The following is a 144179-nucleotide window of genomic DNA, read 5'->3' as shown; positions in this document are numbered from 1 at the left end:
GATTTCTTCTTTTTCCAAATACAATTATAGGTTAATAATTAAAGATATATTCTTTCTCAAGTCTACACATATTAGTCTGTTCTTCTGCCTGATAATAAAAGACAGTTAATGCAAGGACATTACAAGAGCATATAAGTGGATGAGCTAATTACCCTCTTGGACATAGGGGCAGCTTTTTACTGTTGCTTACATTTGCTTTCTAAAAAAGAACTTCAGCCCTCATAAAAATGTGCTTGACTCTTCTTTGCCAGTAGAAATATTTTCCTCACTTCATGTTTTCTCTTTACATTAGCATAGCAAACACTCGCCCACGCAAAGCGGTAGAAAATCATCATTTAAATTATTGTGTTAATGCAGTCCAAGCGATAATTTGTCAGTAATCTCAGATACCTTAAGACTAGACAGTTTTCATTGAGAATGTTGTTCCTTCAGAATTCCTGTGGAATCGAGCATGTATTTTACATATACTTGACTCTATCCATTCCTGTTAATGCAGGATTTATTGAGACATGTACATGCCTCCAACTGCCTCAATCATCTACAACTTAATTTCAGAATAATTTTGTTTATTGTTCCTTTTTTAAATATAATTACTGACAAATTTCTTCCCAGGACATTTAAGCTAGTTCTCCACAAATACACACACTGATCTGATGTGATTGACTTAATAGCTGCAGATCACCCTTTCCTGTCTACTCCTTACAGCTGGGGCTGCTGTGAAATTTTCTGGTGCTAAGGGTCTGGTTTACCTTCCTCCCAGAGGATAAGGTTTAGTTTCTAGAAAGTGAAAAACAGTGATTATCTGTCCCAATCCCTTACCCTTCTATACACCTTCAATTCTATTAATACATTTCTTGATGGTCAAGATTAAGTCATTTATAATATAAAGTGTGGCAAAAATATGTAATCAATGTTATAAAGAGGCTTTGGATACCTTAGTTAAACAATTTTGCTTGATATAATTATAGGGCTTGAATATATTTTGATTCAGATTGGGTTTTTTTTCTGATTTTTATTAGTGTTCAACAAAACCGAGTACCTTAGGGTATTAAGAAAACATGTTAACTTTCAAACTCTGGAAGATGGAATTAGATCAAATTTAGTAATAATTAATTATAGACTGGATCAGACTTTAACAGAATTGCTTCTTCAGCAAAATTCTTTCATGGAATTATGATAGCCATCTCTCACCTTTGATTTTACCCTTCTGGACATTTTATACCAAACCTACTGCCAACTATCAGCACAACTGACAGATAGGCTTGTCAGGAGACCGTATGCAAACATTTTGAAAGTCACGTGCATCATTTTTAAAGCAAAAATAAATGAAAATACAATACCTACATGATAAAAATATACTGCCTGTTTTGAATTTCATCGCTGATGAAGAATTTTATTTCCCATTAATTCTTTGTAGATTGGATTTTGTTTAAAGTGGATTCATCCAAGCCCTAGAAGGAAAATGTAGAGCAACAGTAATGGTTTAAGGCAACTACTTGCATTTGGGGCTTCATCAATGTATCATTATGATCCCTTATTCATAGTTGTGGATTGGGCAATAAGTTATTATACGTTCTGTCTTCTGTCCTAATGACCACAGTTTAATGTATTGGGCATTAAATACAGCATCGTCCATATTGTCCATGCTATTAAATCACAACAGACATCAGCAATTCAACAATATTGGTCAACAATTGCATGGCCCCAGAGGACTAGGCAATACACCCATAAAATCAGGATTCAAATCAGAATCAGGTTTCATATCATTGATACTAGTTGCTTTGTGGCAGCAGCACAGTGCAATACATAAATAATATAAATTACAATGAGAAATATGTATTAAAAAATAAATAAATAATGCAAAATGACAGCAAAAATAATGAGGTAGCATTCATGGATTCATCGTCTGTTCAGAAATCTGATGGCGGAGAGGAAGGAGCTTTTCCTAAAATATTGAGCGTGTGTCTTTGGACTCTTGTACCAATTCCCTGTTGGCAGAAATAAGAAGATAGCCTGACCAATGTGTTGGGGGTTCTTAATGATGAGTGCCACCTTTTTGAAGCATCGTTTCTGGAAGATGTCCCGAATGCTGGGGAGTCTAGTGCCGGTGATAGAACTGGCTGAGTATGCAATTCCTTGTGGATTTTTCCAAAACGGTGCAGTGGCACCTCCACACCTGATGGTGATGCAACCAGTTAGAACACTCTCCACGGTGCATCTGTAGAAATTTTCCAGAGTCTTCGGTGACATACCAAATCTTCTCAAACTCCAAATGAAATATATCCACTGCTCTGCCTTCTCTGGAATTGCATCAATATGTTGAGTACAGGGTCGACTTTCAGACATGTTGACACCCAGGATTTCAGCAATGACGATCTTTGTTGGACTTTAACCTTTTGCTATGGTAATCTGGTCACTAGGTAATTGGCTGAAGAGCTTGCATTTCTTCTTAGTTTTATTTCCCTTGCTTATGACAATCCTGATTTGATGGAGGTAGACGTGAGAAGCACAAAGGAACATCTGGAGAAACTTCCGAAATGCCTGTTTCGTTGTCGCTGCTACTGTGCGATTGAGAATCTCCGGAGGGGAAGGCCCCAAATCCTCAGTTTTGCCTATTGCCTGTTGCCGGGGCCAGGGTTGAAGCACTCGGCAGAGATGGTGCTCAGTGCTCGGTGTCGGAGGGCTGGTCGGAGGCTCGAAGTTTTCGGACGGACTCAAGAGTCTGCTGCGGTCGGGTGCTTCCAGGGTGCTGCATCGGCAAGGTTGCGGCACTCAAAGTTCATGGCAGGGAGAGGTTTTTTTTCTTCCTTCTACCATCTGCGTGAGATGATGGGACTTTTGAGAGACTATGAGACTTTTTTTTACCGTGCCCATGGTCAGTTCTTTGCACTGTTGTAACTATATGTTATAATTATCTGGTTTTTGTCAGTTTTTCGGTCTGTTTGTCTTGTGCTTCTGTGATATCATTCTGGAGGAACATTGTATCATTTCTTAATGCATGCATTACTAAATGACAATAAAAGAGGACTGCATGTCCTCATAATCTAATCTAATCTAATGCCATTCTGAAACACTTCACTGGTAAGAAAGGAGGAATTAATTTGATTTCCAGGTACTGTAATATCAGTGAAGAAACAGTGCCATTATTTACAGTATTCCATGTCTACAATTGGTTTTCACCATTTTAGGCTCACAAATAAGCTATGTTTGCAGCTGAGGTTCACAGGATCGTAAACATAAGAGACATACAAAGTGCTGGAGGAACTCAGCAGGTCAGGTAGCATCAATGGGGAGGAATAAAGTGTCAAAATTTCAGGCTGAGACCCTTCACTAGGGCTGGAAAGAAGGGAGGATAAAGCCAGAACAAGAAGATGGGAGGGAGGGGAGGGCGTGAAGCCAAGTGAGGGGAAAGGTGGGTAGGTTGGGGAGAGGGGATGAAGTGAGAAGTTGGGAGGTGATAGATGGAAAAGTTAAAGGGCTGAAGAAGATGGAATCTGATAGGAGAGGAAAGCAGACCCATGGGAGAAAGGAGAGGAGGACTGTGGGTTAGTCAGTTCTCAAGATGGTGATTGACAGATTCTCAATGTTTAATATCCCTCTTGTGAATCAGAATCGGAAACAGAATCAGGTTTGTAATCACCGCCATATGTTGTGATATTTGTTAACTTAGCGGCAGAGGTACAATGCAATACATGATAAAATAGAAAAAATAGTGGAAGTAAAGCCATTACAGTAAGTTTATGTATATTAAATAGTTAAATTAAAAATAGTGCAAAAACTGCAATAATAAAAAAGTGAGATAGTGTTCATGGGTTCAATATCCATTTAGAAATTGGATGGCAGAGAGGCAGAAGCCGAACCTGAGATGCTGAGCATGTGCCTTCAGCTAACAATGAGAGGGGGACATGGCCTGGGTGATGAGGGCCCTTAATAATGGATGCTGCCTTTCTGAGGCACGGGTCCTTGAAACTGTCTTGGATACTACAGATGCTAGTACCCATGATGGAACAGACTAATTTTACAACTTTTAGTAGCTTCTCATAATCTTGTGCAGTAGTTCTCCCCCGACCCCTACCCCATACCTTACCGTGCAGCCTGTCAGAATGCTCTCCATAGTACAACTGCAGAAGTGTTTGAGTATTTTAAATGACAAACCAAATCTCCTCAAACTCCTAATGAAATATAGCTGCTGTCTTGCCTTCTTTATTGCTGCACCAATATGTTGAAACCAGATTAGATCCTCAGAGATATTTTCATCCAGGAACTTGAAATTGTTCACTCACTCCACTTCTGATCCCTCTATGAGGATTGGTTCATATTCCCTCGTGTTGCCTTTCTGAATTCCACAGTCAGCTCGTCAGTCTTCTTGACGTTGAGTGCGAGGTTGTTGCTGTGACACCACTCAACTTGCTGGTATATCTTGCTCCTCTATTCCCTCTCACCTCCATCTGAGATTCTGCCTACAATGGTTGTATCATCAGCAAATTTATGTATGGCATTTGAGCTATGCTTAGCCACACAGTCATAAGTATAGAGAGAGCAGAGCAGTGGGGCTAAGCCCACATCTCTGAGGTGCACCAATGTTGATTGTCAGAGAGGAGGAGATGTTATTACCAATCCACACAGATTGTAGTCTTTTATTAGGAAGTTGAGGATCCAATTGCAGAGGGAGGTACAGAGGCTCAGATTCTGCAGCTATCGATCAGGACTGTAGGGCTGATGATGTTGTACGCCAAGCATAGTCAATAAACAGCATCCTGACATACAATAGGTATATATATTATCCAGGTGATCTAAGGCCATGTAAAGAGCCATTGAGATGGTGCCTGCCATAGACCTGTTGTGGTGTTGGGCAAATTGCAGTGGGTCTATGTCCTTGCTGAGGCAGGAGTTAATTCTAGCCATCACCAACCTGTCAATGTCATGGTCCGGTCCGTGAAATCCGCATTCTGGTTCACAGTCTGGTCCATGGACTCCGGACTCCGGGTCTTCCGGCTGCCCCTTGTTTCAGTTGGGCTTAATCTTAGGCACCTGATGCTCGTCTTGGGGCTGGGAATATAACTGGCCCTGGGAGAGAGTGTGGGGGCTAGTTTGTCTTCTCAGTACCCCATTGCAGTAATCTGCTGGTGGAAGGCTAGAGCAGCCATTTGTGATCTCTAGGCCTGGTTGGAGGACCACTGCTTCATGGAGCCTTGCTGTCTCTAGTCGGAGCAGTCATCGGGGTATGGATTCGGCCACTTCCAGGGCCAGCTGAGTGGCTGTCTGCCACTCCAAGCTAGATATGGATTTGGCTGTTTCTGTAGCCAGCCAAGGTTGCTGGCCACCCTGAGACTTGGAGTCCCCTGGATTGAGCTCTCTTCCTGTCCTTGTCGTTACCCTGTGGTTGATCGTTGGGTAAGTCAGGCTGTCCTTGCCGTTACCCTGTGGTTGATCTGTCCCTTCCCATCCTCACCTCTGTTGGGTAAGTAAGGCTGTATTTGCCATTACCCTGAGACTGGACTGTTCCCTTCCCCTCTCCATCTGAATTCCTGACAGTTTCCTCGGCAGTTTATCTCGGCAGTCATCCTAGTCCTGCATTCTAGTAAGCATCCTGGCCTGGCGTCCAAGGAAAGGGCCCAGCCCTGCATCCTAGAAAGGGTCCTGGCCCTGCGTTCCAAGAAGGAATATCTCGTCCTGCCCAGGAAAGCCTTGAAGAATCCAAACCTCATCCAGTCCTGTAGCCACATCATGTCTTCACCTAGTTCCAGTGTCCGAGCCTGAGTCAAAACCCAGGTTCTGGGTCCTTGCCCAGTCTCTGGCTCCGAGTCCATAGCCAAGCCTCAAAGAATCCTATAGCCAAGGCTCGCCTAGACTAGACCAGTTCCCAGTACTTCAGTGTCTGTGTCTTGCATTTGGGTTCGCCTTCAGTGTCCCTGTATGACACTCAAAGCATTTCATCACTGTAAATGTGAGTGCAACTGGAAGATAATTATTCAGGCAGCTCATGAGGTGCTATGGCACAGTACAATACAAACTGTTATTATCACAGGATTTATTTTATTACATTCTTCAGAGAGGTAAATGTGCCTTAGAAAAGTTAGATAATACTTCTGTATCGTGCACTGTCTTTTAAGTTAAAGGCTCATACAAGTGAAATAGATTTGAGATTGTTGAAGTCTGTTCCTAATATTCAGCTCCAATGCTTTAAGATGAACTGTACATTAAAGTGGAGAATATTACTAGTAGCAAATGCAATTCTATTTATTTAATGCCACACCAAATGATGAATTTATGCTCTATCTCTTCTGAGTAGCATTTATCATTGAGTGTCATTATAGCCATTTCCTTATATTTGTTACCCATACAGGACTATTTGGTTGGAATTGGCAGCCTCGGCTAAATATTATGGATGAAATATTGCTTGTTCTCTGAGTTAAAGTAAGGCTTCAAATTTCTCCACAAACTCATTTGTTTAATCTCGCATAAATTGCTGCCATCAGGCAGCGTTTCAGAGAAATCACTTGCATTAAGTGATATCCCTTGATTTATTTAGCAGTGGAAAACTGGAAATGGGATTTTTCATGTAAAATAAATATTCTTTAATAAACAACTAATCCATTAACCATGAATGAGCTTGTTTTCAAAAACATGTTATGGGGCACCATTTTGCTCATTTCATTAATATCCACTCGATTAAAATGATTAAACCAGTTGTTTTAATATTTACATTTAATTGGATTGATGGACCTTCCTTAGCATGACAAAACCACTCCAAAAACACTTCAGTGGCGCATCAAACCAAATTAATTGGCACCATATCACACAGGAGTAAGAACTATTTGGGCAGATGACCAAAAGGTAATGCAGAAAGATGGATAGGCTAAATAGGCAGGGAGGTTTGAGAAAGGAATTTAAGAATTTAAAGCCCAGGCAACAGAAGTTGTAGCACCCTGTGCTAGGCAGTTAACATCAGGGATGTGTAAGTGATCATAAATGGATATTTCACAGTATTACAAGGCTGAGGGGACTGCAGTAGCAAGGAGGTGTGAAGCCTTCAAAGGGATTTAATAACAAGGATGGAAGATTTAATTTCTAAGCACTATTGAAACCAGAAGAATGATAAAGTTGTGTGATAATGCCTTTTCAAAAAAATTAAAACATCATTATTCAAAGAACACACATCAAAGTTGCTGGTGAACGCAGCAGGCCAGGCAGCATCTCTAGGAAGAGGTACAGTCGATGTTTCGGGCCGAGACCCTTCGTGAGGACTAACTGAAAGAAGAGCTAGTAAGAGATTTGAAAGTGGGAGGGGGAGGGGGAGATCCAAAATGATAGGAGAAGACAGGAGGGGGAGGGATGGAGCCAAGAGCTGGACAGGTGATTGGCAAAAGGGACATGAGAGGGCCTCCTGTCCCATGATCCTCTCATATCCCTTTTGCCAATCACCTGTCCAGCTCTTGGCTCCATCCCTCCCCCTCCTGTCTTCTCCTATCAATTTGAATCTCCCCCTCCCCCTCCCCCTCCCACTTTCAAATCTCTTACTAGCTCTTCCTTCAGTTAGTCCTCACGAAGGGTCTCGGCCCGAAACATCGACTGTACCTCTTCCTAGAGATGCTGCCTGGCCTGCTGCGTTCACCAGCAACTTTGATGTGTGTTGCTTGAATTTCCAGCATCTGCAGAATTCCTCGTGTTTGTGTGATTCAAAGAACAACCACCAAGAGTAGGAGTTCCCAACCTGGGGTCCACTGATCTCTTGCCCATGGTATTGGTCCATAGCATAAAAAAGGTTGGGAACCCCTAATCCCTAGTAAATGTCTGATGAAAGGTGTGATAATATTCATGTTGGGAGAACTAGCTTTGTGGTCATCTTTTGCAACATAGTGCAGAATGTTGCAAAATCTCAAACTCTACTGAATGTTATTCACACCTAAATTTCCTTGACCCTTTTAATTGCAAACATTAAGTTTAAGAATATTAAAAAAGGTTTGCCTTGGTAAAGCTTCTTTCAGAAGAACCAAGATACCCTGTGCAAATGAGGTATGGTCATAAGAACATCCAATCTGTGCCAAGCAACTTCCCACCTTGATAACAACCAAGTATTTTTCTGTCTGTAATTTGGTGATAAATCCTGGGCAGAGATTAATTTACCCAACTCTTCTTTAAAGTCTCACAGCACTTTGTAGATCCCCATTTCAACCACTTGTACAGCAATACAGTATCCTCTTATTGGCATACCAATCTAATTTTTGTCCTCAAGCCTTGTAGTCAGTCTTGAGCCTGCAACAGTCAGAGGCAAGAATGTCACAACTTAACAACATTCCAATTACAGTCGAATTGCAGAATTTAGCACCAAACAAGCTCTTTTGCCTTCTGAGTGATTGGTGACCATCAACCACACATTTTTGTAATAATTCAACCCTAACCCATTTCAGTCTCCTCACACTTTGATCAACACTCCCCGCCCCCCCCCCCCCCCATATTCCACTACTCACCTATTCTCCATAAGCAGTTTATAGTTCCAATTAACTGACTAACTCCCCCGTCTGTTAGCTTGTGGGAAGAAACTAGGCCACCCATGTGGTCTCAGGGAAAACACGCCACAAAGGCAGCAGCAGAGGTCAGGACTGAACCTGGATTGCTAGAGCCATGAGACATCAGCTCTATCAGCTGCACCACTGTGTTGTCCAATTAAGTTGTTACATGAATCACACCGAGGCACAGTAAATGTTCATTTCCCCATTTTAAGTGTAATCTTTACACTTAAGAAGGAAATTCAACAATTTTGTCCCTCACACTCTGCGGCTTTGACCACATTTTAGTGGGACTTTCCTTGGTTTGTGGGAGTCGCACACAGCTAGGGTTGAGATTGCTGGTGTTTATTTTACCCTTGCAAAGAGAAAGGTGGAAAAGAATCATACTTGCCCATGTCTGGGTGTGGATGCATGCCCGCCCTTCGTGTCTTATCCTGAAGGACCTGTGAGAACTTGTATAGTATGAGTAGCGTGTTCGAACATGGGGACAAAATCTATGCATATGCAATTCCCAGTAGGCCATACCAGGTGGTGCTTACAGGCAGGAATCCTTTCCAAATGTTTTCTTATTTTCTGTCCTTCTCTGGTAGTCATAGTTTTTATCTGGCTAGAGCAGCTGATTTTCGCATTATGGTAACTCCTAAGATATTGATAGTCAGGGTAATCTCACTAAAACTCAGGCATAAGAAGATAATCTCCCTTTGTTGGGGATGGCTATTGCTTAGTAATAATAATAGTAATAATAAAAAAGCAAACAGCTGGAGGAACTCAGCTGGTCAAGCAACATCAATGGGAGGAGAGGAGAGGATGGAATTGTTGACATTTCGGGTCAAAACCTTGCATCAGGAAGCCTGAAACATTAAGAATTTTTTCCCCCTGCCCCAACAAATGCTGCTAAACCCATTAAGTTCCTGCAGCAGGATGGGTTTAGCTCTGGATTCCAGTATGTGCAATATCTTGCATCTGCTGTTGTCATAATAAGTCATATTTTGTTGCCCTAATATAACTTGCCCCATGATTTTGCTGTATGGACTGGTTAATTGAGAGTTACAAATAGGTAGAACATTATGCAATCATTAATGAACCCAAGTGCTTTTGACCTTTTAATGGAAGGGTTGTCATTGATGAAAGAGCACAAGGTGGCTATGTCTGGTACTCTAGTGATTCCTTGGATTGAGAATGCTAACTCTAACCACTGGTGTGTCTTCCCCTTGATGTCAATTGACTTCAGATTTACCAGTGTGCATTGATGTTTCATTTGGTCCAACTCTGCCTAAATCACAAGATATCATAGAAAACAAAACAGAACTGTGTCTACGCTGAACTAAATTTCTTCTGCCTACACTTGATCCGTCTCCCTCTCTTCCCTGCAGAATGATATATTTAGCAGCATCTCAAAACCCACTATCATACTAGCTTCCATCACTCCACAAACAGAAGGATCCAGGCACCTACCGCTCTCTGGGCCAAAACGCAAACATGCTGTACACATCTCCTTTAAACTTTTCCTCTCTCCTCTAGTACTTGATATTTCTACACTGGAAAAAGTACTTTGACTGTCTAATGCCACTCTGGCATCAGTCCGAAACTCTTGAATTCAACCCTTTGGACCAAGTTTGTTGGTAGGGTGAATTAGATTTGCCCTGGTTTTATTTTCTAAGCAGTGCGTACCTTGGTAATCTTCCACATTGTCAGTGTTGTAATGATACTGGAAGAGTTTGGCTGGACGTGCAGCTAGTCCTGGAGTGCAGACATTCAGTGCTACAACTGAGATGTTGTCTGGTCCTCGACATATGAAAATGGATAAGTTAATGTGCTACAAAGAAAATAAGGAGAAGGTGGATGGGATATCTGGGATTGCACCATCAAAGGCTGACGAAGGACAGAAGGCCTCTTGTGGTAAGAAGTTAAGTGATGACGGAGATATGCTGTAATTGAAAATACTGCCCTCTTTATTTATTTTCTCTGAATTCTCCCCATCAGCAGCTCAGATCACTTGGCAAATAATCCAATTTGAACAAAATGGATTCAGTGTTTTCAGCCATTTCTTGATATCATTTGGAGTGAACTGAGTCGACTAACATCTGGCTTCTTCGTGCAGGACAATCAAAGGAGGATGCCAAAATGGACTATCTGTTCAGCAGTGAATGCAGTTGCAAATGTGTCAGTCCTGTCTATTGCCATTGTGCTCGGCCTCACCATAAGACATAGGAGAAGTATTAGACCATTCCACCAATTGAGTCCACTCTGCCATTTCTTCATGATCAATTTATTAGACCTCTCAACTCATGCCAAGTCTCAGATAAGTCACCCCTTAAACAAAAATGTAATCTCTTTTACATCACTAGAGCAGAACAGGTTGAAACTGTTTTGAGAGTTTGGTTTACAGTGAGATAAACCTCATTTAGAGATCTGCAACAGACTTAAAGTCAAGTTTATTGTCATTTAGCTATATACATGTACACCACCAAACCAGACAATGTTTCTCCAGACCAGCAAGTAAAGCACAGTAGTATACCTAACTGGACCTTCCTGAAATCCACTATGATTTCTTTTGTCTTCGCCACGTTCAGACTTAGGCTGTTCTTTTCACACAAACACAATCCACCAGCCACTCCACTTTCGCTGTGTACTCTGTCTCATCATTATTGTTGACGAGCCAATCACTGTTAAGTACCGCAAACTTGATGACACAGATTGAGCTGAATCCTGTGACACAGTCATGTGACAGCGTCCTGACAAGCTGCATCTCCATCTGGTATTGGAGCAGTAGGGCACTGGAATTAAAGTCCCTACAAAGGACTGTGAGAACAGCCAAGAGGATCACAGGGGCCTCTCTGCCATCCACTGGGAACTTTTATCATGGTGTGCTGCGTATACAGGGCCCTTAGTATTACTGAGGATCCCACCCATCCATCCAGCATCCTCTAGGACTTACTACCATCAGGCAGAAAACTCTGATGCATAAAAATAAGAACAGTCAGGATGGGAAACAATTTCTTCCCTCGGATCATTAGGGGTCTGAACTCCCTGCCACATCGTATTCGGTGTCACCAGTTAATCTGTTTATGCAATTTAGTTTGTTATTTATGCATAATTCATCTGCATGTTTTATCCCTACCTTCATAATTTATTGCGTGCTATGTGTACTACTGTGCTTTACACCCTGGTTCGGAGGAACATTGTCACATTATATATTAATATGTGTTATACACTTGTACGTAGTTAAGTTACAATAAACTTGATTTGACTTTCTCAATGGTGCTGCTCTGAAATTCAGATAAAATGGTGGTGGTTGGGGGGGTACTTTAAGCACCAGAATTTTAAATTATGCCTTGACTACTCTGATCATCTTCTGAAATTGCATAATCAAGATCTATGGATTGAAGCAGTTGCTCTGGTAAAGCAACTTGCACTTAGGGTTAGGGAGCAACTTTTCTTCTACAACCCTCCATCACTTCTATTTGGATAGGGGTGCCTAATCTTACATTTGACTCACTAGTTGAGGATGGTGGAAGTATCGTAGCTTCCTCTTTCTATTATTTGTTTAATTGTCTGTCATGGATGATTAGGCCTGCAGAGCTTTGAACTAATCCTTCATGGTGAGATCACTTAGATCTTTCTATTGCAACTCTTCCTTTGCTGCTTGGACTTGTCTTACGTCTTCATTATGCTGGCACATTCAAATCAACACATTCCTAATAGAGAAATTTGTAAACATAGAACATGGTACATAGAACATTACAGCACAGTATAGGCACTTCAGCCCATGATGTTGTGCCAACCTCTGAACCTGCTCTAAGATCAATCTAACCCTTCCCTCCTATGTAGTCCTCCTTGCTTCTATCATTTATGTTCTTATCTAAAAGTCTCTTAAATGCCCCTAATGTATCTGCCTCAACTACCACCCCAGCAGGAAATTCCACGCACCCACAACTCTCTGTGTAAAGAACTTACCTCTGACATCCCTCCAATAATTTCCTCCAGTCACCTTAAAATTATGTGCTCTTTTAGAGTGCTGCATTCTTCAACAACGTGGAAAATTTGATTCTAAATTCCACAGAAAAATAAATGTCAGGATTGCCACTCAGAAAAACATTATTTAAAGGTTAATTTGGAACAGGAGGAGATATACAGTTCAGGCCTGCAGGAACAATGTTCAAAGAGGGAGTTTTCTTGAGCAATGCAAAGGGTTGAAAGTGTGGCAGGGATCCCATCCCTAGCAAATGAAGTGTAGAACACTACATCCTAAATCTCAGCGGAAGCAGCAATGTCTGGCCATAGTCAGTGCTCCTTCCACTGGATTGAATAGCAGCCTGAAACACTGAGATTTAGAAATATTTACCTTATTCCCAAGCTGCACACACCAGCACAGATGTTCCTTGTGAAGCTGTGGTTACTGGCGGAAGCTGGAAAGGACACACATGCAGCAGCCTACTAGGCCCTAACTAGACGCGTGGAGCCTTACACGCTTGTTCATTAGGCTCGGACAGACAGGCTCCCTTTCACCTCCCTGTGTTTATACAAAGAGTAAGTTATCCCACCTCTGAAAATGAAAGCAGGCTGCTCCCAACCACAACCTAATAAAAACCTGACATGAGGCACAGCTGCCAAGAAAAGCCAACCTGGAACTCATTTACGAAATGATCAGTAACAAGAAAGCAGTTACCTATAAAACTATAGATAACACCACAAGTAATGCTAACTGGAGCCTTTACGTGCCATCGGCTGATTTATTTACATTCTGGGAATGATACACTGCAAAATGTCTTCACCATGGCGACGCCGGCTGCCCAGCCAATGAGGGATTTTAAGAGGAACATACACTAAATGCAAAACTCTGCAGGGCCACAGTCCATGCACATGGAAAGTTTCATGTTGACACTAAAGATTGGCTGTAATCAACAGAAGGAGGAGAGTGAATAGTAATGAATGCTATTACCCAAAAGCAGCAAGTAATTTGTTTAATTGGAGTGAATTACGTGCCTTTTCACCTCATTAGGAGGTTCTTCCATGTGACTTCTGCTCATGCCACACGCTTTACAGATCTGGTGTTGACACACTCCTGACTGAAGTGCCTTGTCAACATAACAAGAGTGTCCAGGCTGGAGCCAGACCAGCCCAGAGAGCCATGTTGCCAGTCTGCGAATTCTAGTTTGGTTTGGCTCCGGCGTGGATAAAGATCAGGAGTGGCTTCCGATCCCGTCTGTCGGCAGAGCCACTAGTGGCAGCCAGGAACAGGACAGGGTAACACATTCCCACGGTGGTGCACTTCACCCTGTCTGTACCGGTCTGGACTCCAACCTCTACCACCTAGGCAAACAGAGTTGACTCCAGGCCTGCCCGACATTAAACTGGCCCTGCCCAGGGTAAAGAGGACGGAGAAGAGGATGAGCCAATTGTAGAGGCTGAATTACCCATTAGACCTTAAGTCATAAGGGCAGTATTAAGCCGTTTGGTTTTATCGAGTCTGCTCCGCCGTCAATACATGGCTGATTTATTATCTCTCTCAACCTCATTCTCTTGCCTTCTTCCCATAACGGTTGACATCCTTACTAATCAAGAACCTAGCAAACTTTGTTTCAAACATACCCAATGATTTTGCCTACACTGCCATCCGTGGCAATGAAATCCACAGAATCACCACTCTTTGGCTTCAGAAATTCCTCCTCATTTCTATTCTAAAGAGATGTCTTTCCATTCTAAGTCTAGGCCCGTTGGTCCTTGACTCTCCCACCATAGGAAACATCCTCTCTAAATCCACTCTATCTATGCCTTTCAATATTCAATAGGTTTCACTGAGCTTCCCCTCTTTCTTCTAAACTCCAGTGACCATAGGCCCAGAGCCAGGAACCCTTTCATTGCCAGGAGGAGTAAAGCTAAAGAAGTTTCATGACCATCCATTTATTATAGATTACTCTATTAATGAGAATAATGCACAACATGCTGCTTGACCCTGGCAAGATCACAAACAGAGCACTAGCCTCCATTGTACCCAAGGGCATCTTAAAGGAGTGATGCCTCAAAAAGGTGGTGTCCATCATTAAGGACCCCCTCACCCAGGTTATGCCTTGTATGTATGTATATATATATATACGCAGTTTTTTCTCTATTATTATGTGCTGCATTGTACTGCTGCAGCAAAGTCAACAAATTTCACGACGTATGCTAGCGATATTAAATCTGATTCTGACATCATTCTAGGGCAGTGGGAAACCAGAAGGTGTCTGCATGGTCTGCCTCTTACTGCAGGTCCCAGGTATTGTAATGCAACCCCATTTCACCTTGTCACTTCTTGGGATCTCAGATACAGGGATGGATTAAGCCCTTCCATTTGGTCCATTTCTCTTCTGTTCAACTGAGACACTGCTGCATTACCCAAATACCAACACTGGCTCCATTGCTCGTCCTGCCTGGCTCAAATCCTGGAGAGAGGTTGCAGCCCCAGTGCAGAGGACTGCAACAGGAATGTTCAAATCACAAGGCCTGTTTCTGTGCTGTTTCACCCTGTGACAATTGTCCCACAAACTACTTTGCTTTATTCCACCTCCACAGTCAACCATGCAGGGTTGATTTTTTTCCTCGCATGTGACTTAATTGCAGCAGCCTGTTAGCTTGTAATGTTTAAATTAAATGAAGAAATAAAACTCTCACTTGGGGCCGTCAAGGACATGTTAGGGATTGAAAATTTCGCACTTCAATCAAACATTAATCTAGATTGAAGCAGACAGCCAGCAGTGAAAAATAAAAGTTAATTTGCAAACGAGTCAAATTTATTTGGTTGTATAACATGCCTGTTTTTTACTTAGCTGGCAAGACCACCAGCTGCAAATTCACTTCCTTGGAAACTACTTAAAGGCACTCATAACAATTAATCAGAGAAAATAGTTGTTCAATGAATTGATCTGCCTTTCACATTCTTCTACCCATTCTATTAGGAGTTTTAATTTTTATTTAGAGCTTTATCTATGTTGTTGTAATAATTACTAATGATATTACATTATAATAGGAGAAATTCTATTATTGTATAGACATAATTAGTGTGTGATCCATTTTATTCTGTCCTGTTTAACTCAAAGCCCTTGAGATTGATTATTTATTGTTCTAAGCATGAAAATGAGGCACTGAGGCGTGGGGTATATTGAAAAAGATAGAACATTATCCACGTATTCATTGGATGTACCTAATGCATTACAGGCAAACCTGCTTCTTTTCCCCTTTGTTGACCTGAAGCTTTTCTGTCATGAATCAATTTGCATCTGGTCCTGTTCACCCTCACTCCTCTTTTGCATGCCTTTCTCTGCCTTGAAATTAAGCCTAAATTGCTTTAATTTTCTCATCCCATCTCACTCCTGTGCCCCACTACCTCTTTAAATTCCTTCACATCAAATTCTCCAGAATATCTGCCCTCCAATTCTCCTAAACAGACATTCCCTCCGGAGGCAGCATCATCACGATAAATTTTACAATTCTTTCTGCTATATTTTGTAACTTTAAAACATAAAACTAATTGCAAGAAAAAGAAGGGAGCTTGACAAATCACTGTAAACTTTGTTTTTACTTTTAGAGAGGCATACTCTTATGACCTGGTGGCATCATGACATATACCATTCCCATACTTTTAAATATAACTTGTAATGAATTATGTAAACAACAAAGAATGTTTAATCAAACAATACATTTACAATATTACTCAAGTATCACTGAAATATTAAGTTCAGAACACTCTCCTTATATTATCTAAACTCTATTTACCAATCCCCACCCACTGGAAGCCTTGAAAACTTTCACCTTTATCTAAACTACTGATTATAATTGTGAGGTATAATATAGGTACAGGTACTGTTTAAATACTGTACTGTAGGAGTGTTGACAAAAATCAACAATAGTGTAATTACTTCTAATGTACACTTTATTCACCTCACAAAACAAATGGTGATGTTGTACATATATAAAAGAAAAAAACCCACCCCCAAAACAAAATAGCGTACAACGTAACATACATGGCGAACTTAATTGAATTCTGACTAACGAAGATAAGGAGTCCCTATAGTACATTTTGTTGGTAGTGCAGATAACTATTCTCAGAAGAAATTTTACAGACTATTGTAACTTTAAAATTCTCTTTTTAAAACTTCCTTCTCAACTAACTTCCAATGTATCTGCCTTGATATCAACTTATCTGGCATGGTCTCAATTATTATTTTATCAAATTTATGTAAAGCTCATTTTCTCTACATTAAAGGTACTGCACAAATACCAGTTTTGTCATTGTTCAGCGATTAAGCAATGAGCAATGGTTTCACAACTGATTTGTGTCATATGTCAACAATCATTTCTGTTTTCTGGCTGTACCATGTTAAAAGTTGTATATTTTACCACAACAGAGTTCTTTAATGTCTCTTGTTCTACTTCTAAAATGATTGCTACTGGAGTTTAGATAGAGATTTCATGTACAGTACAGTATATGCACTACAGAGGCTGACACGAGTTATCCATTTTAACTAATCTGTGACAGTGGGCAGTAGCGCACTCCAAATGCTGGAGGAAATCAGCAGGTCAGGCAGCATCTATGGAGAGGAATAGATAGTCAACCTTTCAGGCTGAGAGACACTGCAGCACGATTCATCACAAGTACAGCCATCCCTAGCATTGAAACATCTGGAGCACTGCCTCATGCATGCTACTTCTATCATCAAGGATCCCCTCCGTCCAGTTAACTCCGTCTTCTCGCTGCTAAAATCAGGTAGGATGTACAGAAACTTGAAGTGCCACGCTTCCAGGTTCAGTAACAGCTGCTATCCTACAACCATCAGGCTCCTGAACTGCCCTATCCCTGTCTCTACAATATAACACTATAGACCACCTCTTGCACTATCATAGACTTGTTCTTTTTTGCACCATAATCTTGCAATTGCACAGCTTCTTATTCTCTCTCTGGTATAATATTATACATAATTTATATTCTATGTACTGTCAGCACCTAGGTGCCTATGATGATGGTGCAAGCAAGGTTTTCACTTTACAAGTACTCCCTTTACTTTTGCACACAACACTTGACTTGGCTTGATATAGGTGAAAGGGACATTTGACCTACCACCCTGCTACTGGACTAATCTTTAGAACAGAACTTGTCAGAAGGTCTGTCTGCCTCTGCCTCTGTAGAAAAAGCACACAGGAAAAATGCAGCCCTGACTCTCTTTCACTTCTTTTATCATTAAAATACTTTATTAGTTTAAATTACAGGCATTTTTAAAGAGGTGTTCCACAAATGAGATATTGACTTCCAGAAGCTAATATCACAAGAGGTCCATTTCCATGTTTGACCACATTTGTTTTCTGTCTCCATTTCTATTTCCCCCCTTCAACTTTGCTTGATATACAGTATTTAAATTATAAAATAATACGACAGTGGCTAAATTTCATAGGAGTTCGAGGAGAATTGGTACGTCATCAAAGATTCTCATAACTTTCTACAGATATACTGTGGAGAGCATTCTAACTGGTTGTGTCACTATCTGGTATAGAAAGGCCACTGCACAGGATCAGAAAAAGCTGCAGGAAGTTGTAAACTCTACCAGATCGATCATAGTGATTAGCATCCAGGACATCTTCAAAATTGATGCCTCAGAAAGGAGGCATGCATCACTAAGTACCTCTGTCACCCAGCACATTCTCTCTTCTCATTGCTACCATCAAGGAGAAACTCCAGCCATTGCTGCTCTGCTGTCATTCCTGCCAGTGTCTTTTCCAATCAATCCTGGCCATCTCCTCTCTCATGCCTCTGTAATTCCCTTTACTCCACTGAAATACTGACACATCTGTATTTAGCTTCCCCTTCTCAAATTTCAGGATGAATTCAATCATATTATGATCACTTGCCCCAAAGGGTTCTTTTACCCTAAGCTCTCTAATCAATTCTGGTTCATTGCACAACACCCAATCCAGAATAGATGATCTAGTGAGTTGCTCTAAAAAGTTATCTCATAGGCACGATAGAAATTCCCCTTCCTGGAGTCCAGCACCAACCTGATTTTCCCAATCTGCCTGCATATTGAAATCCCCCATAACTATTGTAACATTGCCCTTTTGGCATGCATTTTCTACACCCCTCCCCCCATTGTAATGCGTAGACCACATCCTTACTGCTGATTGTGTGGTCTGTATATAACTCCCATACTCCCATCAAGGTCTTTTTACCCTTGCAGTTCCTTAGCTCTAACCACAATGATTCAACACCTTCAGACCCCATGTCACCTCTTTCTAATGATTTGATTTCATTTTTATTCAACAAAGCAACACCAACCTCTCTGCTATCTTGCCTGTCCTTTTGGATACAATGTGTATTCTTGGACATTAAGCTCCCAGTTATAATCTTCTTTCAGACATAATATACTGTATTTTATAGTTTTTTTATTATTATGCATTGCAATGTACTACTGCCACAAAACATTTTATGACATAGGTCAGTGATATTAATCCTGATTCCGAATCTGATTCTGATTCTGAATAAAATAATAAAAAAGTCACTGTAACCTGGGGTTAGTGTAACATTATTGCAGCACAATAAAGCAGGTTTATTCCTTCACTGTCTGTAAGAAGTTTGTTTGTTCTCCCCATGACCACATGGGTTATCTCTGGGTGCTCTTGTTTCCTCCCACATTCCAAAGGTAGGAGGTTAATTGTTCACATAGCTATAATTGGGCAGTACTGACTCATTGGACCATAAAGGCTCGTTACTGTTCTGTATCTCAAAATATGAAGATAGGTAGATAGAAATAAACAGACAAACAAATAAATAATAAGGTTATTCCAAATCTGTATCTTATATTGTATAATGTTACATTGCTCATTATAGTGTAGACTATTACATTTTTTGCTTTGTAGTTTGGATGGAGATTTCAGTCTCATGTTTCTTAAGATTTTAACTATTAGACACCACAGCTGAACAGGTAGTCAAACCAATTTAAAATGGCAAGTAATGAGACAGACCACATTGATTTTTAGATAAATTGTGTATATCAATGCCTCCAAGAGTTCTATTTCAATGCAAGGGCTGAAAGTTACTGTGACAGTCATATCACCAACAATGTCAATTTAATCCATAAGTACTGATTGAGTCAGCTACTTTCTTATTAGTACTCTGTTCCAGCTTGTGGTAGCTTATTTTCATATCTGGTCACTAGTTAGACTGTTAATGAATGGAAGGTGCAGAAGATCGAGTGTGTTACACCTGACTCCCCATTCAGTAGAGTCATACAGTAATAGAAAATTCAGCACAGAAACAGGCCCTTGGGCCCATCTAGTCCGTGCTGAACAATTTAAACCACTTACTCCCATTGACCTGCACCAGGACCATAGCCCTCCAAACCCTTACCATCCATGTGACTATCCAAACTTATCTTAAACGCTAAATCTGTTCTGGGACTCCTACTCTTCCTGTTTTTTTATAAATGATCTGGATGAGGAAGTGGAGGGATGGGTTAGTAAATTTGCTGATGACACAAAGGTTGGGTGTGTTGTGGATAGGGTGGAGGCCTGCCAGAGGTTACAGCGGGACGTTGATAGGATGCAAACTGGGCTGAGAAGCGGCAGACAGAGTTTAACCCAGATAAGTGTGAGGTGGTTCATTTTGGTAGGTCAAATATGATGGCAGAATATAGCAGGGGTCCCCAACCTTCTTTGCACCATGGACCGGTTTAATATTGACAATATTCTTGCGGACTGGCTGACCGGGGTCGGTGGGGGGGGAAGTTAATCACGACCGGAATATAGGTGATAAGTCAACTATAAGTAACTTATGAGTGGCTAATACACGCAATTTCGTTTCTAAAAGGGTTTATCTAACGAATTTAATATGAAACACACAGCACATATTTTCCTCGCATGAATATAGTGATAGTCAATTATAAGTCACATAAGTCAATAGCATCATAACATTTTAAGTAATGTTTGAATATTAAACACACAGTGCATATCTTCCTCATATGAATATATAAAATCATTGCAACACACTAATATCGCTGAATCAGTGGGAGCCCTGGGCTTGTTTTCCTGCAACAAGACAGTCCCATCGAGGGGTGATGGGAGACAGCGATACTCGAAGGGGTTCCTTATGTCCAGTCTATTCTGCAATTTGGTTTTCGTTGCATTCATTGCAGAAAACCCCGCTTCGCAGTGATATGATGTTGGTAATGGAAGCAACATTTTCAGTGCTTTCGGGCTGTCTCAGGATAGTCAGCCTTGACTTTGATCCAGAATGCCGGCAGAGATGTTATGTCAAACGTACTTTTCAGCCCACCGTCATTTTCAAGCTCGAGGAGTTGATCTTTTTCCCATGCTGACATGGATGATTCACCGGGGACATTCACAAATGGGTCATGGACTTATTCCTTTGCATGTCTTGGGTCACTGATGACCTCACATGGGTAATGACCTCGCGTGTGTTCAAGCTCAACAGTGGGCGTGACAGGGAATGAGGAAAAGTGCAGCTGACTCATATCGTATCATACCGCCAAATCATATTGTTTCCTCACGGCCCGGTGGTTGGGGACCACTGGAATATAGCATTAATGGTAAGACTATTGGCAGTGTGGAGGATCAGAGGGATCTTGGGGTCCGAGTCCATAGGACACTCAAAGCTGCTGTACAGGTTGACTCTGTGGTCAAGAAGGGCATACGGTGCATTGGCCTTCATTAATCGTGGGATTGAGTTTAAGAGCTGAGAGGTAATGTTGCAGCTATATAGGACCCTGGTCTGACCCCACTATTTAAATTTATAATTTAAATTTTTAATATTTACTAATTTTTTACAATTTTTAATGTTTTTAATATTTAATATTTGTAATCCAGGGAGTGGAAAGCGCAGAATCAAATATCGCTGTGATGATTGTACGTTCTAGTACCAGTTGTTTGGCGACAATAAAGTATAAAGTATAAAGTACTTGGAGTACTGTGCTCAGTTCTGATCGCCTCATGACAGAAAGGATGTGGAAACCATAGAAAGAGTGCAGAGAAGATTTACAAGGATGTTGCTTGGGTTGGGGAGCATGTCTTATGAGAATAGGTTGAGTGAACTTGGCTTTTTCATGGATGAGAAGTGACCTGATAGAGGTGTACAAGATGATGAGAGGCATTGATAGTGTGGATATTCAGAGGCTTTTCCCCAGGGCTGAAATGGCTAGCACGAGAGGGCACAGTTTTAAGGTACTTGGAAGTAGGTACAGAGGAGATGTCAGGGGTAAGTTTTTTACGCAGTGAGTGGTGAATGGGCTGACAGCGGCAGTGGTGGAGGCAGAAACGATAGGGTCTTTTAAGAAACTCCTGGATAGGTACATGGAGCTTAGAAAAATAGAGGTCTATGGGTAACCCTAGGTAATTTCTAAGGTAAGAACATGTTTGGCACAGCATTGTGGGCAAAGGGCCTGTATTGTGCTGTAAGTTTTCAATGTTTCTATGTTCCAAGGAATAAAGTCCTAACTTATTCAATCATTCCTGATATAGTAACTCGGGTCCTCCAGACCCAGTAACATCTTTGTAAGTTTCCTCTGTACTCTTTCAACCTATTCTATCTCTAGACTTGCCACAGTGTACTATGGTTACTGTACGGATATGGATATTCTTCATATTTACCCATCAGTTTTGGCATAACCCAAATTGTTCAAATGTGGTCATCAATATCTGTCAATAAGGGAAGTGAAGCTAACCTTTTTTATTATTTAATTAATAATGCTGTTTTAATTGGATAAAATGAAGTCAAAGAACAGTTCTGCATTTTCCAAATTTTAATATCTTTTAATCTTTTAACAAAATTTAACTCTATTACAACTGTTTCTAATTGTCTCTGATCATTAGGAATTAATTTGGACTTTAGGAGAAAATGCAGAAAATGAAATATTGCTGGATGGGATTTCTCCAATGTGCAGGAACATGAGACTATGGCATGAAGCTTAACAAAATCCCATTGCCAAATGTATCTACTTGGATGGAGTTCTGCAGCAGTTGACATCTCACTGCCCTCAGTCAATTCGCTGTCAGGAAGAGGTCCGTTGCATAGTTCAGTCCCCCAGACCTTGAGACAGAGGAGCCTGCTGAAATTCAGTGAGAGCAGGTCATCCTTGCCATGGCAGCATAGTAGTTAACACGATGCTATTACAGCACAAGGTATTTTGGAGTTCAGATGGATGATCCAGTTTACTTCTACAGTCCAAATACTGTACCATAAGGCCATAAGACATAGGAGCAGAATTAGTCCATTCAGCCCATCGAGTCTGCTCCACCATTTCATCATGTACACCTGCTCTCTCACCATATCCCTTGTTGCCCTGACCAATCAGGAATCTATCAACTTCTGCTTTAAGTATATCCACAAACAGACTGTAGCAAAGCATTCCACAGATTCACCACTCTTTGGCGAAAAAAAATTCCTTCTTAATTCTGTTTTAAAATGTCACCCCTCAATTTTGAGGCTGTGTCCTGTAGGGGTTTGGATACCCCCATCATAGGAAACATCCTCTCCACATCCACTTTATCTAGTCTTTTCAACATTTAGTAGGTTTCAATGAGATCCCCACGCATTCTTCTAAATTCCGGTGAGTACAGGCCCAAAGATGCCAGGTGCTCCTCATATGAACCCCTTCATTCCTGGAATCATCTTCTGAAGCTCCTATGGACTCTCTCCAATGAAAATACATCCTTTCTGAGATAAGGGGCCCAAAACTACTGACAATACTTCTAGTGCAGCCTGACTAGTGTCTTATAAAGCTTCAGCATTACCTTTAGCAATACATACTAGGTAGGTTAATTGGTTGTCGTAAAATTGTCCCCTGATTAGGTTAGGGTTCATCGAGGTAGTGGAGTTGCTGGGGCTGCTTGGCTCAAAATGCCGGAAGGTCCGACTCAGTGTTGTACCACTAAGTAAATAAGTAAATAAATAAATAAATAAAAATGAGTAACAGAAGGATGATATGAAGATTATGTTTTCGATTCTTATCCAGTTCCTTTTTGAATACCACAAGTGAATGTGCCGAGGATTCCGTATGGCTTTTAATCACTTCAATTCATCCATTCAGTTTCAACAGTCTCCCAACAGGTACTCCAAGTTTTTACTGTTCTTTATATTGGCTCTTTATATTTTTCCTACCAAAGTTCAACACTTCAAATTAAATTTCAACTGTTAGAAGACTATAATTCCCTAGTACAATAAGATGGACCCTTGACCTCACAATCTAGCTTGTTATGATTTTTCACCTTAATGTTTACCTGTACTACATTTTCTCTGAAGCTGTTATACTTTATTCTGCATTGTTATTGTTTTATCTTGCTCTTCCTTAATGCACTGTGTCATGATTTGGTCTGCTTGAATAGTATGCAAGACAAGCTTTTCACTAAATCTTGGTATACATGACAATAATAAATCAATTCCAATTCCAATTCATTTGCCACTTATCTGTTCATTCCACTCAAACACTATATATATAGTGTTTGTTCATGGCCTTCTGCTGCTGTAGCCTATTCACTTCAGGATTCAACATGTTGTACATTCAGAGATGCTCTTTTGCACTACTGTTATAATGTATGTGTATTGGAGATAATGTCAACTTACTGTCCATTCTCCTCTGACCGCTTATTAACAAGGTTTTTTCACCAACTGAACTACCATTCACTGGATTTTTTTTTGGTTTTGCTCACAATTCTCTGTAAACTCAAGAAAATGTTGTGCATGAAAATCCCAGGAGATTAGCTGTTTCTGAGATATTCAATTCATTAGTTTTTCACCAACAATCACTCTACAGTCAAAGTCACTGAAATAACATTTCCTCCCCACTCTCATATTTGGTTCGAACAACAATGGAACCTCTTGACCATGTCTGCATGCTTTTATGCATTGAGTTGCTGCCACATGATTGGATGATTAGATATTTGCATGAGCAAGCAGGGGCACAGGTATAGCTACTAAAGTAGACACTGAGTGCATATACTACATCAGCTATGTTTCCTTCATTTATCCTCTCTGCTGAACATACAAGAAATTTATTCGTTAGTATGTATGACACTGAGAGGTAATCTTAAGAGGTGTAAAACATCACTTGGTCTCTTTTCCCAGATCTGGGAAACCAAGAGCTAGAAGGCTAGATTAAAGTGAATATGGAAAGCTTAATAGGAATTTGAGGGACATTCTCTTTTTACATAAAAGGTGGTATCTATGTGCGATCAGCTGTACAACAACAACTTTTAAAAGACAGCTGGACAGGTGTATAGTTTGTAAAGGTTCAGATGTTTATGAGCCAAACACTGGCAAATAGTACTAGTCTGACTGAAGCATCTGGGCTGGCATGGACCATTGACACAGAAGCGCCTAATTCTATGCTGGAAAGCTCAATGACTCTGTGATTACGAACAGCTATAGAGTGCAACATAATGCAAGAGGAAAGGTTACTTCTTGACATTGTAAAAAGGAATGAGTCGGAGTGCATCTTGAAATGTGTCCCTTCATGTCATTATTGACATTCAAATAATCCAAGTTCCTGAAAAAGAGCTGACAAATTAACTTACACATTTGTTCAAACTTTCTATTCACACTTGAATTCAGTAAAATATGTATTCAGATAGGGGTGGTTCACAGTATAAACTGGAGTGTCAAAAGCACATGCTGACAAGTGAAGATTAATGTAAATGTACTTTATTAAATAATTTTCGTTATTCAACAGGCACTTCAGCAAGGTCAGGGAGAAGGGATGCAAAATCTTAGGTGATACGGAGAACAATAGTTAGCAGAGGAAGGGGCAGCCAAAAAAATCTAGACTTTGTAATTCTTTTTTTTCTGTTAAAAGAACATTATTTGGGCGATATGCAAATTTTATGTAGACTTTTAGGCATCACGAAGATGCATAATTTCAAGTATAAATATATATAGAGACTGAGTGGTGCAATTACCATTAGGTTGGTGTGTATGTATAGTTCATTGCCATAATTAGTCATAGTTAGTAGCATGTACAGAGTAAATTACCCATACTTGACACATGGATATAATTAAAGCATATAATCAAGCACAAGGTTGAGGAAGAAATATACTTTAATGACATAATTTCTCCTAGTTTGAAACACGTATATGGTTAGATAATATAATCACCTACTATTTAAAGCTGAATACTTTTTAATCCATTTTACAGTATTTTTATTAAGAAATTATGCAATTATTAACAGTTTGAGCCATAAATGCAGTTCAGTGATATAAGTTTTACAATAATGACATATTGGCAAATGGTATAATTATCTGCAGTTAGAATCATGTATATGAAATGGTACGATTAGCTCTTGTTTATAATAGCTCATTTACTTCAAAGCTGTAATTTTCGATCATTTGAAGAATGCACGTAGTCAAAATTGTAATTTAGGGTCAAATTGTCTAACGAGCTAAAAGTAGAGAGTAATGGTGAACTCAAATAGGCTGGAGGTGGAGAGAAGTATGTAGAGATGTCCCCTAGAAAGCAGTATTCGGAGTATTGGGAAGGCATAAAGGGAAATGTTTTAAAATCTGATAAACCTGGGGAAAAAAACAGTAAGCCACGCTAAAGGGAGCTTTCTTCAGGAATCTTAAAGGATGAGTTGCTTATATTTTAGTTCCATGCCTTTGGTATATGTCTGGTGAGAGGATAGCATGGGAGCAACGTAAGAACGTAAGAAATAGGCACAGGATTAGGCCATCCAGCCTGTCGAGCATGTTCCACCATTCAATAAGATTATGGCTGATCTGGCTGTGGTCTCAGCTCAACCTACCTGCCTTTTCTCCACAACCGTTAATTCCCTCGCTATGCAAAATCTGTTGAACTCTGTCTTAAGTATATTTAATGAGGTAGCCTCCACTGCTTCCCCAGTCAGAGAGTTCCACAGAATCATCACCCTCTGGGAAAAAGAGTTCCTCCTCATCTCCGTCCTTAATCTATTCACCTGAATCTTCAGATGTACTGCTTTCATGTTTTCTGTGGACTTCTTATTGTTCCCAACACTGATTACTTTCTGGTGCTTTTTTCCCCCCTATTTAACTGGTTATGGGCCCAAAAAGTCAGTGAGGATGCTACTTCCTTTTTTCAAAAAGGTTTTAAAATAATTTTCCTCAGTCCTCTTTCTCCATGAGAAAGGCTTAGAGTAGGAATTGTTGTTGGAGTGTCTCAGAATGGGTGAATCACAACCAAAATCATGTTTAATATCACTGGCTTATGATGTGAAATTTGTTGTTTTGCAGCAGTAGTACCATATAACCTACAAAAAACACAAAAATGTGGTATAAAGTAAATAAGTAATGCAAAAAAAGAATGAAAATAGTGAAATAATGTTCATGGGTTGGTTCATTGTCCATTCAGAAATCTGATGGTTGCGGGGGGGGGGGGGGGGGGCGCGGTGAGAAGCTGTTCTAAAATATTGAATATACATCTTCGGGCTCCTGTACTTCCTCTCTTATGGTGTGTAAGTAATCTAACATCAGTTGAAATTATGGCCTAGAATCTCAGAAAGATGTCCTGGAGGAGAACATGGACCTTGGTCTGTCAAAATAGTATTGGTGGTAGCTCTCTGGCTGTTCAAGAAAGATTATGGCAAATATCAGGAGGACACAGACTGCTAAACTGAACTCATGCATTGCAGGTAACACTTCTTGTGTAAAAGTGATGTATTTTTTGAAGGATAATGTAATGGTAATATAACCTAGAAGTGAGATAGTCCCTGGCTCATCTAATAGAGTCAATGCTTCAGAACTCCAGCGAACTTGGTTCCATCCTGATCTCAAGTTCAGTTGGTGTGGAGTTTGCATGTTTTCACTGTGTGGATTTCCTCTAGGCACTCCAGTTTCCTCCAAAGTCTCAGAGACTTGGATGTTGGTAGGCTAATTATTCTCTTTTAATTCAAATCTAGTTGAGTTAAATCAAGTTTATTGTCATGTACTGTACATGCATGCTCCCATGTATTTCACATTTCTACCCTGGGAGAAAATTACTGACCATCTACCCTATCTATGCTTATGATAATCTTATAGATTTCTATCCAAGTCTCCCCTCAGCCTCTGATGATCCAGAGGAAATAACCAAAGTCTGTCCAACTTCTGTTCTGCTCACTAACATGTACAGTGACCGTGAGATTCTTGCCACTGTACATATGATGTCACCAACACACACAGTGAAATTAAGTCATTTCCTTTTAAGACCATAGGAAATCAGGGCAGAATTAGGCCATCTGGCCCATACTGCTCCACCATTCCATCTTCGCTGATTTACTATCCCCGTCAAACCCATTCTCCTGCCTTATCCCTGTAACTTTCAACACTCTTATTAATCAAGAACCTATCAACCACTGCTTTAAATATACCAAACAACTTGACCCACACAGCTGTCTGTGACAATGGATTACACAGATTCACCACCATCCAGCTAAAGAAATTCCTCTACATCTCTGTTCTAAAGGGTTATCCTCATTCTGAGGCTGTGTCCTCTGATCCTAGACTTCCTCACTATAGGAAGCGTCCTCTCCAAATCCACTCTATCAAAGTCTTTCAATATTTGATAGCTTCCAATTAGATCCTAGATCAATCTTCAAAACTCCAGCAGTATCAGAGCCGATAACGTTCCTCATATCTTAACCCTTTCATTTCCAAGATAATCCTCATGAACCTTCTCTGGGTTATCTCCAATACCAGCATATCCTTTCTCAGATAAGGAGACCAAAGCTGCTCACAATACTCCAAGAGTGGCCCGAACAATGCCTCATAAAGTTCCAGCATTACGTCATTGCTTTTATATTCTAATCCTATTCATATGAATGCGTATTTGCCTTCCTTACCACAAATTCAACCTGCATGTTAACATTAAGGGAATTCTGCACAAGAACTCCCAAATTTCTTTGCACTTCTGATTTCTGATTGTTTTCCCTGTTTAGGAAATAGTCTGTGCCTTTATTCATTCTATCAAAGTTCATGATCACACACTTCCCTACACTATATTAAATCTACCCCTTCTTTGCCTATTCCTGTAATCCGCTTGAGTCCTTCTGCTGACACCCTACTTTCTTAACGCTACATGACCGTCCACTTTGTTGTGTATTTAATATTTGAGCAATATTGTAAATATATTGTTTGATCAAGCATTCTTTATTGTTTATATAATTCATTATGGGTTATATATAGAAGTACATGAATGGCATATATCATTACGCCATCACGTCATGTGTGGGCACCTCGCAAAAAGTAAAATCAAAGAGTACACATTTGTCTCGGAATCCGCCAGTTTTTCTTTTGATTAGTTTTATGTTTTGGAATTACAAAACATAACACACCTATCTTCGATTCATCCTTAAACTTGGCCACAAAGCCATCAATTCCATCAGCCAAATCATTGACATATAACATGAAAAGAAGAGATCCCAACTCTGAACTCTTAAGAAAACCACTGGTTACCGGCAGCCAAACAGAAAAAGACCCCCTTTATTCCTTCCTTTATTTTGTGTTGGTACAATAATTTATATTCAAATACTGTTATATTACTTAAAATTTATTACAATATATAAAAAGGACTTTAATTTATATATCACCTGGTGGTAAGAGTGGGCTCCCTCACCTTTACCCCCCTGACTCTCAACACAGGAGCCCCTCGGGCCTAAGTCCCCTCCTTTAGTCCCTGTATACCCATGACTGTGTCACCACCCACAGCTCTAACCTGCTGATTAAATTTGCCGATGACACTACATTGATTGGCCTAATCTCAAACAATAATGAGATGACATACAGGGAAGAAGTCATCTTTCTGACACAGTGGTGTCAAGAAAACAACCTCTTCCTCAATGTCTCAAAAACAAAGGCGCTGGTTGTGGATTGCAGGAGGAATGGAGATGGACTAACCCCTATTGACATCAACGGATCTGGGGTTGAGAGGGTACACAGCTTTAAGTTCCTTGGCAGTCGCATCTCTGAGGACCTCACATGATCTGTACACAGCAGCTGTGTGGTGAAAAAGGCACAATAGCACCTCTTTCACCTCAGACAGTTGGGGAAGTTTGGCAAGGCCCCCAAAATCGTAAGAACTTTCTACAGGGGCACAAATGAGAGCATCCTGACTGACCGCATCACTGCCTGGTATGGGAACTGTACCTCCCTTAATCACAGGATTCTGCAGAGAGTGGTGCGGACAGCCCAGTGTATCTGTCGATGTGAACTTCACATGATTCAGGACATTTACAAAGACAGGTGTGTAAAAAGGGCCTGAACGATCATTGGGGACCCAAGTCATCCCAGCTACAATCTATTCCAGCTGCTGCCATCTAGGAAACGGTACCACAGCATAAAATCCAGGACCAACAGGCTCCGGGACAGCTTCTTCCACCAGGCCATCAGACTGATTAACTCAAGCTGATTTGAATGTATTTCTATGTTACATTGACTGTTCTCTTTATTATAAATTACTATGATTGCGCAATTGCACATTTAGACAGAAACGTAACAAAGATATTTACTCCTCATGTATTTGAAGGATTTAGGAAATAAAGTCAATTCAATTCGCCTTTCTTGACTGCAGAGAGCCTGAAGTTATTTACAGAGAAGCACTTTGAGGCAACGTAAAGGATATGGGGGCCTATTTGTGCACAGTTAACTCCCACTATCAGCTACTTGATGCTGACTATTTTGAGGCTATCGTTGGGGCGGCTGGAATGAACGTTACCTTTACAAAGGTTTTCTAAGTTGAAGAAAGTGAAGGATCTCAGCTCCACATTTCATCTGAAAGACTCCAGTCCTGTAGTGAAGCATTTCCCCAGTACTACTCTGAAAGGTCAGTACAGGTCCAGCATTAGCAATGAAGTTTGAACTCTCTGAATCAGAGGCAAGGACAACCAAGCCAAATCTGAAGCAAAATAAAACTGCTAGAGACCTCAGTAGGTCAAGCAACATCTATGGGGGGAAATGGACAGTCAACTTTTCAGGCCAAGACCTTTCACCTTTACTGGAAGAAAAGAGGGGACATACCAATATATAGAGGTGAAAGGAAGGGGTGGAACAAGAGCTGGAAAGTGATAGATGGATAGAGATGAGGGAAGCTAATGGGCAGATGGAGGAGGGGAGAGCAGAAACAAAGACACTGAGAGGCTGTAGCTGATATAATCTGATAAGGAAAGAAGGTGGTTCACAGAACCAAGAAATAAAAATGGGGTGAAAACTTAGGATCTATGGGGTGGAGGGAGAGGTTCCACTGAGAGGAATACCTGGGCATTGGACACATGGAATAGGTGAAAGAAGAAAATGAAACAGGGGCTGGATTTGGCTTTTGGTGTGTGTAAGAGGAATTAGGCAGATGAAAAGAAGGGAGAAAGGGTTCAGAGGGGGAGTGGGTTACCTGAAATTAGTGAGTTTGATGTCCTTGCTGCTTGGCTGTGTCTACATGCCAAATCTGAAAAATAAAACAAGATGTTCTGTTGGAGTGGCAGTGGGTGAAATTGGATAGACACATATTGAGCAAGACCTCTCCTGTAATTCCCAGCCTGTAAAGCAAAAGCCAAGCAATATTCTGAAAGCATTTATAAATATTCCTTCTGATAGGTTTCCCCTAATCAGAGAAAACAACCAAAGGCTGGAAAACAAGGTCTACCCTGGTTATAAAATATTGGCTGTCGTGTAGGTTACTTATATATTTAGTCCAGTGTTTATTACTACCACTCATTGCCTTCATGTGGTTTGGAAATGATCCTCTGCCAACTTATCACCGATTCAAACAGTCTGAAACGTTACGAATTCAGAAAGGCTATGTGAAGAAAGTTCAGCTCTTTGACTTTTACAGCAAGCAGTTGAAATCAGAATCGGCTTAATAATGGTTTGTATACTGCTTTATGTTTCAGTTATACATTGTTAAGAATTGGTTTAACCTGGGGTAAGGCACGTTTGCGATGATTTATGGGCCATGTTGAGAAAGTCTTCCTGCTTTCAGTAACCCCTGTGATCGCATTTCTATGTTTGCACGGTTGTGAAGATGTTATTCACTGTGCTTCGGACATTGTTGGACCTCACTGTACTGGCCTATCCTAGCTTATTCATCTTTCATAACAATATGGTTTCACTCTCCCTTGGTTGAAGTGGAAGACTTTCACTTAAATAAAATATCTAAATCTTTGGATTATTCCCCCCCTTGACTGCACTATTCCCATGAGCACTCAAATTCCGTGCAGCCATCCTGCAGCACAACCAAACTCAAAATGGTCCCAATCCCTCAGCGTCCTTTCACTCTACTCAATGCTCATTTTGTACTGTGGCCATACCACCCTTGCTGGATCCAGCTGCTTTTTCGATCCAAAGGCTATTCGGAAGTTAGGAATGAGGCATGCAGTAAAACTTGTCGATTTCCTCACTTGCTGACCCCAGTTAGCCTGGATTGGCACAACATCTCCTCCACAATCACCACCAGCACAGGTTCACCACAGGGCTGTGAGCTTAGCGCCCTGCTTTATTCACTATACACTGATGACTGTGAGCTGAAGTTCAGCTCCAAAACAAAATTTAAGTTTGCTGACGACACCGCTGTTGTGGAAGAAAGAGAAGGAGGAGGAGCACCAGAGGGAGATGATGGCCAGATGCTGGAAATCCAATATGATGGCAGGAATATTGATTTCTCAAATTTCCAATAATTGCCCCCCCCCCACTTCAGCATTCCCCCATTCCTGTTTTCGCCTTTCACCTTATCTCCTTACCTTTCCATCATCTCCCTCTGTTGCTCCTCCTCCTTTCCTTTTTTCCATAGTCTTCTACCCTCTCCTATCAGATTCCCCCTTCTCCAGTCCTTTATCCCTTTCACCAATTAACTTCCCAGCTCTCCTGGTTTCACTTATCACCTACTACCTTGTATTTCTTCCTCCCCTTCTTGCTCTGACTTCCCGTTTTTTTTCCAGTCCTGATGTAAGGTCTCAGCCCAAAACACCAGCTGTTTATTCTTTTCCATACACGCTGCCTCCTCTGCTTTCTTGGAAGTTTGTACGGAGTTGGCATGATGTCATCTAAAACTTTGACAAACTTCTATAGATGCAAGGTGGTCATTGACTGGCATTTTTGTCGTGTGCATGTTTTGTCTCTCTTATCAGCCCAGGCTTGAATGTTGTCTCTTTTTTTTGTATGCAGACATGGATTGCTTCATTTGATGAATAACACTCACACAAAATGTTAAAGGAACAGAGCAGGTCAGGCAGCATCTATGGAGAGGAATAATCAGTTGACAGTTCGAGACCAGACCCTTCATCAGGTTCTACAGATTTCCTGCATCTGTGGAATGTTTCATTTGTTGAAGTTGTGCAAATGGAGTTAAATATTATGGACACAATCGCAAACATCTCCACTTCTGAGCTTATGATAGAAAGTCATAACTGAGTCAAGGAAACTGCTCTGAGCAAGTTGTGCTGTAATGTTGTGGAGTTGACCTCCAAATATCACCAGGTTTTCTCCATACAAGTTGTGATTCTAGCTTTTGGAGTCTTTTCCTTTGATAATGATTGACTTCCGTTTTGTCAGATCACTTGACGCCGTACTTTGTCAAATGTGCCTTGATATTAGCAGTTACTCTCACCTCACCTGTAGAATTCAGACTTTGGTCCATGTTTGGACCTAAGTCGTTCTGGCAGAAAACAAATTATGCATCAGTGAGCACGTTATAGATGAATAAATTTCTCTTCTTGACATGGCTTATTTTTCCATTTATTGGGAGTAGACTGGTGGATAGTGTAACATGGAATATTTGTAGATAGGGAAAACTACACTGATAACTTGATGCATATGGAATTATTCAAGCGCATCAATGAGCTGGTATCTTACTACTTATATTACAAACCAAGTGATCCTGCAGATGTGGAAAATCCAGAGCAGCACACACAAAATGCTGGAGGAAGGCAACAGGTGAACCAGCATCTATAGAAAGGAATTGGATACCTCCCCCTTTCTCTCAGTCCCGATAAAGCGTCTCAGCTCAGTTGACTGTTTATTCCTTTCCATTGATGCTGCCTGACTTGCTGTTCCTCCAGCATTTTGAGGTGTGATTTATATAACTATTGTTTTTTTTTCACCTGCTCAAAGCCCTGCAGACTATATTATACAGGGATTAATAATACACTTGGAGGATGGTGTGTAGAGCTCTGTAATTCTCAGCACAGGGAAAGAACATACGGCCTATTCAGTTTAAGTAGGCTCCTGGTAGACCAATCCTGTCACTCCCAGGTCACTGCTCTTTCCCTAGTGCCCGGAAATAGTGAATTGAATGATGTGACAGATTAGCAGGAGTTACAAACTTTCATTCCCATGAATAGATGAGAATAAATGGAGACATATGCTCAATGGCTGCTTTATTAGGTACACCTATACACCTGCTTGCTAATAACTTGACTATGGATTGACTGCTGGTGCCTGTAGTGTATTTAATATTTCAGTAATATTTGAGTAATATTGTAAATATATAGCTTGATTGTTGACTCTTTTTTTGTTTACATCATTCACTATGGGTTATATGTAAGAAGTGCCTGAATGGCATATGTCATTATGCCACCACGTCATATGTGAGCACCTCACTAAAAAAGGAAAGAAAACTAAGTTTTGATTAATTTCTGGAGCTCCAAAACACAACAGTGACACTTGAGGTGGCTTGAGTATCTCAAGAACTGCAGGTCCCCTGGAATTTTCACACACTAGAATTTACAGAGAATTGTGCAAATAACAAAGAACATCCGGTGAGCGGCAGTTCTATGGGCAAAAATGAGAGAGGTCAGACGAGAATGGCCAGATTGGTTCAAGCTGCCAAGGAGGCAACAGTAGCTCAAAAAACCACGCATTATAACAGTGGTGTGCAGAAGAGCATCTCTGAATGCTCAACACATTGAACCTTGAAGTGAATGGGTCATAGCAGCAGAAGATCACAATGTAGATACACTCTTATATCTAATAAAGTGGCCACTGAGTGGAAATCCTGCCCATCCTTTTTGGATTCACGTTCATTATCTAAAACTCTTACTTTGCACATTCTTTTCTTAATGCAACTCTGTTTTGTCCTGGTCCCAGACCAAATTTTACCTAGCCCTGCTTAATGTTATGCTCAATGTAGCTGCAATTTCTCTCAAAAATATATCACTGTGAATTAAGAGGTAGCGCTAAATAGTTTATACTGTTGAGTCTGGATAAACACATACCTGATCCAAGGAGAACATTTCATACTAAATTGGTTACGCATTTATCAGGAGTCAACTGTATTTTATCAATCCTTCCACTGTAATCAAAACACACTGAAATGCACTCACAACACAGATTTTAACATGAGCTCCTTTCACATGGCAAAATGTTGGTAAGAAATGGGCCAGTCAATCAACGCCTCAAGATCACGAAGCATTCTTGGACAACAGTCTTTTGACTCCTTTTCAACGTTTGTTTCCTACCGATCCGGGATGCATTTCTCCTAGAAGGTTACGTTGCAAAATGAGAGCCACATCAAATTAAAAAACAAGGTACAGAACAAAGCCGTCCTTTTTATTTTTTTTTTCCATGGTGATTTATTCTACACTGAGATTTCCCTGCGGGTTACTGCAAAGAGAATAAAAAGGAACTAATTTGATATCCTATGATACAGGATCTCTATATTTTATCCGAGGAAATTTAAATGAAATTTGGATTAATGTAATTTTTTTCACTAATATTTATGAATGCCCATCAAATTTGGCACTGTTTTCTTTTGAATTTCTTTCCTTTAACTTTTTTGAGTTCTTGTGATGAAAGGTCATAATGGTAAAGACTTTGGACCAAAAGTTAATCCAATGGAAATAATTTTAGTTCATTCTTTATCACATAACATTAACTCTTCATGAACAGTGTGGAGTCCCTTAATTTATCCTCACCTCTTTAATCATACAATCGTGCTTTTCCCTGCTGTTTACTCAATAGAAAGTAAGTCAATCCTGCTTGTATTATTTTTTGAGATCCCTAAGAGAGAAAAGCTTTTCTTATAATTCAGGGGAATTTCATTTATGGTTCATTGATCTACACAGAGTTTTACTTGAACATACGAGTAACACTTGAAATTATTTGTCGATTCTTGTATAATTCAGATCAGTTTATTATCATAAGTATGGTTCCTTATGGTTGCCGTAGCCAGGGGGGTGGTAGTGGGGATAAGCTCTCACTACCAATTAAATGCTCCCAATGCCATAAGTCTCAAATAGCCTCTGGTAACCCAGCCCTGCTCCTGGTGTTCACGCGTGGCAGAATAGTTTCTGCTGACGGGAGAAGGGACAAAGGCAGCTTAATGATGCCTTAAATCCAATCACTTCAGGTAGATAGGGCTCATCTGGCATGGTTGGCAGCTCACCTAGGAGAAGGAAAACTCTGATCACAAACCTCTACTGCCTTACATCTTGACCCACTCGTGGGGAAGGCCACGGTACTAAACACCAGGGAAAAATCTGGAGCTGGAGTCCCCAGGCCAGGCCTATGTTGCATTCAACACTGATTGGCAACACCTGCGATGTTGCCGGGGCTAAATTGTATTAGACTCTGCCGTTCCTTTGGATTCATCAGCTATGTGGAGAGGGGGAGAGCTGCTACATGGGCAACAGCTTGCTTTCCATATTGTACTGCCCTGGCTTGCATATCACATATGCAAGGATGCAATATCCATGGCTGACACTGACCAACGGAGGACCTCATTGTCATATACACCAGAGTGCAATGAAATTCCTTTCTTGAATGAAACTCACAGGGTAAACCGTGCACATGATAATACTGAGTACAACAGTAAAAGCTAAAGATTAGCTTTATTTATTACCTGTACATCAAAACTTCAAAATATACAGTGAAATGCATAATTTGCACCAAATCAAATCACCAATGATTGTATTGGACAACTCCTTAGCGTCACCATTCTTCCATCACCAACATAGAATAGCCACACCTCACTAAACCTTACCATAAACTTTTGGAATGTAGGAGGAAATTGAAGAAACCAGAGGAAGCCCACATGGGACGAATGTACAGACTCCTTACAGGCAGAGATGGGAATTAAACCCCAAACAGTGATTACTGGCATTGTGAAGCAATATGTTAAGTGCTACACTACTGTAACATCCTCAATGAAAACAGAGATAGGGTGCAAAACAACAAAATGGTGTGAAGGACAGCAGGATTGTGAGAAGATAGACATTCCATCTGAAGTAGTGCAAAAGGAAACGTTTAAGTGCAGATGCTGGACATCCAAAATAAAAACCAAAAATGCTGGAAAAGCATCTCAGCAAATCAGACAAAATTTGTGAAAATTAACATTATGCATGTGGTGTCCTTCATCAGAACCACAAGATTGTACAGAATAATACACACAAAAGATTCTGAAGATGCTGAAAGTCCATGCAAAATTCTGGAGGAGGTGAACAGGTCAGGTGGCATTGATGGAAATGAACAACCAGTCAATATTTCATGCTAAGACCCTTCATCGGGACTGGAAAGGAAATGGGAAGAAGCCAGAATAAGAAGGTGGATGGGTGGGAAGGCATGATATTGTTTAATATAGTATAATACAGTTTTACACTATAATATAGTGTTTTTTCAGCATTCTTTATTCTTAAAGCAAAAATGCAAGCTTCTGAAGGAAATTAGTGTGTCAGGCATCCTCTGTGAAGGGAAATGGACAAACATTGTTTTAGGTTGAGAGTTTGCATTGGAGTCTCGAAACACGGAAGTTCTTCCAGCAGCTTGTTTTTATACTCCACATCCCTACAATGTCTTGGGTCTCCATATTTTCTTTTCTGTTTTTATACCATTCTGACAGATCTTTTCTGCACTCTTTGCTCTCCACTTTGGCCAATTTACCGTACATCCTCCCTGTGCTTGCATCTTTCATCTCAGCTACTCCAAGAACCAAGGGGGCAAAATCTTTAGAGGTACTTACTGAGAAAATTGGAACTCAGAATATCTTCAGTGTACAGCCATCTTTTGTGATGGTATTGAGTTCACTATCCACAAAGCCCTGAACTCAAAGGGAGGATTTAAGCCTTATCCGATATGGGTATTACAGGTGCCTTCACTATAGCGTCTTTATACTGTATCCACATACTTTTCAAAGACTAGATTACTTCCCTGTTTAGTCTCTACAGTGCGGGTTGGCTGTCAATATCCATTATTTGAGTGGTGGTGAATGGTGCTTACCAGTGTTGTCTGCTTTCATGCAAGACGATTGTTTTATGTTGATTGGACATGGGCACACAAGACCTCACTGTTTACTGTTTACGACAAGAAGGTAAGCATGGAATATTGGTTAGAAGGTTAACTTTGTCAAAAGCAACTCTAGCCCTTTGGAAAGATTATGTTGCTGCAATAGAAAGCTGAGGCTAGCAATAAGCCTCTTGGGCTCTGGAAAGTGAATATCCATCACACTTTGAAAACATAGAACATAGAACATAGAACATAGAATAGTACAGCACATTACAGGCCCTTCGGCCCACAATGTTGGCCGACATGCAAACCCTGCCTCCCATATAACCTCCCACTTTAAATTCCTCCATATACCTGTCTAGTAGTCTCTTAAACTTCACTAGTGTATCTGCCTCCACCACTGACTCAGGCAGTGCATTCCACGCACCAACCACTCTCTGAGTAAAAAGCTTCCTCTAATATCCCTCTTGAACTTCCCACCCCTTACCTTAAAGCCATGTCCTCTTGTATCTAGCAGTGGTGCCCTGGGGAAGAGGTGCTGGCTATCCACTCTATCTATTCCTCTTATTATCTTGTACACCTCTATCATGTCTCCTCTCATCCTCCTTCTATCCAAAGAGTAAAGCCCTAGCTCCCTTAATCTCTGGTCATAATGCATACTCTCTAAACCAGGCAGCATCCTGGTAAATCTCCTCGGTACCCTTTCCAATGCTTCCACATCCTTCCTATAGTGAGGCGACCAGAACTGGACACAGTACTCCAAGTGTGCCCTAACCAGAGTTTTATAGAGCTGCATCATTACATCACCACTCTTAAACTCTATCCCTCGACTTATGAAAACTAACACCCCATAAGCTTTCTTAACTACCCTATCCACCTGTGAGGCAACTTTCAGGGATCTGTGGACATGTACCCCCAGATCCCTCTGCTCCTCCACACTACCAAGTATCCTGCCATTTATTTTGTACTCTGCCTTGGAGTTTGTCCTTCCAAAGTGTACCACCTCACACTTCTCCAGGTTGAACTCCATCTGCCACTTCTCAGCCCACTTCTGCATCCTATCAATGTCTCTCTGAAATCTTCGACATCCTCTACAGTATCTACAACACCAACAACCTTTGTGTCATCTGCAAACTTGCCAATCCACCCTTCTACCCCCACATGCACTGCAAAACACTGCATAATTGTACAGTATGCATTGTTGGTTAGAAACCTTGAAACCTGCAATGTGTGCATCAAGACAAGTGCTTCTCAAACTTAGCAAAACCCTAGGTCCAGGTGGATAAGGAGCATTATTTTAAGTATTTTATTATTTGCCGGTAATAAATGTTAAAAAAGTTGAAGCATTGACATGAAAAGAACGAAATATTGAAAATATTGAAACAAATGTTATAAAAGAATGGTGCAGTAGCGTAATGCTGTTATAGTGCTGGTAACCGGGTTAATTTCCGTCGCTGTCTGAAAAGAGCTAATACATTGTAGCCAGGACCACATGGGTTTCCTCCGGGTGCTCCAGATTCCTCTCGCCTTCCAAAGACATACAAATTTGTTTAGTAAGTTGTGGTTTTGCTATGTTGGTGCAAGAAGCATGGTAGCCCTCACGGGCTGCCTATTACGCATCCTCAGACTCCTGATGCAAATGACAGATTTAACAGTATGTTTCAATGTGTATGTGTCAAATAAAGCTAATCTTTATCATTTTTATATTGCAAATGAAATTCATCATCAAGGAAAACATGGACGTGCAAAACACATGATTAAATTTCAAAACAATTTGTAAGATCTATTACTCATCCTGCAACGTCTTTGCTGTATGTGCTAATTGTCAGTTAGCTAATTGCTAATTGTTTGGGCCCCTTATCTAAGAAAGGATTGCACTTTGCACATTTAGACAGAGATATAACATAAAGATTTTTACTCCTCAAGTATATGAAGAATGTAAGTAATAATGTAAATTCAGTTCAACTTTGTTTTTGCTCTTGGTGTGCTTTTGACATTGCAGGTGAAAAGATCCTTCCATTATCAATGAAGTCTATAAGACATAGGAGCAGAATTAAGTCATTCAACCCACTGCGTTTGCTCCACCATTCCTTCATGACCGATTTTTTATCCCTCTTGACCCCAGTCTCCTGCCTCCTCCCCATAACCTTTGACATCCTGACTAATCAAGAACCTCTGCTTTAAATATGTCCAATAACGGCCTCCTCAGCCATTTGTGGTAGTGAAATCCACAGATTCACCACCTTCTGGCTGAAGAAATTCCTCCTCATCTCTGTTCTAAAGGAGCGTCTTTCTATTCTGAGGCTGTGCCCTGTGTTCCTAAACTCCCCCACCACAGAAGACATCCTCTCCAAGTCCACTGTATCTCGGCCTTTCAATATTCTTCTCAACTCCAGTGAGTAAAGGTCCAGAGTGATCAAATGATCTTCATATGTTAATCCTTTCATTCCCAGGATCATTTTTGTGAACCACATCTAGATCCTCTGCATTGCCAGCACATCCTTTCTTAGATACGAGGCCCAAAAATGCTCCAAAACCATATGAAGGTCATACAAAATTTGTACTATTGCTCTGCAGCAGATTACCTTTGCAAATTCCATTTTGTTCAGGGCTCCCAGTCAGAACTGATTATAATGAACTATCCTTCTTTTTATTTGCAAGATTGAACAACTTAAAATGAGTTTCCTTTGGGAAAGAGAATTGTGTCATTATTTAAATTGAAGTGTAACAGAAATCTGTAGGGAGGTCAACAAAGGCCAATTTAGTTTGAAACAGCCTTTGAATACCAAATGATGACAGAGTTAGGATTAATGTGTTTTTGGAGATGTCTGAATCCATTATTCTTCTTATGAAATAAACCCCTTCTGTTCCTCAGAGAATCAGTTTGTTGTTTTTTTTCTTGAGTTGACCAATCATGGAATGACAACTTTTTGAACCAAAGGGTTAATTTCCCTTCTATTTTCTACTCTTTCGGCCCTTGAGACCATGTTGGTGTAGCAAGAGAACCCGAAGGAACTGTGCGAACAGATGGACAATATTTGAAATTCAAAGTGCTTACTGTATTTTTCCACTGCTTCTTTGTTGAAAAAAAATCTTTATTAATAACTAGCTCGGGAAGTGGGTGGTGACAAAAATTCAGGATGAGATAGTGTTACCTCTGAAACGCAATTGGAAAATATGCTTCGGAAGTGTTCCTGTGGAAAAGCAAAGGCAGTACTCATCAACATCAAATACCTTAATCCAGACAGACAAAAAGAAATTTGACAATCTTCTTGTCGCATTTCCCCCTCCCTTCAGTAACTTGCTTCAGGGTCATTATCATAGCTGAGCATTTCCTGATATAGGTCATTAAAGAGAGGATCCTGTTAATAGAACACCCATTAGTTTGATTGCTGATTGGATTATGCCTCATGGCATGAATCATGCTGTCACTGATATCAAATCAGACTCATTTCATTCCTTCACTGAACTCAAGCAACACTAGCACGGCTAACATTCACTGCCCATCTCTAATGCTGATCTAAATTAAAATCTCGCACACATGATACTTTATTATACAGAAAAGCCAAGTTTCCATTCTTCCTGAAATGCAATTTCTTCTCCCCAATTTAATCGTCTGACTCAGCCTCAAATTAATATGCACTCTGTCTCTTTCTCCCTCTCACTCTGTCTCTTCCACACACAACTCAATATCACACATGCACACGTATACGTGTTCTCACTCGCATTTTACCACTTGCTTAATAACATTTCACACTGGTGTTGATCCAGATAACTGTCTGTTAAATAATGACTTGGGGGCTCAGGGCTGACTTCCCTTAAAACTCCACATTGCAATTTGTCCAATTGTAAAATAACTTTCCGGTTTACATTGTATACTGTGTGTTTAGCAATTCCAATCATAAATTCAAAAATAATCTTTTATCAATGTAACTAAAGCAGCTAGATTCCAAATTAAAATTCAGAGGTCCCATAAGTTTATAGTGGATATTCTCCCCAGCACCCACTGGATTTGTTGAATATCTATAATGATGGTATCACTTTTCTATTTACTGCTATTTGCATGAATTGCACAGCCCAATGGGAAGGTGGTATTGAAGTAACATTTTGATTCACTGCAGTCCTAATGAAAGTTCTCCCAATGTGCTGTAAGGTTTAAGGACTTAGACCTCATGAGGATGAAGAGACCGTAATATACACTCAGTGGCCACATTATTAGGTTAACCTGTATACCTGCTCCTTACCGCAAATAACTAATCAGCCAATCATGTGGCAGCAACTCAAAGCAGAAAAAGCATGCAGACATGGTCAAGAGGTTCAGTTATTCAGAACAAACATTGGAATGAGAAAGGAATGTGGTCTAAGTGACTTTCACTGTGGATTGAATGTTGGTGCCAGACAGAATCGTTGAGTATCTCAAAAACTGCTGATCTCCCAAGATTTTCATGCACAACAGTTTCTAGAGTTTACAGAGAATTGTGAGAATATCAGAAAAAACATCCAGTGAGAGGCAATTCTGTGGTTGAAAGTGCCTCATTAATGAGAGAAGCCAGAGGAGAATGACCAGAATGATTCAAGCTGATAGGAAGGTGACAGTAACTCAAACAACCACACGCTATAATTGTGGTGTGCATCTCTGAATGCACAATACGTTCAGCCTTGAAGTAGATGGACTAATACAGCAGAAAATGACAAGCATACCCTCCAGTAGCCACTTTATTAGGTACAGGGTTTCTTGTTTTGTGGCCGCTTGGAAGCAGACGAATCTCAAGGTTGTGTAAATTATACATACCTTGATAGTAAATGTACTTTGAAGTTTGAAAGTGAAGCTATCCCTGTGATCTTCAATTGCTCCAGGACAACCCACTTTAGTCAAGGCAGATGATCCTTGCAGATTAGTATAGTCACGATTATAGTCACCATTGTAAGGTAGGAGAAGCAGTGGCTAACCTATACACAGCAAGTTCCCATCACAATAGCAGAATAAAATGTGATAAGTGGAGAATTACTAAAAATGGGCACTTGATAGTTGGCATGCTTGGTGAGCTGAAGGGCCTGTTACTATGCTGGATCACAGTATGACAAGTATACTAACTATACAAATGTACTATTCATCAATACTAAGAGCCATTTTAGATAAGCCAACTATTTTATTTTCAATGCAGTGGCATGAACTTAAAAAAAAATTGACATTCAGAACCTTTTCCCCATGGAAGAAGTGTCAACTACTAGAGAATGCACTTTTAAGGCAAGTGAGGAAGTTTAAAGACAACATGAGGGCAAGTATTTTTATGCAGAGTGGTAGGTGTTTGGCATGGGTTACTAGCAGTAGTAGTCAATGCAGGCAGTTTGGTAGAATTTAAAAGGCTTTTAGTGAGACACAGGGATACAAAAGGAATGGAGGAATATGGATGATACACAGTAAATAGACTTTTTTTTATTTAGACTGTGATGATATTCTTGTTCTAAACTCAAATCTTTAGCCCTATTTCATATAAATAGATAGGTACCCTCAGTAAGGGGCGGTTATACCTAGTCTTCAAAAGCTAATTCACTTCCCTTTTATCTTTCACAGCGAGTTTAGTTCTCAATACCCACTGTGGCATGACAGTGTAGTGGCTAGCACAATACTTTACAGTACAAATGGCCTGGTTCCACTTCCCACCACTGCCTCCCTGTAACTGTGTGGTTTTCATCCATGTACTCCAGTTTCCTCCAACAGTCCAAAGACATGCTGGTTGGTAGGTTAACTGGTGATTGTAAATCGTCCTGTGATTAGGTTAGGGTTAGATATAAATCAGGGTGTGGCTGGGCAGCATGGCTCAAAGGGCTAGAAAGGCCTATACCGCACTATATCTCAATAAATAAATAAATAAATAAATTCGAGCTGTGGGTCCTTCCCCTCCTAAATAGAAGCTTCCAGCTAACCAAGTAAGTTAAACACAGTTCATTTTTTAGTGATACATCCTTAAATCCAGATAAAAGTTTTAAAATACATTTAAAACTCACAGAAGATCTTTACTTCTTGATGCTTTTAACTATTCCTTAAAAGCCTGAGCTGATCTCTACATATATACAGTTTTTCTGCCATATACTTTGCAAGTATATGACATTTTTTCAGATACCTTTTTACACAAATGGTTTACCAGCTTCTGAAGAAAGAGCTCCTAGGTATCCACAATCAATGCTCTGAAGCTGACTCTTTGAGCATACAAACCTTCCAACTATTAAAAGATCAGCTATTTGATATGCTAAGTGATATTATCAATCTGGTCTACATGCTTTATTGAACTAAGTAACTTAGCTAGCATGTCTGGTTTGAAACAAATCTAATTAAATAACCCCATTGTCTTACACTGCAACTCTTGAGAAGTCAGTCCAGGTGCTGTGCAGCAGCATCCTGTGATCTATAAGCAATACGTCTATTTGTAAAGCTCCTATTTTAACTTAAAACTGATTATTGCTTTCCATCTACATTAAAAACTGAAGACTGGCTCCCATTTATAACAAGAAGCTGAATAAAGAATATTGGTTGGAAGTTTATCTTACTCAAAAACACGCTTTTGATGTCTAGATGTTTCAGCTTCTATGTTAGAAAGCTGAGATTGGCAAAAAGTAAGAAAGGCCTCTGGGTCTAATGCAGAGCAACAACCCTTCCAGCTGAACAAGACCGTGGCTCCCAATTATACCATATGACCAATTAACCCATTAACCCATGTCTTTGAAAGATGGGAGGAAACAGGAGCACCCGGAGTAAACCCTAGGTAATTTCTAAGATAAGGACATGTTCAGTACAGTGTTGTGGGCCGAAGGGCCTGTATTGTGCTGTAGGTTTTCTATGTTTCTATGTTTCATATGGTCACAGAGAGAACATAGAAGTTCCTTCCAGACCCCAGTAGAATTGAACCTGGGTCGTTGGCACTGTATTAGCATTATGCACCACACTACCATGTTGTCCCAATTTAGTATAAATTGGCATCATGATTGACAAAATGTCATGGGCTGAATGACCTGTCCAGTGCTTCGCTGTTGGTCTCTGTTCTACGTTTTATGTTTTATCTATACATTAATGCAGGATACACCTGGACTTAAAGCCACGTGTGCAGCACTCACCATCATTCCATTATTAATCACGTGCATTAAAAGGTTTAAAGTGGAGACTAATACAGTTGCTACGAAAATTCTAATACCCTTCATCTTGACATCCTGTTACGACCCCTGTACCCTTGCTTGTAATAATTTAGATTTGAGTTGCATCTGTAGACAGGGGGAGAAGTCTATGCTTCCACACAATAAATGAACCATGATTTTTGTAACTGGTAGACGGCTATGAAATAATTATGGGTTTCATAAATTGAAGGTCAATTTTGGGCCAAAGAAACACAAGAAAAATGATTTTACTTAATATTTGTGTTGCTTGTACTGGCTACCCAGTTGTAGCATATTTTTATTGGACCTTCAGAACTGGTCTCATAAATGCTTAAATTCTTGTATTTCCTGAAACCCAAATCAGAATTAACCTTGCCAGCTACAGTAATGGCAAAATTCACAGAATAACTTTAACCCAGATTGGGATGAAATTGCTAGGTTGAGTTGGCTGGTCCTTTTCTTTTAATTTTATTCATGGCTGCCCTGGTATCGTAACGATTAGCTTGGGGTGCTCCAGAGTTTGGTGTTCAATTCCCGTGCTGTTCTGTAAGGAGTCTCTCTACATTTTCCCTGTGGAATGTGTGGATTTCCCTGTGGTGCTCCTGTTTCCTCTCAAAGTACAAAGACATACCAGGTAAGTTAAGTAGTCATTGTAAATTGTCCCACAATTAGGTTAGGGTGAATCAGGGTTGTGGGGTCGCTGGGGCTGCAAATTTCAAAGGGCCAGAAGGGCCTACTCCATGCAATATTGTTAAATAAATGAAATAAATAAATTACTGAAGCCTCTAAAAACAGGGAAAAATTCTAGCTTAGAAAGTTGGTTTATAAAGGGGCCACTATCCTTAAAACTCAAACCCAACATTAAAAAAAAACTCTTATCAACTAATTGGTTCATATTTCAAACCAGGATGATGTAAATACTGGCGCAGCATTATGGTAAATTGTCAGGACTTTTAAGTCTCATAACTCCAGGATGCCCTAAAGACCGTGGTAATCAATAAATTACTTCCCTCCGCGTGCATCTTCTGATCCTCCAACTCGGAGCTGTCAATTCAGAAATTGGATGGCAGAGGGGAAGAAGGTGTTCCTGAATTGTTGACTGTCTACCTTCAGGTTTCTGTACCTCCTCTTTGATGGTAGCAATGTGAACAAGGCACGACCTGTGTGATGGGTGTCCTTAATGATAGATGCTTCCTTTTTGAGGCATGCTCCTTGAAGATATCCTGGATTCTATGGAGGCCAGTGCCCATGATGGACTGACTAAGTTTACAACTCTCTGCAGCTTATTTCAATCCTGTGCAGTAGCCTCCCTCCCATCCCAGATGGTGATGCAGTCAGTTAGCATGCCCTCCATAGTACATCCTTACCTTCTCTGTAGCTACATTGATATATTGGGTCTAGGATAGACCCTTAGAGAATTGACCCAGGTCCTTGAAACTGCTCATTCTTTCCACTTCTGATCCCTCTACGAGGACTGGCATGTATCCCCTCAACTTACCCTGTGTGAAGTCCATGATCAGCTCTTTGGTCTTACTGACATTAATTGCAAGATTTGATTTTTGTTGAGAGATTCCAGCAGATGCATTCTTTAGTACCTCTATCTGACTAATTCTGAAATGTGGTCAGTTTGAAATGTAGAAAATGCAGCAGCTAATTTGCTTCACACCATTCACTCTCACTCTCTCCCACCACACACATGGATAGTCTTCTAACTCCAGGACAGGCTTCCAGGCCTTCAGGCTTCAGCCATTTGGCTACGACTTCCAGTCTTCCGATTGGACATGCACCATTACTCTCTCTCATCCATTAACATACACAGTCCTCTAACCCCAAGACAGACTATTTTCTTCAGCCTTAGCAGACTTGGGCAAGCAGACATTGGGCTTCAACCTCCACAGCTGACTTGCAGAGATTTGCAGCTCAATACTGCCCATTAATTTTAAACGACCCAGCCATAATCATTGTACTAACTGACTAAATTTACTGAATGCATCTTCAAGTCAGTCTAATGTGAGCTCGATTTCAACGTTCAAGAGAAGTTTTGGTAGATACAGTACATGGATAGTAGGGGAATGGAGGGCTTTGGTCCCGGTGTGTGTTGATGGGAGTAGGCAGTTTAAACGGTTTTGGCATGGACTAGATGGGCCAAAGGGCCTGTTTCTCTGCTGTACTTCTCCATGACTCTATGATGTATGATGCAAAATGACCTGAAGAAGATGTAAAATCCTGAAGAATATCCAAACAACTGATAAATAATTGTAGCTCTCAAGTTGATTTGCAGCAAGAATCACTATCACTGCTGTAAACTCAGCTGAAACAACCTCGGCCACTGTGATAAGGCTTCACAGGTAGTGGGAAGTTGATTCTGCAGCACCCACCACTTTGCTTTCTCTCTATGTAATTTTCAAATGATTTTTTTTACCACTGTCTTCACTTGTTGGTTCTTAGAAACTCTTCCACCTGACCTGGTCCTGCATAATCTTGCCTAACATTGCCAGCTCCACCAGACTAGCAACCCCATGTATTGTGTGTTGGAACAGAGGTAGAGATGTTTTGTATATTTTTTTTATTTAGAGGCACAGCATGGAGCAGGTCCTTCAGATCTTCCGAGTCATGCCACCCAACAGCCTACTGATTTAACCTTAGCGTAATCGCAGGACTATTTTCAATGACCAATTAACCTACCAACCAGTACATCTTTGAACTGTGGGAGGAAAACAGAGCACCTGGAGGAAACACAGACATACACAAAAAGAACATATGAACTTTCTTACAGGGGATACTGGAACTGAACTCTAAACTCTGACACTCCGAGCTATAATAACGTAACACTAACTACTATGGCACCATGATGTCAACATGTTATAAATGGCTTGCTGTCACTGAGTTCGAGGAACCATTAATTCTTCTAATGCATCTGTTGCCTTGCTGTCTGTTATACTGAGGTCATCTCACCAGGTTCTGTGATCTGCTTGAGCAACCAGAGGATAATATAGGAACAAAAAAACATAGAAACATAGGAAACCTACAGCATAGTACAGGCCCTTTGGCCCACAATGCTGTGCCAAACATGTACTTACTTAGAAATTACCCAAGGTTATCAATAGCCGTCTATTTTTCTAAGCATGTACCTATCCAGGAGTCTCTTAAAAGACCCTATCGTATCCGCCTCCACCACCGTCACGGGCAGCCCATTCCACACACTCACTACACTTTGCATAAAAAACTCACCCCTGACATCTCTGTACCTACTTCCGAGCACCTTAAAACTGTGCCCGCCCGTGTTAGCCATTTCAGCCCAAGGAAAAAGCCTCCGACTATCCACATGATCAACGCCTCTCATTACCTTATACACCTCTATCAGGTCACCTCTCATCCTCCGTCATTCCAAGGAGAAAAGGCCGAGTTCACTCAACCTATTTTCATAAGGCATGCTTCCCAAACCAGGCAACATCCTTGTAAATCTCCTCTGGACCCTTTCTATAGTCTTCACATTCTTCCTGTAGTGAGGTGACCAGAATTGAGCACAGTACTCCAAATGGGGCCTGAACAGGGTCCTTTATGGCTGTAACATTACCTCTCAGCTCTTAAACTCAATCCCACAGTTGATGAAGGCCAATGCTTTGTAAGCCTTTTTAACTACAGAATCAACCTGCGCAGCAGCTTTGAGTGTCCCATGGACTCGGACCCCAAGATCCCACTGCCAAGAGTCTTACCATTAATACCTACCAAATGAACCACCTCACACTTATCTGGGTTGAACTCCATCTGCCACTTCTCAGCTCAATTTTGTATCCTATCAATGTCCCGCTGTAACCTCTGACAGCCTTCCACACTATCCACAACACCACAACACCCCCAACCTTTGTGTCATAACAAGGCAAAAGACATTGCTAGAACCACCTTTTACCCTCCTCACTCCAGACCTCCAGACAAGGTGCAGATACAATTTTGAAACACATTTCAAACGTGAGAAGTCCTGCAGATGCAGTAATTCCAAAGCAACGTACACAAAATGCTGGAGGAATTCAACAGGTCAGGCAGCATCTTTGGAAATGAATAAGCAGTCAACGTTTTGGGCTGAGAGCCTTCTTCAGGACTGGAGAGGAAAGGGGAAGATGCAAGAATAAAAAAAAGGTGGGGGAGGGGAAGGAAAACTTTCTTTTGTGGTCTGCCCTAAATGTGACTTTAGATCTATCAGAGTGGATTATTCTGAACTGTTTCTTCAGTTCAGGAACAATTAAGAATGGATGGTGAACTCCAGAACATCCACCTCAATTGAAGGGATAAATTAAAGCATAAATATTAGCAAATCAGAAAATACAACACCAGGGCAACACAGTTACATAGTGGTTACCACAACCCTTTACAATACCAACGACCCAGGTTCAATTCCCACCGCTACCTGTAAGTAGTTTGTACGTACTCCCCATGATTGCAGTTTCTTCCGGGTGCCCCAGTTTCCTCCCACAGTCCAAATGCCTGCCAGTTGGTAGATTAACTGGTCATTATAAGTTGTTCTGTGATTAGACTAGGGTTAGATCAGGGTGTGGCTCAAAGGTCTGGAAGGGCCCATTCTACACTGTATCACAATAAGTAAATAAAAATTAAGCAGGAGTTTAAACTGGTGGATTTCAGTTATGGACGACAGTGACAGTGAAGGTATATTATCCATGTTTACTTTCTTGTTAGTACCACAACGGCTGGCTGGTGGCGCAGTGAGATCAGCGTCGGACTCTGGAGCAAAGTTTCCCGAGTTCGAATCCAGGTCAGGCCACCCCCGAGCACGTTACGACATGCTTAAAAAAAAGTACCCCAACAGTGGATCTGGTGAAAGATGATGACTCATCATAATGGTGGAGGAAGGCTACAGCAATGAAAACCATTAGACCATAAGACCATAAAATATCAGAACAGAATTTGGCCATTCAGCTCAATAAGTCTGTTCCGCCATTTCATCACGGCTAATCCAATTTTCCTCTCAGCCCCTAGCTCCTGTCTTCTCCTTATATCCCTCTATGCCCTGACCTATCAAACTTTGCTGTAAATATACATAAAGACTTGTTCTCCACAGATTCCTGTAGCAAAGAATTCCACAGATTTTCCACTCTCTAGATAAAGAAATTCCTCCTCATCTCCATACTAAATATATGCCCCTCTATTCTGAGGCTGTGTCCTCTGGTCTTAGACTCTCTCTCCATAGTAAACTTCTTCTCCATATCCACTCGATCATGGCCTTTCATCATTCAATAAGTTTCAATGAGGTCACCACTCATTCTTCTGAATTCTTGTGAATACAGGCCCACAGCAATCAAACGCTCTTCATATGACAAACCGTTCAATCCTGGAATCATTTTTGTAAACCTCCTTTGAATCTTCTCCAGTTTCAGCACATCCTTTCTAAAATAAGGGACCCAAAACTGCTCACAATACTCCAATTGAGGCCTCACCAGTGCTTTATAAAATCTCAATATTACACCTTTTCTTTTATATGCTAGTCTTCTTGAAATGAATGTTAACATCTCATTTGCCTTCCTTACCACAGACTCAGCCTGCAAATTAACCTTTACGGAATTCTACTCAAGGACTCCCAAGTCCCATTGTGCCTCAGCTTTTTATATTTTCTCTCCTTTTAGAAAATAGTCAATCTTTTCATTTCTTCTATCAAAGTCCATGACCATACACTTCCGACACTGTAATCCATCTGCCATTTCTTTGCTCGTTCTCCTACTGTGTCTAACTCCTTCTGTAGCCTCTCTACTTCCCCAAAACTACCTGCCCCTCCACCCATCTCATATAGTCTGCAAACACACTAACAAAGCCATCAATTCCATCATTCAAATCATTGGCATAAAGCGTAAAAAGCATCGGTCCCAACACGGACCCCTGTGGAACATTACTAGTCATCGGCAGCCAGTCGGCATTGTAGGATTGTTTCACAATAGCAAAGTCCTAGTTGCTGGAGGAAAAACTCAAAGTTTAAGTGGATCATCCAACTGGAGTCATATGATATGTTATAAGTAGCCTAGATGTTGTAGAATTCATCTCCATAAGAACTATGATTGTTTGTTGATGAACTGATGGTCATTTGAGCCATAAGCTCGGAACTTTTTAGAGAATGACACCAAGGTGCTTGTAGGTTATGAAGCACGTTGTGGGTTTGAGTGAACCCAGCCAGCTTCAGGAGGGTTTCAGAACTAGGAAGGGCAGTGTAATGTTCAGGTACCTTTCCCCTGGATTCCACCACACACAGCTGTGCGTACCTGGGGTGGAACAAACCAAGTCCGGGAGCCAGGCATTTCTCTCACTGTCACAGCGCAACTCGAATCATGCATGCAGAAGCAGCCAGAAGGTCACCAATGCAATTAACCAGCAGGTACTAAAACTTCCCAACAGAGTTTCGCATTCATGCTAAAAACCTTAAAGTGAAGTGTTGTTCCTGCGTGAATAATTTGTAGGCAGTAATTTGCTCCAATCTTTCAATATTCATTTTGTTAACTATTAATTTAACATAGTTCACTGTATTACATACTGGACTGTATCCAGCCCAGGTTTCCTTGGATACTGTCTGCCTTTCATAATACACCCGTGAATGCTGCTCCATTAGCAGTAATGGCTTTTAAAACCAGGGAATAATTCTTCACTCTGACCATGAAGGTTTTACCTTCCATTTTTAAACTGGCTGTCACATACAAAGCCCAGAGTAGAATAGGCTCTCCAAGTAACCCCATTCGGGTGGAATGAGAGCCCGATTTATTAGCCACCTCCATGCTACAATAACCATTTCAAGTTCACAGCAGGACGGAGGACAGACGGCAGCTATTCTTTGACGTCGGCAAGTGGATGCGGGGGGGAGGGTGCGTGAGGGCATGTGTGAGGCAGTCTGCACTTTCACTAGTATTTTTAGCCTCCTTGCTGATTGCCAGTTTGCTCCGGGGTAAGTCTTGACCCTGGATAAGGAAACTCAGTTACTGTATGCAACGCCTCTCCAGCTAGTTGCCCAGGTGTCAGGTTTGTCACGCTCTCCCTCCACATTAACTGTAGGCTCCAGCTGATTTCGGAGTCAGTCAGTATCAAGGGTTGAGTCTTGTACCGGAGTAATTATTGACAACACTGGTGTTGATATTGGTTTATTATTGTCACATGCACAAATATAGTGGAAAGCTTACTGTATCTTGCATACTGCTTATACAGATCAAATTATTATACTGTGTATCGCACCAGAATAATGAAAACCAAATGCAGAATAAAGTGTAACAGCTACCAAAACAGTGCAGAGCAGGTAAAGGATGAAATGCAAGATCATAACGAGGTTGATTGTGAGGCCAGGAGTCCATTTTATCATACAAGAGATCCAATCAGGCATCTCGTAAGGGTGGGACAGAAGCTGTCCTTGAAACTAGTGGTACATGCTTTCAGGCTTTTGTATTTTCTGCCCGAAGGGAAAGGGGAGAAGAGGGAGGGGTTGGTGTGGTTTTTGTTTATGCTGAAAGCTCTACTGAAGCAGTGAGAAATATAGACAGAGTCCACAAAGGGGAGAATGGTTCCTGTGATATGCTGAGCTGTGTTTAAGCCCCTGCAGTTTCTTGTGGTCATGTGCAGAACAGTTGTCATACCAAACCAACAGATGCTTCCCAACAGAATGCTTCCTAACCACTGCCAGTCCTAATGAAGGGTCTCAGCCTGAAATGTCGACTGCTTATTCATTTCCATTGACGATGCCTGACCTGCTGCATTCCTCCAGCATTTCATGTGTGTTGTTCTGGATTTCCAGCATCTGCAGAACCTCTTGTGTTTAAGTATACTTCCTCTGGTGCATTTATAAAAATTTGTAAGAGTCAATGGTTACATGCTGCATTTCTTTAGCCTCCTGAGGAAATAGAGGCATTGTTGAGCTTTCTTGGCCATAACATCAACACGGTTGGACTAGGACAGTCTGGGCAGTCTATTGGTGCTGTTTACACCTAGGTACTTGAAGGTCTTAACCCTCTTAATCTCAACATGGTTGATGCAGACGAGAACATTTACACTTCCACTGTTTTTGTCATCAATGACAGCTCAATTTTTTGTTGACATTGAGGGAAAGTATGTTGTTATGCATCCATATCACAAAGCTTTCTAACAGCTCTCTATCTTCTTCCTGCATTTCAACTCATTGTTATTTGAGATGCGACTTACTACGGAGTAATCATCTGCAAACTTGGAGATGGAGTTGGAGCAGAGATTAAGGATTGGATTTTGGGAAACGAGTCATAAACCCACCTCATACTCTTGAATATTGTTAAGGAGTCACAGCTGGGCATATGGCACATAGCAAACTACAGTACTGTGCAAAAGTCTAGAGTTATTTTATATAGTTTCAGATTGTATGGCCTCCACTGAGCCTTGATCTCAACATCATCGAGGCTGTCTGGAATTACCTGGAGAGTCAGAAATAAGCAAGACAAAGTCTGTGGAAGAACTGTGGAAAGTTCTCTGATATGTTTGGAACAACCTTTCAGCTGATTTTCTTATAAAACCTGATGATTTTACACAGTACTGTATTTATTCAGAAAATAAAATCTATCTAAAGAATGGAGTAAAAAGAAACCACAGCAACTTCTCCTGGTAAAAGCAGGTAATTTCCTTTAGACACAAGAAAATCTGCAGATGCTGGAAATCCAAAGCAACACACACACACAATGCTGGAAGATCCCAGCAGGCCAAGCTGCATCTATGGAAAAGATGAACAGTCAACGTTTTGGGCCGAGACCCTTCATCAGGACTCTTGAAGGGTCTCAGCCCAAAACATTGACTGCTTACTCTTTTCCATAGATGTTGCCTGACCTGCTGAGTTCCTTCAGCAGTCCGTGTATGTTAATTTCCGCAGAATGTGCAGTCATTTGAAGATAGTTACTGTTTGTGAATTAGTGTCTCTGTGTACATTGCCAAGGAAGTCTTAAGGAGTGACCATATATGTTTCCATCAGACGCTTTAGCTTCTTCTCACTTTCCAAAGACCTGCAGGAAGATTGCCTACAGTGTGTGAGTAGAGAAAATAATACACTTCATGTAGGAACAGTGTCAGTATGAACTCGTGACAAAAGGGCCTGCCCCCATGCTGTCTCCCTCTATTATTTAGAATATAATATTCTGAAATATTTTCTGCTGATGCCAAAAATTCACACATCTAGTCAGACCACTATTCACAATGTGGGAAACTGATGCCGTGAGACACGCAAATAAATCACTGCCTCTGAGTGGGGTGTGAGTGAGAGATGCACAGCCTTTTTTGCTGGAAGGAAAAGAGCAATGGTGCATAATGTTTTGGTGTCTTTTTCTATCAATCCTGCAGTAAGATGCCGCAGGCTAGTTCACTATATATGTTATCGAAGTGTTTTATTAAATAAAAGAATCTTCAGAAAGGCATACGCCATTTCCTTGCTTTTTGCCCAGTATTGTAGCTTCTACCCTAGGTAAAAACCTGCAGAAATATTCCACTCTAGATTGTTGCAAATTTTATGCCGTGAACGGCTAGCCACATGCGCTAGTTCTGAAAAGTAGCAGCAAATATTACATATTCCATGTGAGTTACACTCAGCGCCAATATTAATGATGGGTTTTCTGTAGATGACAAGGTCTAGGTCTATAGACATACTGATGAGTTGAATATATAAAGCAGTATGGTCATTAATTAGAGTAACACACAGAAAATGCCGAAGGAACTTAGCAGGTCAGCACAGCATCTAGGAAAAGGAATAAAGAGTTGATGTTTCATCAGCACCTTATTAAGAAATAAGCTCTATTTGTGTGCATCTTTCTGAAATTCAACTTATTCATTCGAGGAAGTGTTATACCCTCTGATCTAACAGTGAGGCAAAATTTTTTTTATCTTAAAAAGTCATGTTGACTACTATTTGCGAGGGACAATAAAAGCAAGATAAAATGCTGGGATTGATATGTGATTATTGACAGCTCTTTCAGGAAGACCCAAGAGACTTTACATCACTGTTACTGTCAAAAACAGATCAGCCAACCTTTACAAGGCAAGTCCAACAAGCAGCAATCAGATACAGTGCTGAGTGAGGGGTAAATATTGGCCAAGACTCCGATGCAATATCCCTGTTTTTATCAGAAGTCGCACAATGCTGTGGGCATGTATCCTGCTGTCAGAGAAGGTAGGGCCCCAGCTTAACTTGTTTATTAATTGTTTAAAATTCTATTTATTTACTTGGAGATACAGCGTGGAATAGGCCTTTCTGGCCCTTTGAGCTATGCTGTCCAGAGGCCCTCGACAAGCCCGATTAACCCTAACCTAATCACAAGACAATTTACAATGACCAATTAATGTACCTGGTAAGTCTTTGGACTGTGGGAGCAAACCGTCGCACCCAGAGAAAGCCCACACATTCCACAGGAGGATATACAGACTCCTTACAGAGAACGTCGGGATTCAGCTCCAAACTCTGACTCGCCGAGCTGCAGTAGCTGTAAGATTTCATGCTAACTACTGCGCTACCATGGTGCCTGTTCCACCCTGTCACATCAGACCATCACCCCAGGGGCATTATGCTCCAGTCTCTTGATGCGGGATTTCAACCCACAACCTGCTGACTCATTGGTAAGAGCCATACATGGAGAACAGAGAGAAGAGGAGTTTGAAAAGCTTAGTGAGATATAGATCAAGGACAAATAAAGAAATTAGTGAATCAGGTCAGGCAGCACTTGTACAGAGAAAGAGTTAATATTTATGGTTGCAAACCCTTTGTTATTTCTGACTCTGTTTCTCTTTACACAGACACTTCTTGACCTGCTGAAGGTAAAGTTGATCCCTGGTCTTTGATCCATGACCTTCATCCTTGAGTGTTCCTATCGTTTTAGTTAAGATGTCCACTACACAAAGAAAGGGGTTATAGAAAATAAAGTTCACAACATTATGAGCAGCGTTTTGAAGAGTGGGTTGACTGTGCATTAAAGTATTGCACACTTCATTGCCTGTAGCAGCAAAAGCAATCCTAAATGGCCAAAGTTGCCCTGAAGCCAAGGAGCAAAAGCCATGTGGCACCATGGTCTCTCATCAACGGGAGAGGCCAGAGCAGAAGGAGAGCGCTGGAAGTGACAGCAAGGAGACTCTCCTAGCTTTACCCTCTATCAAAGCAGTCAGGATTTGTCAACGCTACGCTGATGTTCAGAAATTCTTAAAAATCGTTAACAATGAAATGGACATCTTTAATGTTTCAAAAAGCTCAAAGAGTTAAAACACTTTAAAATAATTAACAGAGCAAGCACAATTAATTTAAAGTGCCTTTTATGTTTTTACCCTGCATCCTGACACCTGCAAAGTAACCATTCAGATGAATGAGTCTGTGTTCCCCAAGCCACAGAGAATCTAAGAGCAGCATGGCGTCACAGAATCTAGCATAATGCTTTACAGCACCAGCTGTAAGATCGGAGTTCAGTTCCTGCTCGAGCTTGTAAGGAGTTTGTTCTCCCCGTGACAACATGGGTTTCCTCCGGGTGCTGCGGCTTCCTCCTACATTTCACTGACATATGGGTTAGGTTTAGTCAGCTGTGGGCATGTTGCGTTGGCACCAGAAGCATGGCAACACTTGCAGGCTGCCCCCAGCACATCTTTGAATGGCGCTGGCTGACGCAAAATGCTGCATTCACGATGTTTGATGTTTCAATATGCATGTGACTAAGCTAATCTCTCTTTATCTTTAGCTTCTGCACCATTGCTGGTCTCCCTTTAGCTTCCAGTCAGGAAAATTCCACCGCAGCTCGGGGCTTCCGCACCTAAACATCCCAGCACGTACACACACGGGTAATTGCCAATGGTTTAGTGAGGTAGTTGGACAGGTACCTGCTTCAGAAGATTTAGAAAGATATGGGCCAAATATAGGTGAATGGGCTGAGATTAGTTGGGCTGAATGGCCTATTTCTGTGTTGTATGATTGTGTCAATCTGCTGACAGAACTTGGGCTTCTATAAGTATATATATACATATTCAAAGAGAATGAAAGACGTAAAATGACCATTAATTTGAAATACTCCAGTGGATGGTGCTGTATGAAGGAGAGAGGAATGCAAACACTGGGGGAAAAAAGTGCCACCGCTCAAAAGGCTGATTATCAAAATCGTTCAGTCAGCCTACTGTAGCTTCACAGAAACAGTGATTGTCGGGGACTGGGTCCAGTCAGTCTGCAATCCAGCCTTCCTAGCTTTGATCTGGATAATAAGCTCGCTGAATGGGAACTGGCTGTCTTTAGGAAGCTCACTTCAACCTGATTTAGAAAAAAAGTCAGCAACCATTGTTTTGTAAGGAAAGCCTTGCATCAGTACAGCCAAGCATGACAGCTCGAGGCAGCAAATTGTCCTGGCACTCCACACTAATAATTAGCTTCTAATTGGTTGATTAATAGCAATAATGGGTGACTGTTTTATCAAGTGATCAATATTAAACCCTGCTTCCCTTGCAATAGGCCCCCAAAGGCATCCCAGTTGGATTCCCTTGTAGCTCTTTTCATTGGTAAAGCTACATCAAAGAGACAACTCTGGGCCTGAGAGAGTAGTCAGAACAGGTCCAGTGTCAAATAACTGTGAAGAAGCCGATCTTCCATTTACTCTGTGAAATTGATTAGGCATAGGCTGTCACACCAATCTCTCAGTTGTAGTACACACTGATATTGGGGAAAAATATCCAGGAACCCCTCCTCAGGGTCCTTAGGTCAGGCCTATTAGCACATACTGATAAAACAGTATGGGCCAGAGACAGTTCCAGATACCCAGACAGGGACAAGATTTCCTGCTGATCATTAACTACATTTTCACATTTACATTAGGGAAGGTCTTTTTGCAGTGCCTATTTAGGTAGACATTGGAATTCAGCAGATCTTTGACAAAGTCTTTCTTTCATCCTTGTAAAATGTTTAATTAGTGTAAGAGGTCGACAATTCCTGCTGAGGGAAGGTGAACTGAATGTCACCTCCTCCCCTTCAACTCTGTGACTTTCACTTGTTGATCGGGCATAAGATACTGAAATGTCCTCCTTTGCAGATTCAACCGTGTATTTTTGCCCACCTGATCATGTCCATGCTCCTAGAAGCAATTGAATGATATGTAAAATTAACTATACCATTAAAGTAATATATTAACATAAACATTTTAATAATTCTATCTAGGTGTAAAACATAGAGTAATGATTTTTCATTCAAAAGCTCAAATACAGTGTCAGCCCAAGCTCAAAAAATTATATCTTGAAGTTTTAGTCCAATGACTTAAGCATAAACCTACACTCACTTTCCAGAGCAGTACTGAAGCAGTGTTGCACTGTTTCTTTGATAAAACATTACCATTGCCATGTCTGCATTTCTAGATAGGTGCTATCCTACCTCAAGGACCTCAAGGAGTGTACATCATGGAGAAGGAGAGTCCATAATGATGGATGCTACCTTCTTGAGGCATCACCTCTTAAAGATGTCCCTGATGGTGGGGAGGGTTGTAGTTGGCTGAATCTACGACCCTTTGCGGCCTCTTTCAATCCTGCACTTTGGAAATTCCATGCCAGGTGGTGATGCAACCCAGTCAGAATGCTCTTCACCGTACATCTGTAGAATTTGAAAGAGCCTTTGGTGGTGGAATGGTCTGTTTGGGTTGCATGCAAACAAAAGCCTTTCACTGTGTCTTGGTACTGTTCCAATTCCTGCCTGAAGGTTGACCATGCACTGGTCACCCTGCCCCATTTTAACAAAACCTATGGCAAGGGTTCACGACCTGGGGTCCATGGACCTTTTGCTTAATAGTATTGGTCCATGGCATAAATAAGGTTGGGAACCCCTGCTTTATGGCCTGGGAAGTGGGCGCTGGTATGGCAATCAACCTTCTCCTTTCTCTAACTTCAAAATGTTGCCTTTAAGTAACCCTCACTCTTTCTTTGTTTTCATTCTGGATGTTATATATATTTCATCTGTTGCCTCTGTTGTGATATCATCACGTACAGACAATCCATCAAACTATCCCGCTCCTATGGATCCAGAGAGACAGCAGGATTACACAGGGTGACCCAAGGGATTTTCAAGTCTGACCCCACAGATATGAGGTCAGCAAAGCAGCAGACATGCTGCTTGTTGGCAGAGTCAAGGATGCAGTTTTCTCAGTGAGCAAGATGGTGTAGTGGTGGGAATACTAATCTACTGCAAAAGTACAAGGGAAAAGTAAGATATTATGGTTGCCTAGCTGAGCAGCTGTAAGAAGCAGAATTGCTGTGTTGGAAGTCTGAGCACCAATTGAGGAATCTTTGGGTCTTTGTCCCAATCCCATGAACTTCCAGTGAAATACAATAGCAGCTACAATGAGAAAGAAGCTTGTTGAAAGTAAAGGCTTTAGGAGAAGTGGGATGTTCCTGTTAACAGTAACCTTGTTGGACAAGAGATATGAACTGCAAATGCTCACTTGCCATAAAAAAAGCTCAAAAGTATACTAACTTCAGCAGCTCTTTCAGAAAAAAAAATCCACTATGTTTGATTTACATTATTCAGATAATATTCTGTAATACTGATTGAAGAAAGGAAGCAGGAGGGAATCACTGTTCTTCTGGTTAGAGATTGGGAGGATTTTCCACTTTCCATCTATATTTCAAGCTGGTTAAATGCGAGTATTGTGACAGAGATCTATAATGTAGAGAATGACTAATGAAGGAAATCACCTGATGTGGAGATCACCTGTTAAGGAACAGACTGCTATAGTGATCAGCCAATCTAGGGAGCATCCAAAATGGAGACCACCCAATACAGTGGATGACTGATATGGAGACCAGCTAATAGAGAGACAATGGGATCAGCTAACATGGAAACCTATCAGCATAAGAACTATCCAAAGCAGGGACCACCCTGCTCCAGCAAATGAGTCATATTGTACCGAGTTATTTAGTGCTTAAAGATCTAACATTGATTTATCCAGAGGTAAGTCACTTCAGTGATCATTTGTGTGAAAAGATCTAGAAAGTGCATAGTTGGACAGGTGCTTTTGGTTGCAATGAGAATTTATGCATTTGCTATTTTTACAATGTCAGATTCACTAGTTTTAGTGCAGTACAGTAAATTGGAGTTCAAATTGCCACACAACAATCATCATGATACACTTCAGGAGAAGCAGGAACACATGATATTGTACTCTTACTTTACTTTTGAGATTAAAATGGACATCTGAGTTCAAGACAGGCTTTGCTGGCAGCTCCAGGAAGGTAAAGGATCAAGGAGGCACGACAAGGTCCACCAGTAAAAGCACCTTTCTCCTGTTTCCTTTGCCTCTCTAATGAGTAACATCTCCTTAGGACTGGGTGCTCTAGAGCCGTAGCATTTGGTGTGGACTGATTGGACCGAAGGGCCCATATCGTGCTCTGTTGTTCTATATCTCTGAGTGCCTGTATGCAAATGCACATACACACGTAATCTCTCTCTCTCATACAGTGTCACATATATCTTTTCACATTCTCTTTGTCCCCCCTCTCTCTCTCTCTCACACACACACAGACACACACACACACACACACACACACACACACAAATGGCAGAGGGGAAGAAGCTGTCCCCTGAATCATTGAGTGTGTGCCTTTAGGATTCTGCACCTTCTTCCTGGTGGTCGCAATGAGACAAGGTATGGCCTAGGTGATGGAAGACTTAATGATGGACGCCAACTTTTGGAGGCATCACTCCTTGAAGTTGTCCTGGATGTTATGGAAGCTAGTCCTCATGATGGAGCTGACCAAGTTTACAGCTCTCTGCAGCTTATTTTGATCCTGTGCAATAGTGCCCCACCCTCCCCATATCAGATGTTGATGCAGCCAACTAGAATGCTTTCCATGGTACATCTGTAGAAATTTGCAATTGTTGTTGTGACATACCAAATCTCTTCAAACTCCTAATAAGATATAGCTGCAATCATGCTTTCTTTGTTGCTGTATCAATGTGTTGCATCCAGGATAAATCCGCAGGGAAGGCCGTTCAGGAACTTGAAATTGCTCACTCTCCCCACTTCTGATCTCGCTATGAGGACTGATGTGTTTTCCCTTGCCTTTCCCTTTCTGAAGTCCACAATAGAGTTCTTTCGTCTCACGGATACTGACCGTAAGTTTGTTGCTGTGACACCAGCCAACAGCTGATATGTCTCACTCCCGTACATCCTCTCGTCACAATCTGAATTTAATGGTGGTTATTATTGTCACATGTACCGAGTCATAGTGAAAATATCTTGTTTGCATGCCATCCTGTCAGATTGTCCCATACATAAGTACATCAAGGTTAGAAAATGAAAAACAGATGCAGAATATAATGCTATAACTACAGAAGAAGTACAGTGCGGGAAATACTACAAGGCAGGGGACAGGTGCTGGATTAAATAATGTGTGTGTGTGTGTGTATTTGCAACTATTGCATACATCTCTGAATGTCCCTCTGAAACACCCATGTTTAAACATCTATTTGAAAATGCTTTCACAGAAAAAGTTTCTCCATTGATTTCAACCAAGGCTTCTTTGTCATTGATTGAACTATATATTGCACATGGATAAATACAGCGTCGAGGAAGTTTGCCTACAGGAATGGCATATCCACAAGATGCTGTGACATGTTTGTGAAAAAGGAAATACCTAAAGAATATAAGGAATATTTAAACTGTGAGGCCTCCTTCAAAGAGAGATTATGGAGCTAGAAAGGAAAAATTGGATGCCTGAGAATAATTTTTTTTCATGCATTGTTATCTCTTTATTAACGTGCCAACATCATTGCCTAATCTCACATAAGATTTTCCAGTCAAGAGGTGAGATGAGGAAGTCTGTTTACGATGCATTCGGCCACCAGATGGTGCTCTCTCTACCCTGAAACAATTTTGTTTTATCCCTGTCCAAGGGTCAGTGTCCCTTTTCCAAAAGGCCAGCTGAAAACCAGGATCCCACTTCAGAAGCATCCACAAGACAGGCATTTGTCTCCTACTAAACTCAGAACTGGATTTTTAAAGCAAAGTTTGCATTTATATAGCACCTTTACTGCTCTTGGGTGGTCTAGGTGTCCTCCACAGCTCATGAAGTAGCTGCTCTGTAGTAAATGTGCAATCAATTTCTGCATAGTGAACTGACACTAATGGCAATAATATATTAATTGTCAGACTATTTTAGTGCTGCTTACTGAAGGATAAATATTAATCCAGTAAACTGTTATTTACATATTCTGGAGTCTTGTGATTTTATGTACACTCAAAAGAACTGTTGGGGCCTCAGTCAAATTTTTGAGATGATAAGCAGCATCTCCAGAAGCCCATCCATACTAGGGATAAACTATTGAGTCAGTGGTTAGAATATTGAACTAATAATCTCGAACAACTGCATTTAGTATAAGAACATAGTTCGCTAATAGTAGTGTCATAGGGAGATAAGGAGATGAAAAAGGCATTTAGCATGCTGGCCTTCATCGGTTAGGACATTGGATACAGAAGTTGTGAAGTTGTGTTGCAGTTATATAAGACATTGGTGATACCACACGAAGCAGTGTGTGCAGTTTTGGTCACACTGTTGTAGAATAAATTTATTAAACTGGAAGGAATGCAGAAAAGATTTAACAAGATGATGCCTACACCTGGGGACCTGAATTATGAGGAGTGGTGGCGTAGACTAGGAATTTATTTTCCAGTAAGATGGTGGTGTGCTTCGACACAGCAGTTCCTACTGGGTCAACCAAAGGTGCGATGGTCTTTTTTAAACAAATTTATTACAATCGCAAGACCCTGCTGGATATTACAAACTTAAAGAACACTATCAGTGAGTTGTTCATTGGTGGAGAAACTGAAGGAGCTGGACTTGATGTGGACTGTAATGCTGCCTGCAACAAACAGAGAGGCGTTGGTGAGCGAAGGAGTTTGCAGTCGAACAGCAAGTGATGCTTTTCTTGTGATCACAAGATCCTTTGGGACATTGGAGGTGTATAATGCTCCAAGTCCAATTCATTGACTTATTGGTGAACAGTGGGGGCAGATGGCAGGGGAGCTGTGTGTCCTTGGTCGTGGTGCAGACTAGGTCTCAAACCACGGGTGCCGCCTACTTGCATGCACCCAGGGGAGGTTGTCGGATGGTGTGAAGCGGCTGAGAGTATGAGACTCCCCCCCCCCCCCCACCGAATAGGATGCCAGTCTATCGTGAGGTTAACCCTCAGCATTTTGCTGGTACCCATTTTCAGCTGGGTGGACTGGAGCATTGTGTGGTTAAGTGCCTTGCTCAAGGACACAACACGCTGCCTCGGCTGAGGCTCGAACTCACGACCTTCAGATCACTAATCTGATGCCCTAACCACTTGGTCACGTGCCACACATATTTGTGTATGGTTGAATGGCAATTGAACTTGAACTCAGACAAACCCATTCTTTAGGTACGTAGAAGATTGAGGTATATCAGGTAATGAGGGGCACAGACAGGGTGAAAGATCATGGAGTTTCTCCCAGTGAGGGAGTACAAAAAAGAAGAGGACAAAGATTTAAGATAAGAGATGAGAGGTTTAAAATAGATATCTGGGGCAGCTTCTTCAGAGAAAGGGTAGTGTGTATTTGGAACGAGCTGCCGGAAACAGCAGCACATTAGCAACATTCAAAAATCTGTCCATATTTAAGTAGACGGAGAGGAGAGATATCGAGGCTATGAGCCGAACAGAAGCAAATGAGACCAGTGTGATGGACAACATAGTCACCATGGACAATTGAGCCAAAGAGCTGTTTCCACGCTGTACAATGGTATGTCTCAATGAGCACATGACATACTGGAAGAATTCAACATGTCAGGCACCATCGGTGGACTAATATGAACAGTTGACTCTTCATCCCTGCACCTCCATAGATGCCCCAACACCCTTCGAATTCCTCCTACATCTCATGCATTGCTCCAGATTCAAAGTTCAATGTACAAAGAAAATTTTACTATCAAAGTACATATATGTCACCAAAGAGAACCTTAAGATACATCTTCTTGTGGACATAGTCAATAGATCTATAGGATAGTAACTGTAACAGGATCAATGAAAGATCAACTAGAGTGCAGAAGACAACAAATCGTGCAAGTGTGAATATAAATAAATAGCAACAAATATCGAGAATATGAGATGAAGTGTCCTTGAAAGTAAGTTTATTGGTTGTGGGAACATTTCACTGATGGGGCAAGTGAAGTTGAGTGTATTTATTCCCTTCTGTTCAAGAGCCTGATGACATTCTTTCATCTGCAATCTCTTGTCTTTCCTAGAAGCCATTATTTAACAATCTAGAAATGGGAGTTTATATCACATCCCAGCGGTGATGGATTTCAAATTCTTTTGATTACATATCCTGGAATTAAGATAAAAAAGCAGTATACTGTGCCTGCAAAAATACCAGATTGCGATAAAAATCCAAGTATTCACTAATCCTTCGAGGAGGTGAAACAGTCATACATACTTGGAAATCAAAAAACCGCAGATGTTGGAAATCTGAAATTAAAAAAAAATTATACACACACCGTAAACACAAGAGATTCTGCAGATGCTGAAATTCTAAAGTAACACACACAAAATGCAGGAAGAACGTAGAAAGTCGGGCAGCATCTATGGAGAGGAATAAACAGTTGACATTTCAGGCTGAGATCCTTCATCGCGTCCTGCTTTACCTGCTGAGTTCCTTCACTTTGTGCAAGATGCTCAGGTTACATATTTTTATGTCATACTTGTGACTCAAAACAATTTGATTAACTCTTCATTGCCCCTTGAAAGCAAACAGGGAGCTATTGATCCCTGTGCCCTTCATGAATTGCCACAGCCCCAATGATCTTAATAATCCCTTGATTTCAGTCTTTGAGGCTGCGTGTGTATGTTCTTCATGAGGCTGAGCCTACGAAAAACATTTACCCAGACAAGGTACCTGGTCAAGCACCAAATACCTGTGTTAATCAACTGACTGTGTTCGTTGAGATCTTCAACCTCTTGCTCCGGCAGTCTGAGGTACCCACAGGCCTCATTTATACCAATGCCTGTGAAGGACTTGGGCAATGTGCCTCAATGACTATCAACCAGCAGCACTTACATACACAGTGATGAAGTGTTTTGAGAGGTTGATGATGAAACATATCGACTTCTGCCTGAGAAGTGACTTGGATGTACTTCAATTTGCCTACTGGTGCAACAGGTTCACAGCAGATGCCATGCCGTTGGCACTTCACTTAACCCTGGAACATCTACACGGTAAAGATGCACTTTATCAACTACAGCTTAGCATTCAATACTATCATCCCTTCAAAACTAATCAATAAGCTTCAAGACCTTGGCCTCAATGCCCCGTCGTGCAATTGGATATTCAATTTCCTCACTTGCAGATGCCAGTCAGTTTGGATTGGCAACAACATCTCCTCCACAATCTCCATCAGCATAGGTGGACCATAAAGCTAAAATGGGAAAATCTGCAGATGTTGGAAATCCAAGCAACCCACACAAAAATGCTGGAGGAACTCAGCACGCATCTAAACAGTCGGTGTTTCGGGCTGAGACCCTTAAAGGTCCATTGGTGCTGCCTGGCCTGCTGAGTTCCTTCAGCATTTTATACGTGTTGCACCAGAAGTCAGGGTGCTTATCCCCTTTCTGTCCTCACTTTACACTTAGGACTGTGTGACTAAGCACAGTTCCAATGCCATATTCAAGGTTGTTGATGACACCACTGTCATAAGCCAAATCTAAGGTGAAAGTGAATCAGCATATAGGAGGAAGACTGAAAATCTAGCTGAGTGGTGCCACAAAAACAATCTTACTATGATAGACTCAATGATTTCATCATGCATGTGGGTCTAAATGTTCCACTGAAACCACAGGGGTGGATATTCTTCTGGGAGGTGGAATTGTCACAAGAAATAAAAGTTGGTTCCTGTAAACTTCAGTGCTCAGTGCTGACTAGCACTGAATCCCAGTCAATCCATAGGCTGCTGTTACAGTGAGTGTGTCCTCAGACACTGATTCATTTCCTCATCTACTCTGCAGAAATAGGGCTAAGTCAACAGAGTAGAAGGATCAAAACACACAAAATACTGGAACTCAGCAGGCCAGGCAGCATCTATGGAAAAAAAGTACAGTCAACATTTCAAGCTGAAAATCCTTTGGCAGGACTGGAGATAAAAACCTGAGGAATAGATTTGAAAGGTGGGGGGGGGAGGGGAGCGAGAAACTCCAGGCGATGGGGTGAAACTTGGAGGGGGAGGGATGAAGCAAAGAACTAGGAAGCTGATTGGTGAAACAGACAGAAGGCCATGAAAGAAAGAAGAAAGAAGAAGAGGGAGGCGATGGGCAGGCAAGGAGATAACATGAGAGAGGGAAAGGGGATGGGAAATGGAGAAGTGGTGGGAGGGGGTGGAGGCATTACTTGAAGTTTGAGAAATCGATTTTCAGGCCATCAGGTTGGAGTCTACCCAAACAGAATATAAGGTATTGTTCCTCCAACCTAAGTGTGATCTTATCCCGACAGTGGAGGAGGCCATAGATGGACATGTCGGAATGGGAATAGGAAGTGGAATTAAAATGGGTGGCCATTGGGAGATCCCGCTTGTTCTGGCGGATGAAGCATAGATGCTCGGCGAAGCGGTCTGCCAACCTACGTCCGGATGTTTTGCTTGCTAATAGGTGTACCTGTGAACACTCTGTCAGAGATCTAGGTGTCGTTGTGCCACAACAACAGCTTCTTTCTCAATGTCAGTACGATCAAGGAACTGATAATTGAGTTTAGGGGGAGGAAACCAGTGGTCCATGAGCCAGTCCTCTTCAGAGAATCAGAGGATCAGAGGTGGAGAGGGTCAGCAACTTTAAATTCCTTAATGTTGTTATTTCAGTGGACCTGTCCTGGGCCCAGCATTTAAGTGCAATTATGAAGAAAGCACAGTAGTACCTTTACTTCCTTAGGAATTTCTGAAGATTTAGCATGACATCTGAAACTTTGACAAACATCTGCAGATGTGTGGTGGAGAGTATATTGATTGACTAATGCCCTTGGACTGAAAAATCCTTCAAAAAGTAGTGGTTATGGCCTAGTCCACCACAGTGTAAAGTCCTCCCCACCACTGAGCAGACTTACACACAGAATTGTCACAGGAAAACATCATCCATCATCAGGAACCTCCCACCACACAGCTCATGCTCTCTCCTCTCTGTTGCCATCAGGAAGCAGACAATGGAGCCTCAGAGCTCTACGTCAGGTTCAGGCCTCAGCAATCAGTCTCTTGAACCAAAGGGGATAAATTCACTCAACTTCACTTGCCCCATCATTGAATTGTTCCCACAACCTATGGACTCACTTTCAAGGACACTTCATCTTATGTTCTTGATATTTGTTGCTTATTTATGTATTATATTATCTCTTTCTTTTTAAATTTGCACTATTTGTTGTCTTTAGCACAGTGGTTGAATGCCCATTTGATTTGGTCTTTCATTGATTCTATTACGGTTATTATTGTATTTGGTTATGAGTATGATGTCAAGAAAATGAATCTCAGTTTGTATATGGTGTCATATATGTGCTTCAATAATAAATTTACTTTGAATTTTTATGGAGTCATACAGCATAGAAGCACCCTCTTCAGCTGAACTATTCCATGCCAACCATGTTAGTCGTATTTGCCTCTGCTTGGCCCAAATTTGGTTGGAACCTAACTGCAGTATACAAAACAGTAGTTCAAGAACCTTTTCATTACCTCTCTCTCAGAATAATTAGAGATAATCAAAAAATGCTGTCCCTATTAGTAATGCTCATTTCCCAAGAAACAAATTATAGAAGCTGACATTTCAGCCTCGATTTTCAAGTTGTGCAATCAGAGAATCTTCTGATTGGGAATTAAAGTGCACTGCCAAGAAGGCCCACCAGCGCCTTTACTTCCTGCGAAAACTAAAGAAATTTGGCCTGTCCCCTAAAACCCTCACTAATTTTTATAGATGCACCGTAGAAAGCATTCTTCTAGGGTGCATCACAACCTGGTATGGAAGTTGTTCTGTCCAAGACCGAAAGAAGCTGCAGAAGATTGTGAACATTGCGCAGCACATCACACTAACCAATCTTCCATCCTTGGACTCACTTTACACTGCACGCTGTCGGAGCAGTGCTGCCAGGATAATCAAGGACATGACCCACCCAGCCAACACACCTTTCGTCCCTCTTCCCTCCGGGAGAAGGTTCAGGAGCTTGAAGACTCATACGGCCAGATTTGGGAGCAGCTTCTTTCCATCTGTAATAAGACTGCTGAACAGATCTTGACCTGGATCTGGGCCGTACCCTCCAAATATCCAGACCTGCCTCTCGTTTTTTTTGCACTACCTTACTTTCCATTTTTCTATTTTCTATTTATGATTTATAATTTAAATTTTTAATATTTTCTATTGATTTGTAATCCAGGGAGTGGGATCAATTGTTTGGCGACAATAAAGTATAAAGTATATTATTGAAAGGAAGTAGGCTATGCTTATAAATAAACAAATAAGTGAATCACAGGTCATGTGACTTTATGATTTGTACGGAACATTTTTCATGCAACTATTGAAATTGGACTTTATCATGTGTTGAACCTTCAGGTGTTCACAACAGTTGGAATTGAAGTTGGAATTGGTTCATTAAAGATTAGCTTAACTTGTCACATGTACATTGAAACATCAAACCATACAGTGGAATGTGTCACATTGTGTCAACGACCAGTACAATCAGTGCATTCTGCTGGAGGCAGCCATGCTTCAAAAGCCAACACAACATGCCTGCCGCTCGCTAACCCTAACTGTACGTCTTTGGCATGTGGGAGAAAACTGGGGCAACCAGAGGAGTGCCATGCATTCATAAGGAGAATGGACAAACTCCTTGCAGACAGCAGCAGGATTCAAACCTCGACCAGTGATCACTCATGATGAAAAGCAACTGTCCTAACTGCTACTCAACTGTACTATCCTGTCTCAAGGAATTATTGTCACAAGTAGGAAGCTACAGCAACAGGTCTTGCCTCACATCCATCAGATCCGTATTGCAAGGATAAAAGCAGTAGGTGAATCCAGAATAGAGTTACTGTTACAGGAAAAGTCCAGTGCAGTTAACAAAAAGGTGTAAGGGGCAGAATGAGGTGGATTGTGAGGTTAAGAGTTCATCTTGAATGCATAATTCAACAAAATTAGTTGGCTTCATCATGGGTACAAGCCTCTGTAGTATCGAAGACATCTTCAAAGAGCAGTGCCTCAAAAAGGTGGCATCCATCATTAAGGGCCCACACCACACAGGACATGCCCTCTTCTCATTGTTACCATCAGGAAGGGGGTACAGAAGCCTGAAGGTAAGTACTCAAATACTGTGTTACAATAGTGGTGTGAGAAGAGATGACACATCAAACCTTGAAGTGGATGGGTTGCAGCAGCAGAAGACCATGAACATGAGCTCAGTGGTCACTTTACTAGATGCAGGAGGTATCAAATAAAGTGGCCACACAGTATTAAAAAAATCATAGAGCAATGAAGCCTATAGCAAACGATAGACCATAGACATGAGGAACACATATGCTACATGCTGCAGTCATGTCTTTAGCATCCAAGATAAGTTATTAGTTTTTCAGATGGGTTGGGGGAATATTATGAATGACTTTACGCCTCCAGTCATGTTGTCCTAACTGACCTAATATTTAGGTGTCAAAGAAAGACAAATCTGGATCACGGACCAAAAAAAAGCCTTAACATTTCCTACAAGATTTGTTTTATTGATTGAGTGCAGTCACTGGGAACAAATCTTTGTTGGCCCACACACAGCTCATAGGATTCAAACCGAGTGCAAAAATAAATCTTGAAAATAGTCAGCCAATGTGTATGTACATGTTCTGTTGGAAAAACATTTGCTTGCTCCACTGACGGTCTGCTGCCTCAGATTCCTGTATGTGCCACCTCCTGCTGTGTTACAGCTTACCTTGGTGGCTGCCGAAGATTGAGACCCTGTAGCCAACCCAGCTGTGACCTGGTTCAAGTCTAAACAGTTAGGTGGGGTTTGTCAGGCGCTATGCTGTGCAAGATACTTCAAAGCATTACTTCAGATCATGCTTGGTCACAATGATTGGAGGTCAGTCAAAGAGACTCTACAGTTCCATTCACTGCATGCCTGAAGCCTTGGCCTCCTTTGAGAATTCACTATTTTCTTAACACAGTGTTTGACCTGTTTGCTCATTCTTAAACCTGAGTGCCAGTATTTGTCTTGAAAGTGCTTTCTGTCTCAGGTGAGGATGTAGAAATAAATATTCTTTACAAAACAATGAGGCTCTGAATGAGCCGTTCTTTTCCTTGTTCGTTCTATGTAATTTCTCCTCCCCTTTTGTTCTCTTGCTTTCCTAAAAGGGGGTGACCTATACTGGCCTGGAGCTGGGGAGTCAATGCGATGCTTTTGATTTCCAAACCACTGTGGCCTTCTTCAAGCCTACTGGTCGGGGCAGTATTTATTTTTTTGTCTAGCCAACAGTTTAAATGAGCAATCTTAAATCAGCCTTCACACTAAGGAGTGAAATCAAGCCAAAAGATCTAGCAGAACATATTGGCTATTCTGTGCAAAGGAGCAAAGTTTAGAATCCTCCAGTTAATTCCAGTAGGTGCCTTGTATTGACCCTAGCTGCCAAGCCTGACTGTATTCTCACCAAACTTTCACTACAAAGTACTAACTGTGACGAGATCCTGAATTACCCCTATGAACTATGCTTTTGAGAAGAGGGAGAGAGAGAGAGAGAGTTATTTACCACCGATATCTTGTTTTGAAAAGAGAGAGAGAGAGAGAGAGAGAGAGAGAGAGACAAAGACTAATTGTTGGACTGTCACTTTAAAGAACGAGAAAGAACTGGTTAACTTTTGGATTTCTGCTGAGTTGGAGACAGCACTGAGCAGCTCATAAGTTGCTATGGTGACCGAGGGTGTTATTTAATGGACACTTGATGTTATCATTTTTGGCAGGTTGTTGACACTTCTCAAGGACTTTTGCCTGCTTGCATTTCTTCACAGAGAGAGGAAGGAGGAGTTATTTGAATGACAGTTGGTGCTCAGCACGGGAAGATAAAATAGGAGGTCAGATGATAGACCTCAGGCACATGTTTTGGACACTGAATGAGCATTGTTGTGCCCACAGGAAAAGTGGGTTTTGGAGGATCGATCAGGTGGATCGATCTGTTGCTCTTGCAGTGGGAAGGAAAAGGGGTTGACTGGTGGGGAGTTGTCCACGTGTCCTCCCTCGCCTGGGTGATAGCTCCACCATGGAAAACCAGTCCTCTTTGTTAAAGTCACAGTCGGTGACTTTTCGAGGATTTCGAAGGACAATGAGAAGATTAACGGCGTCAGCTCACCTGAAGACTCAAATCTTTCCCTCTCTCTCTCTCCATCACTACTCAATTCAATACCACAAACTGAACTGAACTGAACTTTACTCATCATCGTAAGACTGTATCTTTTTACCCCTAGACTTAAAGAAGCTTGGTTTTCCATACATATATTACCACACATACTGATATACTTACTTATATATATAATCATTGCTAACCTGTTTGATTTATCTACATTTTATTACTGTATTGTGTAGTTACTAATAAATATTATTAGTTAATAGCAATACTGGACTCCAAAGTGTTTTCCATCTCTGCTGGTTCTTTATTCCCATCACGGGGTACGTGACATAACCAACAGGGTCCGCTGGATAGCAAGCATCAGTAGAAGCTCAGGCTCATTTTGGATGTGCAGGACCCTCAGTCCATGAGCATTATTTCACCATTCCTTTAATTTTGCATTACTTATTGGAGTGGCACCGTAGCTTCGTGGTTGGCGTAACACTACTACAGCACCAGCCACCCGGGTTCAATTCCCGCTGCTGTCTGAAAGGAGTTTGTGCATTCTTCCCATGACTGCATGGGTTTTCTCCCAGTGCTCTGGTTTCCTCCCATATTCCAAATACACACAGGTCAGTAGGTTAATGGGTCACATGGATGTAATTGGGTGGCACAGGCTTGTTGGTCTGGAAGGATCTGTTACCATCCTGTATAACCATATAACAATTACAGCATGGAAACAGGCCATCTCGGCCCTTCTAGTCTGTGCCGAACTCTTACTCTCACCTAGTCCCCAACCTGCACTCGGTCCATAACCCTCCATTCCTTTCCTGTCCATATATCTATCCAACTTAACTTTAAATGACAACATTGAACCTGCCTCAACCACTTCTGCTGGAAGCTCATTCCACACAGCTACCACTCTCTGAGTAAAGCAGTTCTCCCTCATGTTACCCCTAAACTTTTGCCCTTTAACTCTCAACTCATGTCCTCTTGTTTGAATCTCCCTCACTCTCAATGGAAAAAGCCTATCCACGTCAACTCTATCAATCCCCCTCATAATTGTAAACACCTCAATCAAGTCCCCCCTCAATCTTCTACACTCCAAAGAACAAAGACCTAACTTCTTCAACCTTTCTCTGTAACTTAGGAGATAAAGCCCAGGCAATATTTTAGTAAATCTCCTCTGTACTCTCACAATTTTATTGATATCTTTCCTATAATTCGGTGACCAGAACTGTACACAATACTCCAAATTTGGCCTTACCAATGCCTTACACAATTTCAACATTACATCCCAACTCCTATACTCAATGTTCTGATTAATAAAGGCCAGCATATCAAAAGCATTCTTCACCATCCTATCCACAAATAAAATACAGTACAGTATCTTCAAATAAAATACAGTAAACAGTAATTGTATGGATCTGCACGTTATTGCTGTCACAAAATTTCACATCTTATAAGACAGCAATAATAAACCTGATTCAGATTCAGCTTCAACTGCAACTCATATAACCTGGTAGTCATTATGGCACCTGAGTTTCTCCACTCGATTTGAATAACTGGCTCGTATGTACTGAGATGTGTGACTTGTATGGCTCCGTTTCAGACTGGGGGAGGGTATTATCTACTTAACCTGTGCTAGAATTAACTTATGCAGGTTAAAATTTGCTCTCCAATCAACAAATTAATATAATTAGAGGGTGTTTTAGTTTGTGCATACAGTTTGTGTCACCCTCAGCTGATACCATCACCAGCTCTCTGAGTTTAAAACTTGGTGGAATAGTCAAGGACCGGCACTGATGAATTAAACTTTTCCACCAGACGCATTTGAGACCATGGCAAAACATTTTAGTGATGTGCAGAATCTCTGTCCAATTTAAAATGATGGAAAATTGCTCAGTGACATTATGGTCAGTTAAATCCTGGTAAAGCCAAAAATTACATCAAGGAAACTGAAGTTTAACTAAACTCTACTCCTATTGGACACACAGAGGTCATTAACTCATTAACTGGATGTGGATTTGGGGTTGCACAGTAGTACAATGTTATGCTATTACATACCAGCGACCTGGGTTCAATTCCGGCTGCTGTCTGTAAGAAGTTTGTCATTTCTCTCCACGACTCCATTGGTTTCATCCAGATGCTCCAGTTTCCTGCCACATTCTAAAAATGTACAGGTTACTAGGTTAGTTGGTCACATGCGTGTGGGCTTATTGAGTCTGAAGGACCTGTTATCCTGCTGTATCTCGAAATAAAAATAAAATAACTGACTGGCAAGCCTAGTATTTTCTTGTCCCTATTTGACCCCTGGACTGATCTTCTTTCAGTTAGTCCTGACGAAGGGTCTCGGCCCAAAACGTAGACTGTACCTCTTCCTAGAGATGCTGCCTGGCCCGCTGCGTTCACCAGCAGCTTTTATGTGTGTTCCTGGACTGAGTGTCAGCTTCAGGGAATAATTAATAGTTAACCACTGTGGTAAGTTTAGAATTAGGAAAAGACCAGACCTAGTAAAGCCGGCAGCTTTCCTGACTTGAACGAGATTAGTGAATGAGATGGGGTTCAAAGTTGCTGTTTTATTTATTCTGAGTTTATTTGATTTCTTGAATTGAAATGACCAGCTGCCACAGTTGGATTCAAATTCATGGCTCTGGATCAAGACGCAGGACCTCCAGGAGTTCCATGGATTGGCAGTTAGGGGTGGGTGGGCTTCGCAGTGGAAGTAACCTTGGATTGCTGCTAATAATCAGAGGAATCCATTGGAGCCTTAGGGGAAAGTACAATTCGGCTTGACTAATAGTGTCAATAATCTTGTCAGCACTAACTGAGAGGATTGCTGACTTTAGCCCTTAGTATAAAATGGGTAATATCGGGTCAGCTGGATGTTAGAACTTCTGGCTCATTTTCATTCAGTTAACATCCATGTTCTGGTACCCCTTGCTAACACAGCCACAATGGCCAATTTAAATCTTCACTCACACAGGAAAAATCATTGAATTGCTGCCTTTTCAAGCAAGGAAGCTGGTTCTGGTTGTGCAGAGAAATCACCTTGAGGAGCACAAAAGGGGGCCAAGGAAATAGGTTTACAACGCTAGTGCTTGAAGTTTATATATCAAATTAAGTCTTATTCAGGTAAGGTCACAAGGAATTGTCTCATTAATTCTGTATGTAATTTGGTCCAGCCAGTTACTTGGCACCTCCTTTAACAGGTGAATGGTGGAATTGCAGAGTAGTGATTTTTGATTGGCTGGTGGGAATGAATGGATTTATACTAAGATGCTAATAAAAAAACATGCATTCTAACATGTGTGATGCCTTGAATTTGAAATGAAAATCAGGGAGAAAAATATAAAACAGTCACATACTATTTTGCTCTTTTTTTACACTATGTACGTCAATGTAACGAGGCGGTTTAAATAGTTTGGCATGGACTAAATGAGCCAAAGGACATTTTATTTCAGAATCAGAATCAGGTTTATTATCAACGGCACGTGTCGTGAATTTTTTTTACTTAGCAGCAGCAGTTCAATGCAAGACATAATATATATGAAGAAGAAAAATAAAAACAGTAATAAATAGTAAATCAGTTACAGTATATGTAAATTGAATAGATTAAAATTCATGCAAAAACCAGAGATAGTATATATTAAAAAAATGAGGTAGTGTTCATGGGTTTAATGTCCATTTAGGAATCGGATGGCAGAGGGGAAGAAACTATTCCTGAATTGCTGAGTGTGTGCCTTCAGGCTTCTGTACCTCCTACCTGATGGTAACAGTGAGAAAAGGGCATGCCCTGGGTGCTGGACGTTCTTAATAATGGATGCTGACTTTCTGAGACACAGCTCGTTGAAGATGTCCTGGGTACTTCGTAGGCTAGTATCCAAGATAGAGTTGACTAAACTTACAACCCTCTGCAGCTTCTTTCGGTCCTGTGCAGCAGCTCCCCCATACCAGAGAGTGATGCAATGTGTCAGAATGCTCTCTACGGTACATCTATAGAAGTTTTTGAATGTACTTGTTGGCATATCAAATCTCTTCAGACTCCAAATGAAGTGTAGCCACTGTCTTTCCTTCTTTATAACTGGATCAATATGTTGGGACCAGGTTAGATCCTCAGAGATCTTGACACCCAGGAACTTGAAACTGCTCACCCTCTCCACTTCAGACCATTCTATGAGGATTGGTATGTGTTCCCGTGTCTTACCCTTTCTGAAGTCCACAATCAGCTCTTTCGTCTTACTGACGTTGAGTGCCAGGTTGTTGCTGGGGCACCACTCCACAAGTTGGCATATCTCGCTCCTGCGTGCCCTCTCATCTATGACTATGACTCTACAACTCCATATATTTCTTATTGTAACTTACAGCATTTTTAAAGCATTGCACTGTGCTGCTGCCACAAAACGAAAAAATGCATGACATATGCTGGTGGTAATTAATCAGATTCTGATTCCTACGTACTTCATCGATGCAAGAGACTACAGATGCTGTAACCTGGAACTTAAAAAAATGCTGGAGAAGCACAGTGGGTCGTGCAGCATCTGTGGAGGCAGTGAGAGGGTTGAGATTTTGTGTCAAGAACCTGCAACGATACTGACCTGAAAGGTTGATCATCTACTCCCAGATCTTGATGAGCCACAGAGTGGATGTTTGAGCCACATACACTTGTCTTTGCTACAGGCCATAGTCAGGTGTTTCTACTCTAGCACATATCCCAAAGTCCTTTCCAGGATCAGGTTTAATATCACCAGCATACGTTGTGAAAGTCTTTGCAGCAGCTGTACAATGCAATGCATAATAACAGAGAAAAAACTGAGTTGCAGTAGATATATAAAATAGTTAAGTTAAATAAGTAGTTTAAAAATGGAAATAAAAAAAATTTGTGAGGTAGCATTCATTTGTTAAATGCACATTCAGAAATCAAATGGCAGATGGGAAGAAGTTGTTCCTGAATCGTTGAGTGTGTGTCTTCGTGCTTCTATACCTCCTTCCTGATGACAGCAATGAGAGGAAGGCATGACCTGGGTGATGGGATCTTTAATGATGGACGTCACTTTTTTGAGGCATCACTCCTTGGTACTACGGAGGCTAGTGCCCATGACTGAGCTGACTAAATTTTACACCTCTCTGCAACTTGTTTTGATTCTCTGCAATAGCCCCCTCATTCCCTCCCCCCATTACCAGAGGGTGATTCAACCAGTTAGAGTGCTCTCCATGGTACATCTGAAAAAGCTTTCAAGTGTTTTAATTGACATACTAAGTCTCCTTGAACTCCTTATGAAATATAACGCTGTCATATCTTCTTTGTAACTGCATCGATATGTTGGGTCCAGGTTAGATACTCAGAGATATTAAGACCACAAGACAAAGGAGCAGAAGTTGGCCATTCAGCCCATCGAGTCTGCTCCACCATTTTATCATTTGCTGATCCATTCTCCCATTTAGTCCCACTCCCCCGCCTTCTCACCATTACCTTTGATTCCCTGGCTACTCAGATACCTATCAATCTCTGCTTAAATACATGCAATGACTTGGCCTCCACTGTCGTCCGTGGCAACAAATTCCATAGATTCACCACCCTCTGGCTAAAAAAATATCTTCGCATCTCTGCTCTGAATGGGCGCCCTTCAATCCTTAAGTCATGCCCTCTCGTACCAGCCTCCCCCACCATGGGAAACAATTTTGCCACATCCACTCTGTCCATGCCTTTCAACATTCGAAATGTTTCTATGAGATCCTCTCTCATTCTTCTAAACTCCAAGGAATACAGTCCAAGAGCGGACAAATGTTCCTCATATGTTAACCCTCTCATTCCCAGAATCATTCTAGTGAATTTTTTCTGAACCCTCTCCAACGTCAGCACATCCTTTCTTAAATAAGGAGACCAAAACTGCACACAGTACTCCAAGTGAGGTCTTACCAGTGCCTTATAGAGCCTCAACATCACATCCCTGCTCCTATACTCTATTCCTCTAGAAATGAATGCCAACATTGCATTCTCCTTCTTCACCACTGACTCATCCTGGAGATTAACCTTAAGGGTATCCTGCACGAGGACTCCAAAGTCCCATTGCATCTCAGGACTTTGAATTCTCTCCCCATTTAAATAATAGTCTGCCCATTTATTTCTTCTGTCAAAGTGCATAACCATACACTTTCCAGCATTGTATTTCATTTGCCACTTCTTCGCCCCTTCTCCCAATCTATCCAAGTCTCTCTGCAGACTCTCTGTTTCCTCAGCACTACTGCCCCCCTCCACCTATCTTTGTATCATCAGCAAACTTAGCCACAAAGCCATCTATTCCATAATCCAAATCGTTGATGTACAACGTTAAAAGAAGCGGTCCCAACACAGACCCCAGTGGAACACCACTGGTAACCGGCAGCCAACCAGAATAGGATCCCTTTATTCCCACTCTGTGTTTCCTGCCAATCAGCCAACCAGAATAGGATCCCTTTATTTCCACTCTCTGTTTCCTGCCAATCAGCCAACGCTCTATCCACATATGTAACTTTCCTGTAATTCCATGGGCTCTTATCTTGTTAAGTAGCCTCATGTGTGGCACCTTGTCAAAGGCCTTCTGAAAATCCAAATACACAACATCCACTGCATCTCCCTTGTCTAGCCTACTTGTAATTTCCTCAAAAAATTGCAATAGGTTTGTCAGGCAGGATTTTCCTTTAAGGAAACCATGCTGAGTTCTGCCTATCTTGTCATATGCGTCCAGGTACTCCGTAACCTCATCCTTGACCATCGACTCCAACAACTTCCCAACGACCAATGTCAAGCTAATAGGTCTATAATTTCCTTTTTGCTTTCTTGCCCCCTTCTTAAATAGTGGAGTGACATTTGCAATCTTCCAGTCCCCCGGAACCATGCCAGAATCTATTGACTTTTGAAAGATCATTGCTAATGCCTCCGCAATCTCCACAGCTACTTCCTTCAAGGCATGAGGGTGCATTCCATCTGGTCCGGGAGATTTATCTACCTTTAGACTATTCAGCTTCCTGAGTACTTTCTCTATCATAATTGTGACTGCACACATTTCTCTTCCCTGACACCCTTGTGTCCGGTATACTGCTGATGTCCTCCTCAGTGAAGACCGTTGCAAAATACTCGTTCAGTTCCTCCGCCATCTCGTTATCTCCCTTTACAATTTCTCCAGCATCATTTTCTTTCTTTCTTTCTTTTTCCAATATTTATGATTGATTTCTGTATAGAAGAATACAGAGTACAAGAAAATACATATTATAAAACAAAAGAAAAAATATAATAATATCAGATACAGTATATTGAATCACATTAACAAGCTTCTTACTCTATATTCATTTAGATTAGATTAACTCATATATTAGAATATAAACAATTTTTATAAAAATAAAAGGATCTACACCCACTACCAAAGTCGAAGCTGTTTGGAAAAAAAACTTATCAGATAATAAAATATACTATTAACCAACTTCTGTACTTTAACAGGAAGTGAAAGATTATGAAAATAATTTAAAAACGGCCCCCACAAATTTTGAGAATCTTGCTTAGATTCAGAAATTGAACAACGAATCTTTTCTAAATTTAGGCATGCCATAACATCCCGTAACCACTGAGCATGATTAGGCGGAACAGCATCCTTCCATTTAAACAAAAGCGCCCTTCTAGCCATAAGAGAGATAAAAGACAGAATGTGCAGATTAGATGTCTTCAAAATGATATCTTTCCTTCCAACAATACCAAATAGGGCAGTCAAAGGATTAGGCTTAAAATTACTTTAAAGAGTACAGAAGAAGTTTGGAATACTTCCTTCCAATATTTTTCAAGACTTGGGCACATCTAAAACATACGAATAAGTGAAGCTTCTCCATTGTTGTACCTATCACAGTAGGGAGATATATCCCTATAAAAATGAGATAACATCCTTGGTCATATAAGCCCTATGAACTACTTTAAATTATAGGAGGGAATGACGAGCACATAGTGATGAAGTATTAACCAATTTAAAAATCTCATTCCAAGTTTCTTCAGAAATTGAGGTCTGTAAGTCTCGTTCCCAAAGATTTTTAATCCTGTCTAAAGAATCATTTCTCATTCCCAACAACATATCATAAATATTGGATATTGAACCATATATAGAATGGTTTCATATTAAGAATTTCATCTAATATGTTCTTATCAGGTCTACTAGGAAATATATATAATGGATATCGCAGAAAATCTCTAATTGTAAGTACCGAAAAAAATGGGTTTTTGGTAAACTATATTTAGTTGACAATTGTTCAAACGAAGAAATACTTCTTCCCACAAACAGATCCCGGAAATATGTAATGCCCAATCTTTCCCATTGTTTAAAGACTACATCAGTCATAGAAGGCTTAAAAAAAATTTTAAAATGGGACTAGAAAGGAAGAATCTCAATAAACTAAAGTGTTTTCTAAATTGTATCCAAATCCTTAAAGTAAGTTTGACTACCACATTTTCAGTTATCTTACTTAAGAATAAAGGAGGTGAAGATCCCATTTTCTATCAGTCCTATATCTGCTCTCACCTGTCTTTTACTCTTCATATACTTGAAAAAGCTTTTAGTATCCTCTTTAATATTATTTGCTAGCTTCCTTTCATAGTTCATCTTTTCCCTCTTAATGACCTTCTTAGTTTCCTTTTGTAAGCTTTTAAAAGCTTCCTAATCCTCTGTCTTCCCACTAATTTTTGCTTCCTTGTATGCTCTCTCTTTTGCTTTAACTTTGGCTTTGACTTCTCTTGTCAGCCTCGGTTGCATCCCTTTTCTATTCAAAAATGTCTTCTTTTTTGGAATATATCTGTCTTGCACCTTCCTCACTTCTCGCAGAAACTCCAGCCACTGCTGCTCTGCTGTCCTTCCAGCTAGTGTCCCTTTCCAGTCAACTTTGGCCAGTTCCTCTCTCATGCCACTGTAATTTCCTTTACTCCACTGAAATACCGACACATCGGATTTCGGCTTCTCTTTCTCAAATTTCACAATGAACTCAGTCATGTCATGATCACTGCGTCCTAAGGGTTCCTTCAGCTCAATCTCTCTAATCACCTCTGGTTCATTACACAATACCCAATCCAGTACAGCCCATCCCCTAGTGGGCTCAACAACAAGCTGTTCTAAAAAGCCATCTCGCAAACATTCTACAAATTCTCTCTCTTGAGATCCAGTGTCAACCTGATTTTCCCAATCCACTTGCATGTTAAAACCCCCACAATTATCATAACACTGCCCTTCTGACAAGTCTTATCTATTTCCAGTTGTAATTTGTAGTCCACGTCACTGTAGCTGTTAGGAGGCCTATAAATAACTGCCGTCAAGGTCCTTTTACCCCTGCGATTTCTTAGCTCAACCCATAAAGATTCTGCACCTTCCGATCCTATGTCACTTCTTTCTAATGATTTAACATCATTTCTTACTAATTTAAGCCACACCACCCCCTCTGCCTATCTGCCTGTCCTTCTGATACACCGTGTGTCCTTGGATGTTCAGCTCCCAGAGACACGCATCCTTTAGCCATGTCTCAGTGATGGCCACAATATCATACCTGCCAATCTGTAGCTGTACGACAAGATCATCCACCTTATTCCTTATGCTGCATGCATTTAAGTATAACACTTTAAGATCAGTATTTGGTACTTTTTGCTTTGATTGCACTGCAACCTTATTGCACTGCAACTCATCCCAATGGCTGCAAATTTGCCCCATCACCTGCCTATCCTTCTTGACATCTTTACTGCTCACTATCTTGGATTTATTTCTGTTTTTCCCCTCTTCTGCTCTATCATTCCAGTTCCCATACCCCTGCCAAATTAGTTTAAACCCTTCCTAACAGCTCTATTAAACCTTTCCGCCAGGATATTGGTCCCCTTCGGGTTCAGGTGTAACACATAATCTTGAATACTGAAACTCATGATCTTGAAAATGCGCAGTCTTCCACCTCTGCTCCCTGTATGTTGACTGGTGTGTGTTCTCTCATCGTACCCTTTCTGAAGTCCACAATCTGCTCTTTGGTCTCTCTGACATTGAGCGCAAGTTGAGACCGATTGGCTGGAGCTGAGTCTGTGAACCTCTGCAAGTCTACTAGAAGGGTTGAAACAGGCTTGAGTCTGTGCCTGCCGGAGGCCTGCCCTGGGGTTAAAGGACTGTATAGTGGGGCTGGCTTTTGTTATTGTTGTTTAATGCTTGTTGTGTTCTGTTGAGTATTGTGGGCATGCTATGTTGGCACCAGAATGTGTGATAACACTTGCAGGCTGCCAAGTACACCCTCGAGTGTGTTGGTTATTAACACAAATGATACATTTCACTGTATGTTTCAATAACATATGACAACTAAACTTGAATCTTAAATCTTGAATCTAATCTCGTCATTTCAGGAAATGCATATTTTTTTTATACCATAAATAACACTCCTTCATCTTGGTTTGTCAGATCACAGATCATTTCAGAATCTTTGAGGAGCTTCATGTATGTACATCAAGAATGAAGTGCTTTTAAATAAGGGCCTGCGTGCAACAGAATAAAGTTTTAAGCAAGAAGAGTGGGCTGCTGATCACTGGGTAATTGTGAGAAAGGGCAACCAGGTTGTCAGCCAAGAGCATAGCATGGGGATCTGGACTCACTGACACAGTGACAGATCGTGCTCCCTGTTAATCAGGTCTTGGATCACTCCGGAATTCTCACCACTGGAATGTGCTGTCCTTCAGGTCTCTACTGAGTGGGAGGTAATTCAAGCCAATTTCACCAAATAAAACTGTCAGATCAATCTCTACCACTGTCAGCAAGAGCCAATAAACCAGCAGCACAGTGAAAGTGCCCAAACCATTAATGGAGCTTTGTTTATTATCACACTTTGGGCTGCTTTTCCTCGTGAGAAGAACCAGCAATCCGTTAATTCAGTGGTTATTTTTAAGTTCAATCATTCTTCTCCTTCCTATCTAGTCTGATCATCACTTTCTGCATTCCTGCACTCTGCTATGAGTGGCGCAGTGTCCAATGTCAACAGTCAAGTTGTCAGCAGCGATGTCTGCTTTTGTTATATCAAAGAGTACTCCCACCTTACTTTTACCAGAAGATGAACGGCGAGAAGCATGTCACCACTTGCAGTTCCTCTGGAGGTGACCACTGTGGCAGGCTCCTCAAGGTTGTAGCTATGGAACTAGGGTGAAGAATAAGTGAGACATGGGTCATTCCCACTTTTAATCCTATCATTGGCTGGTGTACCTACTTTGTTTTGAACTCATTAACTCGAGCTCTCCACTTGAACTTGCTTAAATATTCTTCAGTGGGATTCAGAAACCACATATGTTCAGAATCAGATTTATTATCACTGTCAAATGACATGAAATTTGTTGTCTAGCGGCAGCAATACAGTGAAAAGACAAAAAGCTACAAATTACAAAATTATATATACTACAAAAATAAAGGAATTTGCTCCTCTTTTCTAAGTGGGCAGAACATTCAGAAATTAGATTAGATTATGAGGACATGCAGTCCTCTTTTATTGTCATTTAGTAATGCATGCATTAAGAAATGATACAATATTCCTCCGGTTTGATATCACAGAAACACAGGACATACCAAAACTGAAAAACTAACAAAAACCACATAATTATAACATATAGTTACAACAGTGCAACAATGCCATAAATTGATGAAGAACAGGCCATGGGCACAGTAAAAAAGTACAAAGTCTCTCGAAAGTCCCACATCTCACGCAGACGGGAGAAGGAAGAAAACTCTCCCTGCCATGCCCAACCACAGTCCGACTCGGAGTCGTCTGGAAACTTCGAGCGCCGGTCAGCCCTCCGACACCGAGTACCGAGCACCATCTCTGCCGAATGCTTCGACCCCAGCCTCGGTCGCCAGCAGCAGGCAAAGCCGGGGATCTTGGGGCCTTCCCTCCGGAGATTCTCAATTGCACAGCAGCAGCGGCAGCGAACCGGGCATTTCAGAAGCTTCTCCAGATGTTCCTCTCTGCTTCTCACGTCAAATCAGAATTGTGCATGATACCCTATTTAACAAATACGATATCATTTCACCGGAGAGGCTACGCGCGCTGCGTCGCGCTGCCATCTTCTCCTCCTGCCAAATCTGAGTTGCAAAGGGACTTGGGAGTCCTCATACAGGATTCGCTAAAGGTTAACTTGCAGGGTTGAGTCGGTGGTAAGGAAAGCAAGCACAATATTAGCATTATTTTCAAGAGGACTAGAATATAAAAGCAAGGATGTAATGCAGAGGCTTTAATAGGGTGCACTTGGAGTATTGTGAGCGGTTTTGGGCCCCTTATCTAAGAAAGGATGTGCTGGCATTGGAGAGGGTCCAGAGGAGGTTAATGGAAATGATCCCTGAAATGGAAGAGTTAATGTATGAGAAGCATTTGATGGCCCGGGACCTGTACTCCCAGATATTTTGAAGAACGAGGGGAAGGATCTCATTGAATCCTATAGAATATTGAAAGGCTTCGATAGAGTGGACATGGAGAAGATGCTTCTTATAGTGGGGAATTGTCGGATCAGAAGACACAGCCTCAGAATAGAAAGTTGTCCTTTTAGAACGGACGTGAGGAAGAATTTCTTTAGCCAGAGGGTAGTGAATCTGTGGAATTCATTTCAACAGGTGGCTGTGGAAGATAAGTCATTTGGGTACGTTTAATGCAGAGGCTGATAGATCTTGATTAGTAAGGGCATCAAAGGTTATGGGAAGAAGGCAGGAGAAGAGTTTTGAGAGGGATATTAAACCAGCCTGATATAATAGCGCAACAGACCTGATGGGCCAAATGGTCTAATGCTGCTCCTTTGCCTCATGGGCTTATGGAGTAGCAAAGTAGTGTTTATGGGTTAATGGGCCATTCATAAGGCTGTTCCAAAATCTTTGAGGGTGGAAGAGCTTTATGAATGATTCAATACTTCCTGCTAACGTCAGTTCATTTTGCATTCTGATACTAGTGGGCATAACCAGAAGTAGAAAAATCTTCAGAAAATCCTCAGTTCTTGAATATTTTGTGTATTATTCTGGATCTGAACTGTGCCACGTAGATACCCTTGGATTAGCCATGAAACTATAGTAACCTTTTGCAGCTTCATTGCTCTTCTTCACTAACTACAAGATTGTAAGTCGGTCACAGGCAGCACAGAATGCGTTCCTAGCTCCAGTCTGCTCTGATAATCTCCATACACCTTGTGCTGTCATTAAAAACAAGGGATTCTACAGTCGCTGGAAATCCAGAGTAACACACACCAAATGACGGAGGAATCAAAATCAAGTTTAATATCACCGGCATTGTCATAAAATTTGTTTTCTTCGCCGCAGCAGTACAAAGCAATACATAATAATCGAGAAAAAACTGTGAATTACAGGAAGTATACACATATGTAATTGTTAAATTCAATAAGTAGAACAAAAATAGAAATCAAAAAGTAGAGAGGTACTGTCCATGGATTCATTGTTCATTCGGAAATCATATGGCAGAAGGGACGAAGCTGTTCCTGAATCATTGAGTGCGTGTTTTCAGGCTGCTGTATCTCCTTCCTGATGGTAGCGATGATAACCTGGGTGATGAGGGTCTTTAATGATGAATGTCGCCACCTTGAGACAATGCTCCTTGAAGATGTCCTCGATAGTACGGAGGCTAGTGCACATGATGGAGCCGACTAAGTTTAGAACTCTGCAGCTTATTTTGATTCTGTGCAGCAGCCAGTCAGAATGCTCTCCACTGTATATCTGTAGAAATTTGTGAGTGTTTTTGGTGGCATACCAAATTTCCTCAATCTCCAAATGAAATATAGCCGCTGTTCTGTGTTCTTTGTAGCTCCGTCGATATGTTGACAAGTTAGGTAGCATCTTTGTAAGGGAATAAACAGTCAACATCTTAGACTGAGATGATGAAAGCTCTCGGCTCTACACATCAACTGTTTACTCCTGTCATTAGATGCTACCTGACTTCCTGACCTGCCCATTACCTCCCTCTGGTTCCCCATGGTCCACTATCCTTTCTTATCAAATTGTTTCTTCTTCAGCCATTTACTTCTTCCGCATATCACCTCCCAGCTTTTCACATCATTCCCTCTTTTCTGCCCATCCACCTGGACTCACCTTTCACCTGCCAACTTGTATTCCACCCCTTCCCCCCCAACTTCTTGATTTCCCTTCCAATCCTGATAAAGGCTCTCAGCTCAAAACATTGAACATTCTACCCTCCATAGGTGCTGCCTGATCTGCTGTGTTCATTTTTTTTCCACATCTTCAAGAGGAACATTATGGGCTAGAGTCTGACTTATTGATTCAAATCCAAATCTCTCTGGAGGAGTTGGGAATTTTTTCATGTAATTCAATAGAAAAAAGTATGCAACTCAAAGTAAAAACAAAAGTATATTGAAAGACAACCATAAAATTACTAGGCTTTTGTGTAAAACTATTTGGCTGACTGATGTCTATTAGAGAAGGAAATCCTCAATTTATCTACATGTGAAAAGAGATCTAGTGCTTTCCCAATATATATGATGAATAAACTCTTCTCAGGCTTCCAGGCAGGTACAGGTATCAATCATAACCCTTGTTACTATTTCATCTTCAGGGATGATGCCTGGGCATATCTAATCCAGTAATATGTATACCCCCATGGTCCATCCCTCCTGATTTGTTAGTCCTCATTCAATTACATTTCCACTGTCCCACCTGGTTTACAATTGAATTTCAGTTCTTAGCTTTATCTTTGTTAAAATTCTTTTCCTCTAGTTTTATTTCAACGGCTTTCTTTACCAGGTGGTCCCAAAAGCCACTGGCATGGCACACTAGCTCTGTGCTGTCAAAGTCAATCCTAAGGCCATTGTGAATGCCATGTTCTGCTACTGCCAATTTCTCAGAGTAACACAAACTGATTCACCTCCTTGATGCCTCGATTTCCTCCGTGCGTCCCCATCTGGCCGATATACGCTGCTGTGCAACCACAGGAAATTCTGCAACCACCAGCGGACCTGAGTACCAGGTCACCTTTGACCCCAATAAGCTGTGATTTGAACTTCCTTATAGGGTCGAGGATGGTATTAATTTGCTATTTCTTCAGGAACCTTCCAGAAACCATGGAAATATGGGGAAGTCAGGCGGTAACAACAGGTTCCTCCTTGTTGCGAGGTTTCCTGGTTTTTCTGTCGACACTTTAAAGGGCACAATTGATTTCCTTCACCTTGTGGCCATTTTGTAGGAAGGTAGTGCATAATCATCTTATTTCCTCAGAGAGAAACTCTGGGTCTGAAATAGTTTTCACACAGTTAATCAATGTAGAAAGGCCACTCTATGCTGAAAGGTATGATGGTGGCTGCTAGTGTTGAATTGTAAGTCTACATGAGTGCGCTTCTGATAGGTGCCATGTCCGAGACTACCATCCAGTTTCCACCATATTAGAACTTCCAGGAAAAGAAGGAAACCATTCTTCTGCATCTGCTTTGTAAATTGAATGTTTAGATGTATACTTTTCAGCTGGTGGGGTGCCTGAAATCCATGAGGTCACATTACAAAAGTGCCATTGACATATTTGAAGAAGCATTTGAAGAGCAAGGGCCTACCATCATAGTAGGTTAACAGCAGATGTTATATCATTGGCTTGTTGCTTAACCCTGGAACTTCTGGACAGTGAAGATGCATACGTCAGCTACTATTCATTGACTACAGCTCAACATTCAATACCAACATCCCCTAAAACTAATCAATAACCTTCAAGACCTGGGGCCCAATTCCTACTTGTGAGACTGGATCCTGGATTTCCTCACTTGCATACCCCAGTCAGTTGTGATTGGCAAGAACATACCATCCACAATCTCCATCAGCACAGGTGCACCATAAGGCTGTGTGCTTAGCCCCATGCTCTACTCACTTTATACTTATGACTGTGAGGCTAAGCACAGCTCCAATGCCATATTTAAAGTTTGCAGACAACACCACTGTTATTGACCAAATCAAAGGTGGTGATGAATCACCATATAAAACGGAGATTGAAAATCTGTCTGAGTTGTGCCAAAACAGCAAACTCTCACTCAATGTCAGCAAAACCAAGGAGCTGATTACTGACTTCAAGAGGAGGAAACCAGAAATCCATGAGCCATCCTCAGCGGTGTATCGGAAGTGGAGATGGTCAGCAACTTTAAATTCCTCGGTGATTTCATTTTAGACAATCTGTCCGGTGTTCAACATGTAAGTGCAATTGCAAAGAAAGCATAGTAACGCCTCTACTTACTTAGATGTTTGCAAAGATTTGATGTGTCATCTAAAACTTGGTCGAACTCTTATAGATGTGCAGTGGAGGGTATATTGAGTTGTTACATCATTGCGTGATAGGAAGCGTCAATGCCCTTGAGTGGAAAATCATACAAAAAGTAGTGGATATAGCCCAGTCAATCACGGGTAAAGCACTCTCCATCAAATCAGTGATGATTGTGCTAAGGGAAGCCCACAAGTGATGTTTCTAGCTCCAATGTAGCATGCCCAAAACTCACTAACTCAAACAGTAACTACAGAACTGAGGCTGTGGCCTGCAACTATCACATTGCGGGCCACTTTCATGAGCTTCAGTTCTGAATGCTATTTGCTTACTTTTATTGTTTGCACAATTTGTTTTTTTTTCCCTCTCTGCACATTGGATGTTTGACGGTCTTCTTTTGTTCTAATGGGTCCTATTGGGTTTCTTTGTTTTGTGGCTGTCTGTAAGGAGATGAATCTCAAGGTTGTATAAAGTATACATACTTTAATAATAAATATACTTTGAACTTTGAACATCTTTGGAATGTGGGAGGAAACCCGAGCACAAGAAGAAAACCAGGCGGACACAGGGATAAAGCAAACTTCTCATAGACAACAGTGAAAATCAATCCCAATTGGTGATCTCTGTCATTGTAAGGCAATTGCACTAACTCCTATTTACTTACTTACTGCCCATTATGTAATGAAGGTCCTCTTTTTCCGGTGGTGTTCAGGGCGTCCTTCATCATGTCAATAGCTTCCTCTCGGTTTTCACTACTGCCAGTCATGCAAGTACCTGGTGGAGACTCAGAAATACTGTCACATTCAAATGCTGAAGGATTCTTCATTACTTTTTTCATAACAGTTTTGTTTTATCATATAAGGCTGTTAACCCTGAGGTGAACCCCCGAACCAGAGGACCAGTGGACCACTCCTAGTCTGGCCTCTACCCTTTGACCTATTTGGCACGGGTGACCATACCAAGAGCTGAAGCATAAGGCAACAGAGCTCTATGGGTCATTGGAGCAGACTTCCAAACCCATCCTCTTGTAGGACTAACTACTATACAAACTATCTTTTAACCAGATACTTGGAACAATTTTTTCCCTTTACTGAATAGGTTTCCTTGGAAGCAATCCCAATCCAGATTGCTAAAACAATGTTTTAAAAGGAAAGCAAAATTTCCCCATTTACTTTTGCTTCATTTGAAGGATATTTCCTAATTCACAAAGTTGCTTGTAAAATAAGAAAAAAAGAGATTTCCTGAGCTGTCTTGGAAGTTGAATCTTACTCTTTTGCTTTTGCTTTCTAACTTCCTTGGGATTTAGTCACAAAATCACCTAATTAAACCTGGTTCTCTAGAACAGCTAATGAGAGTTAATAGCTGAAAATAAGAAATGTGAGCTAGGAACAGCCCACGTGCCCCTGGAGCCCATTATCCTATTGAATTAGATTGTAGCTGATCTGATCTTGGCTTCAAATTCATTTTCCTACTTGATCCCCAAACCCCTTGATTCCGCTGTCATCCAATAAACTCTCTATCTCAGACTTGGACAAAAGCCTTGATGATGGAAAAAAAAGAAAGGAAATGGCTAAAATAGCTTACATTTGTATGGATTTTGCTTTATGTAATTCTATTCGGAGGAGACTCGGTGTCTATAACTGCTTGGAGTTCCCAAGTTCAGAACAAATCAAGAGAAGAAATTCTTCATCAATGTCATGCATGCACAACCTTCTAGAGTCAAAGAGTAATTCAGCATGGAAACAGACCCACAATCCCATCCCTTCCATGCCAACAAAGATGCCCTCCTAAACTTGTCCCATTTGCCCACATTTGGCTCATATTCCCCTAAACATTTTCTAATAGAGTCAATGGAGTTCAGGTATAAATTCATTCTGATGTAAGTTCCGGACCCCTATGAACTCAGCAGGTCAAGTAGCATCTGCAAGGAGGGGAGAAAATTCTCAATGAATTGCCTTGAGGACTAATGAAGGTTTCAACCCAAAATGTTGGAAATGACTTTCTGCCCACAGATGCTGCCCGATTTGCTGATCTCCACCAGCAGATCATTTGTTGCTCCAAATTCCAGCATCTGCAATCTTTTGTGTCTCCAAGAATGGCAGTTATTATTTCTAGACCATAAGAACAGAGCTTAATAATCGTCACAGGACTACTCATGGATATAGAAGAAGAAGAAAGCCCTTAACTCTGAGTGGTGTCATCGGGACGCCGTCATGACAGTGTTTTTTTAGCAGGCTTTCTTATTTTTACAAGGCTGAGTTGCTAGCTCGATGCTCAACCCAGCATGGATGGAAAGCATGCAAGGGAGCCGGCTGGATTTGATCTCGGGGCCCTTCGCTCCGAAGTCCGGCGCTGATGCCACTACGCCACTAGCCGTCTGACTCATGGATATACCATTTGGAAATGATTTGATGAGAGGCAGTAGTCTGGGATTATGAGAAGGTTTGAATCCGTCCTATGGAATGTGGCCATCTTGGTCAGGCCAGGTCTTTTCGTCCTTGAGGAGATGGTGTTTGATGCAGCCTTCTGGTGAAGGTTTCCCATAGGGCTATTGGATGGGTCTTCCTTGATCCGGATATGCCAATGATTAACAATGGTGATTACATCTTCAGATCAGTATACTTTTTAAATTAGAGGGAATCTGATGGAGGTGATTTTCACGTGTGTCTGGTCTCCTTGACCTCCGTACTGGTAAAGGCTGAAGGTCACCAAAACTGCAATATTATTTATTTATTATTTTTCTTACAAACAAGCAGAGTGCTATAAGACAGTGGTTGAAAATGTCCTTGAGTTACTTAGCTAGGGTAAATGGAAAGGACTAGATCACTTCTGCAGGTGGCTTATTCCACACTTGAAGTACCCTCTAAGTGAAGAAATTCTCTCTCAGATTCCCTTTAAATTATTCACCTTTCACCCTAAATACATAGCCTTCAGTTCCAGTTCTAGTCTCACACAACCTGAGGGGGAAAAGCCTGAAAGCATTTACCCTGTCTATCCCTCATAAGCTTGTATACCTCTCTACGATTTCCCCTCATTCTCCTGTATCACAATATACTATTGTGAGAATGATTTTCTTGCTGTCATTCACAGCGGAACCAAGAAATATAATAGAATCAATGAAGAACTACACACAAACAAAAATGGACAAACAACTGAAGTGCAAATGAAGACAAACTGCAATACAGAAAAAAACAAATAATAATAAATAAATATGTAATAAATAATATTGAGAACATGAGTTGTAGAGTCCTCAAAAGTGAGTACATACCTTGTGGAATCAGTTTAGAGTGGAAGCTATTCAGCCGGGACAGGAGCCTGATGATTGAGGGGTAATAACTGTGCCTGAACCTGGTAGTATAGGACCTATTGCTCATGTACCTCCTTCCTGATGACAGCAATGAGAATTGGTGGTCAGATCTCAACCCAAAATGTCAGTAGTTCCTCCCCCACTCCCAAATGCTACTCCTCAAGCAGATTGTTATTTTGCTCTAAATTTCAGTTTCTGCAGTCTCTGATGTCTCCATGGAAACTTTGAGAATGACATCTGACAGGCTTGTAGGGATATTTCAACCAATTTAGATAATCATTGTCTGGAAAGGAAGGCAATCTGCCTTTGATAACTGCTCCATCTTAACTCTGATTCCACCCATGTAAGTAGTTCACTTTTCACTCCTCTTTACAAGCCATTAGACCTTCATAAAGAAATGGCACTGATATCCTCATTCCATGAATTAAATTAACTAAAACCAATTTTAAAGACCTTGCTCTGCTTTGCATTTCTCAAGCTGTGGTTGTTGCCAAGGCCAGCATTTAATTATTTAATAATACAGCACAAAACAGCCCCTTTCTGCCCAGCAAACCACTTATTCTACACTAGCCTAATCACAGGTCAATTTGCAACTAATCTACTAACTGGTACATCTCTGGACTATGGGAGGAAACCAGAGCACCCGGAGGAAACACACGCAGTCATGATGCGAACTTACAAAATCATGACAGACTGTGCCAGATTAAGCTCTGAACTCCAAAAGCTCCAAGCTGTAAAAACTGCACTAACTGCTAATCTACCAGGGTGCCCAAACTCTAATTGTCCTTAATAAGGAGAGACACTTTTTGAACTGCACTCCTGGTGCTAGTGTTTTATCATTGCTGCATCTACTGAGATACAGTGAAAAACTTTTGTTTGCATGCCGTCTGGGCAGATCACGCCATACATAAGTACATCCAGGTAACAAAAAGAAAAATGAAATGCAGAATATAGTATGACCATGTAGAATATAATGTTATGGTGCAGAACAGGATGTTACAGTTGGGGAAGTGATTCCAGAATTTAATATAACATTGGTATTGGAACTCAGTGCAATGCAACAATATATTTCCAGGTCAAGTAGGTGTGTGTAGAACAACCACTGCAGTAGAATCTTGGTCTGAAATAACTGACCTCCAATAATTTGAGCCATCTTCCTCTGGGTGAGTATGACCATTGGCATGTCTTCCTCTTGATGCCCACTGATTTCAATTTTACAGGGCTCATTGCCAAAATAGAACTGAGAGATGGGAAAGCCTTTATGACATGATGTAATTTATAATTTTATTAATATGAATTGCAATGTACTGCTGCAGCAAAACAACAAATTTCACCACATTTGCCTGTAATATTAAACCTGATTCCAATTCTGACATGTAACTCACAGAGCCGTGTGCCAGTTGGTCTGGCCTGATGCTCCACCCTGCCATCAGCAGGACGCAGTTAATGGCTGTAACGCCAGGAGTTTCAATTTCCAGAGGGTTCATGTGAAAAACCGCTAAATGGAACACTGGATCCGTTCACACATTGTTTACTGAGAATGGCCACAGTCCCTTGGCTTTAACCAGCAGCTCTGCACTGCTCTGACGCAGTCAGCCGAGCATATTAGTAATATACAGGAAAAAGTGACTGCCAAAACCTAAGGCATTAAGTCAAGTGTCTGCATGTAATGTCTGGGTTGCACAGCAAGCTTAATTTTTTTGGTAAACTTAAGCCATGAACACTTTTTAATTACATAAGAAGTTGTTCACCAATATCAACCTCTTCTTCACTGGATACTGAGGTTCCCAATGTGGTAGGTCCACACCACTGTTTAATAAAAACATTTTCCAAAAATCTGGCATGGTCCATATTCAGACTCCTTACGGGATACGGATTTTAAACTGGTGTTGAATAATAAAATGTCAGTCATGAAAAGAAAAAAAAAATCGGTATTTCCCTAAAGGGGTGCTTGGCACTCTCCCTCTGTTAAGTAAGACAGTAGACTCATTTCATTTTGGTTTGAAATTAATCTCTTATAAATATATCAGATATTTATTTGCCTCAGGGCAAGGTAGTCTTTACGCCACAGATACCTCAAGGATCTTCGTACAATGCGTTTTTGGAAGACAGACTCAAAGATTTCAACATCACTGCATGTAGGTCTAAATGTTCCACTGAAACCACAGGGGTGGGTATTCTTCTGGGAGGTGGGCTTGTCACAAGAAATAGAAGTTGGTTGCTATAAACTTCAGTGCTCAGTGCTGACTAACACTGAATCCCGATCAGTCCATAGACGGCTCTTACAGTGAGTGTGTCCTCAGACACTGATTCATTTCCTCATTCATTCTTCAGAAATAGGGCCAAGTTAACAGAGTACAGGGTTGTTTTGTTCACTAATTAAGTGTACTCATCTACACTCTGTCAGAGATCTAGGTGTCATTGTTGCCATAACAACAACCTTTTACTCAATGTCAGCAAGACCGAGGAGCTGGTTATTGACTTCAGGAAGATGAAACTAGAGGTCCATGAGGCTGTCCTTACTGGGGGAATCAGAGGTGGAGAGGGTCAGCAACTTCAGGTTCCTTGGTGTTACCATTTTGGACGACTGGTCCTGGGCCCAGCACATAAATGCAATTACAAAGAAAGCACCTATACTTCCTTAGAAGTTTGCGAAGATTCAGCATGACATCTGAAGTTTTAAAAAACTTCTATAGATGTGGGGTAGAGAGGATATTGGCTGGCTGAATCATGGCCTGGAATGGAAACATCATTGTACTTGAGCAGAAAATCATACAAAAAGAAATGGATATGGCCCAGTGCATCATGGGTAAAGCCTTCCCCACCACTGAGCACAACAGGAAAGCAGCATCCATCATCAGGGATCCCCACCACCTACATCATACTCCCTTCTCACTGCTGCCATCAGGAAGAAGGTGTAGAAGCCTCAGGACTCACACCATCAAGTTCAGGAGCAGTTATTACCCATCAACCATCAGGTTCTTGAACCAGAGGGTATAACGTCACCAAACTTCACTTGCCCCATCACTGAACTCTTCCCATAACCTAGAGACTCACTTTCAAGGAATCTTTATCTCATGATCTCGATATTTATTGTTTTTTTTTTGTTCTTTTTGTATTTGCACACTAGTTGTCCACCCTGTTGGCATGGTCTTTGATTCATAGAAACATAGAAATATAGAAAACCTACAGCACAATACTGGCTCTTCGGCCCACAGTGTTGTGCCGAACATGTCCCTACCTTAGAAATTAAGGTAGGCACATGTTTGACACCTACCTTAGAGATTCTATTATGGTTATTAGACTTATTGGGTATGCCCACAAGAAAATGAACCTCAGGGCTGCATATGTACTTTGATTATAAATTTACCTTGAGCTTTGATTTATGTTGCATCCACTGCATAAAATGTAACAGATCTTGGAAGTCTGAAGTATAAACAAAATGTGCTGAAAATATTCTTCATGTCTGCTAGTATCTGCAGTGATAGAACCATTTGGTGGCCTTTCATCAGAATGAATAAGTATGGATCTGTAATGTTAACTAATTTTTGTGCTTAGGACTTTGTGTAACGTGTTGAATATTTGTGGCTTTACCTTTTATTTGGGGAACAGGTTTGTTGAGATGAAACCAGGTAGGTGCCCCACCAAAGAACTTCAGCATTAAATAAAGGCCAAGCAAGACCGATGTCAATAGAATTTCCTCACATTCCATCCAAACCTTCATTGAGAATGCATTCAACTTTTATTTAAAGTAAACAAAATTTTTGTCCTAGAATCACTTGTAAACCAAAGGACTTAGAAATGAAGTTTAAAAAAAAATCAACGTGCTAAATGAACCAATGGGTAGATTAGAATTACAAATCTATAATAGAAAAGCCAATCATTTTTCTATTTGGTTACAATTCAATTCCAAAGCCTTAGATAGGTTATTGCTCAAACTGTTGCCTCAGTGAAAAGCATTCATCAGTCTTTCAAAATACTGATACACAGAACAGTACAGCACAACATAGGCCTTTTGGCTCATAAATAGGAATTTATACCCTAGAATGTACCACATTTAGGGAAGATTTGATAGAAGTATTCAAAATATTGAGGGTGTAGATAGAGTAAATGTAAATAGACTTTTTCCAGTGAGGATAAGTGAGAGTACCACTAGACATCATGGGTTAAGGGTGAAAGGTGAAAAGCTTAAGAGGAGCATCATGGGGAACTTTCTCACTCAAAGAACGGTGGGAATGTGGAACAAGCTGCCAGCGCAAGCGGTGGATGCGGGTTCGATTTCAACATTTCAAGATTCAAAGGTTTAAAGAGCATATATTATCAATGCATGTATGCAGCATACGACTGTCAAATTTTTCTTCCAAGCAGACAGCTATGAAACATAGAACCATGCAAACAACATCAGACCCCCCCACCCCCGCCCACCAACTCACAAAACAAAAAATCGAGCAAACAGCAACAAACAAAGGGCAAAAAACACAGAATATAAAACACAAAACCAAAAGCCGTATTTCAGTTCAGTTCAGTGTTCATTATCTGCAGGCCACCCTGATTCAAAAATCACCCAAAAATAGCAACAAAAAGAGAGTAATTAGAAACGGAACTTCATAAACCTAAATTAGAGCCTAAATCTACAAACCACGATGATTATACCTTGCATCATCCTTTGAAGGCATCAAGGGAGAGAGAGATCACTTGAAAGCAAGGACCTTCCCTCAGGAGCAGCGAGCGAGGAGGAGAGAGAGACCGCGATAATCAAACACCCTCATCCAGCAGTAGTCTGCAAGAGGCTACGAGACAGCACTGAGCACTTGCTCGTCCTCGGCACTCACCTTGATGATTTCAATCTTCCTTGGTGCTAGAGATGGAGTCGATAGTAGGCTCGCGCACGGAATCCTGGCTTCCTGTCCTCCACGTTACACGCTTTGCTTGCAGCCTCGTGGAACCCTCTTTGAGACACCAAGGAGCCGGATTGCCCAATCAGCCCAAAAACACACCACCAAAATGTAGATAACAGGCTCCAACAGTAGCAGAACCACATTGGAAATAAAAAGATGTGAAAGATGTGAAAGAAGTTGCTTCATGAACCGTCTTGAGGATGTTGCCTTTGGTAGCGTTGTTCCCTGGCACCACTTAAGACAGGTACTTGGATGTGTAGTGTATAGAGGGCTACGGTTCTTGTGCTGGTCAATGGAACTAAGCAGGTAATGTTCCGGCACAGACTAGATGGACTAAAGGGCTTGTTTCTCAGCTATAATGTTCTATTGTTGTGCCAATCTTATAACAAACTCTAAAATCAATCTAACTCTTCCCTTCTATGTAACCCTCCAGTTTTCTATCATTATACACTGAGTACTTATCAAAAAACCTTTTCTGTATTAAGAGTCAGAATACCAAACAGAATAACCATCCACTGGAGGAAAGTCGACCAAATCCCTGACATGGGAATAGAAAGGAATCATTTTCACAAAAGTTGTGTATGTTTGTGTGAGTACAAAAATCATTCTTGTGCGCTGATTTTCTTTGTAGTTATTAACATCATAATCATCAGTAGTTTCACATAATGTTGTTATTTATGTTACTTGCTATATTTGAAAAATCTTAATACATTTTTAGAAGAGGTCTTTGTTGTGCTGTTCTGTGAGCCTGGACAAGTTTTACTCCACAGCGAATGATTCTGGCCCCATTACAGAGTTGGTGTAAGAAACAATTACTTAGACCACTGAGACAATGACTGCAACACCACAGGATGTGGTTTAAACCTTTATTCTTTGTCACTGATATTAACAAGGCTGCAGATTAGAATTTAAATAGGACTTTTCATTACCTAAAGTGTTAGTAACTTTTACAACTTAATTACTGACATCATGCATGAAACAAAATCCCAATTTACACAGAACAAGGTCTTACACAGGACTGTGAAATTGTTCAGATAATTTGATCTAGGAATTGAAGTTTTTATGTTGCAACACAGCAAAACAATTCCTTTGTTCTTTAAAACTGTGTTAAGAGAATCTTTAAACTCATATAAGAAAATACACAGATGAGTGCTTAGATTAAATTCTCTGAGCATTGGACCATCAGTTTATATATTTCTGCTCAGGATTGGAGTTTAAATTTACAATCTATGACTCAGAAATAACGATAAGAGCAAATGAGCCATGACTGAGAGCTGTAAGATTCAGCAGGGAAAAGCTAAATACAGTCCTTTCTTGATAGAATATAATTAATTGTAAAATGTCAGAGTATCATTAGCCTCAGTGTCCTCATTTAGTAGAACATGTATCCCATTGAGTTCTATCCTACTACTGTACTAGACTTACATGAAGTAATTTGTCATTGCCACCTCTTGGAGGAGTTCCAGCCTCAATGAATGTGATCTCTTTTTCTGCATCAGCTCTGAGTAGACAGGTCATGTTTACTTCCAAGTTTCTTTTTAAATTGTTGAAGAAGAACCAAGTTTTTCCCTTCCACTAGCAATGGTCAGTAAGCTCCATCTTGTCATTGTCTGTTCTGTCCTTTCCCCCTTCAGTATCTTCCTGGCAGACTTGCTGCAGATGTTCAACATGTTGATCTCGTTCCAGAATCAGAATCAGGTATGATATCACCGATAAATGTCAGGAAATATGTCGTTTTGCGACAGCAGTGAGCGTAATACATAAAAAACTATAAATTACAATAAGAAATATATACAGTAGATTCTGGTTAATTAGGCTATCAGTTAATAGGGGCAACTGTTTATCTGAGACAACACTTAAAGAACAAAAACTAATTGAGAAAATAGTCAGGATTCCCTTTGTTAATTTGGGACACTATGTCACTTAATTGGGACAGGATACTGTTGCTGAACAGTTTCTAAACTGCAGAAGCATGCATTTGTGTGACCATTAGATAACAACACTATGCTTCGAGTGAACAGTTTTTAAATAGTGTCAGTTTTGTGTGTTTATGTTCAAACGCGACGATTTTTGTCACCAATAGTTGGTGAGAAATAAGCAGTGAAGAAAGTTAGAACCATTTTGCTAACTATGGTTTCAAGCATTCAGGTTCGCAGATGACAAAAACAGCCTGGAGTTAAAATTAAGCCATTTCATTTCTCCAACAAGTTAGGAACTACAAAGAATTTGAAAGCATTGGCAATCAGCTTGAATAAGAATGAAGATTTGGAGGATGCAGACATCAAAAGCATTGCATGAAGGTAATCCATTATCTGCACTAAGTGCTTGCATTGGTTTTGTTCACTTACAGTCAAAAGAATGTGAAGTGGATAAATTCCTCCGCTGATAAGTATTAGGAACTGATACACAGTTTTATAATACTGCAGTAGTACTGGTAGTGTTCTAATTTGTATTGTATTTAAATTTTGGCTCATTGGAGCAGCTGCTTAATTAGGCCAAAATGTACTCCTCCTGATGTGCCCCAATTAACTGGAATTCACTGTGTATATATATAGTGTGGTAGCATATATACTACATATAGTAAGATAGTATAAATGGAGAAACTTCTTGTCACCCTTGTTATGCAAAGCCATGGAGACAGAGAAAAAGTTCATATGCATCCATAGTGCTTCAGTGTCCACGGCTGTCATCTCAACAAATGTGACAACCAATAAATGCACACAAACGAGCTTGGGACAGCACAGTAGTATACCACTGTGACAGTGCCGGTGAACCGGGTGAAACCTCACCACTGTCTGTAAGGAGTTTGTCTGTTCTCCCCAGGTGCTCCGGTTTCCTCCCATATTCCAAATATGTGCAGATTAATTGGTTAATTGGTCACTTGCAGCGTGGGCTCATTGGCCTGTTAATGTGCTGCATCACTAAATAAGTAACAAAATAAAAATAAGTAAAATAATCAAATTTCCTTTCGTTGTGTGATGTAGGGAGGGACCTCTGCTGTGTTTCAAATTTCTTCCATGATCACTTTTACATATTCCTGAGAGGACTTTGCTTTAATATTGCATCCAAAATGCACTACTTGCTTAGTATTACAAGTTGAAGCCCTTGTTTAGATGATTGGGACTGAAGCTTGTGTCATTCTGAAGGCAGAAGGACAGCCAACTGAATCACATAGATGGAAATCACTTACACAAGAGAGTCTTCAGATGCTGGAAATCTTGAGCAACACACACAAGATGCTGGAGGGAATCAGCAGGTCAGGTGGCATCCATGGAGGAAATAAACAGTTGATGTTTCAGACTCTTTGCCCTCCATAAATGCTGCCTGACTAACTGACTTTCTCAGGCATTTTGTGTGTGATGAAAATCATATGGTTGGTATATCATAAATAAATATAAATACTATAAAATGCTGATTAAAATAAATCCATTTCCAATGTGTTTGGACATCACAGTACATCTTACAGCTAAAAAAGTCCTTTTTAAAGTGTTGTTACTGTTGTCATGTAGGAAGTTATCAGCTAGTTAGTGCACAGTAAACTGCTAGATTAGATCATATTTCTCCAAATTTGAGGAGGGACATTCTTGCTATGGAGGGAGTGCAGCGTAGGTTCACTGGGTTAATTCCAGGGATGGCGGAAATGTCATATGTTGAAAGATTGGAGTGACTGGACTTGTATACACTGGAATTTAGAAGGATGAGAAGGGATCTGATTGAAACATATAAGATTATTAAGGGATTGAACACGCTAGAGGCAGGAAACATGTTCCTGATGTTGGGGGAGTCCAGAACCGGAGGCCACAGTTTAAGAATAAGGGGTAGACCATTTAGAATGGAGTTGAGGAAAAACTTTTTCACACAGAGGATTGTGGATCTGTGGAATGCTTTGCCTCAGAAGGCAGTGGAGGCCAATTGTCTGGATTCTTTCAAGAAAGAGCTAGATAGAGCTCTTAAAGATAGTGGAGTCAAGGGATATGGGGAGGAGGGAGGAGGCAGGAACAGGGTACTGATTGTGGATGATCAGCCATGATCACAGTGAATGGTGGTGCTGGCTTGAAGGGCCAAATGGCCTACTCCTGCACCTATTGTCTATTGTCTACTATGTTGTTGAACAAAGATCAAGCTGGTGAGTGATAAAACTCACTGTTCTTCATTAAAACAGTGCACAGAGATCTTCAATGGATACCTAAGGAGATAATCTGGGTTTTGCTTCATCTGCATAGAAGTGTAAGTGACAGCGCAGCCTTCACTCTGGACAGCATCAACTCATCAGCGTTTATGTCCCTAGATAACAGTACCCTGGGAGGCTGCATCCTTGTCTGAATCAACGCCCAGAAATGGAAAAGTCTACCAAAACTGGTGGATTCAGCCCACTCCATCACAGATAAGCACATCTACAAGGAGTGCTGTCACAAGAAAGCAGCATCCACCATCCAGGCCATGATCTCTTCTCGCTGCTGCCATTGGGAAGGACATACAGTAGCCTTAGGTCCCACACCACCAGGTTCAGGGACAATTACCCTTCCATCAACAGCGTGGATAACTTCACTCACCTCAACTCTGAACTGATTTCACAACCTGTAGACGTGCTTTGAAAGACTCTACAACTCACGTTTTTAGTATGATTTTTCAAAAACTATTTGCACAATATTTCTTCTTTTGCACATTTGTTGTCAGTTTTTGTTTATGTACAGATTTGCATAAATTCTATTGTATTTTATTATTTTCCTACAAATGCCTGCAAGAAGATGAAACTCAAGGTTGTATATAATGACATACTGTACCTGTATACATGCTTCCATAATCAATTTACATTGAATAATTATTCATAGCAAGTGGGCTTTGGACTCTGCAAACTCTACAAAAGATATTATATGCTTGCAGCAGCAGAGATAGATTAACAGGTGTATGGCACAACTTCATGTTGGCAACTGATAACTAAATTCAGCCATCTAAAATATTCTGAGGATTTGTTTCTTTGCTGTGGCACAGTTAGACCATGCATCAAACAGCCAGGAACACTGACAGCAAATGATCCATCATTACTCATGTAATAGGGCCTGGAATCACTTTATCCTATTTTCAGAAGTCAACTACATTGCCTTTAAACAGAGAAAAGCAAACTTTTGCAAATGTATTTTGCTTGCCTTCTATCATTAATATTAATAAGTACAACCACAAAAATCACTGAATAAACTGTGGGATTTACATTAAAAAGAACAGTTTGCAAATGGGCTGATTACTATTAGACAAAGCTTACTCAATGCACAGTAGTAAGAAGTCAATCCCATTGACAAACAGACAAATTGTTTCCTGTGTTTTTAATATCACTGTGGCTACCATTGGCGATGCACATTACTTCAGATTTATGCTGATTGCTTTGGACTACGCCTCTTGGCAGCACTGCAAGAATAGAATGCCTGAATGGATAAACTAATGTGCGTCATTCTGGAAGAATGCCAGTCTTATTTCCAACTACGTGTAGATCTCCATGAGTAGGTTTCTTGAAGTTGAGAAATAATGGCTTTTGAGCCTCAGTATAGCTTAATTCTGAACAATACTAGACCATAAGACAGAGGAGCAGAATTAGGTCATTCAGCCTATCAAGTCTGCTCTACCGTTCCATCATGGTTGATTTATTACCTCTCTCAACCCCATTCTCCTGCCTTCACCCCATAATCTTTGACATCTTGTCTAATCAAGAAACTATCAACCTCCACTTTAAGTATATTCAATGACTTGGCCTCCACAGCTGTCCATGGCAAGGAGTATTCTGAGATGTGGTAGGGATCAAATTTCATGACATATGCCAATGATATTAAACCTGATTCTAATGCTGAACCAGAACTCCCAGAAGGTACTCATGTGATCATAGGAAGAACATGCGAACTCCACACATATAACACCCAGGACCAGGACTGAATACTGAGCTGTGAGGCAGTGTCTATACTTGGGTCATGATGCTGCACAGGTCAGTTTGTTTCTGAAATCTGCAAATAATTAAAGAAAGTTGTTGTAGTAGAGAGAGTACAGAAGAGATTCACTAGAATGGAGGCTTTAGTTAAGAGGAAAGACTGGAGGGGCTGGAATTTTTTTTCTCATGGAGGATAGGAGCCTGAGGAATGACCTGATAAGAGGCATATAAAATTAAAAGAGGCATAGATATTTTACTGTGGTTTGGGGACAATGAGAAGAGACCATAGGTTAAAGGTAAGAAGGGATTTTAAAGGGCATTTGAGGGGAATGTTTTAATTACACAATACATAAAGAGTAAAATCTCCTGCCAGGTGAGGAAGTGGAGACAGAAATGATCACTGCATTGAAAAAATATTTAGATGAATACTTAAATAGACAAGGTATAAAAGAATATAGATCTAATGCCCGCAAAAAAGTCAGCATGAATACGATGGGCCAAAGGTCCCATTTCTGAGCAGTACAACTCTACGAGCCAATAATTCAGATTCATGAGCAATAAAATTCTCTACATGTCTCAGACACATAAACTGATCTATAAATGGCATAAATATGAAGTAATCTATCAGGCTGTCAGTGTGCATCATGTTATCTCTTTCAGGAGAAATCTGACCCTACAGCAGAGCAAGAGAAGGTCTCAGCTAGTTGAGTGGGTGTCACAGCAGCATCATTGCATTCAGTGTCAGTAAAACCAAAGAACTGATTACGGACTTCAGAAAGAGTAAAACATGTAAACACACACCGGTCTTCAGAGAGGGACCAGAAATAGAAAGAGTAAGCAGTTTCAAGTTCCTGAGTGTCAACATTTCTGAGGGTCTATCCTGGGTCTAACATATCAATGCAGTTACAAAGAAGACAAAACCACAGCTATATTTCATGAGGAGTTTGAGGAGATTTGGTATGTCATCAAAGACACTCGCAAATTTATAGAGAGCATTCTATCACACTCTGGTATGGGTGAGCAGCTACTGCACAGGATCAAAAGAAGCTGCAGAAAGTTGCGAACTCACTCAGCTCCATCAGGGGCACTAGCCTCTGCAGCGTCCAGGACATCTTCAAGGAGTGATGCCTCAAAAAAAATGGTGTCCATTATTAAGGACTTGCACTCTTCTCATTGCTGCCATCAGGAAGTAGGTACAGGAGCCTAAAGGCACACATTCAATGATTCAGCTCAGCTTCTTCCCCTCTGCCATCAGATTTCTGAATGGACATTAAAAGCATGAACACTACCTCATTACTCTTTTTGCACGACTTAATTAATTTGACTAATATATATGTATGTATATGTGTATATATACTTACTGATACTGTGATTCAGTTTTTTTTATTATTATGTATTGAATGGTCTGGCTGCTGCAAAAACAACAAATTTCATGTCATATGCTGGTTATATGAAACCTGATTCTAGTTCTGACTCTGACTTACCATACACAACACATAAAACTACAAGACTTTACCAGGTATTCTGCTTACTCTGTGTGCTTCATGCAAACAAGGAATTTCATTGCACCCTGGTGTTTATGATAATAAACAAATGTAATCTAATCTCATGAGCACGTCTTGTTCAACAACATTTTATCAATTGGAGGAAATGTAAAATTTTGAGAGTTCCTAACGCTTGCTTTTGCATTCCTTCTCGAGCCTGGAGGAGAAGCTCCTTCAGTAGTATCAGGAATTGAGGAGGCTATGTGTCAGTTAGTGCCCCTGCCTCACAAATCCAGGGTTCAATCCAGACTTTACATTTTATCTGTGTGAATTTAGTGTGTTCTCCCAGTAATTCCATGCATTTCCATTCTGATCTCCAAGTTCCTCCTGCAACCTAAGGGTATACTGATAGATTAATCGGCTACGGTAAATAGCCGCTGAAGGTAGTCACATAGCAAAATTACTGAAGGAGTTATGATGGACATGTGACAGGGAAAAGGTCGTAGTGGTTTAGGTAGATAAGAAGGGGAGCTGAACTCATGACATTGCTATGCTGAGAGCCGGTATGGATCCAATGAAGTGAATGGCTTCTTACTGTGGTGTAAAAGGTAAGAGTACATTCCTCCATTTAAATGGATCATGGTTGATTAGTTAATATCTTCATCTCTGCATTCCAATCTATCCATGGCAACCTTTCAACCCCTTACATATCACTGCTGAAGTTCCTCCTGAAACACCTATCTCTCTCCACAACTTATCATCCTGGCTTCTTGCTGCCCAAGTTCTTTCTCGAAACCCTCTTGCCTCCCGTTCACTTCAGCTGGCAACTAACAATATAAGCATTTTGCACCCTTATAGTGCCTTATCCACCCCCTTCCCTCAGCCTCCCAAAAACCTCAGATCTAATAAAAATCAAGTATTTAAATATAACCAATTATTCAAAACAAAACTCAAAGCCTTTTCACTCTCAAGAACCAAAATCCCTTTGATCAGTTCATAAAATGTCCATAGTCAGTCACCTTACGCAAGAAATTCCGCAGATGCTGGAAATGTTGAGTAACAACATTTGTAACAATATTCTGGAGGAGCTGAACAGGTCAGGCAGCATCCAATTTCACACAACACCCCTTCCCCTAACCAACCACTTCCCCCCTCACCTGGTCTCACCAATCACCTGCTTATACTTCCCCTCCCCCAGTGGTGCATTTAATAATTAAGTAATATTGTAAATAATTGTTTGATTTATCATTGTTTGTTGTTTAAATAATTAATTACAGCTTATATGTAAAAGTATGTGAATGACGTATGTCGTTATGCCATTATGTTATATGTGGCATGCTTCACTAAAAGCAAAATTAAGAATATACATGAGTTAGTCTGTGTTTTTTCCCTCAATTAGTTATATATTTTGGAATTGTCATTGCCTTCTTCTGGGCAGTGTTTTTACAAGACGGGTGAACCCAGCCATTATCAATACTCTTCAGAAATTGTCTTCCTGGCACCAGTGGTCACATAACCAGGACTTGTGATATGCACCAGCTGCTCATACAACCATCTACTACCTGCTCCCAACAAATTCACATGACCTTGATTGGGGGGGAGGGGGATGGGAGTGGCTAAGCAGGTGCTGCACCTTGCCCAAGGGTGACCTGCAGGCTAGTGGAGGGAAAGAGTTCCTTACATCTCTTTACATCACCCAGGCAAAGCTATATATTTCATAGAATTCACATTAACCATGATATACCTTCAGAGTTGTAGGTTAAAAAGGGATCCTTGTTGTTCACGATTGTTCTTGCATTCTGTGAACACAGGAAGAAGCAAAAACTGCGCTCATCTGCAATTGCTCCAATATTAAATAACCTGGCAATGCATGTTGTCAAGGTTCGAAAATGATTTGTGGCCATTTGGATGAACAGTTTGGAGGCTGCGGCACCACCTAAGATGACCAGGATCTCATATAGTTTCTGAACACTCATTCAGTCATGTCACAGATTTCAATATGATGGCACCTCACTCTGCGAGATTTGATAACTTATGCCTCTTGAAATAACATAGCAACCAGACATGTAACACATTAAGCTTTGCGCATGATTTCCAAAGATAGCATTATGGAAAATCTGTACTCTTACTTTCTTCTAATAACAATACTCTGCATGGTTAATGGCAAACAGCTGTATCATTTGCAAGTACATTATCGCCAGTCATATCCCGTGCACACCGACCATTAAATGATTTTAAAAAATAAATTCTTCACACACTTTGATACCGCCAGTGGCCACTTTATTAGGTACAGTACACCAATACACCTGCTCGTTAATGTAAATATCTACTGAGCCAATCTTATGGCAGCAGCTCGATGCATAAAAACATGCAGACATGGTCAAGAGGTTCAAGTGTTGCTCAGACCAAACAACAGAATAGGGAAGAGATGTGATCTATGCAGGTGACTTCGACTGCGCCTTTCAGGGTGACTTGAGTCTCTCAGAAACTAGTGATCTCCTGGGATTTTCACACAAAACTGTCTCTAGAGTTTTTAGGAGAATGGTATGAAAAACAAAGAAACATCCCGTGAGCAGCAGTTATGTTTGCGAAAATGCCTTGTTAATGAGAGAGGTCAGAGGAGAATGGCCAGGCTGGTTCAAGCTGACAGGAAGATGACAGTAACTCGAATCACCAATGGCCACAACAGTGGTGTGTAGAAGAACATCTCTGAATGCACAACGCATCAAACCTTGAAGTGGATGGGCTACAGCAGCAGAAAGCAATGAGCAAAGCACAGGACAGGTAAGTCCCACAGAAGAAGTTGTTCTCAAATGGCAAGGCTAGGCACCATGTCTGACAGGGGAACTTAAGGACTGGATAAAAGCCAAGGAAACAGCATATAAGGGAGCAAAAGTGAGTGGGAAGTTGGATGATTGGGAAGTTTTTAAACTCCAACAAAAGGCAACTAAATAAACCATAAGAAGGGAAAAGATGAAACATGAGGGCAAACTAGCCAATAATATAAAGCAGGATATTAAAAGTTTTTTTCAGTTATATAAAGAATAAAAGGGAGGTGAGAGTTACTATTGGACCACTGGAAAATGATGCTGGTGAGGTTGTAATGGGGGGACAAAGAAATAGCAGATAATCTTAATAAATATTTTGCTTCAGTCTTTACTGTGGAAGACACTAGCTGGATGCCAATGGTTGTGAGTGTCAAGGAGAAGAATTGGGTGCCATTGCTATAACAAAGAAAAGAGTGCAAGACTTGATTCTGACATGGTTTGGGAGTACTGGAAAATTGCAAATGTCACTCCACTCTTTAAGAAGGGAGGAAGACAAATGAGAGAAAATTATAGGCCAGTTAGCCTGATGTTAGTGGTTGGAAAAGTGTTGGAGTCTATTATTAAGGCTGAGGTTTTGGGACACTTGGAGACTAATGATAAAATAAATAAAAGTCAGCCGAGTTTCTGTGAAGGGAAATCTTGCCTAGCAAATCTGTTAGAATCCTTTGAGGAAGTAGCAAGCAGGGTAGACAATGGAGAGGCAGTGGATGTCATTTACCTAGATTTTCAGAAGGCATTTGATAAGGTGCTTCACATGAGGCTGCTTAACAAGATAAAATCCTGTGGTGTTACAGGAAATATACTCGCATGAATAGAGAGGATGGCAGACAGACAGGAGGCAGTGAGTGGGAATGAAGGAGGCCTTTTCTAGCTGGCTGCCAGTGACTAGTGGTGGCCCTCAGGGGTCTGTATTAGGATTGCTACTTTTCACATTATTTGTCAATAATTTAGATAGTGGAATTGATTGCTTTGTGGCAAAGATTGTGGATGATACGAAGATAGATGGAGTGATAGGAAGTGCTGAGGAAGCAATGTGATTGCAGAAAGACTTAGACAAGTTAGAAGTATGGGCAAAAATATGTCAGATGGAATACAGAGTTGGGAAATGTATGGTGCATTTTGGTAAAAGGAACAATAGTGCAGACTATTATCTAAATGGGGAGAAAATTCAAGTATTGGAGGTGCAGAGGGACCTCATGCAAGACTCCCACAAGGTTAATTCACAGGTTGAGTCTGTGTAAAGAAATGCAATGTTGACATTCATTTCAAGGGAAATAGAATAGAAAAACAAAAAGATAATGCTGAAGCTAGTCAGGCCGCACTTGTACTATTGTCAACAGTTTTGGGGCCCTTTATCTCAGAAAGGATGTATTGTCGTTGGAAAGAGTCCAGAGGAGATTCATGAGAGTGATTCCAGGAATGAAGGGGTTAACATATGAGGAGTGTCTGGCAACCTTGGAATTTAGAAGAATGCATGGGGATCTCATTGAAACTGACAGAATGTTGAAAGGACTAGATAATGTCAATGTGGAGAGGATGTTTCCTCTGCTGGAGGTATCCAGAACTAGAGGGCACAGCCTCAAAACTGAGCGGCAACCTTTTAGAACAGAGGTAAGGAGGAATTTTTTTTAGCCAGAGAGTGGTGAATCTGTGGAATGCTCTGCCACAGATTGTGCTGGAGTCCAGATCCATGGATATATTTAAAGTGGAAGTTGATAGATACCTAACTGGTTGAAGTTTCAAGGGATATGGTGAGGGGGCAGGAGTTTGGGGTTGAATGGGATCTGGGATCAGCCATTATGAAATGGCGGAGCGAATTCAATGGGCTGGATAGCCTAATTCTGCTCCTATGTCTTATGGTCCTATGGACTAACATACACTCAGTGTTCACTTTATTAGGTACAGGGGGTATCTAATAGAGTGGCCACAGAGTGTATTTTACAGCAATCTCCCTATATTGTCAATCAATATTAACTATACTTTTCCTTCTATATTAAGCAGATTGCTTGTATAGCAGCCATAAAATTGATTGTGTTACCAGGTTCGGATATGGCCCAAGTGTGGAGTGAGAGATACTGAAGTAAGTCGATAGTTCACAAACTTTAATGTGAACAGTGTTAAAGGGAAAATAAAACAATAAACGCTAAGCCAAAAAGGGTGGTTAACTAAAACTCTTAAATGGAAATCAAAGCCTACACTGTGGCTGAAAAGAAAATCTAAACTTTAAACGAATGCCACTAGTCTTCAGAGTCAGTTGACTCGAAAGTCCAATTTCTCAGGGAAGGCTGAAAGCAAACAGGCAGCGAAGCATTGCTGTGCTCTGTCCAAGTCTCGACAAGCACTATGACAACAAGTTAAATACTATTACGATTAGATAATAATTAGCTGACACGTGCATATTCACAAGCGCAATTCCCGTATCTACTGCGCTGCTGAATCAGTGGTTGTGACAGATTGACATTGATGTGCAGGGTAATGGTTTGTTGGCGAGATGTTCAATGTTGACTGGGTTCTGAGACAGTCAGGGGGTGCTTCAATGTCAATGTTTGTTGTCCTATGTTGCTATATAAATAAACAAATCTTAGGATACAGCAAAGAAGTTGGAGTTCCCTTTGACCTCTGCACCAATAGCAGTGTAAAAAGCTCTTAAAACAGCAAGCCCTTGCCTTTCTCTAATCCTACAGTCTAACAAGACTTCAAGAAATGTCACACAAGCTATTTAACACCATAAAACAGGGGCCCTCCCAGCAGAGTTCCTTTGACAACTGGTCAAGCAAACAGTCGAATCACTCAGGACACACATTCTACAAATAACACTCAAGATTTTTTACTCAGACCTTCCAAAGGAAAGAAATATTCTAGAGATTTTTTTTTCATTTTTTCTGGAGAGAAATAGTGAAGTGCTAACACATCACAGGTGAAAGTTGTCAAAGATTTGCAGAGCATAAAACTGTTTCTCAAAGATTTTGTGGGTCCCAGCCTTCATTTAAAAAACGTGCATTTTATTTACATTACTGATGTTCCCCTCATACAAAATTAGTGTCAGGGTTACAAAGTAACAAAGCTATCAGCAAGTTGTTAAAACATATTGCGCACAGTCAAATGTGCTAACTGCTGTTCTTATTCTATGAATGTGGAGATGAACCACACTAAATTCTTCTGTGCTGTTTTTTTTACCTGCAGGATCTATTCTAGTTACTTTAAACAAGTCAAGGCCTACAATAAACAGAGTACAAGAAGTAATTTAGCATGGGGTGTCATTTGGAATATAAAAGACTGGCTGGAAAGATAATGAAAAAACCATATCCCACTCCCCTGGATCATAAAAGTATAGCTGTAGGTTTGCATGGGAGTGTAGAAAATAGGGGGGAGGGACGGCATAAACAGAGCAATAGATTTAATAGGTTAAAGCTGCCCATCTGTAACACTCACTGCCTAACCTTTAAGGTTATTGGAGAAGATTTTACATGGAGCTTAGTTGTAGTGATATTACTTGAGTGGAGTGTGATGTTCTATGGAGATGTGTATTGGTGGGTCTTCAGGTGGCTGTAGAGGCCGATTCAGGATCCACATATTCTGATGCAGTGTGACCAAGACTCATATTTCTTTGTTTCTGAATGAATATGGTGATCTCTCTGGATATGCTGATGAGGGCTTCCGGACCTCACAATCCTGCCTCCTTTGCCACTTGATGATTCCCACAGGACTTAATCTGGGATGTTAAGATGGATTCTCTTGCTGGAGAAGGCTTGTGCATGACTTTGTTTAACATGGGGAGACCGATGCACAGGCAGCCTCCACACGGTCCTTGACAGATCAGGGTCAGGGTCCAGTGGCACAGAATGCAAGGCAACTGGGGACCCTTCACAGGCGCAGCCTTCCTCCACCTTCACTACCATTGTGACGTGTCATCATCTTCTGCCAGCTGTAATGTTGACATCACGGTTGGATCGTTCTTTGTCTACAACCTCCCTGTTGACCTAAATGCCATGGGTGACCCAATCAGAAGTCAAGTGCTAGACGGCAGAACACCAGACAGCATTGCCTTTGGGATCTCAGGAACTTTCAAGCCTCCACGACAAAGTGAGGATCCTCAGTAGTTAAAACATGGAACAGTTTATCAGTACCAAATTAGACTTTTCTGCCTGCACACATTCTATATCCCTCCATTCCCTAAATATCCATGTGTCTATATGAAAGCCTCTTACATGCTCCTATCACATGTGCTTCCATCACTTCCCCCAACAGCTTGTTCCAGGCACGCACCACTATCTGTGCAGAGCCAACCATCCCCACACAGCTCCTTCAAACTTTCCCCTTTTCACCTTAAATGCATGCTCTCTAGCATTTCTCATTTCCACCCTAGGAAAAGATTCTGACACTCTGCCCCATCTATGCCTCTCATAATATTATAAACTGTGCTGTCATACACTGTGACTCAGAGACTCTAGGAGTATACGATTCTATGACTCCAAGTTACCTCTGTAACCTCCACCTACGCTTCCATCCTCCAAGATCTTTCCTTTTCTTGAGACTTGACCAGTTGATTATTCCTAGGTTTAATGACTTGAGATTTAGCAGTCATGCCTTCAGCAGCCAGGGTCTCAGATCTCCAAGGCAGAGTACAAAGTAAATGGCAGGATACTTGGTGGTGTGGAGGAGCAGAGGGATCTGGGGGCACATGTCTGCAGATCCCTGAAAGTTGACTCACAGGTAGATAGAGTAGTTAAGAAACTTATGGGGTGTTAGCTTTCATAAGTCAAGGGTTAGAGTTTAAGAGTCGCAATGTAATGATGCAGCTCTATAAAACTCTGGTTAGGTCACACTTGGAGTGCTGTGTTCAGTTCTGGTCGACTCACTATAGGAAGGATGTGGAAGCATTGGAAAGAGTACAGAGGAGATTTACCAGGATGCTACCTGGTTTAGAGAGTACGCATTATGATCAGAGATTAAGGGAGCTAGAGCTTTACTCTTTGGAGAGGAGGAGGATGAGAGGAGACATGATAGAGGTGTACAAGATAATAAGAGGAATAGATAGAGTGGATAGCCAGTGCCTCTTCCCCAGGGCACCACTGCTCAATACAAGAGGACATGGCTTTAAGGTAAGAGGTGGGAAGTTCAAGGGGGATATTAGAGGAAGGTTTTTTACTCAGAGAGTGGTTGGTGCGTGGAATGCACTGCCTGAGTCAGTGGTGGAGGCAGATACACTACTGAAGTTTAAGAGACTACTAGACAGATATATGGAGGAATTTAAGGTAGGGGATTATATGGGAGGCAGGGTTTGAGGGTCGGCACAACATTGTGGGCCAAAGGGCCTGTACTGTGCTGCACTATTCTATGTTCTATGTTCTATGTTCATTTGCTCAATGCCCTCCCTATAAACTTTGTTCCACCTCTCTTTCTTCTATTTGAGACACTCATCTCTGAAAATCCAGTTAGTCATTATTACTGTATATGAAACAGTACCAGTTTTTTGCTGGATTCATTGTCAGAGATTCTGTGTAAAGTGTAGTTACTGTGATATCGACCTCCTAATGGGCCAATCTTCCTATTAGAAATATTGAGTGCACGCAGCTGTAAATTGAATGGGATGGGAGAGTGGTGCAATTCGACTTCAATGGAAAGTAACTTCAGGCAATAACTATGTTTCCAATCCATTAAAATTCTGACATTATTCCTGTCAAGGTTGCATTCATACCTAAATCTCATTATTTCCTTCTGTGAGATGCAGTAACAGCTTAATGAAGTATGGATGCTGTGGAAACCAGGAGATGCCAGTTTAACATTACTACCATCGATATAAAGAAACAGCTGGCGGGTGTTGAGGTGAATCTGATTTGGCAATTTCCTGTTCAGGTTCGCTGAAGTCCCTCACTGAATCTCTAATCCTTCTGCATGATGTTTCCTGGATAGCAGAGTTACATTTTGCTACCTGTGTGGCCAACAAAATAGATCAAATTACACGGAGAGCAGCCTCTGGGGCTTGCATGTTAGTTCCTGATCTCCACTTATGAAGGTCAAGTTATCCTGCTAAATCAGAATATGTTCAGTGCTTCTTGCCCCAAGGTTATAACCTTTTCTATAGCAATATTTCACCTGATTTTTGTTCTTAGTTGGATCAAAAACTTAATCTATGAACTAATATTGCCTGTGACTCCATATACTGTAACTTGCTGATGTTATTTTATGAGGAGTTTTCTAACGTTGAACATAGAACATTACAGCAGAGTACAGATCTTTTAGCCCACAATATTGTCCTAAAACCTTGGTCTATTCTAAGTTTAATTTAACCTGTCATTCTTCTATCATCTATGTGCCTATCTAAGAATCCCTTAAAAGTCCTCCACCACCATGCCTGGCAGTGCATTCCACACACCCACAACTCCATGTATAAGGAGCATACTTCTAACATTCTCCCTTATACTTTCCTTCAATCACTTTAAAATTCTGCCATTTCCGCACTAGGGAAAAGCCTTTGGCTATCCACTTGAACAATGCTTCTTATCATCTTGAACGTCTCCATCAAGTCACCTCTCATCTTCTTTCTCTCCAAAGAGAAAAACATTTTCTTGCTCTACCTATCCCCATAAGACATGCTCTCTAAAGTTTCCACATCCTTCATATAGTGAGGTGATCATTACTGAACACAATACTCCAAGTGTGGTTCAACAAGGGTCTTATAGAGCTGTAACATTACCTTGTGGCTCCTGAACTCAGTTCCTACACTAAAGAAGGCCAACACATCATATGCTTTTTGAACATTCCTGTCAACTTGCACAGCAACTTTGAGGGATCTATGGATGTGGATTCAACAATTGGAATGGTTGGAATGTTAGAACACTGGCAGACGATTGAGACTAATTTCTCCACAGGTGCAGGTACAGAACACTTTTACATAGTCTAACTCTGATAAATATTATTTCAGAAGAGTTATCGCGAAGTTTGAGATGACATCTCAGAGATGAGATGGCAGACCATTTCGTCTTAACAGGGTAGGTTTCAGTGACTCTTTGGACAAGATTTGTCCAATAACAAATGTTATTAAAAATGATGGCCTGTACACTTAATAAAATGCTGTGGCAAATGGATGGCCGTATTTCCAAACACAGAACAATGACTTATTTGGGTATAACTTACATTAGAATATCTTGAGGTTATGAAATGTAAATAATTTACATCAAGGCATATTGAAAGGAAAGGAACATTTTCTATATACAGGCAAAAGGTCAGCAGGCAAAATCTACCCCCATCATTATAAGGCGTTTTCACAAAGGCCCCTTCCTCAGAGATATCTAAGATGACAGAGAATAGCTTGAAAGATGTTTTATTGCTACATAGATTCAAATTATTTCCATTCTATTATCTTTTCCATTACAAATGGTTTATGATTTTACTTCAATCTATTTACTCACCAAACATCAGTTGAATTCACAAGATATCAAAGGAAAGTACCTCCATTGATAAACATAAACTTGACAAGCATAGGGTACACACAGCAAATGGTGGTTGCCTGTTTGGATATTAATCACGAAAGCTTTCTGCAGAGAAGATTAATAGAACATTTTTATTAAATAAAGGAGAATGGGAGGAAGAGGATAAAAACATTGTTCAAACTGAGAGCAGAGTCAAAATGCTTAAGAGAATTTCTTAAACGCTAGGACATACTGAGGTGGGAAAAGTGCTAGCATTGCTCTATAAAATTTCAACCTGGCAAAACCATAAACAGCATCAAAGGCCATGACGGTTTCTTTAAACAGATATCAACACAGAGCTTTAAAGGCAGACAGACTTGATTCTTTCAACTAGTCCAAACTAGAATGCTGTGGTAGAAAAATATACCTTGACGCTTCATGATGGAAACAAACTGTAAACCTCCCAGGAAGCAACTCTTCCCTCAGGGCTGGGAGATAGAAATCAACATTCATTATTCCATTCATACTTCCTTGCAGTTAATCCTGTTTGCATGATCTGTTTAATTTCATAAACCACTGAATCTTGTTTTGATTAAAGTCAGGTAATAAGTGAAAAATAATAGGCATTACTTTATCAATTCTTTCATGTGAAATTACCTTTATTACCATTGTTAGCTTCTGGTCAATGGGTTACACTGTTTATAAGTGTCAGCCAAGAAAATAGTTAGTTTCACAGCGTGAACATTCAACAGAAACCTCTCCCTGTTTTTTTTGTGTGATTGTTCTAATCCATTTATTATTAAAGACTTATAATAAATACAGGCCAAGTCTCAAGCAAATGCCTCCACTTAGAAAGTTATACGGTTGAATTCAACTTGAAATAAACAAAAGGGCAAAAAGAAATTGAGAAAAATATTATTATATTAACTTATATGTCATACTGTGCCCTAGCAAGTTCTCATAGCCCTGTCCCTTATTAAATAAATCTCCAAGTTTAGTCAACGCCCTATTTAAAATGTTCAGACTTATTTTCAAATCATTGCACAATCACTTTCTAAACTTTCTAATCTTGTAGTGCCTTACACATCTCTCTTATATTCCTTTAACTTTAATCTATTGCAAATCTCTGAATTTAATTGCCCAATTAATGGTGGTTTGTCTTCAGCTACCAAGGCCCTATATTCCCACATTCCTACTTTACTGTCCCAAGCTTAAGACTCTCCTAAGATGTTCCTTAATACCTTCTTTGGGCACCTACTTTAAAACCTGCTATGTGGCTCTTCCATTTTTATTCATTAGAGGGCATGCGTATCATTTTCAATGCCAGCTTTGACTGGCTAATCCTAGATGCTCCTTAAACTGAATTCTGTGTTAAGCAAGTTCAAAGGGCAATTAGGAGTCAACCACATTCTTAAACAAGATTAAGTCAGGACAGCACATTTTTCCACCCTTAATAATATTTTGCTTTCTCTAAAGGGGAATTTAAACAGATCAATAATGATTCACCATTTACATGTGTAAATGATCTGTCTGTTCATGACAAACACTTTGACGTAAAATGGACATTAGAGAGCCAGATGAGTTCCTGGGTATTTCCAGAATTTTCAGTTTTAATTTGAGCGTGTGGTAGCTTCATTCTCACCGTTGCTGATGTCAATCTTTAAGTTAATTAATTGCATATACAATCTCAGCTGCTAGAGAGAGATTGAAACATCTCTGACACAATGATTGGCACCTTTGAATGGAAGTCAAGCAACATGGCCATTTTGGTACAATGACTAGTTTTGTGATAATCCTTCTGTGGGGCTTATTGATGTATTCCAGTGAGCTGTATGTACTACATAAATGCAGGTTGTTGTAAGGGAAGGAAACCAAACAACAAAGAGGTTGTCCTGAAATATACATAGTGATGAATGTGCAGCATGATATTAAATGGCAGGTGAGCAGATGACATTTATCAAGTTTACAGTGCATAGAGTACCATGCAGTGGATTAATATTGTGAATCAATTATTTGGACAGATGATCCTTCATTAATGTAATGAAATTAGCATAATACATTTGGAGTCATCATTTAAAAAGAAACACATTTTCTTTTAGAATGGAGATGAGGAGGAATTTCTTAATCTAGAGAGTGTTGAATCTGTGGAATTCATTGCCATAGGTGGCTGTGGAGGCCAAGTCATTAGGTTTATTTAAGGCAGAGGCTGATAGTTCTTTGGTTAGTCAGGGCATGAAAGGATATGGGGAGAAGGTAGTAAATTGTGGCTGAGGTAAAATGGATCAACCATGATGAAAAGCAGACTCCATGGGCCAAATAGTTTACTTCTGCTCCTATATTTTATCATCTTATTGAACTGACAAAGAGGAGGAATTCCCTTTAAAAGCCCATGTTACCTAAGGCTACTTAGCTTGTCCCTTGACGGACCCATCATTGGCTGGAGGATGCAGACACCCTGATTCTTAATGCTGACATCGCTGGCTTCTGTCATGGCTTGTGTCTGATAAATGATCTACCTCTTTATTATTGGTTGCAGCTGAGCATTTTGAGAGAAAGGAACCAAACCAAAGAGAAAGACAAGAATGCCAGAGGCAAAGTAAAATGAAATAAAAGCCAAAATACTGAAAGGTTAATATAATGGAACATTCAACTTGCTATTAGGTTTATTACATTTCGTTTGTACAATACATTTTTATGAATGGAGACACATGAAGAGAGAAGAGTATCATTGATCATCATTAGGACATCAGTATACCACCATGTGGGCTCTGTCTGGCCAGCACGAGATCCATCTTCCCCGCTTAATGACTTATTTGCCCTGGGGTGACTGCTATATTTTTCGTTTAGATATATATCATGATCAGAGGGAAGCTTCTCTTCAGCTTCAGTCCAATGCTAAATGAGTTATGAGAGGCACGTTAGCAGTCGGTGACGTTAGTGGCACTGTGCAGATTCTACATGCCGGGCAGAGATGCTTAGTGATCACAAGAAGGTCATTGTTGGGGCATGGCTCAACCCCTCCAGGCTTCATGGTAGCAATTCTACATCAAATAGGCGATAGCTGGTGGGCCTGAGCATTTCAGTGTTCAGATGCATTGTGTCACACAGTGACAGTGTCTCCTGGAATCTGCACTCTGGTGAATTCCACCCCAGGTTATCTGAAATATTACTTCATTCAGGAGTAACGGAAGGATATTTTGCTGCGTAAAGCCAATGATGGAGCTTTGCACTTCACAAAAATGTTGTGAAAAATCTTTTTTGCTACTCTCCTGAAGCAAGCACATGGAGACAAGATCCTCATCAACTTTATTGAAATGGCTCGAGGCTCCCGTCAAACTATGTAGACAATATTTTGCGAGTCTCTTATCAATAGGAAGCACTGAGAAGTTCCTTTCAACCTAGATCCTGATACAGCTTTTCCTTTGTCAACATTGGGCAATGAAACTATTGCTGAACAACAGCATATCAATTTGGACATTGATTATCTAGTTTGTCCTCAAGAGACTAAAAGGTTAAGTATTGCCTCTGTTAAATTTGGAGTCAGGTTAAGCCATTGCATTCTTTATTCAATAGAAGGGCTTCACTGCCAACAGGAATTCACAGGCAGCAGAGTAGCGTAGCAGCTGGTGTAATGCTATTATAGCACAAGAGACCAAAGTTCAATTTCATCACTGTCTTTGGGAGTTTGTAAGTTTTCTGTGTGACCACGTGGTTTCCTCCAGGTACTCCAGTTTCTTCCACTTTCCAAAGACATAGTTTGGGAACACTTGCCGGCTGCCCCAGCACATCCTTGGGGTCCGTTGGTCATTGACACAAATGACGCATTTCACTGTCCATTTCGGTGCTTTGATATACATGTGACAAATAAAGATAATCTAATCTCTTTATTGCAACTTCAGCCACACACAAATTGAAACCACTTTCCTTCAGCATTTAGGTTAGATTAGATTAGATTATGAGGACACAGTCCTCGGTTATTGTCATTTCAAAATGCATGCATTAAAAAATGATACAATGTTCCTCCAGGATGATATCACAAGAAACACAGGACAAACCAAGACTAAAATTTACAAAACCACATAATTATAATGTATAGTTACAACAGTGCAAAGCAATACCGTAATTTGATAAACAGCAGACCATGGGCACGGTAAAAAAAAAGGCTCAAAGTCCCGATATCATCATCTCACGCAGACGGTAGAAGAGAGGAACTCTCCCTGCCATGAACCTCCAAGCGCCGCAAACTTGCCAATGCAGCACCATTGGAAGCACCCAACAGCAGCGGACTCTGAGTCCGTCTGAAAACTTCGAGCCTCTGACCAGCCCCTTCAACATAGCCTCTCCAAGCACTATCCTCTGCCGAGCACTTTGACCCCGCCCTGGCCGCTGAGCAACAAGCAAAGCCGAGGACTCGGGCCTTCCCCTCCGGAGATTCTGGACCACACAGTAGCAGCAGTAGCGAAGTAGGCAATTCAGAAGTTTCACCAGGTGTTCCTCCATTCTCTCACGTCCGTCTCCGTCAAGTCAGGATTGTGCATGGCACCCTACTTGACAAATAACAGACATCACCACCGGAGCGGCCACTGCGAGCTGCGTCGCACTGCCATCTTCTCCTCCCTGCTTTAGAGGGATGGATGAGAGGATGAAATCAAAGCAGAGTGTTCTATGCAAGGAATCCTCATAAAACAGCAGGAAATGCTAACCAATACAACCTATTACGGAATCACTTCATTGTAAAATTAGGGCTTAGGGGCTAGTGGGGTAATCATGGACATTTGACATGGACTGATTAATGGACCTGCTTTAAAATACATTCAGTTTTAATTTCCATGAATTAAATTTAATTAAAATCTGCAGAAAAATTGTGGCAAGTACTCCAAGAAGCTTGGAACAACCTACCAGCAGATTTTCTTATAAAACTGCTCAACTGTGTACCTGAGTGAATTGATGCAGTTTGAAATGCAAAGGGTGGTCACACCAAATATTGATCTGATTTAGATTTTCTATTTACTGCTCTTTATGATTTTTTTTTCTGATATTTAGAAACTTCTCATTTTTTTTGAAAGCACCTTGGCTTTACAATTTTTTTTGCATGTGCCTAAGATTTTTACACAGTACTGTATGTTATTATAATTACCACAGGTTTTGCATATCACTAGATATTGGAGATAGTCTTTTAATGTGGTTTTCCCTGTTATGATGTCAAGCATATTATCTTTTAGGCAGTCAGAAGTAATTAGTTGAATTTGCTGGTTGTCTTTGATATTGAACAACTTCCAGATTTCTGCTTCTGCAGGGGTTGATGACAAGATATAGAACTGGTAATTCCATTCTGCACCATCAGTTGTATATATTCCCTGCATTCTAAAATTTCAGTGTCAGTGTCTTGCCATAAGAAAATGTTGTCGTTCATTGACTTTTGCTGAGTTTTATATCTAGAATGTATATCTATTCTGTTATTTGCATCAACTAATCAAGAGCTTTCATAGAGCCAGGAAGGGGTATGTGTGCGCAGGGGGTGGGGAAAAGTAGCAAAGATATGCACAGATCAATCCAGTTGCAGAAGGCAATGTTACAGAGGTCTGCTCAATGCAATTAATTTGACACAGAATCAACGCATGTTGGGACCGTTCCAATAATTATCCAGCACAGCATGCTTTCAGCTATTCCCTGCAAATCCCTTCACATAGAATATTCCACAGCGACCACAGGCTGCCTCACAGAAACAATTAACAACAGTGCCCAAAGCATGATGGATTTGACAAGCTGAATCCCATTCAAACAGGGGAGGAGAAATCTATCTTTGAGATTTGTTTGCATGTTTCATCCTTTTGAACTATAATCGAGTTTCCTGTCTGTTCTGGAAAAGTGTTACAACATTGACCAGAAACTATTTTAATATAATTCATAAAGTCCGGATATTTGGTTCTTTATCTGTCTTCACTAACCCACTTTAGAGTCTATGATTCGCATGAAAGTTCTACTTCAGTAATGGTTAAAATAAAATGGCCAAAGCTATCTGCAGTCTAAAACAAACTGAATATGTATCGATATTTCACAGCTACAACCCACTGCAAAATTAAGTTATAACTTGTTGGTTTGATGCACTTATACTCGTCCAAAGGATGTGAAAGTTGCTTTCTAAATGCAGTTTATGTCTTACTGTCAATGTCTCTCTTTCCTTCTCCCTCTCTTTGTCACTCTTTTCACTACTCACATTCTCCTTATCTGTTTCCATTGCTTTCACTATCTTTTTTCTCTCTCTTCCTTTCTCCCTGCCTATCTTCATCCCTTCTTTTTCAAGTGAAGCTGATGATTGTAAAGTGGGATAGAACTTGCAGGGAATATGTACAGTACTGTATGTTATGCCTTTCTAGTTACCAAATAACACAATACTACTGAATTAATAACAAAGCTCTTATTTCTGTTTCCCAACTGCCTTCTTATTTTAACCAATATACAGTACTGTGCACAGTCTTAGACACCCTAACGACATATATATCTAAGATTTTTGTACAATACTACATCCCTCCTTCCCAGTGTTACGCAGTGTTTCTCTTATAACCTGCAGTCAAGTCCCTTCATCTTTTATCTGTTTATTGCCATGTTCTAGGCTCAGTGTCTGGGTCTTCAGAGCTAACTGTTTCAACAGTTCTACTTCTTGTGCCAAGAGGAAGCCACCCTCAATGTGGAGGAGCAATGCCTTATATTCCGTTTGGGTAGCCTCCAACCTGGTGACATGAATGTCGATTTCTCCTCCTCGTAAGCAAACCCTCCCGGACCCCTCCCGGGTCCACTCCTCCTTCCCTTTCTCCCATGGTGTCCTCTCCTCTCCTATGAGATTCCTTCTTCTCCAGCCCTTGAGCTTTCCCACCCACCTTGCTTCACCTCGACTGTACAGCTAGTCTCCTTTTCCACCCACCTTTTTATTCTGGCATCTTCCCCCTTCCTTTTCAATCCCTAAGAAAGGTTTTAACCCAAAACGTCAACTACCTATTACTTTCCATAGATGCTGCCTGACCTGCTGTGTTCCTCCAGCATTTTGTGTGTGTTGCTTTAGATTTCCAGCATCTACAGCTTTTCTCGTGTTAACAATTTTACGTGTCTGTTGTTAATGTTGTAAATTTCTGAGCTTTATATATAAATATCCAAAAATTAAGTCTCTCATACAATGATTAGTGAATTCTCCTGTTAGTTCCTTGGACATTACATAATACAAGCTTAAAGCAATTACAAATGTAGCCAATTTTTCAAACTTTCCTTGTTCGTCCATGTCTTCCTTATTTCCTTTTCTCTATTTATATATTTTTTTCTTGTCTATCTTTATATTTTGGAAATTATCCTTCATTTTGAGGCATCTAATAACAAATATAACAGTCAAGACATGCAAAAAAGCCTCTACATTTGGGCTGCCTGTGGTCTAATCAGCAGAGCTTGTTAATAAGATTCAAAATGATTTGTAAACAGATGCCTGGGCAGTAAAATGTGTGGGAACTGACAAGACAACAGACTAAGAGCTGCAATTATAGCCCACAATGTCAAGAAGTTTGAGAGCTTCTGGTACATGCATTCACTACACAAATGTTCAAAGCGCTGAAGATTCCGGTACTTGAATTGAATATTGCTTTATATCCCTTATCAGATTTGAATCGGAATATTTTATTTTAAGAAACTACAAAGAAATGAAAAGTCTAAAACTATACTACTGCAGTCATGCAAATTTTGATGTACATGTGTAATATTTTCTATACAGTATTGAATGTTTGTGCCCTTATAGTGTATGCATACTTTGTTGCCGTGTGGTATGTTTAATTCTAGTCAGGGCATGCGACTGTGTATTTCTGAGTGTGTATGTGCCCAGCTGGTTGAACATGCTCATAAGAATGTTTTCAATATCACACCAACTGATTCTTATTTTCATCTCTTTAGTACATAAGTACATTCAGATAGCAGCTTCAACACTGAACTGAGTTGCATTTAGTGTGTTCAACACTGAAAGATTTCCACATCCTATGGACTCACTTTCAAGGACTCTGCAATGTATGTTCTCAGTATTGCAGTACTGTGCAAAAGTCTTAGGCGCGTGCGCGCGCGCACTCACACACACACACACATATATATATATATATATACACACATACAGTAGCTAGGGTGTCTAACAATTTTGCACAGTACTATAGTAACCTTAATTTTATTTATTGCGTTGTACTGCTGCAAAAAAAAAATTCATGGTATGTATTGATGATAGACCTCATTCAGATATGTGTCCCTATTGTGGACTGGGACAGGGAGATTGGAATCATGATTAGGAAAAGGGGAAGCGGGAGGAGGGGGAGTGGGAAGCCACAGAGAGACATTCTGTAATGTTCAATAACCCAAATGCTTGGAATCAAATGACCTTGCCTGGTGCCTCAGGACTGGGGTGATGGCTGCACCCATGCCACTCCCACCCTTGGCACTCCTTCTCTGCCACCTGTCCCACACCCTTCCCGCGACGCTCCACCCTCACCATTCCCAACATTCTTTACTCCCACCAGATTTACAAACTCACTCTCCACTTCAAATTGACAGATACCGTATTGTGCAAAAGGCTTAGGCACCCTAGCTATATATAGTATATGCACCTATGACTTCTGCACAGTAATGTAGGTATATACAGTATGTATTCATGCACATATTTATTTAGTTATTTGTAGTTGCACTATTTGGCTTCTTTTGCATTTAGGTTGCTTGTCAATCTGGGGAGCCATTCCTCTACATTCCTCTATATTTTGAATATCTGGAATTTGTGCTCAGAAGCTCTTGGACCAGCTACTAGTGCTGAATATTCAAAGGAGTCCTGCTAATTGGAATTTGCTACCATTGGAAATATGTAATTCTGCAAAGATATTTGTATATATACAAAATGTTAGTTAAGTAGTTTGGGGGTTGATGGATAGTGCTGCCTTTCTTTTCTATCTTGGTTTCATGGCTACCCAGAGAAGAAAAATTTCAGAGTTGTATACTTTGATAATAAATGAACCTTTGAACTTTGAAGTAGGAGATTATAGCCATTGACACTGCTGTAAATTTTTTATTTTTATCTTTGTGTTTAAAAGAATAAAATACTGTATATGGGGAGGAAAAATAGACCTTCTACTAAAGATCAGCAGAATTTATTATGTCTTGTAACTCAAAACATTAAACTAATTCAAAGAAAGTCTGGGAAATCCAGGGATACGGGTCTATTTTGTCTTTAAGCAAGGAACGCAGGTATCATGTGGTAGTGTGATGATGTATGCAATTAATGTGTTATACATATAACCCATTATTGATGACTTAAACAAACAAGAGGGCTTAATCAAATAATATATATGCAATATTACTCAAATATCGTTGAAATATCAACAGAATTGAATAAAGACATATTATGGATCAAGGATCAGCTATATTTGCCTGCACATTTACATGTATTAGGAATTTGCTGTGGTGGGTCAATCAGGGTATGACATACAACAAAAAAAACCAACATTCAACGATTATAAAGAACAAAGATTTTTATAAAACAAATGAAGTCAGAGGTTACGTATGGGTATGGAATAAAATGTGCATAGAAACATAAATATCAGCATGTATTTACAATGTAAACAGCAGTGTAAAAAGTGGTTTTAAGTGCAGTGTTGGAGTCAATAGGCAGAGGGAAGAGCGAGGTGGCTAACTAGAATGGTTGATCAGAATAACTACCTGTGGGAAGAAACTTTTAAAATAGCATGAAGATTTTGCATTAGTAACCCTTTCCAGAAGGGAAGGTTGGAAAAAGCAGCTTGCAGGGTGGGTTGTGTCTGCAGTGATTTTTCCTGCCCACTTCTTTGTCTCCCAGCTTCAGTGTCTCTCGGCTTACAATCTACATAATCACATTCAATTACTAAAATGTAATCCTGACATGCATGCTGACCTAGATATCCATGTAAACTTCCGCTAATGCCCCACCTCCCCCTTGTACCCCATCCGTTATTTATTTATATACACACATTCTTTTTCACTGTCTCCTTTTTCTCCCTCTGTCCCTCTGACTATACCCCTTGCCCATCCTCTGGGCTTTTCCCCCCCACCCCCTTTCTTTCTCCCTAGGCCTCCAGTCCCATGATCCTCTCATATCCCTTTTGCCAATCACCTGTCCAGCTCTTGGCTCCATCCCTCCCCCTCCTGTCTTCTCCTATCATTTCAGATCTCCCCTCCCCCTCCCACTTTCAAATCTCTTACTCGCTCTTCCTTCAGTTAGTCCTGACGAAGGGTCTCGGCCCGAAACGTCGACTGTACCTCTTCCTAGAGATGCTGCCTGGCCTGCTGTGTTCACCAGCAAATTTATGTGTGTTGTTAGATATCCATGTATCAGCATTTGAACATGACAGTCATAAACATGCCTATATCTTAATTCATACAATACTAACTGCAACAAGGATATATGATGTCTCTCACACACACACACACAAACATACACATGCAGACAAAAAAAAGTCACTAGTACATTCCACCACTCACTAAATTCACAACATAAGCACTCACAGTGCACACAACAGGCCATGATGAAAATCATTGAACAATGATCAGTGAAATCTCAGCTGACTCCTCCGAAAAAGTTGTAACGTCTCTCTTTTGTGCCACTGCCCATGCCAGCAGATGTTTCATAGCCCAGCTAATAGCAGCCCTGGCACACAATAAGCCCATGTACACTTTCTTTATTTATATCAGCAGATGTGTCAATTAGACTCCCTGGAATCAATCATTTTACTTGTATTCCCACATGGTGCCAAAAAAATTTAAGAAAACAACACACCAGCTTGTGACCCATTCTTACAGAGCTGTTTGCGAGAAGCAAAGGCACAAATACAGATTTAAACCATTATTTTCAGAAAAGAAATCATCTTAATGGCTGTTATTTTTAATTTGAAAAAGTTCCAAATTACGAACAATATACAAAAGAACTCCTAATGACACAGTTCATCAAACATAAAATAACAACAGCGAGTATTGACAAAAGATAGAAAGGTGGACTATTTACTGTAGAAAGATGCAATACTACGTTAACCAGAATGTTGTATAGCCTCTTTGTGACTGTCCAACTTTTGCGAAACCACAAATTAGCATTGGAGTAAAGCAGGCCCCTCTACCCTGGCTCCACCAACCCCCCAAATCTAAGATTTACAGCATCTGTACAAACAAACAGCCCAAAGGCATGCAGTAAGGTGATATTTAGCTTTGCTGCAAGTCATATAAAATTGGCTGTCAGCCCCACACTGGTGGAGAAGACTAATTCCCATCACGTCTGATGAGAGCAAATGCACAAATTAAATCAAATTTTCCAGGGAGAAACTTCTAGCAGTAGGAATATAGAAAAACATTATCATTACGGTAGATTTCTGTCAAGTATATTCAGCGATTTTTCCCTTTAATTAGTGCTGGTTGCATTCCACAAGTGTTTGTTGACAAATTTAAGAAAAAATAAAGCAGTTTCTTGGGCAGCTCTTTAGGTCCAAGGATGGAGAGTGACAGCATTCCTATGAGTTCTGAGGCAGCTGATGAATGTTTCTTCAGAGCAGAAGGAGGGCAGTTCCCATTATACTTAAGGCTAAGCAGAATACACTACATGAACTACTATCAGACGATGTAGGATTGAAAGCTGTTCAGCCTAATTACTTCATGCTATGTTATTGCTTTGCTCGAACCTTCTTCTGTATTTCTTCATTTATTTTTTAATCATTGCCATCCATGTGTTTGTTCATTCCAACAAAATGAAAAAAATTCTTGCTGTTTTGAATGGAGCAATTTACTTTTTGAACTTACTTAACCATTATTCCTACAAACATCCACAACATATATAGAGGCATCTGTTAGTCTCATGAGACCATGGATTTGTGCCTTCGAAGGTTTCCAGGGCGCAGGCCTGGGCAAGGTTGCATGGAAGATCAGTGGTTGCCCATGCTGCAAGTCTCCGCTCTCCATGCCACTGATGTTGTCCAAGAGAAGGGCATTAGGACCCATACAGCTTGGCACCGGTGTCATCGCAGAGCAATGTGTGGTTAAGTGCCTTGCTCAAGGACACAACACGCTGCCTCAGCCAAGGCTCGAACTAGCAACCTTCAGGTCACTAGATGGACACCTTAACCACTTGGCCACGTGCCAACACCCACAACATATACTAAGAGCCATAAATAAGACACACCTGTTATGTGTCTGTAGACACAAGTTGATCCCTAAGCACACCCACATTTATACAGAAATATCAATAAACGAAAATTTGCAGGTATAAAACGTTCAACTGAAGACTTCTGTATTCATCTACAAAAGTACCTACATTGCCACAATTAATCTGCAGAAACAGAAGAGACATATGGACACATAACATTCATTAAATATCCAAAGGTATGGGATAAGGGCAGAACACAATTAACTACTATGAAATACAGTGCCAAGCATCACCGAGAGAATGCAAGAAAACTTCAGTCCATTGGAAAACCTATTCCACAATGTGTGGGGAAAGAAGTATCTTTGAATATTTTAAAGCAGATTTAGAAAGCTTATTGATCAGCAAAGGTGACAAGTTACTAGAGGTAAACAAGAATCTGAAGTTGAGGTTAAAATTAGATTAGCATAATTTTATTGAAATGTAGAGCTGATTTAGGAGCTGAGTGTCCTTAGTCCTACTACTAATTTGTATGTATGTAAGTATGTATGTGTGTTCTTAAAGATGCCAAAGCTGCGCTTAAGGAACAGGAAGATGATGTCAAATGAGAAGCTGTTTGACTTCTAGAGATAACTTTAGCCAAGGCAGAGATGATAAAGTCTCATTTGAGACCAAGAAATGAATGTGTATTTCACAATAGTGAGATCCAAGTTGAAGTTCAGATCAGTGTTCATTATTATTGGCAATGACAGACAAATTGCTGATTAACATTCTTTGCATCATGTTACTTAATGGAAAATCAGCATGATTTTCTACTGCAATGGGCAAGTTTCTCACTGTTTAATCTCTTCATGTCCTCATAATTCTATATAGATCAGTCTCATCTCCTCTCTGCTTTCTCTGCTCCAAGCACAACAAACAAACCCAGTCTTTGCAGTCTGAGTTCACAAATGAAACATTTGTTCTTAAAAAGATCTTGGTGAATCTCCTTTGCATCCTCTCCAATCCAATTACATCATTCCTTTAGTGTGTAGAATAAGAAGCAGGGGTGTTGATAACTGGGGCATGAATTTAAGGTAAAAGTAGGAAATTTAGAGGAGTTTTCATAAAGAATTTAGTTTTCAAAGAACCTTTGAAATGCTATTCCATAGAAAGTGACCATCTGAGCACTGTAATTGCATTTTAATTAATATTTTATATAGTTTACTGCAGCCTTCTCTTATATTCTATGCTCCAACCAATGAAAGCTAGTATCTTAGTATCTCATAGATCTTCTTATCTACTAACGTTGCTTCATTCAGGATGTCAAGGAATTTCTGTTCCTTGGGATTTTCTAGGGGACCACAATTCACTGTGCATATCCTTGGTCAAAAATCCCACTCAAAATGCCTCACCTCACATATTTTTAGAACTAAGTTCCACATGCAATCTCTATGTCCACCTTACTCGTCAACATATTTCCATAACCTAATTCCTTTCTCCTTTCTTGCTCCTTTCTCACTCTAGATTTCCATAACCTAATTCCTTTCTCCTTTCTCACTCCGTTCTCACTCTAATGAATTTCTGCAGGTGTACCAGGTAAGACATTGTGACTGGTTGCATCACCGCACAGGCTTGAAAGAGGTTGCAGAAGATTGTAGTGTTCGCCAGCTCCATCACAGGCACAACCCTCCTCAAAGGGCGGTGCCTGAAGAAGATCCTCACCATACTTGACATGCCCTCTTCTCATTACTACCATCAGGGAGGAGTTTCAGGATCCTAAAGACCCACACTTAATGTTTTAGGAACAACCTCTTCCTTTGACCATCAGATTTCTGTATACACATTACCTCATTATTTCTTTTTTGCTCTATTTATTTTTAAAATTGTAACTTATAGTATTTTTATATCTTGTATTGTACAAAACAACAAATTTCATAATAAATATCAGTGATAATAAACCTAATTCTGACTCTAATTCTTCATCTCACTATCCATAAGATTAAAAATTTGCGTGTCCCGTGGTACTTCTTCCAACCTGGAGTTTCTGCCAGAAGGAAATAGCAAAGAATAGTACTCCCTCATATTTGCAGGTGTTTTTTTCAATTAAAACTATCCTTATTAAAATGAATATACATATTTCATTCCATCAGAAGCTCATTATGTCGCTAAGTGTACAAACCTATTTTATGTCACTTATTAAACAGGGGAACATAACCTGAAAGTGTTTATTTTTCTGTGCAGGTTAAATACCTCGTGAATGCCACAAGTAGAAATGTCATTCTAATATTGCACTTTAAGGCATGTGGTAGAGACTGGAATTGTTATTGGCTTGAATGTTCCTTTTATAATGATGGAGCGACTCTCAAAGAACGATCAAAACTCTAGGCTTTCTTTGGTGCAGTATATATAAGAAGTTATGATAAGATGGATAGCCTGAACTTTTTTATTAAGAGTGGAAATGTCACATACTAAAGAGCATAGGTGAGGGTGGTGGGGTGGGTATTAAAGGAAGTTTAAAGAATATTTCCAAGGAAATATTTTACATGCAGAGTGGTAGATGTCTGAAACATGTTGCCCGGGGAGTTGGGCAAAGCAGATCTGATAGTAACGTTTAAGAGGCATTTGGAAGGTGATGTGATCTGACAGGGAAAGGAGGGATGTAGACTACTTGTTGTCAAATGGGATAAGTATATTTTGGTATCAGAATCGCCACTCTGTGCGCATTGATAAAGGTGCCGGAAACATGGCAACACTTGCCTCCAGCGTATCCTCGAAGCTAACAACACATTTAACTGTATGTTTTGATATTTTGATACACGTGACAAATAAAGCTAACCTTTATCTTTATCTATGGGATGAACAGCCTTTTCCTATGTTGTGCTGTTCTCTACTCTATATATTGTATATCAGTCTTTAAGTGTACCCTACGGAATGTCCTCAGAACATTGTTGTATCAATCACCACTGGAATTGGGTGTTGTTTGCCAACAATAAAGGATATTTAGATGGTAGCACTATCCTGTTCACTTACTGATCTGAAACATTCAGAGGAGATGTTGTCGCCTGTAGCAACCTCCAGCTACTATGGCACAATTGAATACTGCATTCGGACTGCAAGGAAAGGTTAATTGAACTGATGAAATTTCAGCTGCTTCCAAACCAATACTGCCAATTAAGTGCTGTGCATGATGGGTGTTTCACAGTGGGTTAGTTCACAGTGACATTTGAAGCCTCTGCAGTGATGCTCTCACGTTGATCCTGACCAAGTGTCAATTACATGACCTTTCTGCCCTTCACTGCTCTCCATTGTTCTTGCTCCCCGGCATTTCTCCCTCTCCACCTCGCAGAAGCTCCTGGCAGGCCCTGCCGGGGTACATGACAGCTCTCTCTGGCTGCAACACCAAAGTTCCCTAAAAATGTTCTGCTGTGTAGCATGAGGATTTTAATCATGTTCTGAAAAACTCTCCAACTCAAAATAAACTGATTTTATACATGTGGATTGCATTTCCTGTTAGAAACACATTTCAAAATATAATGCACTATAAAATAAGCAAACATAGGGTTTATTTGTTAATAATACATCCACTTCTACATTAATTCAATGCGAGCTTGCTAATATTTATTCTGAATACTATAAAATATTTTAATATTGTTTTTAATTTAATTTTAATTTTTATTTAGGGATGCAGTACAGTGACATGCCCTTCTGTCCTAATGAGCCCGTGCCATCTAATTATGCCCCGTGTGAACCTATAAAGTGGGTGGAAATGAGAAAACCCATGCAGTCATGGGGAGAACGTACAAACTCCTTAAGGACGGTGTGGGGAATTGAACCCTGGTCACTGGTGCTCTAAAGCACTCCACTACCGGCTATGCTACCATGCTGCCCATTGCTCTTTCTCCTTCTTGGTTTGCTGCTGCTTAAATGATTTTATCAGACAGTTTAATGCTGGTACTGCTTTCATACACCAAGCATTACCTGGAACTGACACCTGAGAGCAAGGATTATTATAAAAAGCAATGTCCTCACCCTAGAGGTCAGTAGCTCTTCGAGGTAGGAGGGTTAAGCATTGCTGAGGAACTTGGACTCCAGTCCAGGCCAGCCTCACAGTCAAATGATGACCCATTTCTAATCAATTCCAAAAATGAATAAGAATTTAGACTTTTTCCTCAGAATGTCTCAATACTTTATGATCCAGGAATCGAATTATTGCCCATTCTGAGTAAAGAAACCTTGAAATCTTTGGCGCTCGGAGTGAGTTTAAAATTGCCCACGAACTGTAAGGTCCTGCTTGTACGACGGATGACAAAATAAAATCAGCTGAGGTCTGCAAAACTCGTTCTCATCAACTGGTGGCAGCAGGTAACTTCACTAGAAATCTGTGAGACTAGGCTCCATACCACATCTATCGTTCCAAATGCATGTGAGCAGCAGGCTTAGAATATCGGAGCCTGCCTCCTGGACCACTTCAAGGTTAGAGACTGGTCTCTGGAAGAAAATAAGCCTGGATTTGCATCCAGAAGTAAATTGGGTGTTATTTTGATCTCAATTCTGTTTCACCACTGTTTGACTTTCATTTTGAAAAGTAGTCCCACTTTAGAGAGTGAGTCAGTCTAAAAGTATTTCCTGCTGATTCTCATTTCACCACCACCTTTTCCTGTTTTCCACATCTTTGCATTATTTTGTGGTTATTTACCAGAAAGCTTGCAATTGCTTCTCAGTGGCTGGATTTGACAGTGCCAAGACCCCCGTAAACAAAAGGATGGGCCATTGTGGAGCATTTCACTTCTGTGCTTGTGAGGCCAACTGATGAGGAAGGAGAGATGCAACATGGAGACTAGGGCCCTGTGGTTAGCATATCATTTGTAGGAAAGGGCAGTACCCCTAATGAACATGTGTTCTTTCCAGTGCTCAGCAGAGGTGGAGCAACGAGTGAGGACTTTTATCTGTGTTCAGTACAATATACTTTACCATATATCACTGTATAAAATCAAAGTACAGCACCCTCTGTTCCTTTGGACCAAGACTGTGCCTGACATGCCAACTCAAGTGGAATGCAAGATTTCCTTCGAGACATGGGAAAGAGGAAGCAGCATAGTTTCGTTCTGAGGTGGTGCAGAAGGCTATATTCAGGCCAGTCATAACCTACTACCTGTAATATTGGTGCAAAATGTGGGATGATAAGAGGGCAGCACCGATTTTATTTTTGACACACTTGATTTCATGCTGGATTGGAGCCAGTGCTATCTCAGGATTCCCCTGTGGCTTTTGACATTGACGTCACATGTTCTAATTCCTTGAAGCACTTTGTTCAGCCTGGCTAGTACTTTTGTCAATCTGCTTGTGCTTGCTTCAGTCATGTTGAAACAGTTTCTTCCTAGGACTGGCGTAGCAAAAAGTAGTCTCCATTATACAAATATATTATATCTTAATCCACTCAATGCCACTCAGACTATGCAGCTGATTATTTCACTGTCTGGATTAATTATCTACATCTATCAAAATTAAATTTGCAATTGATAAAGTAATTTATGCTTAATTTTTTTTTCCTGATCAATGAATTCTACATCAGCCTCCTATACAACTACCTTTTGAACTACTAGTCACAATGTACACAAAATGCTGGAGGAACTCTGCAGGTCAGGCAGCAGCTCTTAGCCTGAGACATCGAGGGTTTAATCCCCTCTGCAGATGCCGCCTGACCTGTTAAGTTTCTCCAACATTTTGTGTGCATTGTTTTGGATTTCCACCATCGGCAGAACCTGGCTTCTTCCCTCATCCTTTCCAGCCCTGGTGCAGGGGCTCACACCGAAATGTCAAATCTTTATTCTTCTCCATAGATGTTGCCTGACCTGCTGACCTACTCCTGCATTTTACATGTGATTGTGTTAATCTGTAGCATCGCATGTGTGTGTGGTTTGAACCATCCATCTCAGGATATGAGTCTTATGTGTAATTCCAGATAATTTCAGTCAGAAAGTGGAACAAAGCAGTGTTTCTGTAATAATAAAAACAACAAACCCTGTAAGTACTCAATAGATCATTTCAGTGTTTTGGCAAATGCACTCGATTCTCCTTGGTGGCACTATGGAAGGTGTTCTGGGCAATGGATTGCATCATTCATTATAAATCATTGGAAAGCGATGAGATTTCTGCTCTCGAGGGAGGCCCCAGTTTCAAAGAATGGAAAGTCTGTCAGATGCTCTAACCCTAACACTGCAATGAAAACCCTAACCCCCGCCAAGTCATAATTATCCATAAACCTTTCCTTGCCCATTGGTCGGCTGCAGCTACTTCCCATCTTTCAGTTGTGCTACCCTCTAAGGCAGCTGCTCACCTCCAATAAGAAAGAGTCCCAGCCCGAAACGACAACTGTTAAACTTATTTCCATAGATACTGCCTGATCTGCTGAATTCCTCCAGCAGTTTGTGTGTGTTGCTCTAGATGTGTAGCATTTTCAGAATCACTCATGTTTAAGATTCCTTTAAGTCTGCCCTTAAGACTGAACTCATTGCCAAGGTTTTGGAGTATCTTCGCAGCATCAACTCACGTGGGTTTAGTGTTAAATTTTGTTTGATAATATGATTAGACTCTAAGAAAGCATCTTATAATGTTTATATTTTTATTTTAAAATATGCGTTCAGTAGCCACTTTACTAGGTACACCTCTATACCTGCTCGTTAACACAACTATCTAATCAGCTAATCATGTGGCAGTAACCCAATGCCGAAAAGAATGCAGACATGATCAAGAGGTTCTGTTGTTGTACAGACCAAACATCGGAAGGAGGAAGAAGTGTGGCTCAGTGACTTTGAACATGGAATGGTTGTTGGTGCCAGAAACTGCTGATCTCCTGTGATTTTCATGCACAGCTGTCTCTCAAGTTTACAGAGAATGGTGCAAAAACAACAGGAAAAAAATTCAGTGAGCTGCAGTTCTGTGGGTGAAAAAACCTTGTCAATGAGAGAGGAAACATTCTCTTTGTGTCCAGTCTATCCAGGCCTTTCAGTATTCAGTAGATTTCAATAAGACACCCCCTCATCATTCTGAGCTCCATCAAGTACAGGCTAAGAGACATCAAACACACTGTTAATTTCATTCCCAGGAACATTCTTCTAAACTTACACGGGACCCTGTCCAAGGCCAGTACATTTTTTTTGATACATGGCCCAAGTTTCTCACAATATTCCAAATGTGTTCTTACCATTGCCTTGTAAAGCTTCAGCAGTACTTCCTTTTTATATTCTAGTCCTCTCAAAGTCAAAGCTAACGTTGAATTTGCCTTCCTGACACTCCACTCTATCTGCAAGTTAACTCTATTATTGCATAATTCAAGGGTAACTTTATAACTGTGCTGGTATGTGAATATGACACAATAATTTGGTGCTGGAAGTATGTCTGCTTGGGATACTGTGGGGCGTGGTACCACATATCATGATTTTCATACTGTAAAGAATTTAGACTTCAATGAAATAGACGTCCTTTAGAACTTTGTAGGTCAAGTAAGAGTTTGAGATGTAGCAAGAAACAACAATGTGTGCTGTGAGAAGAAATTAATGGGCTGGTTATTTAGATGGAGGAAGTGGCAAAACAAATTCTGTACAAAATGAATGCATTTCAGGAGGCACAAAACAAAGCAGGGGAACAAAATAAGAAAAGGTAAGATACTGATAAATATAAAGGAGCAGGGAAATCTCAGAATAAATGTATACAAACCCCAAAAAGAAGCAGATTAGGTAGGAAAAATAACTATGAAGGCTGCAGCAAAGAATTTGAGAGCGATTGTATGCAAGAACTGTACAAAATGCCAGTGAGTCCATACCTACATTTTGTGTACTGTTCCAGTCACCACAGTGCAAGAAGAACATTAGATTACATGGAAAAAGATAGATGAACATTTTAACCTGGACTACACAATTTTGTTAAAAGGCATAATTGGCTAAGCTGTGGTTGTTCTCGTTAAAATAAAGGAGGCTGAGGGGAACTTTAATTGTGATATATAAAACTTTGAGAGGCTTAGACAAAGCAGATGGGAAGGACCTCCTTCTTATCATAAAGAAGCCAATAGTGCTGTCAAAGGAAAGTAGCTTCCATCATCAGGAACCTACATCACCCAGGACATGATCTCTTCTTGCTGCTGTCATCAAGAATAAGGTACAGGAGCTCAGGACTTACATCATCAGGTTCAGGAACAGTTATTAGCCCTTAACCATAAGGCTCTTGAACCAAAGGGGATAACTTCACAATGTCAGTTGCCCCATCACTGAAATGTTCCCACAACCTATGGATTCACTTCCAAGGACTCTTCATCTCATGTTCTCAATATTTATTACTTATTTATTATTATTATTATTTCTTTCTTTCTGTACTTGCACATTTTGTTGTCTTGTGCACATCAGTTGAATATCCAGTTGGTGTGGTCTTTCATGACTCTATTATGGTTATTATTTTATTATGGATTTATCAATTATGCCCACAAGAAAATGATGACATATATGTACTTTGATAATAAATTTACTTTGAACTTTGAACATGGACAAATAGACTTAATAGGTAGAAGGAGCTGATAAAGACTGTTTTCAACAAAGGGTGGATGAATTGTGAAAACAGATAGGCATATCATATAAACAAACAAGAGAAAATCTGCAGATGCCGGAAATCCAAGCAACACACACAAAAGTGCTGAAGGAACTCAGCAGGCCAGGCAGCATCTATGCAAGGAAGTACAGTTGCCATTTCTGGTCGAAGCGCTTCATCTGGAGAAAAAAAGATGAGTAGTCAGGGAGGAAGAAACAGAAGGTGATAGGTGAAACACTGAGGGGTTAGGGGTGAAGTAAAGAGCTGGGAAGTTGAATGGTGAAAGAGATACAAGGCTGGAGAAGAGGGAACCTGATAGGAGAGATCAGAAGTCCATGGAAGAAAGAAAAGGGGAAGGAGCACTAGAAGGTGGTGGTGGTCAGGTAAGTGGAGAGAGTGAAATGGGAATTGGGAATGCTGAAGTGGGGGAAGGTTGCATTACCCGAAGTTCAAGAAATCACTGTTCATGCCATCAGGTTGGAGGCTAACCAGATGGAATATAAGGTGTTGCTACTCGAGCCTGAGTGTGGCCTCATCACAACAGTAGAGGAGGCCATGGACATGTTGGCATGGAAATGGGAAGTAGAATTAAAATAGGTGGCCACTGGGAGTTCCCACCTTTTCTGGTGGACAGAACGTAGGTGCTCGGTATGTGAAGGGGAAGGTGTAGGGGCAGGTTTAACACTTTTTCCGCTTGCAAGGATAACTGTCAGGAGGGAGATCAGTGGGGAGGGACGAATGGACAAGGGAGTCTTGTAGGGAATGACCCCTGTGGAAAGCGGAAATTTGTTGGGGGGTAGAGAAAGATGTGCTCTGTGGGATGGCAGAAGTTACGGAGAATTATGTACTGGTTGTAGAGGCTGGTGGGGTGGTAGGTGAGGACAAGAGGAACCCTATTACCCATGGAGTGGTGGGAGGATGAGGTGAGGGCAGACATGCACAAGATGGAAGAGATGTGGTTGAAGTCAGTGTTGATGGTGGAGGAAGGGAAGCACCTTTGTTTGAAGAAGGGGGAGATCTCTTTGGTTCTGGAATGAAAAAGTCTCATCCTGAGAGAAAATGCAGCAGAGACAGGAGAATTAAGAGAAGGGGATGGCATTTTAGACCATAAGACCCGAAGATATAGGAGCAGAATTAGTCCATCTAGCCTATCGAGCCTGCTCTGTCTGGCTGATACTATTTTTCCAATCTCTTCCTCAACCCCAGTTCTCAGCCTTCTCCCTGTAACCTTTGATGCCATGTCCAGTCAAGAACCTATCAATCCCTGCCTTAAATGCACCCAACAACCTGGCCTCCACAGCTACATGTGGCAACAAATTCCACACATTCACCTTCAGATTATTTTTACAAGTACAAGGGTGGGAAGAAGTATTTTCTAGGTAGCTGTGAGAGTCGGTGGGTTTATAATAGAGATCAGTAGATAAGCTACCTCCAGAGATAGAGACAGAAAGATCAAGAAAGAGGAGGGAGGTGTCAGAAATGGATCAGATAAATTTGAGGGCAGGGTGCAAGTTGGAGGCAAAGTTGATGAAGTCAACAAGCTCAGCATAGTGCAGGAAGCAGCACTAATGCAGTCATCAATGTAATGTAGGAACATTTGTAGAGTGATACCCTGGAACGTAGACTGGTCCAGGTAGTCGACAAAAAGGCAGACATAGCTGGGACCCACGCGAATGCCCATGGCTACACCTTTTGTGTGGAGGAAGCAGGAGGAGAAATTATTGAGGGTGAGGACAAGTCCCGCCAGACAGAGGAAAGTAGTGGTAGTTGGGAACTGGTTGAGTCTGGTGTCGAGAAAGAAACGGAGAGCTTTGAGGCCTTCCTGGTGGGGGTGGAGGTGTACAGAGTCTGGTTATCATATTTTTAGATTGATTGATCGTTGAGTTCTGCAACACAGAAACAAGTACTTCAGCCCAAGCTGCCTATGCTGACCAAGATGTTAGCACTTTTACCTGCATATGGCCCAGAGCCTTTACACCTCACCTTTCCATTTACCTGTCCCAATGTCTTTTCAACATTGTAATTGTACCTGCCCCTACCACTGCTCAGCAGCTCCCTCTATACACTCACCGTGCTCTGTGTGAAAAACTTGCCAATCAGATCCCTTTCCCCTATCATCATAAACCTACAGTATAGCCTATGGTTTGAGACTCTCCTACCCTCAGAAAATGACTGTGACTACCAGCCCTGTCTGTGTCTCTCACGAAATCACACCTCAGCCTCCTTTACTCCAGGGAAAACAGTCCCAGCCTATCCAAATTTGTCTTGTGTCTCAAGCACTCCACTCTACGCAATGTTCATGTGAGTCTTTTTTTTTTGCGTGCTCTCTGTTTTAATCACATCCAAATAAAAACTGAATCCAAATCAGAATCAGAATAAGAATCAGGTTGATAATCACTGAAAAATGTTGCGAAATTTGTTGTGTTGTGGAAGCAGGGCAGAGCAAGTCATAAAAAAATATGCTGTAGCTTACAATGAAAAATTAAAAAAAAAACAAATATATAGTACAAAAGAGAAATAGTGAGGATGTGAACATGAACTGCTCAGAAATCTTATGACAGAGGGGAAAAAGATATTCCTAAAACATTGAGTGTGGGTCTTCAAGCTCCAATACGTCCTCCCTGATGGTAGTAATGAGAAGAGGGCTTGTCCCAGATGGTGAAGGATGGATGCCACCTCCTTGAGGCATTATGTTTTGAAGATGCCTTCACAAGTGAGGTGTGTTGTGTATGTGATGGAACTTGCTGAGTCTGCAACCCTTTGTGATCCTCTTGTGATCCAGTGCATTGGAGACACCCCACCAGCCAGTGAAGAAACCAGTCAGAATTCTCTCCACGGTATAGCTATTAAAATTTGCTGGAGTCTTCCGTAAATCGGATTCACCAAATCTCCTCAAGCTCTGGTATATAATCTCTGGTGTGCCTTCTTTGTCATTGCATTAATGTGTTGGGCTCCTATAGTTCATTCAAAAGTACTTGGAATGACACTTGAAAAACTATAACTGACAAGGACAGAGAAATGAGCTAAGTTGGAATCACTTATTTTCAGTCAATATAGTCATGAAGGTCCATATGACTTCATGAGCAGTAACTTTTTATGATTCTGTGATTCTAGAGAAGTACTATCAATCACACATGTTAAATTTCTCATGTAAAAGTCTTATTAAAACTATAAAACTCTAAAGATGCTTTTTTCTTCCCAGGTCTCTAGAACTTTGATGTAGGATTTTCTCTGCAGTGGTGTTTGAATAATGGAGATGTTTTAAATTGAACAGGTTTACAGTTAGCCTATGGTTAAAAAAAAACATTTCCAAAAAAAAGTCTCTCAATCTGTAAACCATAAACCCTGACATTTCAAGCACAAACTTGAAATCCAATCTAAAGTTTAGCTGTTGATCCTTAATAATGCCTTTCAATGTACTTCACTTGGAGATCTCTCATGTCTTTGTTCTGTGATGACAAGAGAACAATGTTGCCAGGGCAACCTCTTTCCTCATTCAATGAGGTCAAATGTCACATTTCCTTGGGCTGTCAAAAACCTCTTCTTCAACTTTGAAGTCTCAAGGAAAAAAATTACAAATGGAATTCTGAAAGGATTTCAAGGGGACTCCTTATTAAGGGACATTAACCATTAGAGTTAGATTTTTATCTAGGCTTAAGGATCGAAATAGAAATACAACAGAACATTGTTATTGTGCTCTTGTGAACATTGTTAGCTGTAATATGCCGAGACTGCCAACATGGTTCATTATTAGTTTCCCAGCAAACGCAATTGTCGGTAAAAAAAAACCTGAGGATTAATTAGTTAGTTAATTTGTGACGTGGTGTTAAATCTCAAACATCAGGAGATTTCCTAATAATCAGTTTATGTCAGTACTCTACACATTCAATACAGCTTTAATTGTATCTCCCATAAGTAAAGTGTAATGGGTCAAAACATCACTCTCCTTGCAAAGTAAATGTTCAAGTATCTATTCAAGGCAGCTGTTAGATTTTTTGGCGTATTTTATATTTCATAATATTATTTTATAATTTCTTTTCTGTACCCCTTTAAACTGCAGCAAATGATCAGCTGCTCTGTGCATACTACATGTTTTTTTATCATGGAACTAGGGCACTTAGTGGACAACAGAAATGCTGCTTGTCTCTCTGATATGCTCTGATTTAAGAAACCTTATTTAGTTTAATTACTGTCTGACATTCTTTATCATAGTAGATCAGTGAGAAAAAAAGATATTGATACATGGTGTCAGAAAAGCCTACACAAAGTAATGGATTTAGCCCAGACCATTATGGGCAAAACCCTCCACACCATAGAACACATTTATAAGGAGTGGTGTCACAGGAAAACAGTTTCTGAAAGCGATGTACTTGATGCCAAATGCGGTCAATTCTTTGAAAGCCCATAGATGTACTGATGTTATAATATTGGTGGAAGGACAGCTGGTGACATTCTTTACCCACCTTTACATAACTAAATCTCTATTTACTCACTTCAACTACCTTCTGTGCGAGAGAGTTCTATATTCTCAGCAATATTTGGATAAAGGATTTTCTATTGAATTCCCCATCGAGCAGGCCAATACTTATAGTTCGTTTTTCGTTCGCCTCTGAACAGAATGGCTCTCTGATCATTTTCAGGGCCAGTTTGGTGGGTATAGAATTACATGGCAAGGATGGTAGAGAAAGATTTAAAGATTAGCTTTATATGTTACATATGTACATTGAAACATACAGTGAAATGCATCCTTTGCATCATCAACGAACACAGTGCAAGGATATTCTGGGGTCAACCCGCAAGTGTCACTATGCTTTTGACGGCAACACGGCATGCACAATTTTCTATCCCTCACCTGTGCAGTACATCTTTGGAATGAGGGAGGCAACAGGAGCACCCGGAGGAAACCCATGCGGTCAATGGGAGAATGTACAAGCAGAGTGGAAATTGAACTGCAGTCTTACAGCTGGCATCTAAAGCATTATGCTAACTGCTGTGCTGTCATGTTGGCATGCAGGAATTCCTTTCCTGAAAGACATTAATAAGAGATAGGTGTTTACAATAATCAGTAATTTCACATTCAATGTTATTGTTACAAAGTTTTAACTTCAGAAATATTTTATAACTTGCACTTAATTTCACCAGCTACTATGACAGGACTCTGAATAGCTATGGATTACTGGATCATGGTTCAGTACAAATGACCAATTAGCAATTGATAATCTGCAACTGCCTGGATAAAGCTCAGTGTTCAAATTTTCGAAGAAAATTTATTATAAAAATACATATATACAACCTTGAGATTCGTTTTCTTGCAGGCATTCACAATAAATACAAGAAACATAAAATAATCAGTGAATAACTAAACCCAACGGGATGGACAAACTATCAATGCAAAAGATAACAAATGGCGCAAAGAGAAAAAGAAAAAAATGAAATAATAATATATAAATAAGCAAAACATATCGAGAATATGAGATGAAGAGTTCTTGAAAGTGAGTCCATAGGTTGTGGGAACAGTGGGGCGAGTGAATTTGAACGAAGTTATCCCCTCTGGTTCAAAGCTTGATGATTGAAGGGTAATAACTGTCCCTGAGTCTGGTTAACTCAATCTCCTGCATTCAAAGACCAAACTTCAGTTTGTCTTGTGTACATGTTGGCTTTAATAATACACATGGGTTGGGAATCAAAAATCATGAAAAGTTTTATTTTATGCTTAAAGATCCCTGTACATTGTTTTTAAACCATACATCTGTAGGAGTAGCAATCTGCAATCAGTCAATAGCTTTGACCAGAATTAGGTGTTTCACATTAGCACATCCTGCATTGCTTCCCTGTCCAGTTTACAGTATAGTTGAATTTCTTTCCAGACATGTCTGCCTTCTCAAGTTGAGGCATTCCTCCTGTCAGTGAACTGCACACAGGCATGTTACCAGCACCTCTTGAGCTGGATGATCCCCTGGCAGCAACAGTAGTTGCCATGGAGAAGTCAGTAGCTTGGACCAAGTAAAATAAAGCATGGAGAAACTTGTATGCATTCTCCACCCTTTATGGTTTTCACTCAAATAAGGCCCCCTTGTACTCATGTGACTCTCCAGCCAGGATGATGGTATGGTCTGGACCACAAGCATCTTTAGAATCACCTGGCAGTGGTATCCAACAACTAGTCAGCTGATAGGAGATGGTAACAACGCTCATGGGGAATCCCTGACCTCTATGAAGTTGCTGCTCCACCTAACGGACCATGAAAGTTATTGTAGATTGCAGTGGGAGATGTTGTTATGGCTGGTAATTTGGCTTCAGACGTAAAAGAGGCAACTTCTACAAAGCTTCATTTGTAATCTGGTTTGACAGATGCCCAGAATGAGAATTGTGTTCAGTGTTTACAGGACTAATAATTCAGTACAGACTAAAGCTCCAGAAATACGAGTTCAAATTCTGTTAAGGCACCTGGGAATTTAAATTTAGTTAATTCCATAATCTGAAATAAAAAGCTGACACAGTAATTGTGATCATTGTGCTGCTGCATTGTGCTAAAAAAACATTTGCTTCACAAAAGTCTTTCAGGAAAGGGAGAGTTCATTCATACTCACTTTGTCTACAAGAAACTCAAGATCCAATCTTCTTGACTCTTAGCCCATTCACCCTAAACATTCTCTCTTCTTACTCCTCCCTTCGGGCAGAAGATACAAAAGCCAGAAAGGATGAAACACTAGGCTGAAAGATAGCTTCTGCCCTACTGTTATAAGACTATTGAACTGGCCCCATAGTATGATAGGATGAATCCTCAACCTCTCAATCTTCTTTTGATAATGTATTTCTCCTCATCGCCTGCCTGCACTGCACTCTCTCTGTAACTGTAATATTTTATTGTGCATTCTGTTATTGCTGTCTTTATACTATCTCTCTGTACTGATGTGATGAAGTAATCAGTATGGATGATAGATAGATAGATAGATATACTTTATTAATCCTGAGAGAAATTGGGTTTCGTTTGGCATGCAGAACAAAGTTTTTCACTGTCCCTTGTTACATGAGACAACAATAAACCAACTCACCATTTTAATTGTTTTCTCAAATTGTTATGAAAGTACCCAGCTCGATGACTTCTGAGAAAGACAATAAATGTTGGTTTTGCAAGTGAGGACATGCTTGATGAATGAGTAATTAAAAACAGAAAAGGAAATTTAGCTTCCTTTCAGCCACTTCCTCGCACATCTCATTTACTGCATTTCCACCAGCCCTTCTTCGATTCAGTAATGACTGACGTCAGAATATTTACAAATGTGTCCTGTGACCAGCTTTCTCCAATAACAGTGTCTTTGCTCTCAAGTTAAGCAGCTTTGTTATTGGAGCATCCAGACCAGCTTCATGCAGCTGTAACTAATACCACAAAGTTTACAGAGCTTCACACAAAATGAAAGAGCCATTCTGTACCGTCATAAAGACAATTAAAAAAATGGAAAGGAGTGTGGCTTTTCTCTCCATTAATACAGGTTTTTATTTCCATTTGAGCACAGTGACTGATCTGGCCTTATTGTAGGTGCTATATGAATGATGGAATCTTTATTTTCTGAGGGACTTTAACACAGAGAGTGCTCCCTTTTGTTGTTTAATTTCTCCTGTATGCTTCCCTTTAACGGACGTTCCTTTCTGGTTTACCCTGCCCCTCCCCTGACCAATCCTTTATCAGTATCTTAAAATATATTTTATCTCCAAGTTCCCCGATTCTGATGAAAGGCCGCCAACCTGAAACGCTTACTGTTTCTCTAATCACAGAACTGCTTTACATCTCCAGTATATTCTGTTTACATTTATTACTGTGGAAAACACATCTTTTAGTTCAAACTTCATAACCAAGTAGGGAGGGCAATGTGTGGAAGGCCACAATACACTTTCTCATTTAACATTGAGCCCATCTTGAACACCAGGTCTACTGCTGCCAGCCCAATACATTGCACTCCTCTACATCTATTAGAGGTTTTTAGCCATTTGTGAAACCAGATTGGACTATTCAACTTTTCTCCAGGCTAGCTCCCTTGGCCACATTAGAGGATTGTGCTAGAGTACTGATTATATTCAAAGTTCAACAGTTCAAAGTAATATTATTGAAGTAAATATATGTCACCATACACAACTCTGAGCTTTATTTTCTTGTGGGCAATCAGAGTAAATACAAGAGACACAATAAAATCAACAAAAGACCACACCCAACAGGATGAACAACAACCAATGTGCAACAAACTGTGCAAATACAAAAAGAAAGAGAAAAAAAGAAATAATAATAATAATAATAAATAGGCATTAAGTATTGAGAGTGTGCAATGAAGAGTCCTGAAAGTGAGTCCAGTTCAGTGGGAACAGTTCAATGATAGTGCAAGTGGAGTGAAATTATCCTCTCTGGTTTAAGAGCCTGATGGTTGATGGGTAATAATTGTTCCTGAACCTGATAGTGCAGGTTCTGAGACTCCTGTACCTTCTTCCTGATGGCAGCAGCGAGAAGAGAGCATGGCCTAGATGCGACATTCCATGTAGATAAGCTCAATAGTGGGGAGGGCTTTACCTGTGATGGATTGGGCCATAGCACTAAACCTTGTCAAAGTTTTAGATGACCTGCCGAATGTTCGCTAACTTCTCAGAGGGTAGATTATATACTGGTCTCGTAATCCAGTTACGCAGATGCCTGCACCAAAAATCCAGGGAACATTCTTTCAAATCATTTTTAACAGCTTGACAACTTGAAATAATTTCTTTAGAAAGGAAATAACAATTGAGTAAAAATTGTATTAAAATTGTTATCTTTTGTTAGTACTAAATGACAAAATAAATCTTTTGTTTAATTCAATTAATTATGAATAACACGTGATGTTCTTAATAAAGAATAATAAATTCTGCGATTAATGGAAACATTTCCTAGAATAAAAGTAGAATAGGGTTTGTGAAGTTTTTGCTGTCTGTATCTTAGCTCCTGTACTATTTGATTGCTTTTGCTATCTGTGTCTTAAGTTGATCCCTTGTCTCCCAATACCTCAGGTCAATATTTTTTCATTTTTCAGTTGAAATCTGTTCCAAAATATGACTCCTTTCTACACATTTGAAAACTCCCCTAGACCATGGTCCAACTCCCAAATCCTTAGATCTACTGTACATCACTCTTTGAATTTCATGGTCCTTTTACCCACCGTTGGTAGTCTTCAGTTACCAAGCCACCATGGTACAGAGGTTGCTTTTAGTACTCCATAGCTTCTTACCTCACTCTTATCCTTTGATACACTCCTGAAAACTCTTCCTTTTTTGACCAAACTTTCAATCACCTCTCTTTGGCTCCATATCTAAATATTTTCATTTCCTTTTTTGTTTCTGTTAATACCTTTGGAAGAATTTTCTATATGTTCAGGGCAAGGTACAAATGCAGATTGTTGTTGTTGGACTAGATGATTTTTTTCCAAGCTATATATGCAAACTCCCAATGCACACAACGCAAATATAATAAAAGCTGCCTTTGTGTGTTATTTAACCCTCTAACAGTACAAAATAAAACAAGCTTTCAACACCACAATTGGAAATTCCTTCAAGCACTATCCTATGAGTTTTGAATTAATTCTTTAAAAAGTTATTTAATTCAAGCGAGAAAGAGTTGGAATAGTAAACATTTAATAATATGGGCCCTGGGATCAGAATGTTGACATAAAAATGGTTATTCAATTCTAAAGGCACCGTATTGCATGCTGTGAAAGACATCACTGGGACAATCCACAAGCTGTTTCAGTTGTCCATTAATCATCTGGCTAATTTGTTTTTGCTTGTAACTGCCCACTGAAAATGAATGAGTGAGAACACAATAGAGAAATGGAATGTTCCTGCAAGCACACCACCAAATATAGCACAGCAGAGAGTTGGTATCAGGTTTTAAAATAACTTCATAGAGCAGTTAACTAAAACAAAGGAACAAAACATAGCTATGTAAAATATTCCTATTTTCCTTCATTCCAGTGCTCCATTTTGAGTCAAGCCAATGATGTACAGTTTAACTTTATGCATTCATTGACTTTACCTCCCAAGCCTGCAAACTCCACCGTCTTTGAAGAACAATATTTGCAGGCATGTGGGAACACCACTGACTTCAGGATCCCCACTAAACCATAAATCAACCCACATCGGAATCATCTCACTGTTCCTTCA

The sequence above is a fragment of the Mobula birostris genome, chromosome 24, assembly GCF_030028105.1.
Source record: "Mobula birostris isolate sMobBir1 chromosome 24, sMobBir1.hap1, whole genome shotgun sequence".
NCBI classification, from domain to species: domain Eukaryota; kingdom Metazoa; phylum Chordata; class Chondrichthyes; order Myliobatiformes; family Myliobatidae; genus Mobula; species Mobula birostris.
Note: the sequence above shows the minus strand (reverse complement) of the source record.